This window comes from Nyctereutes procyonoides, unplaced genomic scaffold (genome assembly GCF_905146905.1).
Source record: "Nyctereutes procyonoides isolate TBG_1078 unplaced genomic scaffold, NYPRO_anot_genome, whole genome shotgun sequence".
Lineage (NCBI taxonomy): Eukaryota > Metazoa > Chordata > Mammalia > Carnivora > Canidae > Nyctereutes > Nyctereutes procyonoides.
Window position 1 is genome coordinate 304,914 of NW_026575025.1, and position 141,090 is coordinate 446,003.

Genomic DNA, 141,090 nt, shown 5'->3' on the forward strand with positions numbered 1-141,090 from the left:
AGACAGATACAGGCCTGTGTGTGATCATATCAAGTACACATACATACACATGTGCATTCATATGGGTAGTCAGATACTCACCCATGTGTTGTCAGATACAGACCTCTGTGTCTTCCCATTAGACACTTATGTGAAGTTGGATACAGACCTACAGATCATTGAATATGTACCTATATGTGGTAATACAGAGCTACATGAGGTCAGATATAGATCTCTGTGGTTGAATACATACATGTGTATTGTCAAATGCAGGCCCACATACACTCGCATACAAACATACATCCATGCCTTTAAGAATCATGCTAGCAAAAGATATGAGCCCTTTCTGATCAACTAATTGAAAATGTGAATCAAATGTAAATAAGCCAAGCTCATTTTTAATTAACAAAGCCAAAAGGCAAGATTTATGTTCATTCTATGGAGATAATTAAAAATTTTTATCGAGACATTGATCAAGCATTCACAATACATGTCTCATTCTGGACGAGAAAACAAGATATGAAAACATGCCATTTTCCTAAAAATCAATGTGGCAGGTTATGAAACTCTAAATATAGTTTTATGGGAAGATTTCAAACTTCACAAAATAATCTTAGATGTATCAATAAAAATAAATATTTAGAAATTGCAAGAAAATTGAAAAGGCTGACTAAGGGAGATTATCCCTACAAGGTAAATGAACATTAAAATCCTTCAACACTGACATAGAATGTTAGTGGTAGGGAAAGATGCCAAAGGAAAAGAAGGAAGAGGAGGCAGAAGAGGAGGCAGAAGAGCAGGGGAAATCGGCCTCAAATCAAACACACTAGGTGTATAATTTAACATATTAAATAGAAAATTTTTAAATTATTACCAAAATTACCAATAACCTTGGCAGATCATTTTTCCTGTTTGAGGAAAATAGGCTTAGATATGTCTTCATCACAAACAAAAATAAATCCTAGATCAGTTGCCTGGGTGGCTTAGTGGTTGAGTGTCTGCCTTTGATTGGGGTGTGATCCAGGAGTCCCAGGATCTAATCCCACATGGGGATCTCTGCATAGAGCCTGCTTCTCCCTCTGCCTACATCTCTGCCTCTCTCTCTCTCTCTCTCATGAATAAATAAATAAAATCTTTTAAAAATTACAAATAAAAATAAAAAATAAGTCCTAGATCATTTTAAAAGAAAACTTTTTAAAGTTTATTTTATAAAAATATGTTAAAATTTATAAATTCATTAAATTAAAGTAAAAATTTTTCCAAGATGATATGATAGAAAGAATGTGGTGTCATCATTATAGAAAATGATTACAACATAAACAAGGTAAAGATTTTGAGCAAATATCAAAGAAGACTACTGTAAGAAATATACATATTTAATGTAGAAAAAGTTCGTTAAAATTAATCAGTAAAAACTCTCCAATAGATCAAGAATATAAGTAACTGACAAAGTTTATGGCATGGATTCTATGTCAGATGTGTTCAATTACAGAGTACAAAGACAATTAAGTAACTTTCCCTGACTTAAGGGAACTAACAGACCAATGAACATAGACAATTAACCAGGATTTTTATCTTATCACTTGAAATAACTATACAAATTTGGAAATTAATGAAATGTCTGAGGTCATTTGGGCTGCTATAACGGAATACCACAGACTGATTGGCTTCAACAACAATCACTTATTTCTCACAGCTCTGGGGTCTGGGAAGTCCAAGATCAAGACTTGCAGACTCCACATCTGGTGAGAACCTACTTCCTAGTTCATCCACAACTGTCTTTGCACTGCATCCTCACATGGCAGAAAAATCAAGTAAGGTTGTGAGATTTCTTTTTTAAAGAGACATTAGTTCTACTCAGGAGAGTTCTACTTTCATCACCTAATCATCTCCCAAACACTCCATCTCCAAATACCACATATGATATAGAATTTAACTCATGAATTTGGGGAAAAGAAAACATATATTCACTCTATAGCAACATCCAAACGTAGATAACTTTTATCATATAATCCTTGATAAAATCAAATGTTTACTATTATTTAATGAAAGTGTATGTTTGGGAAGGCTTTGAGATGACATAAGAAATTTCCATGTAATAATAATTGGGATAAAAATCGGGATATAAAGTTTCTCATACAGTGCGATTTACCAATGAAAACCCTCTGTTCCCCTTATCCCTGGCACTTCATGATTCCAGACTGAATAAAGAAGGTGGAAGCATGCATTTCTTTGACTATTTGTTTCCTACCATTTCGGAGACATAGTATCTTCTTTCAAGCCTCATTCAGAAAGAGGGAGGCCTATGAAAGAGGTCCCTGTTAAAGAAATCAATATATGTTATGACCTCTTTATTACCTAATAATATGCATTCCATTAAAAGCAGAGGTAAGAATGGCATGCCATATTGTCAGCATGATTCTTATCAATGATATCAAAAATATCTAATGTCAGGTTCTATATTGGATATATAAAGCTCATGAATTATGGATTATGGTATTTCAGCATATGAGGAGCCTAGTTCCCTAAAGAAGGCTATGAAACACTGTAACTAAAAGAAGAAATGAGGATACTAAAAAATGGCAGAGATATTATCAGACATTCTAAGTTATTGGGGAAGATCAATGGATCATCCAATGAAAATATAACATGAAACAAAGCTAACCTACTTGGAAGACAATAGGATTCTGCACTCAAAAAAGTAAGTAAATCTTATTTATTATATCTACGTCTTTTGTTCAGATATTTTTCTATACTTAACTTCTTTATGATTAATATTATAACTTAGAAGCAGCATTTCTTTTCAATCTCATATTCTGAGCAATATGAACAAAATTATAAACTTAAATATTTTGCAGATACAAAATAAGAAATATACTTTAAGTATTAATATGGATTGTCTTTGTATGGGAGGAGTGAACCAGGTTATTATGCCCCACTTATTAATTTCCCTCTATGAAATATATAAGGAGCACTATTAATTCTGAAAAGAACAATTCTGAGAGAGAGAAAAATGTGAAATTGTATTCTAATGGAAAAAAGCACAGTATTAACTATAGTATAAGTCACATAAAACACAGTTTCAACAGAGACATTTTATTCCTAAAAGCTAAACATCTATTTTCCTAAGATTTATGAAAATCTTAAAAGTTTATTTTGATTATTGGAAGTACTTACATCTTCAATGCTTTTCATCATGTACAATTTATTAAACCTGAGGAGAAATTTACTACAAAAAAAAAAATCCTTTCCTGGAGGGAGCAACTCTTCATTGAAAAGAGGCAACATATTTCTCTTCTGCTTCATTTTCTTCTTCTGATCCACAACTTTTTCATGGCATTTTTCATCTCTCCATTTCTCAGAGTATAGATTAGGGGGTTTAACATAGGGGTAATAACTGTGTAAAACACAGTCAATGATTTATCAATGGGTAAGGTAGAAGGAGGTCTCACATACATAAAAATGCAGGGGACAAAGAAGAGGACCACCACTGTAATGTGGGACCCACAGGTGGATAAGGCTTTGCGTCTCCCTTCCTGACTAAGAGCCTTCAGGGAGTGGAGAATAACCCCATAGGAGATGAGTAAGACCGTAAAAATGACGACACAGATTGCCCCATCATTAGCAACCACGGTGAGGCCAATAACATAAGTGTCAGTGCAGGCAAGTTTTAGTAATGGGTACATGTCACAGATGAAGTGGTCGATGACATTGGGACCACAGAAAGGAAGGTTGTAAACAAAGAGAAGTTGAACCACAGCATGCAAAAACCCTCCAAACCAAGCCAACAACAGCAACAGAACACACACTCGCTGATTCATGATTGTCAAATAATGCAAGGGTTTGCAGATAGCCACGTAGCGGTCATAGGCCATGACCACCAGGAGTAAAATCTCAGCACCACCAAATAAGTGCCCTATAAAGAGCTGGGACATGCAAGCTTGGAAGGAAATGGTTTTCTTCTCATAGAGTAAGTCTATAATCATATTCGGAGTAACTGTAGTAGAATACACAGCATCCATAAATGATAAGTAACCAAGAAAGAAGTACATAGGGGCATCCAGGCTTGGGCTGACCACCACAGTTACCACAATGAGTAGGTTGCCCACCATTGTCACGATGTAGATGAGCAAGAACACAACAAATAATATTTTCTGACCTTGGATGCTCTGGGTGAGCCCCAAGAGGACAAACTCAGTCACATTGTTCCTGTGTTCCATATGTTCTTTTGCATGTCCTTATTTCAGAGTTCAGACAAAATTAGCTGTAAATATAACTATTCCTGGTAACTTCCTGAAATCTTAACACAATCTGTTTATTCATTCAACACATAGGCATTGTCATTTCTTATGTCCCGGGACTTTGAGAAATTACAATACAAGACTTGATTAAAACATGTTCCCTACCCTCACCAATCTTGCAGGTTAAGGGAGAGAAAAGTTATTAAAGACGTGCTGAGAAAAGGACACATTAACAAATAAATGGGGTGCCACAACCAGCTTTCCACCCGGAAGCTAGTAAAATTGTACATAAAGCAAATTATTCTTATAAAAAATTTTAAATGCATTGTTTTAATGAAAAATTAAAGCAAGACTTATATTTACTTCCCAGGTAATAAAAGAGATGACATTCCAACTTATAGAATTCTCTTATCTAATAAATGAAATTCATATATTTTACAATATTGGAATATCTTAAGGAGTCAAAAAGATACCATATCATCAATAAATTAGATGGAAGAAAAAATTTACATTTTAGGGAACATACACAGAGTTAATATCAAGATAGACACAGATATCTAAGCAATTAAATAAAAGACAACCAAACCAATGACAACATGAGTGAATCATATAAACAAGCAACTAAAGGATGACCACCACATATATTCTATGATGCTGAAACTCACCTGTGAACAGAAGCATAGGAAATGAAGTAACAGTCTCATTATGAAAGTGTGAATTTGGATTCTTCGAAATCACTTATTCAAGTTCTGTGGACGATATGCCATCCTTAAAACTTTCACAGATCGCAAACAATGCTCAGAAAACATACCAATTGAAACCACCATTAGGGATAGAAGTATCTGCCCATTAAAATATCCCTAAACCAGAAACTAGTTTCTAAAAACTTGACATTAGAGAAAGTAAATTTATTCTGGGTCTTTGTATATGAAAATAGCCAAAAAGAATACTACAGAACTGAGCAATGCCCATGTATTCTGGTTACTGTAAAGAATCCCTAAAAAAAAAAAAAAAAAAAAAAAAAGAATCCCTAACATGGCTGATTCTCAGAACCACACAGCAGAACTTTTAAAAGACTGTGAATTCGCACACCACCTAAAGGTAAAATGTAGAGCCTACTTTGAAATCTTACATCTAATTTCACTTCCTGGATTACCTGAATACTGAGGCAAGCATTCAATACAAGCTCTGGGTTGTAGTCCCTTCTCTCTTTTCTTTTGTACACTGATGCCATCTGTCTGCATGAACAGGCAGCAAGAAAACACAGGCACCATCCTTTAAGCTTGAACAGTTTCCATGTGAACAATGCTCTCCATGCTTACAGAAAGTCTCACTCATTTCAGACTTTTAAAAAAAGGTTTCCTTTTAAATTGTTCAGATTTTTCAAAATGAATACAAAAGTCCTGTAACCTAAACAAGTCTAAATCTTGACTCTGAACAGAGATCCAAAATCTTCATTGTTGGTAGAATTTGCCCTAATAACAAACAAATGTTAAATCAGCACTTTGAGGTTAAAAAAAAAAAGGCAACTTTGTGGGAGAGAAAATTCTGAATTGTTTAAATAAAGATTGTGTGGTGTATTTTTAATGTTAATAGAAGTGAAATAGTGAAACAGCCTTTACAACAGTCAATTCTCAATAAATTATACTTGTCTGTCTTTACAAAGCATAGTTAATCTTAGGATTCCCCGTATAGGGAATAATTTCATAAACATACTTTATTGTGTTGAGTCCTTCATTTCAGTTTCTGCACAAGATAGTCATTGATCACTGATCCAAATACTCTCTGAGGTCAAGACAAGGGTCTGTAAAGACTTTATCTGTATTTGAAATACAACACATATTGTTGAGTCATTCAACTGGTACATCTCCAAGAGTGATTCTTCCCTAATTAAATTCACTGGGACCTTCATCATAATTTTGAGAGTAGACCTACATCTCCAGAGATGACACCAGGAAAATTGCCATGTACAACAGAATTTGAGAAACTTGTCCTCTTAAGGGAAATCACAAAAGGCCAACTTGAGAGTGAATCACCAAAAGAAAAATGCCCAGCATGGATAGAAGTAAAATATGTTTAAAAAAAAAAACCCTCTCTTCTTTAAAGCATGAATTTCCAAATATTCAAAGCTGGTTCAGTTAGGCTTAAGCTGTGTCTTTGCACGAAGACACCTGAATTGACTTCCAGAAGACCATGAAACAAATTTCAGAACAAGCCATTTAAAACTTGTCTCAAATGTAGGTAAAGCAATCTGCTCCCCTAAGGGAAGAGTCTTGAGTTTGTCACATAGGGGCACACAGGCAAGTTGTAAGAACCTGTGTTAAAATGGGAGTGGGGACAGAGAAGAGACTGTGGGAAAATTCCACTTATCTCAGAGTGCTCAGGAAACATTCACCAAAATAGACACGGGGCTGGGCCAGAAAACAAGTGCAATGCATTTCAAAGGACTTAAATTATACAGAATATATATAATTAAGTTCAACATAAATATAACAATGGGAAACAATGTTTCCCAATTATTAACAAATTAACAACATAAATTTAATTACCATGGATTAAAGAAGAAATATCAGTGAATAGTTTTTAAAATAAAGTTTCAGGGATCCCTGGGTGGCGCAGCGGTTTGGCGCCTGCCTTTGGCCCAGGGTGCGATCCTGGAGACCCGGGATCGAATCCCACGTCGGGCTCCCGGTGCATGGAGCCTGCTTCTCCCTCTGCCTGTGTCTCTGCCTCTCTATATATGTCTCTCTCTCTGTGTGTGACTATCATAAAAAAATAAAGTAAAATAAAATAAAATAAAATAATAAAAAAGTTTCAACATAAAACTAATGAAACATGGTATGTGTGTGTGTGTGTGTATGTATACGGGATGTAGTTACAGGAGTGCTTAGAAAGAAATGTATAGCTTTAAATAGAAGTATTAGGAAAAGAGGTATTACAAATTAAGTAAACCTCCATCCTAAGAACCTAATAAAAGGAAAAGCAAAATTTAGCCAGAGAACATTGTAGAATTGAAATAGTAAAAAAAACCAAAACTCATGGAAAGAAAAATTAATTGAATAATAATTAGAATACAAAATAGAATAGAGAAAATATATAAATCCAGGAAGTGATTCTTTCAAAGATTCATAAAACTGATAAGTTCCTAGCAAAATGGATTAAGAAATGCTAAGAGAAAGTACAAAGGATGAGAATCAAGAATGAACAGAGTACCATTACTCCAGTCTACTGATCTGAAAATTATGATAAAAGAACATCATAAATTAGTTCATAGCAGCATACATGCCATCTAAGAAAATGGAGCTCTGTTATAAAAGATACAACTCTCTAAAGACATACAGAACAATAGTTAAAATCTGGAATAATTTAGGGTGCCTGGAGGCTCAGTGGTGGAGCATGTGAGTATTGATCTCAGGGTCATGAATTTGAGCCCCATGTTGGGTATAGAGATTATTTTAAAAACTAATAATATTTTTAAACTAGAATAGTCTAATACTGTTAAATAAATTAATTCTTTAAAATCTTTCCTCTTTCAAAAAAAAAATCTTTCCTCTTCCAACACAAAATTTCACTCCCATATAGCTTTTTCAATGATCCTATATAAAAATTAATCAAAACATAGTACCAATCTTACAGAAACATGTTCAAGGATGAGGGGAAATTAAAATACATCCTGACTCATTTTATGCACCTAGCATAACCCTTATGCCAGAATGAAATAAGAGCATCACAAGAATAATCAGATCAATCTATTAAAACTTCCCTATTCACAAACAAAATAGTTTCATACCTAAGAAATCCCAAAGAATCTACAAAAACAGCTACTAGAATTAATTAGTGGGTTAGTAAGGTCATAGGATACATACATGGTCAAAAAATTAATCTTATAACTACAAACTAACAAAAACAACTTGAAAATGAATTTTTTAATGTCATTTAAACTGACTATAAAAATCATGAAATCCTTAGGCATAAAATGCATAAATATATGCTATAATATGCTTAAACTAAAAAATATTGATGAAAGGGATCCCTGGGTGGCGCAGCGGTTTAGCGCCTGCCTTTGGCCCAGAGCGCGATCCTGGAGACCGGGGATCGAATCCCACATCAGGCTCCCGGTGCATGGAGCCTGCTTCTCCCTCTGCCTAAGTCTCTGCCTCTCTCTCTCTCTCTCACTGTGTGCCTATCATAAATAAATAAAATAAAATAAAAATTTAAAAAAATAATAAATAAAAAATATTGATGAAAAATGTCAAAGGAAAACAAAACGTGGAGAGATATACCATAGTCAGGAATTAGAAGGCTCATTATTGCTAACATCTCAAATCTCAAAATGATTGAATCTGTAGGTTCCATGCAATTCTCAACAAAATCCCGCTAAGTTTTTGTGTGTGTGTAAAAATACATTGATTCAAAAATTTATATAGAAAGATAAAATAACTATAATAGCCAAAATTAATTTTGAAAAGAACAAGTTCAATAACTTAAACTACTTGCTTTCTAAACTTAATATACATCAGCCATTAGAAACAATGAATACCCACCATTTGCTTTGATGTCAATAGAACTGGAGGGTGTTATGCTGGGTGAAGTAAGTCTGTCGGAGAAGGACAAACATTATATGGTTTCACTCATATGGGGAATATAAAAAATAGCAAAAAAGGATTATAGGGGAAAAGAGAGACAATGAGTGGAAAAAATCAGAGAGGGTGACAGAACATAAGAGACTCCTAACTCTGGGAAATGAACAAGGGGTAGTGGAAAGGGAAGTGGGTGGGGTGTTGGGGTGACTAGGTGATGGGCATTGAGGGAGGCATTTGATGGGATGAGCACTGGGTGTTATACTATATGTTGGCAAATTAAACTCCAATAAAAATAACAAAAAAATAAAATAAAAAAATAAACTTAATATAAAATATTAGAGAAAGGGTACATATGTAGATCAATGAAAATGAATGGACTAGAGACAGACCCTTATTATATGACTTACAATAAATGTGTAGAGGCAACTCAATATAGAAATGGTCATCTTTTCAACAAATGGTGCTGAAATAAAAGGATATCTATTTGCAAAACATGAATTTTAATCAATGCCTCAAGCCATAAATAAAAGTTAATACAAAATGGCTCAAATAGCTAAATGTTAGACCTAAAACTACAAAACTGGGGATCCCTGGGTGGCTCAGCGGTTTAGCACCTGCCTTCAGCCCAGGGTGTGATCCTAGAATCCCAGGATCGAGTCCCACATCGGGCTGCCTGCATGGATCCTGCTTCTCCCTCTGCCTGTGTCCCTGCCTGCACCCCCTCTCTGTGTCTCTCATGAGTAAATAAATAAAATCTTAGTAAAATAAAATAAAATAAAATTAAATTACAAAACTTCTCAGTGAGAACATCAGGAGATCTTTGTGACCCTGAATTCGTCAAAGATTTCCCAGGTATGACAAAAAAAAAAAAAAGGATGATCAATTAAAATAATAATAAATTTGACTCTTTAACACAGAAATTCTGCTCTCTAGAGGATATTTTAAGAAAATGAAAAGATAAGACGTAGACTGTGAGAAAACATTTGCAAACTATACATCTGATAAAGAGCTTGTTTTCAAAATAAATAAAGAACTTTCAACTTTCCATAATAATAAACAAGTCATTATACAATGGTCAAAGGAACTGAACAGACATTTCACCAGAGAGGATACATAAATGGCAAAAAAGCACATGAAAATTCTCCAACATCATTAGCTATTCAGGAGATGCAAATTAAAGCCAAATGATATCATTATTGGGACACCTGGGTGGCTCAGCGGTTGAGCATCTGCCTTTGGCTCAGGGCCTGATCCCAGATTCCCAGATTGAGTCCCACATAGGGCTTCTTGCATGGAGCCTGCTTCTCCTCCCTCTGCCTGTGTCTCTGTCTCTCATGAATAAATAATAAAATCTTTTTTTAAAAAAAGTAATTATTACTGACTTATTCAAAGGACAAAATTAAAAACTTGACAATACCAAGTTCTGACAGAGATAGAGAAAACCTAGAAATGTCATTCATTGCTAGTAATATGCTGCACCTTGGAAAACAGTTTAATAATGTTTTATGAAATCATGCATCTATCATAAAACCCATCTCTTCTGCTCCTAGGATTTTATCTAATTTAAATGGGAACTTACATTCATGCAAAAATTTATACATGAATATTTATAGTAGTTGCACTCATAATTCTGAATATCTGGGAACAATCAAAATATCTCTTAATTAAAGAAGGGATACATTTACATTTTACCCAAAACCATAGGATATCTAGGAAAAACCTAACCAAAAGGTAAAGGATCTGTACTCTAAAAATGGCTGAAACTTTATGGAAGAAATTGAGACACAAACAAATGGAAAAATATTCCATGCTCATGAATTAAAAGACTAAATATTGTGAAAATGTCTATGCTACCCAGGGCAATTTACACTAATGCAATCTTTACCAAAATACCATGGACTTTATTCATAAAGCTGGAACAAATAAGCCTAAGATTTGTATGGAATCAGAAAAGATCTCAAATAGCCAGAGGAAGGTTGAAAAAGAAAACCAAAGCTGGGGGCATCACAATGATTGATTTCAAGTTGTATTACAAAGCTGTAATCATCAAGACAATATATCAGTGGCACAAAAATAGGCACATAGATCAATGGAACAGAATAGAGAATCCAGAAATGGGCCCTCAACTCTATGGTCAACTAATATTCGACAAAGCAGGAAAGGCTATCCACTGGGAAAAGGACAGTCTCTTCAATAAATGGTGCTGGGAAAATTGGACATCCACATGCAGAAGAATGAAACTAGACAATTCTCTTACACCAGGCACAAAGATAAAATGGTTGAAAGATCTAAATGTGAGACAAGAATACATCAGAATACTAGAGGAGAACACAGGCAACACCCTTTTTGAATTTGGCCACAACAACTTCTTGCAAGATACATCTATGAAGGCAAGGGAAACAAAAGCAAAAATGAACTATTGGGACTTCATCAAGATAAAAAGTCTACACAGTGAAGGAAACAATCAACAAAACTAAAAGACAACCTACAAAATGGGAAAAGATATTCGCAAATGATGTATCAGGTAAAGGGCTAGTATCCAAGATCTATAAAGAGCATATCAAACTCAACACCAAAGAAACAAATAATCCAATCATGAAATGGGCAGAGGACATAAACAGACATTTCTCCAAAGAAGACTTGCACTTAGCCAACAAGGACATGAAAAGATGTTCCACATCACTTGTCATCAGGGAAATATAAATCAACACCACAATAAAATACCACTTCACACCAGTGAGAATGGCTAAAATTAACAAGATAGGAAACAACAAATGTTGGAGAGGATGTGAAGAAAGGAGAGCCCTCTTGCACTGTTGGTGGGAATGTGAACTGGTGCAGCCACTCTGGAAAATAAGTGTGGAAGTTCCTCAAGAAGTTAAAAATAGAGCTACACGACAACCCAACCATTGCACTGGTATTTACCCCAATGATAGAAGTAGTGAAACACCAGGACACTTGCATCCCAATTTTCACAGCAGTAATGTCCACAATAGCCAAACTGGATGGAGCCATGATGTCCTTCAACAGATGAATGGATAAAGAATATGTGGTTTATATATACAATGGAATATTAATCAGCCATCAGAAGAGACAGATATCCACCATTTGCTTCAACATGGGTGGAACCGGAGGTTATTATGCTGAGTGAAATAAGTCAATCAGAGAACAATCATCATATGGTTTCACTCATATGTGGAATAGAAGAAATAGTGAAAGGGACCATAAGGGAATGGGGGGAAACTGGGGAGTTGGGAAAAATCAGAGAGGAAGACAAATCATGAGGGACACCCAACTCTGGGAAACAAACTAAGGTTTGCAGAAGGTGAGGTGGGTGGGAGAATAGGGTAACTGGGTGATGAGCATGAAGGAAGGTGCCTGATGAGATGAGATAATGAAAAAAATTGAAGGGATTAACAAATTCTCATATAACCATAGGATGGAATAGTACTCAGCAATAAAAATAAATGAACTATTGTTAAACACAATTTGCATAAATTTCAAATGCATTATAGTAGGAGAAGCCAGATTTAAGATACTACATTTTGGACACTATCTTATATTTTAAAAAAAAACCCAACATCTCCACCAAAAACTGTTAAAATTAATAAACAAACTCAAAAACTTGCAACATACAAAATCAACATACAAAAACCAGTTGCATTTATACATACTAACAACAAACTACCCAAAAAAGAAATTAAGAAAATAATCTCATTTACAATACCATCAAAAAGAATAAAATATTTAAGATTAAATTTAACTAAGGAAATGAAAGATTTGCACCCTTAAAATAATATGACACTAATGAAGGAAATTAAATATACAGACAAAGGGAAAGATATCCTTTATTCATGGATTGAAAGAATATATGTTAAAATTTCCATGCTATCCAAAGTAATCTACAGATTCAATACAATCCCTATCAAAACTCCAAAGGCATTTCTCACAGAAATTGAAAAAAAATCATAAAATTCATATGAAACCATGAAAGACTCCAAACAGCCAAAACAATCTTGAAAAAGAACAAAGCTAGAGACATCACAAAATACATTACAAAATTAGAGAAATCAAAAGGGTATTATTCTGACATAAAAAGAGGTATGAAAAAATAAAAATAAATAAAAATAAAAAGAGGTATGCAGACCAATGGAATAGAATAGAAATCTCAGAAATAATTCTGTGTATATGTGGTCAATTTATCTTTGAAAGGGGGGCCAAGAATAAACTATGGAGAAAGGAAAGTCACTTTGTTGTGCTGAGAAAACTGAATATAAATAAGCAAAAGAATGAAATTAGACCTGAGTTATTGTTTGAATGTTTGCATTCCCCAAAATTCATATTTTCAAATCCTAGTGTCCAATGTAATGGTATTATGTGTGCCTTTGGAAGTTGATTAGATCATGAGGTCAGAACCCTCATGAATGAAATGAATGCCCTGATAAAAGCAGCATGTTGGTGAAGACATAGAAAAGGTGAAACCCTTCTACACTGTTGGACAGAATGTAAACTGGTGTAACCACTATGAGAAACAGTATGGAAATTCCTGAAATAGTTAAAAGGAGTACTCTCCTACATACATCATATCAGCAATCATAAATCTAGGTATGTATAAAGGAAATGATATAAGTATCTTGAAGAGATATCTGAATCCTCATGTTCATTGAAGTGTTATTCACAATAGCCAAAATAGAAAAACAATCTGTCTACTGATGGATGAATGGACAAAAAAATTGGACATATATAAGTAATGGAATATTATTCAACCACAAAAACAAAGGAAATTCTGTTTTTTGAGATATGGATGAACCTGGTGGACATTAAATGAAATAAGCCAGATACAGAAAAGGAAATACTATATGATCTCATTTATATGTGGAAGCTAAAAAAAAAGTTATATATATAGAAGCAGTGAAGAGAATGATGATTGCCAGGAACTAGGGGTTGGGGGAAATGTTCAAAAACTACAAACTTTCAGTTATAATATGAGTAAGTTTTGAGGATCCAATATACAGCATGGTGGCTCTAGTTAATAATCCTGTATTGTTTACTTGAAATATGCTAAAAGTACATTTTAAGTGATCTTACCATAAAAAAAGAAAAAGATTATGTGAGATAATAGATGTGTTCATTAGCTTGATTGTGCTAACCACTTCACAATGAATACATGTATCAAATTATCATATGTCACATCTTAAGTATATGCAATTTCAATTAGTCAACTATATCTCAATAAAGCTAGAAGAAAAAACTTTATCCTGAGGATTCAATTTATAAAAAATTCTGGAAAAGATAGAATTATGGACCAGAATTTGCCAACTCCTAGAAGCTAGAATAAAAGGGGACTACAAAGATGCATGGGGAATTATTTTTGGTGATAAAACATTTGTACATCTGTTGTAACAGTGGTTACATAACCACAAATACATAATAGTATGTATTTGTCAAAACTTGGAGAACTTAGACTTAAAAGGATGAATAATGCACTGTGAAAATTATATCTTATTTAAAAGTGGAAAAGGACAGATTTTATACATTGAAACAAAAGACATCTGGAAAATACAATAGACGGTAAGATTCTATTGGCAAAACAGCATAAAACAAATTTACTCAAAAAGACTAAATTTACAAAGAAACCTACTAGGTCTATATGAACATCAAAGAAAGCTTGTTAGGTGAAAAGACTTACCCAGTTTTTGGATAAGAATTCTCAATTCTCTAAAGATATTAGCTCTTACTAATTCAAATCATACTGTAAATATTAACTAAACATAGTTTTTACTAGAGTAGCCTATTAAAAGATTTTAAAACATAAATACAAAACAATAGATATAGTTCTGATAAGAAATTACTGGATATGAAAATGTCCCATAAATTAAGTGCAATTACAATATGTCTTAAATGGCATACAAATATTTTAAAAAGTGGAAAATAACAGAGGTCTGAATTGGATCCAAGCATATGCAATATTTTTTAATACAAACTTAAGATATCAAAGCAGTGGGGAAAAATAAGTACACATCTCTATAAATGCCCACCCAGAAAAATAAATAAAATTTAATCCCTAATTAAGTCTTTACATCAAAGTGTAGATGGATCCAAAATTCAACATAAAATGTAAAACCACGAAACAATTAAACAAATGTTGGAAACATGTGGAAGAATATTTTGTTAACATTGAAATAAGGAAGACTTTCTAAGCAAGATTAGAAAGTCAAAAAATTAATAGATTTAATTATGTACATGTAAAAATATTTCTAAATGACCAAAAATATTTTGCATGATATAAAAACATCCAAACTTGTTGGCTGGAAAAAGAATACACATACAAAGATGAAAAGGGATAACTTCTTTAGTGTATGATGAAATCATAAAAATTCATATGAAAAAGATCAACAATCAAACAAAACAGGTAAAAGTCAATAAAAGATCATGCACAAAAGACAATAATTTTAAACCTGTAAATCAAATTAAATTATATTTGTTAAATTTCAATCAAACACATGAAATACAATTTCTTTAACAATCAGATGCTCAAATATCATAAATATTCATCAAACACTGGTTATTGAGAATGTGCACAAATGGGTATTTGTATAAACTGAGGAAAGTAGCACAGTATGGTATAAGCCCATGGATGGCATTTGGACAATTACTGTGAACACTGACAATTTTAAACACATGTACCAATTGATTGAACAGTTCCACTGATAAAAGCTCATATTTAGAAAATTTCAAAAAGACTGCACTGCAGAGCTATTTATCATAGAAAAATATTCAAAAAAAAACATGATGAAAATTGGAAATTCTAATTTTACCATATCTTTATAAAGAAGTTTTGGGCAGTACAAGGAACCTAAGAATGAGTTGTATCTGTGTATTGGTATAGAAGGATGTTTAGAAGGCTGACTAGTAAATATGAAAGTTATACACAGACACAAAGACGCAAACACATATATGAAAATATGATTTTATTACCAAAGATTATTAATTGAACAGTCTTAGAAACAATAACAAACTTTATATAATGATACTAATAGAAGAACAGGGAGACTCTGGCGAGGGACAAGTAGGATGTTCATTCCACACCATTTCCACTTTGTAAGGATTCTATATTTATATTTATTATTATCTACTATGCTTTCAACTATGTTCTAAAAAGTAAAATGTTACACAAAAAATTTAATATGAGAAGAAATTAAAGAGAAGGTAGTCTATATAGCAACAAATATTTTTAACAAGGACAGGAATGAAAATACAAGAGGAGAAACTGACCAGAAATAAAAATAAGAATGAGATAAAACTTACAAAAGCAAATGCAGCAATTATGATTTGGTGTAACTCTATAAATATTTCATTGACTATTTCTTTGCACATTACTTATTGACTCTGACTAGAAATGCATTTACAGTAAAATAGACTTTAACATTTGAGGAGATTGGCCCTGATGTTAAATTACTTCCTTCATGACAGATGAAGCACTGATTTACTATTTCATGTGACATTTCTCCTCCAGAGCTTCTTCATAGCATTTGTCATCTCAGAATTTCTCAGAGTGTAAATCAGTGGGTTCAGCATGGGGGTTATGACCGTATAAAACACACTCAGGGATTTGTCAATGGGGAAGGTCTTAGCAGGTCTTGCATACATGAAAATACATGGAACAAAGAAGAAGACCACCACAGTGATGTGGGAGCCACAGGTCTGGAGGGCTTTCCGCTTCCCCTCTGGACTAAGGTTCTTTAGAGAGTGCAAGATGACACCATAAGAGATGAGCAAGAGCACAAACACAATAGTGCAGATCATCCCTCCATTGGCTACAACTAACAGCCCAATGACATGGATGTTAGTACAGACCAATTCTAGTAAAGGGTACATGTCACAGGAAAAATGATCAATGACATTGGGACCACAAAATGGGAGCCCATAAATGGTGCTAACTTGAATTACTGAATGCAGAAAACCTCCAACCCAGGATACCACCAGCAGCACAACACACACCCATTGCCTCATGATAACCAAATAATGCAAGGGCTTACAGATGGCCACATAGCGGTCATAGGCCATCACCAGCAGAAGAAAGACCTCTGATCCACCAAAAAGGTGCTCCGTAAATAGCTGTGTCATACAAGAATGGAAGGATATGGTATTTTCCCCAAAGAACAAGGTTGAAATCAATCTGGGGGAAATGCAAGAGGAATAAGTGACATCCATAAATGATAGGTTAGCAAGAAACAAGTACATAGGTGAGCCCAGGGTCTTACTGAGAGCTATAGTCAACACAATGAGCAAGTTGCCCACCACTGTCAAAATATAGAAGAGCAAGAACATAACACAAAGGACCTTCTGTTCCTTAGGATCCTGTGTGAGGCCCAAGAGGACAAAGTAAGTTACGTTGTTTCTTGGTTCCATCTAGTCTGGATAGGAGCTGACTTCTCATATTAGAAGCAGGTGATCTACAAAACAAGGGGGGAAACCTTTACATGTATTATTAAATCACGCTTTTATTGACCAATTCAATTAAAAGACTGTAGAAGGAGCACCTGTTTGTGTCACATGTGTAATGGACATTAAGATTCTCAAGTTGAATAGGCCATGGTTTCCACCAAATCAGTAATAGTATACATATACATAATAATTATCAATATAATAAGTGTAATTATAAAAATGTCACACAATGCAAAGGCCAGGGATAGGAAAATATCAATCAAAACAATCAAAGAAAGCTTCCCAAAGGAAGCATACTTCTTGAGTTTTAAAGGAAAAGTGCAAGGACAAGAGGGCAAGGAAATTCCATGAAAAAGTATACAGCTTATAAAGTCACAAAAGTGAAATATTTGACCCTCAAGGTAATCGACATATCAAGAGTGAGTAAATTAGGAATGGAAGGTCACTGACCTGGATTGTCTCTTCCCTCATAAGACCTCTTTCTTAGGATCTTTGGTCAGATATGTCACTTTTCCTGAACAATAAATTCATTCAAAGCACTCCAGAGTTGTCTGTGTCTTAATTTTTAAACTTCATATGCACAACATCTCAACTATGAACATATCCAAATTGGATAACAGTTCAGTTGTTATGAAACTAAATTTTTAATTTTTCACTGTAAACATAATGTTTCACAATTCTTAATGGTACCACCTTCCATGTAATTGCTCAGACAAGAAATATCACCATACCCTCTGTGCCATTCTTGCTCTTGTATCATATATTGATACCTCTAATAAATCTTATTAATCCTCTTTAAAATATATCACAAACTTGAACGTTTCCCTCCACCCACGACTTCTCTGGCCCACTGTCTTCTCCTTTTGTACTGACTTCCATCAGTTTATTCTCCTGAGGCAGCTCAAATGATCCATTTTAAATCTGATTCTGATCTAATCACACCACTGCTCACAACATTACAGTAGATTCCAACCACTCACAATTTAATGAATCACATTTCATATTACAGTAAGAGGAACTGTAAACCTCATTTCACAGTTGAACAAACTGAGGCTCCGAACATCGGATAAATTTTCCCAAGGTCACCCTAAGTGATACAACTAGACTTTGAAATAGTTCTTGCATTATATCTCAAAGTGATCTTAATTTTTATATGATAAAGCTACTCACACAATTGCAAAACCTGATTTCCACTATTTACTGTTAGTCTTACCTTAGAAAGGCAAGTCCACAATATGAAGGAACACTTTTTACTATTCATAGGGACCTGAAATTCTTCTGTCATCCAGTTTGACAAGACAGGGCAAAAGCTGCATTATTACTTGAGGATATATTTTATTTCATTCAACTGTCTATCCATTTTCTCCATGGGCGTCTTCTGGTTATATAGAATTTACATTTAGGTATACTGTAGATTACTTCCTAGGAATTCCATGGTTCACACAGAAAAACAAAAATATGCCACATTATGATAATTTATCAAAAAAAAGAGAGCCTATCCTTACAGAAGAATATACCAGCGATTTCCCGGGGAGATTTTTCTCAAGTAACTTCTTTGCTACTAATTTCTGAATAGAAAATACCATTCAGTTGGTTAGTCTTTCTCATTGTATCATGTAGGTTTGACCAGAATACTTGACTTGAAATTTTGATGTGCTTTTCCTTAGATAATGTTTTAAGCCTAGTAAGGGCTTTATGAATAGTTTATCAGTTCTTAAGAGAATAGCATCTTCTTCCCTACAAGGTCAAAGAACACTAGACATTTCTTCCTTTCCAGCCACATTTATCATCAAGTTCTAGAATTGGAAAGTTTCCAAGAATCATTCTTACGTAATTACATTCACTGGGATTTTACAAAAGTTCAAACATACATCTAAATGTAAAGATATACTAGACTAAATCACTTAATGAAGACCTAAAATATATCACATGGAGACAAAAAAATATCTTTAGGGTCCTTATCAGAACTTTACACTCAGGAATAAAATTTCAGCCCAGTCATTTTGTTCCAATAAAGATTAATTTGTCATTTATTTCCCCACTTACAGTAAATTTTTTTCATTTTATTTAATACTCAATATACTCTGCTTAGAAGTGTGCTCACATATGTTAAATATATTATGCACATATTTAAATGTAATGACTACTCAAGGGTTTTTTTTCTGTCTTTGTTTTTATTCTTTAGTACTTTTTTATTCTTTAGTATTTTTATTATATAGAGCGCCTATTTAATGCCGGGAAATGTGTTATAAGTAAGGATACAGCAATAAGGAAAAAAAATCATATGCTTTCCGCACAGAACCTATATTCTCATAGTAGTGTCAGACAATAAATAAGGGGACAATTTAGTAAACTGATTATATCCTTCATCAGAGTTAATGATAGAGCAAATAGGGTGTTCAGGGAGATTTCTACTATGGAGAAGGTGATCAAGGAAGGCCTTTCTTCAAAGGTGATACTTAAGCTGAGATCCAAAGGATAGAAAGTGGCTACCATCAGAAACACTGTTACAGGTAGTAAAAATTAATTAAGTAAAATAATCTCAGGTCACTGATGGCTAAACATTTCTCAGGGAGTTTTATTCCAGAGCTATTTTGAAAAGGAAGGGTGAGCTTAGGCACTCTCATCTTGTGCCTGATTGTAGTGGGAAAGCTTTCCACCTTTCCTTGCTGGGTGTCATGTTAGCTATGGATCTGTCATATGGCCTTTCTCGTGTTGAGGTAAAGTCCTTCTATATCCAATTTGTGTTTTTTGGGTTTTTTTTTTTTGAAGGTTGTTTATTTCCTCGTTTGTTTTCACAAAAAAAATAAAAAATGCTGAATCTCTGTACTACCAATGACAACCCAGAGAGGATTAAGAAAACAATTCCTTTTACTACAGCATCAACTAGAACAAAATACTTAAGAATAAACTTAAACAAGGAGGCAACATTTCTACAGTGAAAAACGACAGGGTGTTGCTGAAAGATATTCTAGAAGACATAAATAAATGGAAAGACTTTCTGCAACTGAGATAGTTCTTGTTTTTGAGATGTCAGCACTACCTAAAGTAATCTAAAGATTCAATGCAACTTCTAACAAAATCCAAAAAACTTTTGCAGAAATACCAAAATCCATCCTAAAATTCAGGTGGAAACTCAAGACACTACAAGCAGTCAAGGTAACCCTGGGGGGGAAAAAAACAAACAAAAAGTTGGAGGACTTCATGGTTCTAAAACTACAAAGCTATGGTAATCAAAACAGTGTGATATTGGCATAAAGGTGGACATAACAATGGAATCAAATACAGAGCCCGGAAAAAACCTTTGCTTATGTGCTTAAATGATCTTTGATCGGTGACAAGAGCATTGCTGGGAAAGGACAGGTGGTTTAAAAATGGTGCTGTGAAACTGGATATCCACATGTGAAGGAATGAAACTGAACACTTAGCAACATACACCATACACAAAAACGTACTCAAAATAGATCAAAGATCTAAACTACCAACTAGAACTATGAAATTCGTGGAGGAAGACATGAAAGAAAGCTTAATAACTTTGGATTTGGTAATGATTTCTTGAGTAGGACACCAAAAGCACGAGCACGAAAAGAAAACATGCATAAATTATACTTTGTCAAATTTAAGAACTTTGCACGTCACAGGACACTATTGGCAGAGAGAAAAGGCATCTTACAGATGAGAGAAAATATCTGCAATTGATATATTTGATGAAGTGTTAGTATCCAGAATATATAAAGAACTTCCACATCTCAAAAACACATGCAAAAAAACATCATCCTGGTTTAAAATGAGAAAAGGACCTCACTAGACATTTATCCAAAGAAGATATGTGAATGCCGTATAAGCACATGAAAAGATATTCAATGTCACTAATCATTTAGGGAACTGTATCTTAAAATCATGAGGCAATACCACTTCACATCCAACAGGACAGCTATGATCACAAAATGTAAAAATAGTAACACACGTAAGACAGTAAACAAATAAAAAAAACTGTGCTTTGATGATGGGAATTTAAAATGATACAGCTGCCATGGAAAATGTTATGTTACTTCCTAAGAAATTAAGTAAAAAAATATTTTATGATCCACAATTCCATTTCAGGGTATAACACAAAATAATGGAAATCAGAATCTTAGATAATTTATTTTACCCATTTTCATGGTAGTGTAATTCACAATACCTAGAAAGTAGAAGCAGCCAAAATGTGTGCAAATAGATAAATGTATGAATAGAATAAGGTATATGCACACAACAGACTTTTATTCACCTTAAAATGAAGGAAATTCTGACACCTGCTAAAATATGCACTGATCTACAATTCACTATGCTAAGTGAAAGAAGACAGTCACAAAAAAACAAACATTGTATGATTCCATAGACATAGGTACTTAAAACAGACAAATTCATAGACAGAAAGAAAACAGAATGGTGGTTGTCTAAGGCCCAGAGAGAGAGAATGGGGAATTATTGTTTAATGAGTGTGGAATTTCAGTTTCGAAGATGAAAAAAACTCTGAGATGGGTGGTGCTGGTACTTGCATAACAAATGTCAATTAATTTAATTAACCATCATGACACTATGAAACGACTCAGTGCCACTGAACTCTATAATCACAAATGGTTAAAACCATAATTTTTGTTATTTGTGTCTTGCTACAAGTTAAAAAACACATTTAAAAATTAAGTTGACTTCATTAATAGGTGCATGATATCAACATAAACTACAGCACAATGGCTAGAGTATATGCACTTATTATTGGATTTACGCACACTTGTTTAGAAAATAGGTACATCATCCAAAATAAAACTAGCAAATTAAAAACTTTGGAGCTGTATTCCAACAATTTGCATTTTACCGGAACCCTAATTCCCATGGTACATTGAACTTTAACGATCAATTTGACAACACATAAATCAAATATGATATATTTACAGTCATAAATAATTTCCTCCCTGGATCTTTCCTCACGGTGGCTTTATATCAAAATAAATATAATTTGGACAAATAGTGTTCATGAGCCTCAGTACCATAGAAATTATCTTCTTTTCTCTTTTCCATTTAAAAGACAAAATTATTTTCTAAAGTTATGGATATCTCTTGAAGTTATTTTTACCCCAGAACTTCCTCATGGCATTTTTCACCTCCAAGTTTCTGAGTACACAGGTTTAACAAGGGAATTAGCATGGTATAAAACACAGACCTTGATCAGTGGAGAAGGTGGTGAACGGATGCAAATACTTAAGTATGCAGGACACGATATTAAGACCACCACAGTGACATGAAAGACACAGATGGACATGGCTTTGTGTCTATCCTCCCAGCAATAGGTATTCAGGGAGCATAGGATGACCAGCTAGGAGTTCACCAAGGGAAAATTTTAATAAGCTGATGAACTCACTGTTGACAGCAACAGAGACCAAGAGTATGAGTGTCCATGCAAATGACTTTCAACCAAGGAATCACATCACACACAAATGGTCTATGACATTGGAGCCACACACAGGCAGCCACACTATGAAGAGGACCTGAGTCCTCTTCTGAGACAAGGACAAAGCCTCTAGCACATGCCACCTGAAAGACGAAGCTGTATCCCTGTCACTTGTGATGATTCCATACTACAAGGCTTTGCAGATGGCCACATGGATACTCAGCAAAGACATAAGTCATACACTAGCATTTCAGGAGTCATGGATGAAGAACAGCACTTATCTAGAAGAGATGAGCCACATGGGCAGAAAATGGAAGCAGTACCCAAGGTCATGAAAGATGATTTGTTTTGTTTTGTTTTGTTTTTTAATTTTTTTTAAAATTTATAATAGTCACACGAGAGAGAGAGAGAGAGAGAGAGAGAGAGGGCAGAGACACAGGCAGAGGGAGAAGCAGGCTCCATGCACCGGTAGCCCGACGTGGGATTGATCCCGGGTCTCCAGGATCGCGCCCTGGGCCAAAGGCAGGCGCCAAACCGCTGCGCCACCCAGGGATCCCATGAAAGATGATTTGTTAAACGAAAAGACCACTCATGGATAACAGTTCTCAGTACTGGAAACCTTTAAACTCTTCCTAAATTGATATTCTTAAATGAGTCTTCTAAAAATAATAATTGGCTTTGGCTTAGCAATTAAACCAAGATAAACTTATTTTACCTTCATTGTAAACTTATTTTAATGTTAAACTTATCTGTCTTATCTAAATGTAAACTTACTATTTCATTTTACACTTGATTTGGAAATAGAATATGCAAGACTAGGTGTATACTGAAAGAATAGTAATGAGGGACTGTTAGTCTCATCACATATCAGAAGATGATATATCAAAGCAATCATGTTACAAAACAACTGGGACATGAATAAAGAGATCAATGAAACAGAATTGAGTCTTAAATTAGATCCAAATATGTATGAGGGTTTAGAATATAATAGTTAGGATTTTAAGTCCATAGAATAAAAAAAGCATGAAACTATTTTTAAAAACCTGAATTTTAGAAAGTAAACTAAAATTCTAATACTCTTTAACTCCTGTGTCTAAATAAATTCCAGATGGACCAAAAGTTTTAATGTATGATACACAACCTCAAAAATGTTTTAAAATTTAAGTACTAACATAAAGTTGAAGAATATTTTTATATGAATGGTCTTTTTAAAAGCAAAAAACATTACATGTTAAATTAAAAAAAAACACCTTTTACATGCCAAAAGCATTCTACATACTATATAAATATTAAACATACTGTTAGCCAGAAAGATAATACTTATGTATATATACAATAATAAAAGGGATCATTTCTTTAGAATGTAACCAATCATAAAAAATCAGTATGTAAAATATCAATGATTGAATGAAGTATGTAAAAGCATTAATAGATGATTCACAGAAAAAGGAATACAAATAATATTAAACATGAAGAGATAAACTCAATGATATGAAAAACATTACAATTTAATCAGATTGTCTTATATTGAATAATTGATTGTCTTATTGAATATTTATCAGGTATGGTTTGTTGAGAATGTGGACACAAATACTCTCACAGACTATAAGTAGAAGTGTAGCTACTGGTAAAATCTCAAGGTTGACAATTTGGCAAGAACAATAAATATTGACATTTAATCATTAATTCAAATACATATCTCAACAATTCCACTCCTAGGAACTCATACTTACAAATTATCACAAACATATAATTATTGCAAAATTTATTGTCATAGAAAAAGGTTAGTAATAACAGGAACAGAAATGGATACATTTCTTTTAGCATATATAAGTAAGTAATATGGAGCACTAAGAGATCTCTAAGGACTAGTATGGAGTATCCTCAAGATGTTACAACACTTTTATGTGTAATTTTTTAAAACCAAATAAATAAATAAACAAAAACCAGAAACAGACTCATACATTTAGAGAACAGAATGGTGGTTGCCAGAGCAGAGGAGGATGGACGGATAGGCATAATATGTGAAGGAGATGAAAGGAACAAAGTTTCAGTGATAAAATAAATATGTCACAAGAATGAAAAGGACAGCATAGGGAATACAGTCAAAAATGATGTGGCAATTTTGTATGGTAACACATCAAAACTACACTTATCACAATGAGCATCCCTTAATGTACATTATTGTTGTCTGTGTTGTATATCTGAAACTAATGTAACATTGTATGACAATTATGCTTCAACTAAAAAATTAAAAATTAAATTATCCTAACTTAAAAGTTTATTTTATTTTACTTTTTATTTTAAAATATTATTTATTTATTTGAGTTAGAGAAAGCGAGGAAGAGAGAGCACGAGCAGTGGGGAGAGGTAGATAAAGAGGAAGAAGTAAACTCCCCATTGAACAAGGAGCCTGATGCAAAGCTAGATCTCAGGACTCTGGGATCATGACCTGAGCCAAATGCAGATGCTTTAACTACCAAAGGCACACTAAAACTTTATTTTTTAACAAAAGAAGTTGCATAATAAAAGCAAACCTTTAAATACATGAGAAAAATTCACATACATATATTTAAATCCAAGTGCATTTGTAAAGTTGTTACCTCAAGAGTCTGCAAGAGATTAAAAGCTAGCTAAAGGAAGAGGAGTAGAGCCCATGCTGAGAGATAAGTAGGTAATTTATTCAACATTTTTTCCCATTGTATAAGCTTTGCATTTATTTATTTATTATTATCCATTACACTTCAATCTTTCTTATAAAAACAAGTGTTACACTTTTTATTTTATAACTAAGAACAGAAATTTAATAAATAAAACAGTCTATATACATCATTAAGAATTACAGATAATATAATAAAGAGAATTACCTTATTATTTTAAGATTTTTTTATGTCTTTATTTGAGAAAAAAGAGAGTTGGGGGGAGGAGCAAAAGGAGAGGATCAACTGACTTCACACTAAGCAGGAAGCCTGATCCAGGGCTCTATCCCATGACCCTGAAATCATGACCTGAGGAGAAAACAAGAGTCGGATGCATTAACCCACTGAGCTAGCCAGGTACCTCCAAAATAATGACCTTAAGTTATAAGAATATAACTAAAATAATGCTAAGTATCAGAAAAAAAGCTTTAAAATATAAACTGATTAAAACATTGTAATCATATAAATATTTTCTCATTAATTCATTGCATATTGTTGATTCCCTGCTATAAAGGCATTACACCATTAAATGAAGTATCTACAAGGTATTATGGACCTTATATTCTAGCAGTAAGAGAAAGTATAATTATAGCACAATAATCCAGTTCATTCTTTAATTATAATTAACTTAAGTTCTTAAAAAAAAAAAGGAACTCAGGATCATTTAAGAATATTTCTGGGACACCTGGGCAGCTCAGTGGTTGAGCGTCTGCCTTTGTCTCCGGGTATGATCCCAGAGTCCTAGACTGAGTCCCACAATGGGCTCCCTGCATGGAACCTGCTTCTCCTCCCTCTGCCTATGTCTCTGCCCCTCTCTCTGTATCTCTTGTGAAAAAATAAATAAAATCTTTTTTTTTTAAAAAATGAGTATTTCTGCATTCATAGAAAATGGGACCATGTAAAAGAATTCTGTTCATGGTGGATAATAAACTTATCTACTAAAAGATATAACATTTCTCCTCCAGAGCTTCTTCATAGCATTTGTCATCTCAGAATTTCGCAAAGTATAAATCAACGGGTTCAGCATTGGGGTTATGACTGTAAAAAACACACTCAGGGATTTGTCAATGGGGAAGGTCTTAGCAGGTCTTACATACATGAAAATACATGGAACAAAGAAGAAGACCACCACAGTGATGTGGGAGCCACAGGTCTGGAGGGCTTTCCGCTTCCCCTCTGGACTAAGGTTCTTTAGAGAGTGCAAGATGACACCATAAGAAATGAGTAAGAATGCAAACACAATAGTGCAGATCATCCCTCCATTGGCTACAACTAATAGCCCAATGACATATGTGTCAGTACAGACCAGTTCCAGTAAAGGGTACATTTCACAGATGAAATGATCAACAACATTGGGACCACAAAATGGGAGCCCATAAATGGTGCTAACTTGAATTACTGAATGCAGAAAACCTCCAACCCAGGATACCACCAGCAGCACAACACACACCCATTGCCTCATGATAACCAAATAATGCAAGGGCTTACAGATGGCCACATAGCGGTCATAGGCCATCACCAGCAGAAGAAAGACCTCTGATCCACCAAAAAGGTGCTCCGTAAATAGCTGTGTCATACAAGAATGGAAGGATATGGTATTTTCCCCAAAGAACAAGGTTGAAATCAATCTGGGGGAAATGCAAGAGGAATAAGTGACATCCATAAATGATAGGTTAGCAAGAAACAAGTACATAGGTGAGCCCAGGGTCTTACTGAGAGCTATAGTCAACACAATGAGCAAATTGCCCACCACTGTCAAAATATAGAAGAGCAAGAACATAACACAAAGGACCTTCTGTTCCTTAGGATCCTGTGTGAGGCCCAAGAGGACAAAGTAAGTTACGTTGTTTCTTGGTTCCATCTAGTCTGGATAGGAGCTGACTTCTCATATTAGAAGCAGGTGATCTACAAAACAAGGGGGGAAACCTTTAAATGCATTGTTAGATCACGCTTTTATTGACCCAATTAAAAGAATGTGGAAGAGATACCCATTTGTGTCAAATGTTTCATAGATGTTATGATTTCCAATTTGAACAAGCCATGGTTTCCTGCATTCAGTGGTAGCATACAAAATAATCATCAATGAAATAGTGTCATTATAAAAATAGTCACACAATCTGAAGGCCACACGGTAGGAATTTATCAACCAAACAGCAGTTAAAGAAAGCGTCCCAGAGGAAGCAATGCTTTAGCTGTGTTTCAAAGGAAAAGAGAATGACCAGAAGAAAAAGGGGCAAGGGAATTCCATGAAAAAGGTGCACAGTTTATAAAAGTGAAATACCTGAGACCCAGTTAGGGTAATTGACATATTCTAAGTGAGTGGATGAAACTGGGAATGGAAGGTTGCTGACCTAGATTGTCTGAAACCTCTTCCTTAGGATCTGTGGTTGGATATGCCCACTTTTCCTGACCAAGAAATCTGGAACCATTCCAATGTTGTGTCTCTCCCTTAATTTTTAAACTTTCAATATGCAACATCTCCAACTCTGGACATTTCCAATTTGATTATCAGTTCAGTACTTATAAAACTAACTTTTTAATTTTTCTCCATAAACATGGGGGTTTCCCATCTCACTAATTGGTACCACTTTCTACATCATTGACCAGACAAGAAATATTACAGTATCCTTCACACCTCTCTTGCTCTCATATCATATATCAATACCTTTAACAAATTACATTAACCCCCTACAAAATATATCACAAACTGGATCATTTCCCTCCCCTCTCCATTTCTGACCCACTGCAGTAACCATCTGCAGTGTCTCTTCCCTTTCATTCTGGCCTCCATCAATTTGTTTTCCTAACACAGCCCAAATGATCCTTTTTAAATCTGATTCTGATCTAATCACTGCACCGCTCATAATTACAGTGGATTCCAATCACTCACTTACAAATTAATGAATCACATTTTATATTACAGTAAGTGGAACTATAATCCCCTTTTCACATTTGAGCAAACTGAGGCTAGAACATCAAATAAATTTTTCCAAGGTCACCCATTTTTAAGTGATAAAACTAGAATTTGAATCCAAGCTTGTTTTATCTCAAAGTGATCTCACTTTTACATAATAAGCTACTCATACAATTGCAAAGCCTGGTTTCCACTATTTACTGTTAGTCTTACCATAAGAAAGCAAGTCCATAATCTGAAGGAACACTTCTTACCCATTCACAGCGACCTCAAATTCCTCCACCATTCAGTTTAACAAGAGAGAGCAAAAAACTTCAGCAGTACTTGGGGGTGTATTTTATTTCATTCAACTATCTATTTTCTCCATGGAGTCTTCTGTTATTCGGAAGTTTGCTTTTATTTGCACTGTAGATTATTCCCTAGGAATTCCACTTTCCACACAGAAAAACAAAAATATGTCACATTAGGATAATTTATCAAAAAGACAAGTAAGTCCTCACATAAAAAGAGAGCAACTGGCCATTTCCCAGGGAAGTTTTTCTCAAGAAACTTCTTTCCTACTAATTTCTAAATAGAAAAATACCATTATCTCTTTAGTCATCTTCATTCTGTCCTGTTGGTTTGCTCAGATAAGCTGACTTGATATTTTAGGAGACATTCTTGTGTTTTTCTTCAGATAATGCTTAAAACCTACCTGAATCCTCCTAAAAAATGTGTATTAGTTGCTAGGAGCATAGCATCTTCTCCCCAGTAGGAACAAAGATCATTGGACATTTTATCCCTTCTAACCGTATTCCTCATTCAGTGCTAGAATTGGAAAGTATCCAAGACTGATTTGTGTTTAATTAAATTCACTGGGACTTTCCACAAAAACTTTTAAAAACATCTCTAAAAAGATACTAATAGGGCAAATCACATAATTAGCATCAGAAAGTTGTAACATAATAAAAAAAAATAGCTTTAGAACTGTTGTGAGACTACTGCTGGTCAAGAATAAAATTTCAGCCCTGTCATGTTGTGTTAGATGAGATTAATTTATCATGTATTTCTCCATTTGTCATAGATAGTTTTTCTTTCCTTTCATTAAACACTCAAGTTTTGCTGCCTTGAAGTGTGATTAGATGTTCTAGATAAATATTCACAGATTAAGGCATAACGACTATTAATATTAATCTCTTTAATTTGGAGATCCTATTGGCTGCTACGAACTTTTCTATGAATGGGAACAGAGGAATTAATGAAATTGGGGGAAAATTATGCAAAAGGTCCTTTCTGGGTGGACCTTATATTCTCATAATGGAGTCAGACAATAAATAAGGGGACAATTTAGTAAACTGATTATATCCTTCATCAGAGTTAATGATAGAGCAAATAGGGTGTTCAGGGAGATTTCTACTATGGAGAAGGTGATCAAGGAAGGCCTTTCTTCAAAGGTGATACTTAAGCTGAGATCCAAAGGATAGAAAGTGGCTACCATCAGAAACACTGTTACAGGTAGTAAAAATTAATTAAGTAAAATAATCTCAGGTCACTGATGGCTAAACATTTCTCAGGGAGTTTTATTCCAGAGCTATTTTGAAAAGGAAGGGTGAGCTTAGGCACTCTCATCTTGTGCCTGATTGTAGTGGGAAAGCTTTCCACCTTTCCTTGCTGGGTGTCATGTTAGCTATGGATCTGTCATATGGCCTTTCTCGTGTTGAGGTAAAGTCCTTCTATATCCAATTTGTGTTTTTTGGGTTTTTTTTTTTTTTGAAGGTTGTTTATTTCCTCGTTTGTTTTCACAAAAAAAAATAAAAAATGCTGAATCTCTGTACTACCAATGACAACCCAGAGAGGATTAAGAAAACAATTCCTTTTACTACAGCATCAACTAGAACAAAATACTTAAGAATAAACTTAAACAAGGAGGCAACATTTCTACAGTGAAAAACGACAGGGTGTTGCTGAAAGATATTCTAGAAGACATAAATAAATGGAAAGACTTTCTGCAACTGAGATAGTTCTTGTTTTTGAGATGTCAGCACTACCTAAAGTAATCTAAAGATTCAATGCAACTTCTAACAAAATCCAAAAAACTTTTGCAGAAATACCAAAATCCCCTAAAATTCAGGTGGAAACTCAAGATACTACAAGCAGTCAAGGTAACCCTGGGGGGAAAAAAAACAAACAAAAAGTTGGAGGACTTCATGGTTCTAAAACAACAAAGCTATGGTAATCAAAACAGTGTGATATTGGCATAAAGGTGGACATAATAATGGAATCAAATACAGAGCCCAGAAAAAAACCTTTGCTTATGTGCTCAAATGATCTTTGATCGATGACAAGAGCATTGCTGGGAAAGGACAGGTGGTTTAAAAATGGTGCTGTGAAACTGGATATCCACATGTGAAGGAATGAAACTGAACACTTAACAACATACACCATACACAAAAACGGACTCAAAATAGATCAAAGATCTAAACTACCAACTAGAACTATGAAATTCGTGGAGGAAGACATGAAAGAAAGCTTAATAACTTTGGATTTGGTAATGATTTCTTGAGTAGGACACCAAAAGCACGAGCACGAAAAGAAAACATGCATAAATTATACTTTGTCAAATTTAAGAACTTTGCACGTCACAGGACACTATTGGCAGAGAGAAAAGGCATCTTACAGATAAGAGAAAATATCTGCAATTGATATATTTGATGAAGTGTTAGCATCCAGAATATATAAAGAACTTCCACATCTCAAAAGAAAACATGCAAAAACACCAGGAGTACCTGGGTGGCTCAATAGTTTAAGTGTCTGTCTTTGCCTCATTTCATTTTTTTTAATAATAAGTTTATTTTTTATTGGTGTTCAATTTGCCAACATACAGAATAACACCCAGTGCTCCTCCCGTCAAGTGCCCCCCTCAGTGCCCGTCACCCATTCACCCCCACCCCCTACCCTCCTCCCCTTCCACCACCCCTAGTTTGTTTCCCAGAGTTAGGAGTCTTTATGTTCTGTCTCATTTCATGATAGCAGTGTCCTTGTTGCAGCAAGAGCCCCAAGTCAGGCTTCTTGCTCAGCAGGGAGCCTGCTTTTCCCTTTACCTCTGCCTTGCCCAAGCTTGTGCTCTCTTGAGCTCTGTCTCTGTCAAATGAATAAAATCTTAAAAAACAAAACACCATTCTGATTAAAAATGAGCAAAGGACCTCACCAGACATTTCTCCAAAGAAGCTATGTGAATGCCCTATAAGCACATGAAAAGATATTCAATGTCACTAATCATTTAGGGAAATGTATTTTAAAACCATGATGCAACACCACTTCACATCCAACAGGACAGCTATGATCACAAAATGTAAAAATAGTAACACATGTAGAACAGTGGACAAATCAGAGCAACTGTGTTTTGCTGGTGGGAATGTAAAATGATACAGCTGCTATGGAAAATGTTATGGTACTTCCTAAGAAATTAAGTAAAACTTTATTTTATGATCCATATTCCAATTTGGGGTATATACATAAAATAACAGAAATCACAGACTCAGACAGTTACTTCTATGCCCATACTCATGGCAGTATAATTCATGATAGCCAGAAGGTAAAAGCAGCCAACATGTGTACTGACAGATAAATGTATGAACAGAGTGAGGTATATGCACACAACAGTTTTGTATTTACCCTAAAAAATGAAGGAAATTCTAACACCTGCTAAAATATACATTAACCTACAATTCACTATGCTAAGTGAAAGAAGACAGACACACACACACACAAAAAAAAACAAATATTGTAATGTCCCACAGACATAGGTACTTAAAATAGACAAATTCAAAGATAGAAAGAAAACAGAATGGTGGCTGCCTAAAGCCCATAGAAAGGGAATGGGGAAGTAATGTCTGATGAGTGTGGAATTTCAGTCTGGAAGATGAAAAAGCACTTGACATGGATGGTGCTGGTGCTTGCATAACACGTGTTAACTAACTTACTTAATGAATATGACAATGCAAAATGACTCAGTGCCACTGATCTATGCACTTACAAATGGTTAAAATCAGAATTTGGAGTAGCTAGGTTGGCAGCATAGTAGTAGACCCTAAGCTTCCCTAGTCCATCAAACACAACTAAATAACCCTCAAATTATTCTGAGTACCCAAAAATTGATCTGAGGACTGACAGAACAAACTGCACAACTAGAGGAAGGCAAGAAGCCACATGGAGGAAGGTAAGAAGTATGATGATGTGCTTTGTGGGGAAAGGGATCCCAGTTCCTGAAGGGGTGGAGCCCCATTTGCAGAGAATGGTGAGAGAGAGTGGAGAACACAAGGCTACACACAAGGAGCCATTGGTAGGGATAATATGATAATAAGGGCTGATTTTTGTAAGTGTTTGCAACCAGTGGGGCTCAAAGACTGGGTTCCCTGGTCTTGGCTAGGACAGAGAGATCTGAGGTTGCTGCCTTACTCCTGGAAAAGAGACAGGCCAGTAATCCAGGCAGATAGCACAATCTGAGGATCACTTAAGGGGCATGGGGAGACATCGTTTTTACTTTTTGGAGCACATCTTTGAGAGGTAGCATTGCCTCTCTGGGGACAAAAGAGCCAGAAGGCACCATTTCCCTTCTCCACCCATCAGCATAGGAACAGAGACACCTGCTAGGGGTGGTTTACCTGGACACTGGCTCTTTAAGCTGCTTTGCTCTAAATCGCATGCCCCTGCACTCTAACAAAACTGCCCTTCTGGGTCAAACATGCAAGGGTTCCACCACAGTGAGACCCTACTCCAGAAGACCAGTATGGGTTTCTGTACACATCATGAAGTTTAGAGTTTGTGTATGTTCTCACTCATTTGGGGAATATGAATAATAGTGAAGGGGAATATAAGGGAAGGGAGAAGAAATGTGTGGGAGATATCAGAAAGGGACACAGAACATAAAGACTTCTAACTCTGGGAAATGAACTAGGGGTGGTGGAAGGGGAGGAGGGCGGGGGGTGGGGGTGAATGGGTGACGGGCACGGAGGGGGACACTTGACGGGATGAGCACTGGGTGTTATTCTGTATGTTGGTAAATTGAACACCAATAAAAATTAATTTATAAAAAAAATGAAGTTTAGAGTTTTAAATGCCAGCAGGCTTGTCTGGATTAGAGCCCAAGGTGCACTGCACTGCTCTAGACAGGCAAGTAACCCAGATGCAGACAGTGTGTGAAATCAGAGACCTAAAAAATACTGGGACACTTGAGGGGAAATTATTTGCTCCTCTGAAACTGCTTTCCTGAGAGCAGCAAGCATGGACCCTACTCTCTGGGGACAAAGGATATTGCTAGTGCTATTTCCCTCCCTTACTCATCAGCATAAACCAGCATAAACAGCACATTGCCAAACTGGCTGCCTAACCTGCTTATACCAAGTCCCTCTTCACTGTACCCTGATGGTAATGCTTTTCTTGGGCAAGTGTACCCAAGGACTAGTGCAACAGGTCCCTTTCCCAGAGGACCACCAGAAATCCCTGCATTCACCACACATTCTACTGACCACAGAATTCTTCAAAGCTTCACTTCTAGTGGGAATAGCATCAGGTCTCCTCAAACAAGCAGACCAGAGCATACCTAGTTAAAACTCACCACATTCTGGCCAAAGACCAAAAGATCTCCTCCGGATGCAAACAGAATCTTTGCAGACAATTGGCCTGAGTGGCAGAGCAGCCAAAACACAGTCAGAGTACATGAAGCACACACCAAAGACATTTTCTGAAGCACCAGACCCTGGACACTATATGACCTCTTCTACATAAAGCCATTACTCTCAGGGACGGGAAACACAATAGACTTCCCTAACACAGAGAAGAAGCAAAGTCCTAGTCAAGATGCCAAAAAAGAGGAATCCATCCCAAAAGAAAGAACAAGAAAAGGTCATGGCCAGGGATATAATCAAAACAGATACAAGTAATAAGCCTGATGCAGACTTTAAAGCACAATCATGGGATCCCTGGGTGGCGCAGTGGTTTGGCGCCTGCCTTTGGCCCAGGGCGCGATCCTGGAGACCCGGGATCGAATCCCACGTCGGGCTCCCGGTGCATGGAGCCTGCTTCTCCCTCTGCCTGTGTCTCTGCCTCTCTCTCTCTCTCTCTCTCTGTGACTATCATAAATAAATAAAAGTTAAAAAAAAATTTAAAAAAAAAAATAAATAAAGCACAATCATATTAGCTAGGCTTGGAGAAAAACAGAGAAGACATCAGAGAGACCCTTACTACAAAGATGAGTGAAGAAACTATCAGGCTGAAATCAAAAATGCAATAACTGGATGTAATGACTACAAGATGGAAGATGCAGAGAAATAAATAAATGCTATAGAAGACCATTATGAGCATACTGAAATTGAAAAAAGAAAGAAAAAATTCTGGATCATGAGAGTAGACAGGGAATTCAGTGACTCAATCATATGTAAAAACAGTCATATCATATGAGTCCTGGAAGAAGAAGAGAGAAAAAGGAACAGAAGGTTTATTTTAGGAGATTATAGCTGAAAGTTCCCTAATCTAGGGAAGGAAATAGTCAACCAAATTCAGAAGACACAGAGAACTCTCATCTAAATCAACAAAAGCAAGTCAACACCAAGATATTGTAGTTAAATCTGCAAAATATAGAGATAAAGAATAATCCTAACAGCAGCAAGACAAAAGAAGTCTCTAACCTACAAGGGAAGACCAATAAGGTTTTCAACATCTCTCTGGAGAAACATGGTGAGGCAGAGGAGAGGGGGCATGATATATTCAACATGCTGAATGGGGGAAGATCTGCAGCCAAGAATACCCTATCCAGCAATGTTATCATTCAAAACAGAAGAAGAGGGATCCCTGGGTAACTCAGCGGTTTAGCGCCTGCCTTTGACCCAGGGCCTGATCCTGGAGTCCCAGGCAATATTGATAGATATAACCATAACCCACACACACAAAATCTTTCTTGGAGGTCCTCACTAATTTGTACGACTGTGTAGATATCCTTTTTTTTATTATAAATTAATTTTTATTGGTGTTCAATTTACCAACATACAGAATAACACCCAGTGCCCATCCCGTCAAGTGTCCCCCTCCGTGCCCGTCACCCATTCACCCCCACACCCCGCCCTCCTCCCCTTCCACCACCCCTAGTTCATAGATATCCTGACAACGAAATGTTTGAGAATCACTGACTGCAGCAGTGAGACCATGTGACAAGAGCACTCCCTGCAGGAGAAGAGGGGTCAAGGACAAAGTCACAAATCCCCGGGCCTGTCTCTCAGGGTGTCAGCGCAAAGGTAGTGTCTGGGGCCGGGGAAGCCCTGCTTGGGGAATCCCCACATGCGCTGGTTTCACTTCCTCTCACATCCTGCTTCAGGTCCTTCTGCGGGGATACTCGTGACGCGACTCCGGGTGGCACTCCCATTGCCTGTCGGGTTTCTAGAGAAGCCAATTGGCGTCACCTCACCGTGGCTCAGAGCTGACAGTGTCTCCTCTGCAACTCAGTTGCTGCCTGGAACACTTGGATGCCTGTCATGCGTCCCCGAACCCTCCTCCTGCTGCTGCTGTCGGGGACCCTGGGCCTGGCCCAGGCCAGTGCAGGTGAGCCTGGGGTCCGCAGAGAAAGCGCCGCAGGCGGGGAGCGGGGAGGAAGCCCTACCCCACCCGGGATGGACCCAGGCCCTCACCTCCGCCTCGCCCACCCCTCGGCCCCACTCACCTCCCGCCCCTGGCCCCTTCCCCACCGAACAGCCCCTAAGCCCCCGGGGCCCCCGCCCGGGAGGAGGCTCAGCCCCTTGGCGCCCGCAGGCTCGCACTCCCTGAGGTTTTTTAACACCGTCGTATCCCGGCCTGGCCACGGGGAGCCCCGCCACTGGGGAGTCGCCTACGTGGACGACACGCCGTTCGAACGGTTCGACAGCGAACGCGAGAGTCGGTGGCCTGAGCCGCTGGTGCGGTGGATGGAGCAGGAGGGGCCTGAGTACTGGGAAGAGCGCACGCTGGACTACAGGACCTGCACACAGGTCCTCCGAGGGAGGCTGAAAGAAGTGCACGGCTACTACAATCAGAGCAGGACCGGTGAGCCACGGGGGCGGGTCCAGGTCACCATCCCCGTCTCCGCCCACGGGCCGAGGTCGCCCCGAGTGTCCGGGGCCGAGTGCCACCCCGAGGCTGCGGGACTCACCCGTCCCAGAAAGGGAAAGAGACTCCTGGGGACGCTACTGGGTTTTGTTTTCAGTTGTAGGCTTTCGTGCTGACACATCGTGGGGCGGGGCCAGGGTCTCACACCTTCCAGAGTATAATAGGCTGCGACTTGGGACCTGATGGGCGCTTCCTGCGCGGGTACCAGCGTAACGCCTATGACGGCCTGGATTACATCTCCCTGAACGAGGACCTGAGCTCCTGGATCGTGGAGGACCCGGTGGCTCAGATCACTCTGCGCAAGTGGGAGGCGGCCGGTGTAGCTGAGAACAAGAAGAACTTCCTGGAGGGCAGGTGCTTGGAGTGGCTCCGCAGACACCTGGAGAATGGGAGGGAGACGCTGCAGCGCGCAGGTACCAGGGGCCTCCCCATCTTCACTCTGCTGGGGCTGGCTTCCCCCAAGGAAGGGAGGGTGGACTTAGTGTCAGAATACTGCCCCCTCCCACAGGTGGGGAGGAAGAGATCCGTCTCAACATTCATATTCCCACTACAGAGTAATTCCTCAAAAGAGCTGCTTTCCTCTAGAGGACAATTGAGGAATCCAGTCTCCCTGGAGGCAGGTGGAGACCATCCCTGAAATAACTCATCAGAGGTCTCCTCCATCCTGGAAACCACCTTGTGAACCATGGCTTTTCTTCTCAAGGCCTTGTTCTCCATCGGAGAACATTTTTGGAGGTCTGACTCCAGGTTTTCTGAGTCACTGACCCTCTGCTGCAGTCCAGACCGTTAGTGTGTTCCCCACTCTAGACCTACACTCTCCTGTCCTGGGATCTTTCCCTGATTCTAAAATGTTATTCCAGACAACCAAGTCTAGGCTGGTGTCAGGGTTTTGTGCTTTTTCCTTCTAAACCAATTGTCCTCTCCATCCTCAGCATGGTCACAAGTGCTGCTTTAATGACCCATGAAGGTAACCCAAAGTGTCGATTTTCTGATTCTTCTTCTTCAGACCCCCCCAAAACCTCTGTGACCCGCCGTCCCATCTCTGAGCATGAGGTCACCCTGAAGTGCTGGGCTCTGGGCTTCTACCCTGCAGAGATCACCTTGACCTGGCAGCGTGATGGGGAGGACCACACCCAGGACACAGAGCTTGTGGAGACCAGGCCTGGAGGAGATGGGACCTTCCAGAAGTGGGCAGCTGTAGTGGTGCCTTCTGGAGAGGAGCAGAGATACACATGCCATATTCTGCACAAGAGCCTGCCCAAGCCCATCACCTTGAGATGGGGTAAGGAGGGGTTTGGGGTAGACACTCTTCTCAGAGAACAACTGTGAGGTCATGACTCAAGCCTGAGGTCTGGGCCCCTCGCCTTCCCTTCCCTTTCCAGAGCCACCTCCTCAGTCCACCATCCCCATCATGAGCATCATTGCTGGCCTGGTTCTCCTTGTGATCACTGGAGCTATGCTGGTTGGAATTGTGATGTGGAGGAAGAAACACTCAGGTAGAGAAGGGAGTGGGGGGAATCTGAGTTTTCCTGTCCTACTGGGAGGTTTCAAGCCCAAAGTAGAAGTTTGTCCTGTCTTGTTAATAAGGAGTACCATCTGGAGTAGCTGGGTGAGTGGTTGAGCGTCTGCCTTTGGCACAGGTCACGATCCCGGAGTCTTGGGATCAAGTCCTACATCAGGCTCCCTGCTCAGCACAGAGCCTGCTTCTCTCTCTGCATATGTCTCTGCCTCTCTCTGTGTGTCTTTCATGAATACATAAATAAAATCTTTTAAAAAGAGACAGAAAAAGAGGTACCATCCACATACATGTGCTAGCCAGCTGCTAACATTCACTCCTTAGTAAAGACTTGTGCAAATGAAGGACAGATTTTTCGCCTTTCTATTCTGGCATTGGGGACCTGAGCCCTAGCAGCTGAAGGTGGGGGGAATTCCCTGATACAGACAGACCTCCGGGAAGACAATTGGCCCAGTGCCCCTACATATACTTTCTCTGTGGTTTCCGATACAGCCGTGAGTCTTCAGTTAACAGTCCTGGAAACTGCATTTTGGTACAGGACTAGGGTATTCCTTTGGATACCATAGCCCAGCCTTCTCCTTAGCCTCTGACATGATATTTTCTTCCCACAGGCAGAAAAGGAGGGAGCTACTCACAGGCTGAAAATAAGAATGGAGGGAGTGATCCTTGAGACCCTGGGATAGTATAGACAAGACCCCATGGGGGAACTCAGCCACCCTGGCAGTCTCATCTCTTGTGGGTTTTGACCACATCCTGTTGTTCTACCGTAGGCAATGACAGTGCTCAGGACTCTCAGATGTCTGTCATGGCTCCTAATGGTGAGACCCTGGAGGGCCTGAAGCCAAGGGGAGTGGTTGGGGCAGAGGGGACATGACTGGGTTATGAGGATTCTTTGAGTGGAACATTTTAAGCATGTGGAGATGTCAGCACTTAACATGATTGACCTGAATTTGTTCATGACTATTTTCTTTCACAGAGCAAGCCAGCTGCCTTGTGGGGCTCTGAGTGATGCAAGATTTGTTCACACTCCCACTTTTTTTTACTTCAAGAGCCCCGGATATCTCTATCTGCTAATGGTGTCTGAAAGTGACTCTGTTCCTATTAGCATAATGCAAGCAGGTGGGGAAATTGGCCCACCTCTACTCATCATGTCCCTTCCCCCAACTTACCTATGTTCTTTCCCTAATCTGCTTTCCTCTTCCAGCAGAGATGGGACTGGGTCATCACCATCTTTGTCTTTACTTCACATTTGGCTGGGAAATAATATTTAACTTGTCTTTTGAAAATCTGGATATGACTTTGTTTTTCCTATTCTTGTCATATAAAATTGGTGTGGAGAAGGAGAAGACTCTTAAAGTTGAGATACAAAATAAATGGAAGCACTGAGAACCTTCCAGAATCTGCCAGATTGCTGTGCTGTCTGTTGTAGGTGGGCCAGGAGAGGCTGTGAGGAGCCAAGTGTGGACAAAACCCTGCCTGGTCAGTACTCAGTACATTATGGGCTTTAACATGGTCACTCCCTAGTTGAGTCATCTTTGCTATAGCCTGGTCACTTCAGTGGAACTTTGTCACACCAGGACCTGTAATCACAGGGACTCAGACATCACCTGTCTTTAGGACCATGGGCATCAAGAGCTTCCTATGACCAGGTCAGCTTAGGCTCCAGCTTGGATCAAGCCCTCAGCCCCCAGCTTTTGGGTGTTCTTTCTCTTTGTTAATATAGAGAATTGGGTCTATTTTTACTCTCGTGTGTAAGTTCTGGTCTTATTTTCTCTGGTGTTCCCCTGTCTATGATGGTCGCAGGAGTCCTAAGCCTCTCATTGTTTCCACAAGACCCAGTGAATCTTTGCACATAGGAGTCTCTGTGGTATCACAAGATGCATTTTCAGATCATTCATCTCTTCTCCTCCTTCTAGCATTATTCTGGATTATTCTTTCCATGTTTCCCCATCTTTTTTAAAAAGGCAGATTCTGGAGTTAGAGAAAGGATGTGACTGTTTCTCATCTTTATTAAATTAGTTAGTTTCTGTCTTCTCTGCTCATCTACCTGCTCGCTACCCATAGATCTAGTGATCTAGTTCTGGTTCCACTTCTAATTCATAGAGTGATAAAGCAGCGTCTAATTTCACTTCACATTTGTCTGGCATATATGACCCATTAGCCTAGGTACAACTTTTTCTGAAGGAGAACTATAATTGTTTCCTATGCTGTGCAGGGGGGATGGTATGGAATAGAGGCAATCAATGGAGGTTGTGGGGGGAGATCAGCAATGGGGAGAAAAGCAACACCATGTAACAGCTGTGGCCTGAGGGTCATCTGGAAGAGAGAGGGGGCAGTATGCTGGCCACTCATTCAACTGATAATTGTCAGACACAGGAACACTATTTTAACATCTAAGACACTTCGGTGGACTAAAAATGGGCTACATTTGCCCACCTTGTGAGGCACATGTTCTGGTAGTAAGGGGCAGAGAACAAGGGAAGAGTGTATGTTAGAAGTTGGGAAGTGCTTCGAGGAAGGTGACCCAGATTAGAACTGTGTGGGGACAGGAAACATGGCTACTTTACCATAGCGGTTAGTGTGAGCCCACCAAGAAGGTGACCTCTGAGATATTTGAAGGTCATGAAACAATTGTTTAGGTGGTTATCTGGGGGAAGTCCTTTCAGGCAGGGGAAACTCTAGTGCATATGCACTAGGGCAAGAGCATGTCTTGTGTTCAAGGAAGGGTGAGGAGGCCACTGTAGCTGGAGCAGACAGCAATTGAAATGAAGTCAGATGTTAGGCCTTAACATTAGAAGGGCTTGGAATCTCCTCTGAGTGAGCTATGGAGTTGTAAGACAGTTTTGAAAAGATAATCCACTCAATACAACCTCTCCTTAGAAGCATCTGTTGGCATATTAGAGACCCTTAACTCCAGGAAACAAACTGAGGGGTCCTAGTAAATGGGAGGATGGGCGAACTGGGTGATGGACATTAAGGAGGGCACTGGATTTAATGAGCACTGGGTATTATATGCAACTAAGAAACCACTAAATTCTAGCCCTGAGACTAATAATACAGTGTAAGTTAACTAAATTGAATTTAAATAAAGAATTTTAAAAATAATAACATATATACATTTCATATATTCACTTTGAAATATACTTTAATATTTATATTTCTTGTGTATAATTCACATTTTATATTTATAATTTATAAGATATATATCTATATGTGTGTATGTGTGTGTTTCCATATAAACATATATTTTCAATTAAAACAACTTGGAGTTGCGCCCCTGAAGTCCTGAGTTTGCCTATACACAGGGCGGGCCTATGGTTTTCATTACGTTCCCTGACTCGTTAGGTCTTGCAGTTAGTCCGTGTTACACGTTTCTCTTGTGTTTTTCTTGAACTACACGCAACTTCGTAGGGAATACAGACTCCAGATTTTTACTATCTAAATAAACTTAACGGGAAAGAAAAATTAAAAAAAAAATAAAACAACTTGGAATCTGTTGTTCAAAACAAGGAGCAAGGAATCCATGAGGCTACACTTTCAGAGAGCAGAAATTTTTTCCAGTTTTATTGAGAATAATTGACATATAACCTATTGTAAGTTTAAGTGTACAACATTTTGATCTGATACATTTTTATGCTGCAAAATGATTACCACCATAACATTAGCTAACACCTGCATTGTCTCACATACTTTGTTTCTTTGTTTGTGTGGTGAGAACATTTAAGTTCTATTCTTTTAGCAAGGGGAGTTTTTCATGTCAAGCTCATAACCACTTCTTTAATCTGTCACCTGGCTGTACCCCTTGGGAGAGAAACCTCCCAGCACATTTTGCATTTTTCTTTCTACAAAAAAATCATTTAGATTTGTACGTAAAGGAGAGGAATAAAGATGGCAGAGGAGTAGGAGAAGCCTAAGTTTGTCTCGTTCGAGTACAACTGGACAGTTGTCAAATCATGCTGAAAACCTGAGAAATCAAAGATCTAAGAACACAAATGCTGCACCTCTAGGAGTAGAAAGGCAGGAAGGTGCAGAGGCTTGGAAGGCAGGAGGTGCAGAGACTTGAACTCTGTGTGATAAAACTGAGGATATGGGGGATGAGAATGAGCCTGCTTAAGGAGGCTACTGCAAAGTATTATAAGGAGCAGAGCCCCACACTGACACTTTTAGAAGTCTGCTACAGTGGAGGAAGGGCCTGGCCTAAAGTTGGTGAAGCGGGTGGAATCCCAGGCATGACAACACAGTCTCAGGATCCCCAGGGTCCCAAGAAGAATGGGGGTGCCTGAATGTAGTAGAGTTCCCAGACATAAGAGGGAGGAAGCCAGCATGAGAACAGTCTAGGTGCCAGCATTCTGCTCTGTGTTGCCATATACTGCAAACTGTGGCATGGTCCTAGGACCTCTCTCCTTGGATGAGTCCAACAAAAGGCAGAAGCATGAGAAATCCTGCCCCTCTCCTGTGAGGAACAGTATGGATCCACCTCAAGGGATCCACCTCAAGGGAGTCCTTAAAATTTGGAGTACTGAAACTCAGTCACATGCTCAAGATAAAAATGCTCAGTCACAGGCCAGATGGACTCAGAGTTGATAAGAAGACAAGAGTGATTAATTGCTTTTCTGTGAGGGCTCATTGGAATGGGAGACCAATGCTTTCAGGTTAGCTCAGAAGCTAGAGAGGGCGCAGCAATATAAATCCTACCCATCAGTGCTGAAAAGCCTTCAGGGCCCAAAACAGTGCCACCTACTGAAGTCTAGAACTGCTTGTACTGAGCCCTGCTTCCCTGTGCCCTGGAGAAGCATTTCCACTAGGGCAGAACCACTTGAGAATCAGTGCAACAGATGCTTCCTCTGGAAAACCAGCACAAACAATTCATTCTCACCAGGTTTTAATCATAGAGGGCTATAAAAGCTTCAGCTCTTGAGGAAAACAATATATAGCATTCTTTATATTTTCATTTAATTTTTTAGTATAATTTTTTGTTATTTTCTTATTTTTTCCATTGTTTTCTTTTTTCTTTTTTATATACCTTATATTTTTTGTTTCTTTTCATATTATTTTATTGTTTTACTTTCCTTTTGGATTCTTGTCCTTTTAACAAGACCAAAACCCTCCCAGGATCTAGTTTTTTTGTTTGATTTTTTGTTGCTGTTATTGTTTTTCTTCTTTATTTTCTTTTTCCTTCATCTTTTCTTTTCTAGAAAAAATGACAAGATGGAGACATTTACCCCACAAGAAAGAACAGGAGGCAGTACTCCCTGCCAGGTATTTAATCAATACAGATATAAGTAAGATGAACTACAACTTAAAACAGTAATTATAAAGACACTAGCTGGGCTTGAAAAAAAGCATAGAGCACACTAGAGAATCCCTTACTGTAGAAATTAAAGAACTAAAATCTAGTCATGTCAAAATTAGAAATGTTATTACCAAGATGCAGTCCCAAATGGAGGCCATAAAAAGAAGGATAAATAAACCAAAAGAGTGAATCAGTGATACAGAAGATTAAGTGATGGATAATGAAAAAGCTGAAAAAAACGAAGGAAAGAAAATAGATCATGAACATAGACATAGGGAACTCAGTCATTCCATAAAGCAAAATAACATCCATATTCTGGAAGTCCCAGAAATGAGAAGCAACAGGAAAAAGAGGTAGAAGGTTTATTTAAATGAATTATCGCTGATAACTCCCCTAATCAGGGGAAGGAAATAGGCATCCAACTCCAAGAGGCACTGAGAACTCCCATCAAAATTATCAAAAATAGTTCAACACCTTGGCAGATTACTGAATCTTGGAAATTACAAAGATAAAGAAAAAATCCTGAAAGTAGATTAAGGTCCTTAACCTACTTTACCTATAAGAGGTCCTTAACCTACAAGGATAGACACATAAGGCTGACAGCAGACCTGCAGTAGATCTGTCCACAGAGACCTGGCAGGACAGAAAGGACTGGCATAATATATTCAAGGTGCTAAATGGGGAAAATATGCAGCCAAGAATTCTTTATCCAGCAAGGCTCTCATTTAGAATAGGAGAGATAAAGAGTTTCCAGTACAGACAAAAGCTAAAGAATTTGTGAACACTAAAACAATCCTGTAAGAAATATTAAAGGGGATCCTTTGAGGGAAGAGAGAGGCCAAAAGTAACAAAGACTAGAAAGGAACAGAGACAATCTACAGGGACAGTAACTTTACAGGCAATAGAATGGCACTAAATTCATATCTTTCAGCAATTACTCTTTTTTTTAGGATTTTTAAAAGATTTATCTATTTATTTATGAGAGAGAGAGAGAGAGAGAGAGAGAGAGAGAGAAAGGCAGAGACACAGGCAGAGGGAGAAGCAGGCTTCATCCTGGGAGCCCGAGTAGGACTTGATCCTGGGACTCCAGGGTTGCGCTCTGGGCCAAAGGCAGGCGCTAAACCGCTGAGCCACCCCAGGGATCCCCTCAGCAATTACTCTTAATGTAAGTGGACTAAATGCTCCAATCAAAAGGCATAGGGTATTAGAATGGATTTTTTTTAAAAAAGACTCATCTATATGTCATTTACAAGAGATTAATCTTAGACCCAAAGACATCTCCAGATTCAAAGTGAGGGGTGGAGAACAATTCATCATGATAATGGACGTCAAAAGAAAGCTAGAGTAGCCATATTTATATCAGACAAAATAGATTTTAAACCAAAAACTCTAAGAAGAGATGAAGAAGGACACTATATCATAATAAAAGGGTCTATTCAACCAGAATATGTAACAATTGTAAATATTTATGCCCCCAACTTGGGAGCAGCCAAATATACAAACCAATTAATTAAAAATTAAAGAAACTCATTAATAATAGTAAGAGGGGACTTTAACACCCCATTAATAGCAAAGGACATGTCATCTAAGCAGAAGATCAAGGAAACAAGGGCTTTGAATGACACACTGGACCAGATGGACTTCACAGATATGTTGAGAGTGTTCCATCCTAAAGCAGCAGAATATATATTCTTTTTGAGTGTATATGAAACATTGTCCAGAATAGATCCCATACTGGGCCACAAATCAGTTCTCAACCAGTACAAAAAGACTGAGATTATACCACGCATATTTTAAGAAGACAATGCTATGAAACTTGAAGTCAACCACAAGAAGAAATTTGGAAGGACCACAAATACATGAAGGTTAAAAAATACCCTACTAAAGAAGGAATGAGTCAACCAGGAAAATAAAGAAGAATTTTTAAAATTCATGGGAACAAATGAAACTGAAAACACAACAGTTCAAAACATTTGGGATGCAGCAAAAGTGATCCTAAGAGGATGCTATATAGCAATAGAGGCCTTCCTCAAGAAGTAAGAAAAGTCTCAAATACAGAATCTAACCTTAATCTAAAAGAGCTAGAAAACAATCATTATATGGTTTCACTCATACGGGGAATATAAAAAGTAGTGAAAAGGATTATAGGGGAAAGGAGAGAAAAATGAATGGGAAAAATCAGGGAGGGTGACAAAACATGAGAGACTCCTAACTCTGGGAAATTAACAAGAGGTAGTGGAAGGGGAGGTGGGTGGGAGGATGGGGTGACTTGGTGTTGGGCACTGAGGGGGGCACTTGATGCATTGGGTGTTATACTATGTGTTGGCAAATCAAACTTCAATAAAATATATACAAAAAATAAATATAAATAAATAAATAAATAAATAAATAAATAAATAAATAAATAAATAAATAAAATAAAACCTTCCTTTTTTATAAAAAAGGAAATGCACACATACATAAACAGATATATATCTTATAAATTAATATAATATAAAAACGAATTATGCACAATAAATATTAAAGAATTTTTTTAAATAAATACATGAAATAGATAAAAATTGTTATTTTCTTCCTTTAAATTCCTTATTTAAATTCAATTTAGTTAATATACACTGTATTATTAGTTTCAGGGATAGAATTTAGTGATTCCTTAGTTGCATATAATACCCAGTGCTCGTTCTAAATGAAGTGATCTATAAGACACTATAAACTTCACATTCTATGAAAAAGGGAAAATGTTATTATACCATAATCATCTTGTTTATTCTTTAATTGACTTAAATTCTTGACACAAAAAGAGTCATATTCATTGTTTAAAGATTTCTACATTCTTAGAAAATGGAATCCAATATAAAATAACTCTCTTCATGGTAAATAATACACTTATCTACTGAAAGATATGGTATTTCTTCTCCATAGCTTCTTCATAGCATTTGTCATCTCAGAATTTCGCAAAGTATAGATCAACGGGTTCAGCATTGGGGTTATGACTGTATAAAACACACTCAGGGATTTGTCAATGGGGAAGGTCTTAGCAGGTCTTGCATACATGAAAATACATGGAACGAAGAAAAACACCACCACAGTGATGTGGGAGCCACAGGTCTGGAGGGCTTTCCGCTTCCCCTCTGGACTAAGGTTCTTTAGAGAGTGCAAGATGACACCATAAGAGATGAGCAAGAATGAAAACACAATAGTGCAGATCATCCCTCCATTGGCTACAACTAATAGCCCAATGACATATGTGTCAGTACAGACCAGTTTCAGTAAGGGGTACATGTCACAGAAAAAATGATCGATGACATTGGGGCCACAGAATGGGAGCCCATGAATAGTGCTAAGTTGAATTACTGAATGCAGAAAACCTCCAACCCAGGATACCACCAGCAGCACAACACACACCCATTGCCTCATGATAACCAAATAATGCAAGGGCTTACAGATGGCCACATAGCGGTCATAGGCCATCACCAGCAGAAGAAATATTTCTGTTCCACCAAAAAGGTGCTCTGTAAAGAGCTGGATCATACAAGAATGGAAGGATATGGTATTTTTCCCAAAGAATAAGTCTGAAATCAATCTAGGGGATATAGAAGATGAATAAATGACATCCATAAATGATAAGTTAGCAAGAAACAAGTACATAGGTGAGCCCAGGGTCTTACTGAGAAATATAGTCACCAAAATGAGCAAGTTGCCCACCACAGTCAAAACATAGAAGAGCAAGAATATGACAAAAAGGACCTTCTGTTCCTTTGGATTCTGTGTGAGGCCCAAGAGGACAAAGTAAGTTACATTGTTTCTTAGTTCCATCTTCTGTATAGGAGCTGACTTCTCAAATTAAAAGCAGGTGATCTACAAAAGGAGAGGGAAAACCTTTAAATGCATTATTAAATCACTCTTCTATTGACTCATTCAATGAAAAGAATGTGGAAGATGGGGTTCTTGGGGTTCAGTCAGTTAACTATCTCCCTTCAGCTCAGGTCATGATCTTGTGAATCTTGTGGAATCAAGCTCCACATTGGGATCTCTGCTCAGCAGTGAGTCTGCTTCTTCCTCTTCTTCTATTATCTCTCTCTCTCAGTCTCTCTCAAATAAATAAATAAAATCTAAAAAAATAATAATAAGGCTGTGGAAGGAGTACCTGTTTATGTCACAATGTAATGGACATTATGATTTCAAAATTAAATAAGTCATAGTTTCCTATACTCATTGATAACATACATAATAATCATCAATGAAATAACTGCCATTATAAAAACAGTCACACAATGCAAAGAACAGGGGTAGGAATATATTAACCAAAGATAACTCAAAGAAGACTTCCCAAAGGAAGCAATGCTTTAGCTAAGTTTCAAAGGAAAAGAGGAAGGACAAGAAAAGAAGGCAAGGGAATTCCAAATAAAGTTGCACAGTTTATAAAGTCACAAAAGTGAAATACTTGAGAACCATTTAAGGTAACTGACATATTTAAAGTGAGTAGATCAATCTAGGAATGGAAGGCCACTGCCCTGGATTGTCTGTCCCCTCCTGGAGACCTCTTTCTTCTGGTCTTTGGTTGGTTATGACCCCTTTACTTGGCCAATAAATGGGAAAGCACTCCAGCATTGTATCTCTCCGTTAATTTTTAAACTTCATATATACAGCATCTCCAACTATGGACATCTCCAATTAGAATTCAATTCAGTATTTCTGAAACTAAATTTTTTATCTTCCTCAGAAAATCATAGGTGTTTCCTACCTCACTAAATGATACCACTTTCCACATCATTGCACAGATAAGAAATACCACAGTATCTTGCATGGCTTTCTTGCTTTCATATGGCATATTGATGCCTTTAACAAATTCTATTAACCCCCTTTAAAATGTATGACAAACTGAATCATTTGCCTCTCCCCCCCCATCACTTATTCTTGTACACTGCACTAGCCCTCTCCCACCTCCCTCGCCTTTCATTCTGGCTTCCATCAATTTGTTACCTGAAGCAGACAAATGATCCTTTCTAAATCTGATTCTGATCTATCACTCCACTGCTCACAACTACAGTGGATTCCAATCACACACTCACAACTTAATGAATCACATTTCATCTAACAGTAAAAGAAACTGTAATCCCCATTTCATAGTTCAACAAAGTGTGGCTCGGATCATGTAATTAATTTTCCAAGGTCACCCATTTTTAAATGATAAAACTAGAATTGGAATCCAAGTTTGGTTTATCTCAAAGTGGTCTAACTTTTACATAATAAAGCTACTCGCACAATTGCAAAACTTGGTTTCCATTGTTTTTTGTCAGTCTTATATGTGTCACATATCCACAATTTGAAGGGACACTTTTTACTCACTCATCAGGACCTGGAATCCTTCTGTCATCCAGTCTGACAAGAGAGGGTAAAAAAATACATTCCTTGACAATATATTTATTTCCTTCAACTGTCTATCCATTTTTTCCAGGGAGTCTTCTGGTTATTTAGTCAGTTGCTTTAACTTGCACTGTAGATTACTTCCTAGGAATTCCAGTTTCCACACAGAAAAAGAAAAAGGTATCACATTAGGATAATTTATTAAAAAGACAAATAAATCTCATCCTTACATAAGAAGAGAGCAACTAGCCATTTCCCAGGGAGTTTTTTTCAAATAACTTCATTCCTACTAATTTATAAAACGAAAAATATCATTCAACTGTTTAGTTGTCCTCATTCTGTCCTGTTAGTTTGCTCAGATAAGCTGACTTGATATTTCAAGAGATATTGTGCTTTTATCGGTAATGCTTTAAACCTGAGACCTCCTAAAAAATATGTATCAGTTGTTTAGAGCATAGAATCTTCTTCCCAATTTGAGCAAAGATCACTGGACATTTTATCCCTTCTAACCACATTCCTCATTAAGTCCTAAAATTGGAAAGTGTCCAAGACTGATTCTTGCTTAATTAAATTCACTGGGACTTTCAACAAAAACTCTGAAAATATCTGGATACAGGATTAGGTCAAATCACATAGTTAGAGCCAAAAAGATGTAACATAAACAAAATATATAGCATTAGAACCATGATAAGACTAGTGCCAGTCAGGAACAAAATTTCAGCCCAGTCATTTTGTGTAAGGGAAGATTAATTTATCATATATTTCCCCACTTGTCATAGTAAGTTTTCTTTCCTTTTATTTAATAGACAATTTAAGTGTGGTTAGATATTTTATTTACTTACAGATTTAGACATAATAACTATTAAATTATTAATTTATTTAATTTGAAGGTCCTGTTTAATGCCAGGAACCATTCTATGAGGGAAAGCACAGCAATTAATGAAATAGGGGGGAAATTTATTCAAAAGGTCCTTCCAGCATGGGCCTGGTATACTCATAATAGAGTCAGACAGCAAATAAGGGGACAACTTACTAAACTAATTATAGTCTTCATCAGAGTTAATATTATAACAAACAAGGTACTTAGGGAGAATTCTACTATGGAGAAGACCTTTCTTCAAAGGTGAAGCTTAGGCTGAGATCCAAAGGATAGAAGGTGGCTACCATCAGGAACACTGTTAAAGGCAGTAAAATTAAATAAATGTGCTAAGTAATTTGTTCTCACTCCAATGATGGTATGACCTACATGCAGAAAAATGCTAAAAATTTCCCCACGATTTTTATTACACTGCTATTGTAAAATGGAATGGTGAATGTAGGCACTCTCATCTTATTCCTGATAAGAGTGGGAAAGTTTTCAACCTTTCCCTGTTGAATGTCATATTACCCATATTAAATCTGGCCTTTATATGTTGAAATCAAGTCCTTCTGTATCCAGTTTGTTGAGAAGTTTTTTTTTCATTTTTTAAGTGATTTTTACTTTACATTTCCGTATGTTTACAGAGCATCTAATTTCTTGTGCTATTGGCAAAAGGTATGTGAGAATTCTTTAGTATTTTTGCAACTTCTTTGGAAGTTTAAATTTATTTTTTAAGATAAATAAGATATGTTATTTTACCTTACTTTGACCGTTTTTCAGTGGACTGTATTTCTTTTCTTTTTTTCTTTTATTTTCTTTTCTTTCTTTCTTTCTTTTTTTTTTTTTTGATGCTTATCCTATCCTTTTTATCTCTATCTTTAGCATGCAGCTTTTGGCTTTGAGACATTATAAACAAAAAGTACATATAAGTTTCTTATCAATGTATGGAAAAAACATATGAATATAGAATTTCTATATTATTTATACATTATTTTTCCTTTTTTTAAAATTATTATTATTTTTTTTTAATTTTTATTTATTTATGATAGTCACAGAGAGAGAGAGAGAGAGAGAGGCAGAGACACAGGCAGAGGGAGAAGCAGGCTCCATGCACCGGGAGCCCGACGTGGGATTCGATCCCGGGTCTCCAGGATCGCGCCCTGGGCCAAAGGCAGGCGCCAAACCGCTGCGCCACCCAGGGATCCCTATACATTATTTTTCCATTTCCATTTATTGAAGTTCTATTTGCCAACATATAGTATAACACCAACTGACTGTTCATCCCTTCAAATGCCCTCCTCAGTGCCCATCACCCAGTTACCCCAACCCCCTGCCCATCTCCCCTTCCGCAACCCTTTGTTCGTTTCCCAGTTAGGAGTCTCTCATGGTTTGTCTCCCTGTCTAATTTTTCCCACTCAGTTCCCTTCCTTTCCCTTATAATCTCTTTCACTATTTCTTATATTCCCTATATGAATGAAACCATATGATGATTGTCCTTCTCCAATTGACTTACTTCACTCAGCATAATACCTTCCAGTTCCATTCACGTCAAAGCAAATGGTGGATATTTGTCATTTCTGATGGCTGAGTAATAGTCCATTTTATATATACATACCACATCTTCCTTATCCATTCATCTATCAAAGAACATCAGGGCTCCTTCCACAGCTTGGCTATTGTGGACATTACTGCTATAAACATTGGGGTGCAGGCAGGTGAACTGTGTTTCTTTATGTAAATTGAAGTTTCTTTTTTGTTTCTTTTTTCTTCTATTTATTTAGTTAGTTAGTTATTTGTAGGTTTTTATTTAAATTCCAGTCAGTTAAAAAAATTAAAAAAATTCTAGTCAGTTAACATATAGTATAATGTTTGTTGCAGGAATAGAATTTAATGATTCATCACTTACACACAACATCCAGTGCTCATCACAAGTGCCCTCCTTAATGCCTATCAGCCACCTAACCCATCTTCCCCCCACCTCCCTTCCAGCAGCCCTCAGTTTGTTCTCTATAATTAAGATTATCTTATGGATTTCCTCCCTCTGTTTTTATCCTATTTTGTTTTTCCTTCCCTTCCCCTATGTTCATCTGTTTTGTTTCTTAAATTTCACACATGAGTGAAATCATATGGTATTGTTATTCCTCAAGCTGACCTATTTCCCTTAGCAATATGCAGGATAGCTCCATTAACATTGTTGCAAAAGGCAAGATTTCATTCTTTCTGATGGCTGAGTAATATTCCTCTGTGTGTGTGTGTGTGTGTGTGTGTGTGTGTGTGTGTGTGTTTATACATACACACACCACCTCTTCTTTATCCATATGTCAGTCAATGGGCATTTGGGCTCTTTCCATAATTTGGCTATTGTTGATAATGTTGCTATCAACATCAGGGTGCAAGTGCCTCTTTGAATCCATATTTTTGTATCCTTTGGTAAATACCTAGTAGTGCATTTCCTGGGACATAGATTAGTTCACTTTTTAAGTTTCTGAGGAACCTCCATAGTGCTATCCAGAGTGGCTGCACCAGTTTGCATTTCCACCAACAGTGTAAGAGGGTTACCCTTTCTCCACATCCTCTCCAACACCTGATGTTTCTTGTGTTGTTCCTTTTAGTCATCCTGACAGATAAGAGATGATTTTTCATTCTGGTTTTGATTTGTATTTTCCTAATGATGAATGATGTCAAACATCTTTTCATGTATCTATTAGACATCTGGATGTCTTCTCCCCATTTCTTAACTGGATTATTTATTTTGGGGGTGCTCAATTTGATAAGTCCTTTATGGATTTTGAATACTAACCCAATATCAGATATGTGACTTACAAATATCTTTTCCATTCCAGGGATTGTCTTTTATATTTGTTGACTGTTTCCTTCACTTGCAGAAACTTTTTATCTTGATGAAGTCCCAATGGTTTTGTTTCATTTTGCTTTTATTTCCCTTGCCTTTGGAGATGTGTCTAACAAGAAGTTGCTGCAGCCAATGTCAAAGAGGTTGCTGTCTGTGTTCTCCTTTAGGATTTGATAGACGCCTGTCTCACATTTAGGTCTGTCATTCATTTTGAATTTATTTTTGTGTATGGTGTAAGAAAATCGTCCAGTTTCATTCCTCTACACATGGCTGTCCAGATTTCCCAATATCATTTGTTGAAGAGACTATCTCTTTTCCATTATATATTCTTTCCTGCTTTGTTGAAGATTAATTGACCATACAGTAAGGAGTCCATTTCTGGGCTGTCTCTTCTGTGTCATTGATCAAGATGTCTGTTTTTGTGCCAATATTATACTACCTGGATGATTACAGCCTTGCAATATACCCTAAAGTCTGGAATTGTGATGCTTCCACGTTGGTTTTCTTTTAAACATTACTTTGGCCATTTTGGGATCTTTTGTAGTTCCATGCAAATTTTAGGATTGTTTATTCCAGCTCTATGAAAAATGCTGGTAGTTTTTTGATAGTGATTGCATTGAGTGTGTAGCTTCTTTGGGTAGTACAGTCATTTTAACAATATTTATCCTTCTAATCCATGAGCATGGAATGTTTTTCCATTTTATTGTGTCATCTTCAGGTTCATACATAAGTGTTCCATATTTTTTAGAGTAGAGATCTTTTACCTCATTGTTAGGTTTGTCCCTAGGTATCCTATTGATTACGGTGCAATTGGAAACAGGATCAATTCCTTTATTTCTCTTTCTCCTGCTTCATTATTGGTTATGTAGAAATACAAGAGATTTCTATATGTTCATTTTGTTTATCCTGTAACTTTGTTGCATGTGTGTATCAGTACTAGCAATTTTTTGATGTACTCTTTTTTTGGGAGGTGGGTAATTTATATGTATTTTTTTATTTTTAAATTTGATTTGTCAACATATAGTCTTTAGGGTTTTCTACAGAGAGTATCATATCATCTATGAATAGTGAGTTTGACTCCTTCCTGCTGATATGGATTCCTTTTATTTCTTTTTTTTTGTCTGATTCCTGAGGCTAGGGTTACACGTACTATGTGAAATAAGAATAGTGAGAGTGGAAATCCATGTCTTGTTCCTGACCATGGAAGAAAATCTCTCAGTTTTTCCATATTGAGCATTTTTTTTTTACCATTTTTTTACCTGTCCTTTCTATATGGCCTTTTTGATGTTGAGGCATGTTTCTTCTCTCTCTACCCTCATGAGGGTTTTTATCAAGAGTGAATTCTTTATTTTGTCAAAAGCTTTTTCTGCATCTATTTAGAAGATCATATATCGCTTGTCCTTTATTTTATTAATGAGGTAGGTCACGTTGTTTGATTTCCAAATACCAAACTAACTTTATAGCCCAGGAATAAATCCCACTTGTTGTGGTGAAAAATTCGTTTAATGTACACTTTGATTTGTTCTCCTTGTATCTTATTGAGAATTTTTGTATCCATGTTTCAGGGATATTGATCTGTAATTCTCCCTTTTTAGTGGGGTCTTTGTCTGGTTGTAGAGTCAAGGTGATGCTGGCCTTATAGAATGAGTTAGGAAGTTTTCCTTCCATTTCTATTTTTTGGAAGAGTTTGAGAAGAACAGGTATTAACTCTTCTTTAAATGATTCATAGAATTCCCCTGGGAACCATCTGGTCCTGGACTCTTACTTTTGGGGAGATTTTTGATTTCTGTTTAAACTTCTTTGCTGGCTATGGGTCTGTTCAAATTTTCTATTTCTACCTGTTTCAGTTTTGGTGGTTTATATGTTTCTAAGAATTTTTCCATTTCTTCCAGATTGCCAAATTTGATGCCATATAATTTTCCCTAATATTCTTTTATACTTGGTTATATTTCTGTGGTGTTGGTTGTGATATATCCTCTTTCACTCATGATTTTATTCATTTTGGTTCTTTCTCTTCTTTTTGATAAGTTAGCAATGTATTTATCAATTTTATTAATTTTTTCAAAGAACCAGCTCCTGATATCATTGGTCTGTTGTACTGGGGCATGGGGAGGGGGCTGTTTTTTTAGTTTATATATAATTTATTTCTACTCTAATCTTTCTTATATCTTTTCTTCTGCTGGCTTGAGGCTTTATTTGCTGTTCCTTTTGTACTTCCTTTAGGTGCAAGCTAAGGTTGCATATTTGAGATTTTTCTTACTTCTTGAGGAAGGCCTGTTTTGCTATATACTTCGCTCTCCTGACTGCTTTTGCTGCATCCCAAAGATGTTGGATGGCTATGTCTTCATTTTCACTTGCTTCCATGTATTCCTTAAATTTCTAGTTAACCTATTCCTTTTCAGTAGGATGTTCTTTAATCTTCGTGCATTACTGTACTTTCCAAATTTTTCCTTGTGGTTGACTTCAAGTTTCATAGCACTGTGGTCAGAAAATAGGCATGGTATGATCTCAATGTTTTTGTACCTCCTCAGGCCTGATTTGCAACCTTATATGTGATCTATTCTACAGGATGTCCCATGTACACTCAAAAAGACTGTGTATTCTGCTGCTTTAGGATGAAATGTTCTGAATATATCCAAGTCCATGTGGTCCAGTGTGTCATTCAAAGCCTTTGTTACCTTCTTGGTTTTCTGCTTACATGATCTGTCCACTGCTGTAAGGTGGGTGTTAAAGTCCCCTATTATTACTATATTGTTATCAATGAGTTTCTTTATTTTCTCATTAATTTTTCACAATGAGAAACTTGCACTCATAACCCAAAGTCAAGACCTGAGCTGAAATCAAGAGTCTTATGCTTAACCAACTGAGCCACCCAGGTACCCCAGGCCACTTTATTATGATATAGTCCCCTTCTTCATCTCTTATTACAGTCTGAAGCTTAAAATCTAGTTTATCTGGTATACGTATGACTACTCCAGCCTTCTTCTGATGTCCATTAGCATACGAGATGGTTCTCAACCCCTCACATTCAATCTGCAGGTGTCTTTAGGTCTAAAATAAGTCTCTCAAGGAGTTAAGATGGTGGAGGAGTAGAGGGACCCTAAGTTTTTCTCATCCCTTGAATTCAACTAGATAGTTATCAAATCTTTCTGAACACCCAAGAAATCAATCAGAGATCTAGGAAAACAAATGTTGTAAGTCTACAAGTAGAAAAGGGACCACTGCTTGGAAGGTACAGGTATGGAGAATTGATCCTTCAATCCCACATGATAGCTGAGGCTGTAGTGCGGGGGAACTTGCTTAAGGGGGCTACTGTGAAATATTATGAGATGTGGAGTGAAAAACTGAACCTATTAGAAGTGGGCTACAGTGAGGAATGTGCCAGGACTCAAGGTGCCTAAGTGGTGAACTGGGGAAGAATCCCAGGTGTGACAGCATGGTCTTAGGAACCCCATGGTTGCAAGAAGAATGGTTGGTGCCTGCATGTGGTAGAATTCCCGGGCATAGGAGTGAGGAGGCTGGTATGGAACAGTGAGTGTAGGTGCCCGCTTTCTGCTCTGTGTTCCAATAAGCTACTAACTTCTCTGAGATCATGTGACCACTTTCCTGCAAAAGACAGAAGCATGGCCAGACACCCCCGCACCCCAGAAGGAACAGCGCAAGTCCATGCCATGGAGGTCCATAGCTTTTGGTTTTGAAACTCCCTTACATGCCTGAGATAAAAACACTCAGTCACAGGCCAGGTGAACACAGAGTTCTGACAGAAACTGGGATAAAAGAGTGACTAATCGATTCTCTGTGAGGGCTTACTGGAATTGGGGGCAGGAATTTTCAGCTCTGGAGCAAGAGAGAGGGCACAGCCATATTCATCCTGCCCATCAGTGCTGAAATCCTTCAGGGAGAAACAAGAAATAGACTCTCAATTCTATGGTCAATCTTCAACAAAGCAGGAAGAATATCCAAGTGAGGAAAGACAGTCTTTTCAACAAATGGTGTTGGGGAAATTGGGCCACATACAGAAGAATGAAACTGAACCACTTTCTCACACCATACACAAAAATAAATTCAAAACGGGTGAAAGACCTAAATGTGAGAAGGAATCTATCAAATCCTAGAGGACATCACAGGCAGCAACCTCTTTGACATTGGCTGCAGCAACTTCTTGTTAGATACAGCAAGGGAAATAAAAGCAAAAAAAAAATTACCTCACAACAACAACAAACTATTGGGAGTTCATCAAGATTGAAAGCTTCTGCAGGTGAAGAAAACAATAAAAAAACTGAAAGGCACTATATGGAATGGGAGGTGACATTCACAAGTGATATATAAGATAAAGGACTAGTATCCAAAATCTACAAAAGACTCATCAAATTGAACACCTAAAAAATGAAAAAATTCAGTCAAGAAGTGGGCAGAAGACAAATAGACATCTCTCCAAAAAAGACAAACTAATGGTTAACAGACCTATGAAAAATATGCTCAACATCACTCAGCATCAGGGAAATCCAAATCAAAACCACAATAAAACATCATCTCACACTGGTCAAAATGGCTAAAATTAACAACTCAGGAAACAACAGATGTTGCTGAGGATGCAGAGAAAGATGAACTCTCTTACACTGTTGGTGGGAATGCAAAATGGTGCAGCCAATCTGGAAAACAGTATGAAGGTTCTTCAAAAAGTTAAAGATACAACTACCCTATGACCCAGCAATTGTCCTTGTACTACTAGGTATTTCTCCAAAGAATACAGAGTCATTTGAAGGGTCAATGCCCCCCTCCCATGTTTATATAGGCAAGGTCCACAATAGCCAAAATATGGAAAGGGAACAGATGTCCATTAACAGACGAATGGATAAAGAAGATGTGAGTTTTATATATATGCATGATATATATATATATATATTCCATTATATATATAATGGAATATTACTCAGCCATCAAAAAGAATGAAACGTTGCTATTTGCAGTGATAAGGGTGGATCTAGAGGCAAGTATGCTAAGGAAAATATGTCAATCAGAGAAAAACAAATACACATGATTTCACTCATACGTAGAATTTAAGAAATGAAAGAAATGAACACCGGATAAGAGAAGGAATAATAAAATAGGATAAAAGCAGAGGGAGGAAAGCCATAAGAGACTCTTAACTATAGGAAACTAACTGTAGGTTGGAGGGGAGGTAGGTGGGGGGATGGGGTAAGTGGGTGATGGGCATTAAGTAGGGCAATTTAAGTAATGAGCACTGGTTGTTATATGCAACTGATGAGTCACTAAATTCTACCCCTGACACTAATAATACATTTTATGTTAACAAAATTGATTTAAATAAAAAAAATTAAAGTAAAATAAAATAACAAATTTGAGTCTCTTGCAGGAAGCATATAGATAGGTCTTGTTTTCCTTCATTTTTTATAGGTCTTGTTTTTTTAATCCATCCTGGTGCCCTATGTCTTTTGATTGGAGCACTTATTCCATTTACATTTAGAATGATTATGATAGATATATATTGAATGCCACTGTATTACCTGTAAAGTTGGTATTTCTGAAGATTTGCTCTGGTCCTTTCTAGTCTTTGTCACTTTCCATCTCTCTTTCCCACTTAATATTTCTTACAGATCTGATTTAGTGGTAACAAACTGCCTTAGTTTTTGTCTGGGAAACTATGTCTCCTTCTATTATGATTGACATCCTTGTTGGATAAAGTATTCTTAGCTCTATATTTTTCCCATTTGGTATATAGAATATATCATGCCACTCTCTTCCAGCTTGCCAAGTTTCTGTGGACAGACATGATGTGAACCTTATCAGTCATCCCTTGTAGTTTAGGGATATCTTTTCCCTTGCTGCTTTCAGGAGTCTTTCAATCTTTTGCAAATTTGACTGCAATATGTCTTGGTGTTGGCCTGCTTTTGTTGATGTTAACAGGAGTTCACTATGCTGTCTGGATGCGGTGTCTATTTCCTCCCCAGGATAGGTACATTACCAGCCAAGATGTGCTCAAATAAACCTTCTTCCCCTTGTTCTCCCTTTTTTTCTTCTGAGGCTCCTATGAAATGAATGTTACTATGCTTTAGGAAGTCACTGAGTTTCCTATGTCCACATTCATAATCCAATAATTTTCTTTCCCTTTTCTTTTCAGCTTCATTATTTTCCATAATTTAGTCTTCTATATCACCGATTCCTTTCTCTGCTTCTCCATTCTTATGGTCATTACATCCAGCCGGTTTTCCATCTTGGTTGTCCCATTTTTTATTTCAGCCTTTTAGTTTTTAGGTCTTTTATCCCTACAATAAGAGATATTGGTGTCTCTAGTGACTCCTATGCTTTTCTCAAGCCCAAGTAGTAGCCTTATGATTACTGTTTTATAATCTAGTTCAGGCATATTACTTATATCTGTTTTGGTTGGATCCCTTCCCATGACTCTTCTTATTCTTTCTATAGATTCCTCCATCTTGACATTTCGTCTAGGTCTCTGTCTTTTGTGTGCTAGAAAGGCCTGTTATGTTTCCTGCTCCTGAAGTAATGGTTATCCGAGGAAGAGGTCATATACTGTCAAGAAGTGGGCACGTCAGGAAGTGTTTCTGGTGTAGTCTGTCTGCACTGTGCTATTGTGTTCTGGCTTCTCTTTTCCTCAGGTGAGTCATCTGCAGAGTATGTCCTTGGGTCCACTGGGGAATGTTTGGACCTTGTCTACCATGTGTGGAGTTTGGCTAGGTGTGTTTTGGTCTGCCTATTAAAAGAGGCTAGATACCTTTTCCCCTAGAGCTGGAGCTATGCAGCACTCTATGGTCATTAGATTTGGTGTATGCAGGAGTTTGTGCTGGTCTTTGGTGGGGACACTAATGCTGACTCTCAGACACACTTGCCCAGGGGGGAAAAAAAGCACCTGCAAAATACAGGGGGATGGGGCTTGGCGTAAGCAGTGCAAGTGTCCACTGTGAGTACTGTGTTGATGGGTGTGTGTAAAAATGGCATCAACTGGCTCTCTTGTCCCTCAAGAGGGGAATTTGCACCCACCACTGTTCAGGAAGCCCTCACATAAAGAAAAATCTCCCTTCATTTGTCCCAGGCTTCCCTCAGGCCCCTGCCTTTACCCTACATCGGAATTATCTGCCCACCCAGCAGTAGAGTGCTCCTATGTTTTATCTCAGACATTCTAGCTTGATTTCAAAACTCCAAATGTTAGGAACCTGGCATGGCAGAGTTGTGGTGATCATCTGAGGGAGGGTCTCACCACACTATGGCTAGTGCCAGTTTGTCCCAGAAGGGCAGTTGCATGAATGCACAAGCCCTTGAAGTTTATGGCAAAGCACAGCAAAAAGCCAGCATCAGTTAGCAGGAGTCTTTGCTCCTTTGCTAATGAACTGGGCAGCTCAATGACGCTCTTGGGCTCTCTTGTCCCTTAAGAGGTGTGCCACCTCTCTCAGTGCACCTCAAGAAGGGGAAATGTCTCTGCCAGTGTGACCCAGGTGATCCTTAGATCATACTATTCCCCCTGAATCTCTGTCCTCTATCACACAGGAGAACCTTCACACCTTCCAGGTTCCATCCAGCCATGGCGCAGACTTCTAAAACTTCAGACTCTGAACACCACTGCTTGTAAAAACTTACAATAATCAGCCCTTCTCATATTTCCTAATAGTGGTTTGGGGAAAGTATGCAAAGCCTTCTGCTCTGTTCTCTCTTTCTCTCCTCCCTCCCTGATCAGGGCTCCCTCCCTTCTACTGGACTGACCATTCTTTTCTCCCCCAGATCACATCACATACTTTCCATGATGTTGCCTCTTTTCTCCTCCTGGTTCTGCATTTTTCTCTCAGTACTCAGAACAATTTCCTTGGTGTCTAGATGATTTGATATTTATCAAGTTGTGTTCAAGGCATCAGACAAGCATATGCTCCCCATAATGCTCCCCCATATTAACTCCCTGATAAGTTTTTGGTTTTTATTTTCTTGTTTTGGGTGGTGGGGAGGGAGTTTGAGAGAGAGAGAGAGAGAGAGAGAGAGAAACTGGTGATCTGTGGAGTGGCAAGTGGAGAGGGAAAGAGAGAGAACCTTAAGAAGGCTCTATGCTCAACATGGAGCCCAATGTGGAGCTCGACTCCCTACCCCAGAGATCATGACCTGAGCTGAAATCAAGAATCAGATGCTTAACTGACTGAGCCACCCAGGTACCACAACCCCAAGAGGGTTTTTTTTGTTTGTTTGTTTAAGAAAACACATTGAATTTCTGTGTTACCACTTATAACCTGGAGAAGTTTAAAAAAAAACAATTCCTTTTACAACAGCATCAAAAGGAAAAAAACACTTAGCAATAAACTTAAAGAGGAGGCAAATGTCTCCTATATTTTAAAACTACACACTGTTGCTAAGAGGTATTCTAAAAGACACAAATAAATGGAAAGACTGTAATGAATTGATATGGTTCATGTTATTAAGATGTCAATACTACTTAACATGATCTAAAGATTCAATGCAATCCCTATAAAAATCTTTAAAAAATTGTTTTTTCAGAAAAGGAAAAATTCATCCTAAAATTCAGGTCAAAACTCAAGTCATTCCAAGTATCCAAAATAACCTTGGGGAAAAAAACAAATAGTTGGACTATATCTAGGTTCTAAAACTTACTACAAAACTATGGTGATCAAAACAGTGTGATATTGTCATAATGACAGCCATAGCAATGGCATAGAATACAGAACCTAAAAATAAACCTTTACATAGGTGTCCAAATGATTTTCAATGAATAATAAGAACATTAATAAACCAGACCAGCGTGTTCAAAAAAAATGACACTGTGAAACCAAATATCTACAAAGTACTGAAACTGAACCCTTAACATACATCATATATAAAAATAGACTCAAAATGGATCAAAGACCTAAACTACTGACTAGAACTCTAAAAATATTAGGAGAAAAATTCATAACTTTGGATTTGGCAATGAGTTTGGTATGACACCAAAATCACAGGCAAGAAATATACAGAAGTTATACTTTGTCAAACTTATGTACTTTGAACATCAAAGGACACTATTGACAGAAAAGGCTTCCTACAAATGAGACAAAATATCTGCAACTGATACATTTGATAAAGTGTTAAATGCAGATTATAGAAAGAACTTCTACATCTCAAAAACACACACACAAAATACCATCTTGATTAAAAATGAGCAAAGAACTTCAATAGATATTTCTTCAAAGAAGATGTGTGAATGCCCTATAAGCCCATGGAAAGATGCCCAATGTCACTAATTATTAGAGAAATGCATTTTAAAACCATGATGCAATACTACATATCCAAGCTATGACCATAAAATGCAAAAAAATAACACATACAAGGCATTGGAGAAATTGGAACAAGTGTGCATTGCTGGTGGGGATGTAAAATTATACAGCTGCTAGGAAAAATGTTATGACACTTCCTAAAAAATTAAGGAATAGATTATTATATGATTCACAATTCCACTTTGGGGTGTTACATAAAATAATGGAAATCATGGTCTCAAACAGATAGTCCCATACCCACTTTCATCACAGTATTATTCACAAGAGCTAGAAAGTACAAGCAGCCAAAGTGTGCATTGACAGATAAATGTATGAACAGAATGAGATATATGCACACAACGGATTTTTATTTACCCTTAAAAATGAAGGAAATTCTGATACCTGCTAAAACATACATTAACCTACAATTCACCATGCCAAGTGAAGTAAGACAGTCACAAAAAGACAAACATTCTACGATTCCACAGACACAGGTACTTAAAATAGCCAAATTCATAGACTGAAAGAAAACAGAATGGTGGTTGTCTAAGGCGCAGAGAGAGGGAATATGGAATTAGTGTTTGATGAGTGTGATATTTCAGTTTGGAAGATGAAAAGGCACTGGACATAGATGGTACTGGTGTTTGCATAACAAACATCAATTAACTTAATTAACCATCATGACAATGTGAAATGACAGCACCACTGAACTACGCATGTAGAAATTTTTGTTATTTGTATCTTACTGCAAGTTGAAAACTACATTTAAAAATTAAGTTAATTCATTAATAATTACATGATTTCAATATAAACTGCAATAGCTATTTATCATTGGCTTTACAGACACCAGTTTAGAAAGTACATATGTCATCCAACAACAAAACTGGTAAATAAATCACCAGAGCTGTGTCCTGACACTCTGCATTTTATAAGAACTCTAATTCTCACAGTACATTGAACTTTGACTATCCATTGGTCAATAAATGCATAAATCTAAGTGGGATATTTTTTTACAGTGATAAGTAATTTCCTACCTGTACCATTCCTCACAGTACCTAGATGTCAAAATAAGCATACATTGGACAAATAGTGTTCAAGTGCCCCTGTACCACAGAGATTCTTTTCTCTTTTCCATTTAGCAGACAACTTTACTTTATAAAGTTGTGGATATCTCTCAAAGTTACCATTTTTACCTCAGTACTTCCTCATGGCATTTTTCACTTCCAAATTTCTGAATGTGCAAGTTTTAAGTTCAACAGGAGAGTTACCATGGTATAAGATACAGCCAAAGCTTGCTCAGTGGAGAAGATGGTGTTTGGATGCAAATATATAAATATTAAGGACACAATACTAAAACCACCACATTGACATATGAGATAAAGGTAAATATGGCTTTGTGTCTGTCTTACAACCTACAGGTCCTCAGGGAGCATATGATGACCAGCTAGGAGACCATCAAGAGGAAAATGTTCACAGGCAGATGAACGCACATTTGACAGCAACAAAGAGACCAAGGGTATGAGTGTCCATGCAGATGACTTTCAACCAAGGATTTACATCACACTCAAGTGGTCTATGACATTGGAGCCACACACAGGAAGCCACACTGTGAGGAGCACCTGAGTGATTGCAAGGACAAAGCCTCTAGCACATGCCACCTGAAAGACAAAGCTGTATCCCTGTCACTTGTGATGATTTCCTACTACAGGGATTTGCAGATGGCCACATGGGTGCTCAGCAAAGACTTCAGTTTTGCACTTCTTGAAAAAGATGGTTTTTCTTACTGCAAAAATGCCAAGCAGCATTTCAGGGGTCATGGATGAAGAGCAACAGATATCTGGAAGGGTTGAGACACACAGGCAGAAAATAGAAGCAGTACCCAAGCTTATGAAAGATGACTTGTTGAATCAAAGATCCACTTATGGATAACAGGTCCCAGTACTCAAAGCAGTAAACTTAAATAAATTGAATCTTAACTCAATCTTCTTAATCTTAAATTGAATCTTCTTTAAAGTAATAACTGACTTTTGTTTGTAACTAAGTTATTTTAAACTTATTTTAACTGACAACCTATTTTAATGCTAAACTTATCTCAGTGTAAACTCATTATTTTAAGTTTGAATTTGAAACATAAATATGCAAGACTAGGCATAAATCTGAAAAAGATCAGAAATGAGAGACTGCTAGCTTCATCACATATCACAATATCTTATATATGAAAGCAATTTTATGCTACATCAACTGGCACATGAATAGAAATTAATGAAAGAGAACAGAAACTTAAATGGGATCCAAGTATGTATGGAGTTTTAGAAGATAATAGAATTTCAAGTCAATGGCCAGAAGAAAATTATGCGACTATTTAAAAACCCTTGAAAGTTAGAAAACCAATTAAAAATCCATATATTTTTAATGCCTATATCAAAATAAATTCCAGATGGAGCAAAAGTTTAATAGATACACAACCTCAAAAGTGCTTTAAAATTAAATGATAAAAAACAGTGAAGAATATTTCAGTATGAATGAAGTGGGGAAGTCTTGGTAAGCAAGTCATAAAAACCAAAATTAATATTAAATTAATTAGAATGTTGTTTACATGCCAAAAGCATTCTATACAGTATACAAGTACTAAAAACACATCACAAGCTAAAAAACCAACAATTACTTATACAACAGTAGAAGAGATGGTTTCTTTAGTATAATCGACTCACACTAATATCAGTATGGAAAAGATCAACAATTACATGAAACAGATAAAAGATGTTAATAGACAATTCACAGAAAAAGAAATACAAATCATACTAAGCCTATGAAAAGATACTCAAACTCAATACTATGAGAAAGACTGCAATTTATTCAGATTGCCTTATGCCATGAGTATTTATAAGATAGTTGTTGAGGATATGAACAGAAGTATTCTCATAGAATGTGACAGCAGGATAGCTGTTAGTACAATGTCAAGGATGACGGTTTGGCAACAACTATGAAATTCAACATTTAACTATCTGCACATTGACTCAGATACATGTAACAACAATTACTCTCCTAGGAACTCATACTTCCACATATTCACAAATATACGATTGTAAAATTCTTTGCATAAAAAAGTAATAATATGAACAGGAATGAATTATTGTGGTACATATTTATAAGCGAGTAATATGGAGTACAAGAAAAACTAAAAGATCTACATGGACTGGTGTGATATCTTCAAGATGTCACAAAAGATTTCACTTCCATGTGGAATTTAATCAAGAAACCAAAACAACCAAAGAACAAAACCAGACTCATAAATACAGGGAACAAACTGGCAGCTGCCACAGGGGAGGGAGTAGAGGGATAGGCAAAATAGGTGAAGGGGCTGAAAGGTACAACGTTCTGGGAATAAAATAAATAACTCACAAGAATGAAAAGTACAGCTTAGGGAATATACTCAATAATATTATAGTAACTTTGTATGGTAACAGATTAAAGCTACACTTTTCATGATTAGTATTTCCTAAAGTATTTTTTTTCTGGGGTCCCAGGCTTCTTTATTTAAAAACAAAATGATAAGTGATGTGGGGATTAAAAACAAGAGCATCCTTGAACTTTACGTTCCCTCCAACCAGTTCCCCCCAAACTCTGTCCCCACACCAGTTGTGGTGCCAAACCCTTTCCACACTGAATGGAGAACTTTAATCTCAAAGCCCTGGTACTAACCCTAGGTTCTCATTCCCTAGCTCTTTCCCTTCCTCTGCCCCCATCCCTGGGAAGGGCTGGCTCCTCAGTTTGAATACAAGAGAGAGCCCAGAGCGGTGACAGACACAGAGGGAAAGGCTTTGCCCTCAGAGAGAGGCACCAAGGAGCCCAAAGTAGTTAGTGGGGGCCCCCATAGCCTGGGGTACCAGAAAGGGGTCCTGGTGCCAGAGGGAAGGATACTGGTGCTCCTGAGAAAAGAGACCCAGCAGCCTCAAAGTCCTCTCCTTGCCATTAGTCACTACTAATTACAGAAATAAGCTTGGACCACATCCTGTTCACGCCCAAGCTGCGGGTCTGATCGGAAGCACAGTGGCTTTCCAGCCCTGCAGGAACATGTTCTCCAGGTTACCTCACTCGGTTCTCCATCCCTGTTCACTTCCTCTTTGCAGCCTGCACAAGGATCCTTGCTTTGTACCTACCTCCCCTGCAGATTTTCATTGTTGTCAGCTTCCACCCACACTTCTGCAGCAGAGACCACAGCTTACATGTGTTCTAGAAATTGCACTGTTGAGCTTCAAAGGGACAGATGACTGTTTGGGGAAACACATTCCAAAGAGAATCTGCAGAGTGAGGCCCATATCAGCCTGAGTATATCCTAGAGTGATCCGCTTCAGGGGCTTGGCGAATTGTTCCAGGTCTTTCTGCAGAGCTTTGCTGTCCTGGAACTCCTTGGGATTTGCTCCAGTTTTTCCTTGTCTGGCTTCACAGATGGATCAGCTCTCTGACCAGGGAAGGCACCCCCGGAGCTGACTCTCCACCTCGGAACATGGCTCGCCCTTCCACTGGGAGGACTCCAGGCTGCCTTGGGGCACCCATCCCAACCCAACCTACAGTCCTCAGTATGCTCTCTCCTGCAGAATTCAAAACTTCCTCTTGGCATTCTTTACCTCCAAATTTCTGAGTACACAGGTTTATGTTTTAAAAAAGAGTTACCATGGATTCTTGGCTTGATCAGTGGAGAAGCTGGTGATTGGATACAAATATATAAACACTCAGGACACAATATAAGGTCACTACAGTGACATGAGAACACAGGCAGATATGGCTTTGGGTCTCTACTCCAAGCTACAGGCCCTCAGGGAGGATATGATGACCAGCTAGGAGACCATCAAGAGGAAAATGTTCATAGGCAGATGAACGCTCGCACATTTGACAGCAACAAAGAGACCAAGCGTATGAGTATCCATGCAGATGGCTTTCAGCCAAGGATTTACATCACACTCAAGTGGTCTATGACATTGGAGCCATACACAGGCAGCGACAATGTGACGAGGACCTGAGGGGTTGCAAGGACAAAGCCTCTAGCACATGCCACCTGAAAGACAAAGCTGTATCCCTGTCCTTGTGATGATTTCCTACTACAGGGATTTGCAGATGGCCACATGGATGCTCAGCAAAAATTTCAGTCCTGCACTTCTTAAAAGAGATGGTTTTTCTATTGCAAAAATGCCAAGCAGCATTTCAGGGGTCATGGATGAAGAGCAACAGATATCTGGAAGGGTTGAGCCACACAGGCAGAAAATAGAAGTAATACCCAAGCTTATGAAAGATGAGCTGTTGAATGAAAAGATCCGTCCATGATTAACGGTTCTCAGTACTTGAAAGCTGTAAACTCTTCTTCGATTAATCTCCTTAAATTGAATTCTTGAACCTAATAATTGACTTTGTTTTGTAACTAAACCATGTTAAACTTATTTTATCAACTTATTTTAATGTTAAGATTATTTATCTTATTTGCTAAGTTATTTTTTTACACTTGAATTTGAAACATAAATATGTAAGACTAGGCATAAATCTGATAAAGAACAGAAATGAGTACTGTTAGTCCCATCACAAATCAAAATGTATTATGTATCAAAACAATGTACTGCATATCAATTGGGCCATGAACATAGAGGTCAGTAAAACAGAATAGGGGATCCCTGGGTAGCTCAGTGGTTTAGCGCCTGCCTTTGGCCCAGGGCACGATCCTGGAGTCCCGGGATCAATCCCATGTCAGGCTCCCGGCAGGAGCCTCCCTCCTCCTGTGTCTCTGCCTCTCTCTCTCTCTCTCTCTCTCTCTATCATAACTAAGTAAATAAATAAATAAATAAATAAATAAATAAATAAATAAATCTTTTTTAAAAATAAATAAAAATTTTAAAAACTATTTAAAAAAATAAAACAGAATAGATTGGAACCAAATATAAATGGAATATATAGTCAGGATTTCAAGTCAAAAGATAACTATGCAACTATAAAAAAAACTATGCAACGAAACTTTAAGGGAACAAATAAAATTCAATCCCTACTTAATTCCTATGTCAAAATAAATTTTGAGGCATTTTACATCATATAAAAGAAGTTAAAAATATCACAAGCTAGAAAAGTAATGCATATACAATAGTAAAAGGGATCATTTCTTTAGTACATAAATGACTCAAAAATCAGCATTGGAGAGATCAATAATGAATGAAATAAAGTCTTTAATAGTTAATCCATAGGAAAAGAAGTAAAAATCATGTTAAATTTATGAGAAGATGCTTAAACTCAACTATATTAAAAGGATTTTGAAAAAAAGGACTTCTATTACAGTATAAAAATGAAATAAAATAACTTTAATCAGATTGTTCTGTCCCTTAAATATGCACTGGACACAGTTTGTTGAGTATACGGACAGAATGCATCTCAGACTGTGAGCAGCAGTATAGCTGTTAGTATTACCTCAAGGATGGCAGTATGGCAGTAACTATAAATATCTGATCATTGACTCAAATACATATAACAAGAACTCCACTCCTCAGAACCCATCTTTGCACATAATCAAAACATGTATTTATTGCAAAATTGTCATACAAAAAGGTAAGGAACAATCTGAACAGAAATGAAGACATTAATTTTAGTATATACTTATAGGGGAGTATTACCTAATATAAGAAAAACTAAGAAATCTATATAAACAGGTATGAAAGGTCTTCAATGTTGCATATAATTTGACTTTTATGTAGAATCTAAAAAACAAATAAACAGAAACAAAATAGACTCAAACACAAAGAACAAACTGATGATTACCAGAAGGGAGAGGCTGAGAGGACAGACAAGATAGGTGAAGGTGATTAAGAGGTACAGACTTCCAGTTATAAAATATTTAAGTCAAAAGATATAATGCAACATAAGAAATAATAAATAATTATTATTTATAATAATAAATTACTGTAGTAATTACCTTGGATGGTGACAGATGATGACTACACTTACATGGTGAGCATTCTTATGTCATGTCTATAATTGTCAGAGCACTATCTTGTACATCTGAACCTAAGACAGTACATCAAGTATACTTGAATTAAAAATGAAAATGAGAGACTCTTAACCCCGGAAAACAAACAAGAGGTAGTGGAAGGGGAGGTGGGCAGGGGGATGGGATGACTGGGTGATGGGCACCGAGGGGGGCACTTGATGGGATGAGCACTGGGTTTTATACTATATGTTGGCAAATCGAACTCCAATAAATATATATATATACATATATATACACATTATGTGTGCATATATATAGAGAGAGAAAATAACATAAAAACAATCATAAAATTAAAAGTGTATTTTAAAGAGGTATTGCATGAGCAATAAGAAGGGTGCGTGATGTAATGAACACTGAGTATAATATGGAACTGATGAATAACTGAACTCTACATCTGAAAGTAATGATATACTATATGTTAATTAATGGAATTTAAATAAAATAAAACATTTTTTAAATGTTGCATAGTAAAAGCAAGCATTCACATACACAGGGAAAAAAAACACATTCGTATATTTAAATGCACATGCATTTCTAAGATTGTTATCTGATAAGTCTTTAGAAACCAATCAAGTGACTGCTCCCAGGGAAGAAGACTAGAGACCATGATGAGAGATAAGCAGAAAATTTATTCTACATCTTATCCTATTCTTTTTAAAGATTTAATTTGTTTATTCATGAGAGACACAGAGAGAGAGACTGAGAGGGAGAGAGGCAGAGACACAGGAAGAGGGAGAAGCAGGCTCCATGCAGAGACCCCGACGTGGACTGGATCCCAGGTCTCCAGGATCACACCCTGGGCTGAAGGCAGCGCTAAACCACCAAGCCACCTGGGCTGCCCTACATCTTAATCTATTTGTAAGGTTTTCATTTTTGCTATAATTACCTATTAAACTTCAACTTTTCTTATATAAGACAACCAAAATTTAACAAGGAAGCCATTCTATACATGTTTGAATATATTATTTTTTAATAAATTAATTTTTATTGGTGTTCAATTTACCAACATACAGAATAACACCCAGTGCTCATCCCGTCAAGTGTCCCCCTCAGTGCCCGTCACCCATTCACCCCCACCCCCCACCCTCCTCCCCTTCCACCACCCCTAGTTCGTTTCCCAGAGATAGGAGTCTTTATGTTCTGTGTCCCTTTCTGATATTTCCCACACACTTCTTCTCCCTTCCCTTATATTCCCTTTCACTATTATTCATATTCCCCAAATGATGAGAACATACACTGTTTGTCCTTTCTCCGATTGACTTACTTCACTCAGCATAATACCCTCCAGTTCCATCCACGTTGAAGCAAATGGTGGGTATTTGTCGTTTCTAATGGCTGAGTAATATTCCATTGTATACATAGACCACATCTTCTTTATCCTTTCATCTTTCGATGGACCCCGAGGCTCCTTCCACAGTTTGGCTATCGTGGACATGGCTGCTAGAAACATCGGGGTGCAGGTGTCCCGGTGTTTCATTGCATCTGAATCTTTGGGGTAAATCCCTAACAGTGCAATTGCTGGGTCATAGGGCAGGTCTATTTTTAACTCTTTGAGGAACCTCCACGCAGTTTTCCAGAGTGGCTGCATCAGTTCACATTCCCACCAACAGTGTAAGAGGGTTCCCTTTTCTCCGCATCCTCTCCAACATTTGTTGTTTCCTGCCTTGTTAATTTTCCCCATTCTCACTGGTGTGAGGTGGTATCTCATTGTGGTTTTGATTTGTATTTCCCCGATGGCAAGTGATGCAGAGCATTTTCTCATGTGCATGTTGGCCATGTCTATGTCTTCCTCTGTGAGATTTCTCTTCATGTCTTTTGCCCATTTCATGATTGGATTGTTTGTTTCTTTGCTGTTGAGTTTAATAAGTTCTTTATAGATTTTGGAAACTAGCCCTTTATCTGATATGTTATTTGCAAATATCTTCTCCCATTCTGTAGGTTGTCTTTGAGTTTTGTTGACTGTATCCTTTGCTGTGCAAAAGGTTCTTATCTTGATGAAGTCCCAATAGTTCATTTTTGCTTTTGTTTCTTTTGCTTTCATGGATGTATCTTGCAAGAAGTTACTGTAGCCAAGTTCAAAAAGGGTGTTGCCTGTGTTCTCCTCTAGGATTTTGATGGAATCTTGTCTCACATTTAGATCTTTCATCCATTTTGAATTTATCTTTGTGTATGGTGCAAGAGAGTGGTCTAGTTTCATTCTTCTGCATGTGGATGTCCAATTTTCCCAGCACCATTTATTGAAGAGACTGTCTTTCTTCCAGTGGATAGTCTTTCCTCCTTTATCGAATATTAGTTGACCATAAAGTTCAGGGTCCACTTCTGGATTCTCTATTCCGTTCCATTGATCTATGTGTCTGTTTTTTTGCCAGTACCACACAGTCTTGATGACCCAGCTTTGTAGTACAACCTGAAATCTGGCATTGTGATGCCCCCAGATAGGGTTTTCTTTTTTAAAATTCCCCTGGCTATTCGGGGTCTTTTCTGATTCCACACAAATCTTAAAATAATTTGTTCTAACTCTCTGAAGAAAGTCCATGGTATTTTGATAGGGATTGCATTAAACGTGTAGATGGCCCTGGGTAACATTGACATTTTCAGAATATTAATTCTGCCAATCCATGAGCATGGAATATTTTTCCACCTCTTTGTGTCTTCCTCAATTTCTTTCAGAAGTGTTCTATAGTTTTTAGGGTATAGATCCTTTACCTCTTTGGTTAGGTTTATTCCTAGGTATCTTATGCTTTTGGGTGCAATTGTAAATGGGATTGACTCCTTAATTTCTCTTTCTTCAGTCTCATTGTTAGTGTATAGAAATGCCATTGATTTCTGGGCATTCATTTTGTATCCTGCCACACTACCAAATTGCTGTATGAGTTCTAGCAATCTTGGGGTGGAGGCTTTTGGGTTTTCTATGTACAGTATCATGTCATCAGCGAAGAGGGAGAGTTTGACTTCTTCTTTGCCAATTTGAATGCCTTTAATATCTTTTTGTTGTCTGATTGCTGAGGCTAGGACTTCCAATACTATGTTGAATAGCAGTGGTGAGAGTGGACATCCCTGTCTTGTTCCTGATCTTAGGGGAAAGGCTCCCAGTGCTTCCCCATTGAGAATGATATTTGCTGTGGGCTTTTCGTAGATGGCTTTTAAGATGTTGAGGAATGTTCCCTCTATCCCTACACTCTGAAGAGTTTTGATCAGGAATGGATACTGTATTTTGTCAAATGCTTTCTCTGCATCTAATGAGAGGATCATAGGGTTCTTGGTTTTCCTCTTGCTGATATGATGAATCACATTGATTGTTTTATGAGTGTTGAACCAGCCTTGTGTCCCGGGGATAAATCCTACTTGGTCATGGTGAATAATTTTCTTAATGTATTGTTGGATCCTATTGGCTAGTATCTTGTTGAGAATTTTTGCATCCATGTTCATCAGGAATATTGGTCTGTAATTCTCCTTTTTGGTGGGGTCTTTGTCTGGTTTTGGAATTAAGGTGATGCTGGCCTCATAGAATGAATTTGGAAGTACTCCATCTCTTTCTATCTTTCCAAACAGCTTTAGTAGAATAGGTATTATTTCTTTTTTAAACGTTTGATAGAATTCCCCTGGGAAGCCATCTGGCCCTGGACTCTTGTGTCTTGGGAGGTTTTTGATGACTTCTTCAATTTCCTCCCTGGTTATTGGCCTGTTCAGGTTTTCTATTTTTTCCTGTTCCAGTTTTGGTAGTTTGTGGCTTTCCAGGAATGAATCCATTTCTTCGAGATTGCCTAATTTATTGGCGTAGAGCTGTTCATAATATGTTTTTAAAATCGTTTGTATTTCCTTGGTGTTGGTAGTGATCTCTCCTTTCTCATTCATGATTTTATTAATTTGAGTCTTCTCTCTCTTCTTTTTAATAAGGTTGGCTAATGGTTTATCTATCTTATTAATTCTTTCAAAGAACCAACTCCTGGTTCTATTGATCTGTTCCACAGTTCTTCTGGTCTCAATTTCATTGAGTTCTGCTCGAATTTTAATTAACTCTCTTCTTCTGCTGGGCGTCGGGTCGATTTGCTGCTTCTTCTCTAGCTCCTTTATGTGTAAGGTTAGCTTTTGTATTTGAGTTTTTTCCAGTTTTTGAATGGATGCTTGTATTGCGATGTATTTCCCCCTCAGGACTGCTTTTGCTGTATCCCAAAAATTTTGAATGGTTGTATCTTCATTCTCATTAGTTTCCATGAATCTTTTTAATTCTTCCTTAATTTCCTGGTTGACCCTTTCATCTTTTAGCAGGATGGTCCTTAACCTCCACGTGTTTGAGGTCCTTCCAAACTTCTTCTTGTGATTGAGTTCTAATTTCAAGGCGTTATGGACTGAGAATATGCAGGGGACGATCCCAATCTTTTGGTATCAGTTCAGACCCGATTTGTGACCCAGTATGTGGTCTATTCTGGAGAAAGTTCCATGTGCACTTGAGAAGAATGTGTATTCAGTTGAGTTTGGATGTAAAGTTCTGTCGATATCTGTGAAATCTATCTGGTCCAGTGTATCATTTAAAGCTCTCGTTTCTTTGGAGATGTTGTGCTTAGAAGACCTATCGAGGGTAGAAAGAGCTAGATTGAAGTCACCAAGTATAAGTGTATTATTATCTAAGTATGTCTTAACTTTGGTTAATAATTCATTTAAGTATTTGGCAGCTCCCACATTCGTGGCATATATATTGAGGATTGTTAAGTCCTCTTGCTGGATAGATCCTTTAAGTATGATATAGTGTCCCTCTTCGTCTCTCACTACAGTCTTCGGGGTAAATTTTAGTTTATCTGATATAAGGATGGCTACCCCTGCTTTCTTTTGAGAACCATTTGAATGGTAATTGGTTCTCAAACCTTTTATTTTCAGGTTGTAGGTGTCCTTCTGTCTAAAATGAGTCTCTTGTAGACAGCAAATAGATGGGTCCTGCTTTTTTATCCAGTCTGAAACCCTGCGCCTTTTGATGGTGTCATTGAGCCCATTCACGTTCAGAGTTACTATTGACAGATATGAGTTTAGTGTCATCATGATATCTATTCAGTCCTTGTTTTTGTGGATTGTTCCACTGAACTTCTTCTTAAAGGGGAATTTTAAGAGTCCCCCTTAAAATTTCTTGCAGAGCTGGTTTGGAGGTCACATATTCTTTCAGTTCCTGCCTGTCTTGGAAGCTCTTTATCTCTCCTTCCATTCTGAATGAAAGCCTTGCTGGATAAGGTAATCTTGGTTGCATGTTCTTCTCATTTAGGACCCTGAATATATCCTGCCACCCCTTTCTGGCCTGCCAGGTCTCTGTGGAGAGGTCTGCTGTTACCCTAATACTTCTCTCCATAAAAGTCAGGGATTTCTTGTCTCTTGCTGCTTTAAGGATCTTCTCTTTATCTTTGGAATTTGCAAGCTTCACTATTAAATGTCGAGGTGTTGAACGGTTTTTATTGATTTTAGGGGGGGGATCTCTCTATTTCCTGGATCTGAATGCCTGTTTCCCTTCCCAGATTGGGAAAGTTTTCAGCTAGGATTTGTTCAAATACATATTCTGGCCCTCTGTCCCTTTCGGCGCCCTCGGGAACCCCAATTAAACGTAGGTTTTTCTTCCTTAGGTGTCATTTATTTCCCATAATCTGTCTTCATGGTCCTTTAATTGTTTGTCTCTTTTTTCCTCAGTTTCCCTCTTTGCCATTAACTTGTCTTCTATGTCACTCACTCGTTCTTCCACCTCGTTAACCCTCGTCGTTAGGACTTCTAGTTTGGATTGCATCTCATTCAGTTGATTTTTAATTTCTGCCTGATTGGATCTAAATTCTGCAGTCATGAAGTCTCGTGAGTCCTTAATGCTCTTTTCTAGAGCCACCAGTAGCTGTATAATAGTGCTTCTGAATTGGCTTTCTGACATTGAATTGTAATCCAGATTTTGTAGCTCTGTGGGAGAGAGGGCTGTTTCTGATTCTTTCTTTTGAGGTGAGGTTTTCCTTCTAGTCATTTTGCTCAGTGCGGAGTGGCCAAAAACAAGTTGTATTGGGAAAAGGAGAGAAAGAGAGAGAAGGAAAGAAAAGTGAAAAAGAAAAAAGAAAAAGAAAAGAAAAAGGAAAGAAGAGAAGAAAAAGGGAAAGAAAAAGAAAGAAAGGTGAAAAAAAAGGGGTGGGGGAAGCAATCAGAAATCAAAAAGAAAAGAAAAAAGAAAAAAAGAAAAAAAAAACACGGGGGAGTATTTCTGTAGACTTTAAGTCCCTTGACTTCCCCTGGAACTGGTCCGTCCAGCTGGTCTTCTGGGGGAGGGGCCTGTTGCGCTGATTTTCAGGTGTTAGCACTTGGGGGAGCTGCTCTGCCCCTGCCTGCTGCAGGGCTCAGCGGGGGTTGTTTACCCCGTGAGGCCCCAGGAGGAACAGTTGCAGTTGCTATGGCAACTCTGGAAGCCTGGATTCAGCCTCCGCAGGAACTACGGGGCTCGGGGCTCTCGGCTCTCCATCTGCAGGACCTGGAGGCTCCGGGGCGGGGCCGCTGATCTGCTCAGCTCGGGGCAGGAGCGTCCTTGCTGTCCTGGGCCCTCCCGGCCTCTGCCTGTCCCGGGGGGAGGCCAGATCCTGGGCTGTGTCCCGGCGCCCTGTGCTCCGGGGCCTGCGTTGTTGGATTCGCGCTCCCGCCCCGCAGCTCCCTCCCTGGAGCCGCTCCCGAGCCCCTCCGAACTGCTCCGGTGCGTGCTGCAGCCCTTAGGGAGCTCGGAGCACTCTCCTGCGCTCGCAGGTGTCTGTTAGTGTCCCCGGGAGCCCGAGGGCATCCCCGCCCTCCTGGGTCCTGCTCCAACTCCCTGCGAGCCCCTTTCCGCCCGTCCGGGAAGGTTGGTGCAGCTCTTGCTCCTCCGGGACGGGGCTCTCCTGTCCTGGGGACACTCGCCCCGGCCTCAGCCCGGCTCCTCGCGGGGCCCCTCCCCCTCGGAGGCCTTTTGCTTCTTTATTTCTTTTTCCCCGTCTTCCTACCTTGATAGAAGCGCGAACTCTTCTCACTGTAGCATTCCAGCTCTTCTCTCTTTACATCTCAGGCCGAATTCGTAGATTTTCAGGATGATTTGAAGGTTATCTAGGTAATTTGTTGGGGACAGGTGATTTGGGGACCCTGCTCTTCCGCCATCTTGCCCCTCCCCCTAGATTTGTTGACTGTTTCCTTTGCTGTGCAGAAGCTTTTTAGCTTGATGAAGTCCAAATAGTTCATTTTTGTTTTTGTTTCCATTGTCTTTGGAGATGTTTCTAGCAACAAGTTCCTGTAGCTGAGATCAAAGAGGTTGCCACCTCTGTTTTCCTCTACAATTTTGATGGATTCTTGTCTCACAGATCTTTCATCCATTTTGAATTTATTTTTGTCTGGTTTCATTCTACATGTGACTGTCCAATTATCCAAACACCACTTGTTGAAAAAACTGTCTTTTCTCCATTGGATACTCTTTCCTGCTTTGTCAAAGATGAGTTCTCCATAGAGTTGAGGGTCCATTTCTGGGTTCTCTATTCTGTTCCACTGACATAAGTGCCTATTTTTGTGCCAGTACATACGGTCTTGATGATCACAGCTTTGTAATGTGGCTTGAAGTCTGACATTGAGATGCACCAGTTTTAGTTTTCTTCTTCAAGATTCCTCTGGCTATTCAGGGTCTTTTTTGATTCCATACAAATTTTAGGATTACTTTTTCCAGTTTTGTGAAAAATGTCAATGGTATTCTGATAGGGATTGCATTGAATGCGTAGATTACTCTGGGGAGCATAGACATTTTAACATTAACTATTCTTCCAATCCATGAGCATGGAAGGTTTTTCTATTCCTCTGTGTTTTCTTCATTTTCTTTCATAAGTGTTCTATAGTTTTTAGAGCACAGATCCTTTACTTCTTTGGTTAGGTTTATTCCTACATACCTTAGGAATTTTGGTGCAATTATAAATGGGATTGATTCCTTAATTTCTCTTTCTTCTGTCTCATTGTTAGTATATAGAAATGCAACTGATTTCTGTGCACTGATTTTTATATCCTGCTACTACTTTGCTGAATTGTTGTATGAGTTTTAGTAATTTTGGGGTGGAGTCTTTGGGTTTTCCACATAAAGTATCATGTCATCTGTGAAGAGAGAGAGTTTGACTCCTTCTTTATCAATTTGTTTTTTTAATACATTTATTTTTTATTGGTGTTCAATTTGCCAACATACAGAATAACACCCAGTGATCATCCCATCAAGTGCCCCCTTGAGTGCTCATCACCCATTCACCCCCACGCCCCCCCCGCCCTCCTCCCCTTGCACCACCCCTAGTTTGTTTCCCAGAGTTAGGAGTCTTCATGTTCTGTCTCCCTTTCTGATTTTTCCTACCCATTTCTTCTCCGTTCCCTTCTATTCCCTTTCACTATTATTTATATTCCCCAAATGAATGAGACCATGTAATGTTCTTTATCAATTTGAATGCCTTTTGTTTCTTTTTGTTTTCTGATTGCTGGGGCTAGGACTTCTAATATTATATTGAACAACAGTGGTGAGTTGGCATCCCTGTCATGTTTCTGACCTTAGAGGAAAAGTTCTCTCTTTTTCCTGAGTGATAAAATGTTAAATAGCTTGGTTGTGGTGATTATTTCACAATGTATACTTATGTTAACCTATCAAGTTATACATCTTAAATTCACACAACTTTAATTGTTCATGATATTTCAATAAGCCAAAGAAAAAGAGGTCCAAGAACTTTAAAATGGCTGTCCATTTGCTTTATGCCCTCACTGCTCTAGCTCTTAAGGAATCATTAGTGGGTTCCTAAAAAGATTTAATATTGATGATTAAGGAGAAACTCCTCTGTGACGTGAGCCTACAGGGGAACTACATCACAGTTCCACTGGAATTATGGCATCCTTCTATTTACATGGAATCTGGCTTTCTTTCTATCTTTGTAATTTTATTTATTTATTCTTGAGAGACACATAGAGAGAGGCAGAGACATAGGCAGAGGGAGAAGTAGGCTCCCTGAAGGGAGCCTGATGCAAGACTCTTCATCCAAGGGTCCCAGGATCATGACCTGAGCCAAAGGCAGATGCTCAATCCCTGAGCCATTCGAGTGCCCTGGCATTCAGTTTTCTGAACAACCCAGGACACAGAGAGGAAGGAGACTCACAGCTTAGGTTCCAAGTGTAGGAAATACAATTCTCCACCTAAGAATGAGTGTTTCTCAACACGTCTCCTTAGAATACTGTTTCTAAGACAAAGCCTTTCCATCAAAGGAGATAATTAATTCCTGGGAGAGGAAACAAGAGCTCCAAGACAAGGTCCCTGAACCTTGATGCAAACCTCTTTAAATATCCTTACAGGGAAAAGTTAAAATGTTTCTGTTCACCTCTCCAGAGCAAGATTCATCATGAGCAGAATGAACCACCTGAATGTAATTTCTCCACACTGTCTGCCTCTTGCTCCACAGGACCAAAGCCATAAATAGATTATTTCTCTGTAGTGTTTCGAGTGAATCCATTCTAAATTCAAAACCAGAAAACACATTTCAAATAGATTTTCTCTGAAAAAGTTTTGAGGTGTTAGGCTTAATGGAAAGATTTGGACTCATAAGAGTACTCTTTTATTTTAGTAGACTCATTGAGGAATAATGATATACTCCCCAAAATTGCACATATCTAATGTATACAGTTTCTTAATAACTGTTGAATTGATAGTGAATTATCTGAATAGGCCCTTCCCAAGTGTAACATATTTTTCATATTGAAAATTACTTATTACAAGTAGAGGACAGTTTGAAGATGGGACTGTTGCTGAATACCCGCAAACATCACTAAGATCATCCAAGACAGCTGAGGTAAGTTTTTCAAATAGTGCTGATACTTATTAAAGAGTGTTACTTCCCATATATATTACTCATTATTTTTCAACACCTTCCAAACAGAGTAATAGAATAAATTATCCTTATCCCAATGCTTCAAAAGATGATTTATGAATATTATTAGCTAATTTGACACTTAAAAAATTGGGGGCTCATTAAGCAAATGGTAGGACCCTGCTTTCTGACACTAGGCACCATGCTTTGACCATAAGACACTTCCTAATAATGAAGAAAAATCATAATAACTAAAACACATTTTTATTACATTACAAACCCACAAATATGAAAATTAAATGAAAAAGATCACCAGCTGTTTGTTCAAGCACAAACATGGAGAACAGTTCCTGGGATTAACTTCTATGCATTACACAAGTCTCTATTGTTTCTTTGAGTGTAAAATTGGTGGTGATCCTTCCTAAACTCATTGCATAGTTAAATGTTTCTGTGATATTATTACCCAAACTGTCAATTCTTCCTATCTCGTAGGAGCAATCACAGTCATAAAATTAAATGAAAGTCCTTTGTGTGTCCCAAACAGTGTGGTCAATGTTTCAAATAATTTGGATAACCTGTGAGGTGGATATTATTATTCTTGCTTTATAGATTAGGAAACAAGGATGTAAGGTACTAAGGCAATGCACCCCAGATAAAAGAAATTGCAAATGGAAGAACAAGGATGCTACTCTGGTCTTTCTGATTTTCAAACCAATACAATTAACCACAGGGATAATTCGTTTTTATATTTTGCAGAAGAGTGTGGCAGCCCATTTTTTAGAGGAGGATACTGTAAGAAAGACTTAGTACTCGGGGAGAGATCAAGAAAAAAGCGTTGTTCAATGAAAGAGTACCACATTTTTAAGATTTGTGAGTTCCAATATGTCATTGTGTGTGCTGTGTGTCTGCTGCTGAAGCTGCTGCACATAAGCTTGCCTCTAAAGTTTTATTAAAGTAATTACAAGTATCATGGTCATATCAAAAAGAGATGACTAATTCAACTTGTTGTTTCTTGTAAAGTAACAATATAGGGCATGGATTAAAAATTTGGCGGGCCAACAATTAACGAGTATAACCACAAGTATAACCTGACCTTTCTTTGCTCCAGCCTTTATTAGATACTCAGTCATCTTGGGCAAGATTCTTAACTTCTTCTCTATGCTTCTATTCCCTAATGTGTAAAATAGGGATTAAAATGAGCCATCCTGTAGGTTTGTAGTGAGGCTTACCTAACCAAATGTCTGCAAAAACACTTAAAGCACACTAAGTGTTCAGTTAGCTTTGGTTAATATTACCATCATTGTTATAATTATTAACATTTATCTCTGAGATTGTTTCCTCATCTGCAAAATGAATGATATTAATACCAACCACACAGGTAATCATATGAAAAAGGACCCTGTATACAAAGTACTTGCTACATACCATGCACACAGCAATCAATTTGGAGGCAAAGCGAAAGCCCTCTCCACCTGTGTCTCCCACATCACAGTGGTCCTCCTATTCTTTGTGCCCTGCATATTTGTGTACATGAGACCCACAGCTACATTATCCATTGATAAAGCAGTTGCAGTGTTCTATACTACAATAACTCCCATGTTAAACCCCTTAATCTATACCTTGAGAAATGCCCAAATGAAAAATGCTATTAGGAAATTGTGTAGTAGGGGCAAGATGGCGGAAGAGCAGGGTCCCCAAATCACCTGTCCCCACCAAGTTACCTAGATAACCTTCAAACCATCCTGAAAATCTACGAATTCGGCCTGAGATGTAAAGAGAGACCAGCTGGAACGCTACAGTGAGAAGAGTTCGCGCTTCTATCAAGGTAGGAAGACGGGGAAAAAGAAATAAAGAAACAAAAGGCCTCCGAGGGGGAGGGGCCCCGCGAGGAGCCGGGCTGAGGCCGGGGCTAGTGTCCCCAGGACGGGAGAGCCCCGTCCCGGAGGAGCAGGAGCTGCACCAACCTTCCCGGGCGGGCGGAAAGGGGCTCGCAGGGAGTTGGAGCAGGACCCAGGAGGGCGGGGATGCCCTCGGGCTCCCGGGGACACTAACAGACACCTGCGAGCGCAGGAGAGTGCTCCGAGCTCCCTAAGGGCTGCAGCACGCACCACCGAGCAGCTCGGAGGGGCTCGGGAGCGGCTCCAGGGAGGGAGCTGCAGGGCGGGAGCGCGAATCCAACAGCGCAGGCCCCGGAGCACAGGGCGCCGGGACACAGCCCAGGATCCGGCCTCCCCCTGGGACAGGCAGAGGCCGGGAGGGCCCAGGACAGCAAGGACGCTCCTGCCCCGAGCTGAGCACATCAGCGGCCCCGCCCCGGAGCCTCCAGGCCCTGAGGACGGAGAGCCGAGAGCCCCGAGCCCCGTAGTTCCTGCGGAGGCTAAATCCAGGCTTCCAGAGTTGCCATAGCAACTGCTGCTGTTCCTCCCTGGGTCCCACGGGGTAAACAACCCCCGCTGAGCCCTGCAGCAGGCAGGGGCAGAGCAGCTCCCCCAAGTGCTGACACCTGAAAATCAGCACAGCAGGCCCCTCCCCCAGAAGACCAGCTGGACGGACCAGTGATACTCCCCCGTGTTCCAATACAACTTGTTTTTGGCCACTCTGCACTGAGCAAAATGACTAGAAGGAAAACCTCACTTCAAAAGAAAGAATCAGAAACAGCCCTCTCTCCCACAGAGTTACAAAATCTGGCATTGCACCATTATACAGCTACTGGTGGCTCTAGAAAAAAGCATTAAGGCCTCACGAGACTTCATGACTGCAGAATTTAGATCCAATCAGGCAGAAATTAAAAATCAATTGAATGAGATGCAATCCAAACTAGAAGTCCTAACGACGAGGGTTAACGAGGTGGAAGAACGAGTGAGTGACATAGAAGACAAGTTAATGGCAAAGAGGGAAACTGAGGAAAAAAGAGACAGTCAATTAAGGGACCATGAAGACAGATTAAGGCAAATAAATGACACTCTGAGGAAGAAAAACCTACGTTTAATTGGGGTTCCCGAGGGCGCCGAAAGGGACAGAGGGCCAGAATATGTATTTGAACAAATCCTAGCTGAAAACTTTCCCAATCTGGGAAGGGAAACAGGCATTCAGATCCAGGAAATAGAGAGATCCCCCCCTAAAATCAATAAAAACCGTTCAACACCTCGACATCTAATAGTGAAGCTTGCAAATTCCAAAGATAAAGAGAAGATCCTTAAAGCAGCAAGAGACAAGAAGTCCCTGACTTTCATGGGGAGGAATATTAGGGTAACAGCAGACCTCTCCACAGAGACCTGGCAGGCCAGAAAGGGCTGGCAGGATGTATTCAGGGTCCTAAATGAGAAGAACATGCAACCAAGAATACTTTATCCAGCAAGGCTCTCATTCAAAATGGAAGGAGAGATAAAGAGCTTCCAAGACAGGCAGGAACTGAAAGAATATGTGACCTCCAAACCAGCTCTGCAAGAAATTTTAAGGGGGACTCTTAAAACTCCCCTTTAAGAAGAAGTTCAAGTAACTCTGAACGTGAATGGGCTTAATGACCCCATCAAAAGGCGCAGAGTTTCAGACTGGATAAAAAAACAGGACCCATCTATTTGCTGTCTACAAGAGACTCATTTTAGACAGAAGGACACCTACAACCTGAAAATAAAAGGTTGGAGAACCATTTACCATTCAAATGGTTCTCAAAATATACCCTAAAAACTACAGAACACTTCTGAAAGAAATTGAGGAAGACACAAAGAGATGGAAAAATATTCCATGCTCATGGATTGGCAGAATTAATATTGTGAAAATGTCAATGTTACCCAGGGCAATTTACACGATTAATGCAATCCCTATCAAAATACCATGGACTTTCTTCAGAGACTTAGAACAAATTATTTTAAGATTTGTGTGGAATCAGAAAAGACCCCAAACAGCCAGGGGAATTTTAAAAAAAGAAAACCATATCTGGGGGCATCACAATGCCAGATTTCAGGTTGTACTACAAAGCTGTGTTCATCAAGACAGTGTGGTACTGGCACAAAAACAGACATATAGATCAATGGAACAGAACAGAGAACCCAGAAGTGGACCCTGAACTTTATGCTCAACTAATATACAATAAAGGAGGAAAGACGATCCACTAGAAGAAAGACAGTCTCTTCAATAAATGGTGCTGGGAAAATTGGACATCCACATGCAGAAGAATGAAACTGGACCACTCTCATGCACCATACACAAAGATAAACTCAAAATGGATGAAAGATCTAAATGTGAGACAAGATTCCATCAAAATCCCAGAGAAGAACTCAGGCAACACCCTTTTTGAACTTGGCCACAGTAACCGGAGAAGGACAAACAGTGTATGTTCTCCTTCATTTGGGGAATATGAATAATAGCGAAAGGGAATATAAGGGAAGGGAGAAGAAATGTGTGAGAAATATCAGAAAGGGAGACAGAACATAAAGACTTCTAACTCTGGGAAATGAACTAGGGGTGGTGGAGGGGGAGGAGGGTGGGGGGTGGGGGTGAATGGGTGCCGGGCACTGAGGGGTACACTTGACGGGATGAGCACTGGGTGTTATTCTGTATGTTGGTAAATTGAACACCAATAAAAATTAATTTATATATTTTTTTTAATTTTTATTTATTTATGATAGTCACACACAGAGAGAGAGAGAGGCAGAGACACAGGCAGAGGGAGAAGCAGGCTCCATGCACCATGAGCCAGACGTGGGATTCGATCCCGGGTCTCCAGGATCGCGCCCTGGGCCAAAGGCAGGCGCCAAACCGCTGCGCCACCCAGGGATCCCTAAAAATTAATTTATAATAAAAAAAAGGAAATTGTGTAGTAAGAAAGCTATTTCAGGTAACAAATAAATGTGCCTGGGGCCCAACATTGATTCAATGGAAACAAAGGCCAAAATGACATTTTGGATGATTTCCACAAGGAATGCCTAAGGGAGGGAGAAATAAATTAACCACTATGAATCATAAATTCTGTATTGAGAGTAGCAGCAATGGATGCAAGAAAAGAGAAAACATAACCCAGGACCACTTTGCATATTCAGAAAACTCTACCAAATTGGGGTTTAGTTTTACTAGCTTCAACCATATATATGGATTCATAGGCTTTCCTTCTAATAACAACTTAAAGAAAGAATTTATTGTTATCAAGCAATAATCTCTATAAAAATCCAAGGAGGTAGGCCCTGCTATCATCACTGATTATAGAAACTGATAGAAAGGGGAAACGGGTGAGGAAACAGAGAAATGGAAAGATACCGATACATTGGAAAGCCAGTAATAATAAGAACTGACTGATTTCCCAGATCATGTTCTTAAATGCTGTTAAATGTCAGGCAAATATACTAGTTCATTATCTACAACAAAAAAGCCTAATAGTTTTTCAGGAATAGCAGCTTGTTTTTACATTTCACAATTGATTGTACATGTTGCCTATAACATTATGGCATGTAACTGTTTAGGGTTATAAAAGACTTAGTTAGCCATTTAACCTCTAAAGGGGTAGGTGAAAAAATAAATAAATAAATAAATAAATAAATAAATAAATAAATAAATAAATAAATAAAGGGGTAGGTGAAGATTAGGCCAGGCTTCCAAGTTCCCTTGTAGGCTTCAGAACCTAATTTTTGTATTGCTCATATCAGCCATCTTACACCGTTACCCTATCAGAAAGAGTAATGACTCAAAGAATATTTTGATTTCAGACAGAAAATTCTATTTATTAAATATACAGTCATACTCTCTTGTACTTGTCTACTACATAACAATAGCCTCTACGAGGTAGCATGATGTCTGGTGCACAATAAATATTGAGTGAATGAATGAATGAAAAGTATAAAGGAAGATGAATAAATTCAAAAATAAAGAGCAAGAAAGTAGTACTGGAAGCTAGGGAATTCTTTCCCACTTTTATCTGATTCAACTCTAAGGAGAATTCTGGCTAGGGCTCTCAGGGGAACTACAATTTGTTTTTATTCCTGCTTATACTGAGGATGGAAAATAAATTTAAACTATAATTCTCAATATATAAGCAGATAGTTTACCTTGATATTCTCCCACCTTCGGTGACATTTTAGTATCTTATGAATGTGGCCTGCTTATGTTATGATTTTTTGTTAATCAGCTTACTTTCTTAAAGATTTTATTTATTCATTCATGAGAGACACACAGAGAGAAAGAGAGAGAGGCAGAGACACAGGCAGAGCTGAAGCGGGCTCCCTGTGGGGAGCCCCATGGGGGATGCAATCCCAGGACCTTGGGATCACAGCCTGAGCCAAAGGCAGATGCTCAAACACTGAGCGACCCAGGTGTCCCAATCAGTTTAGTTTTTGGTACCACATCTTTATTAAAATATGTGGCTCTTTCTAAACACAAGTCTCAGGATAAACATATCCCATTCGTTCCTTTTGTCCTTCCTTAATTGTCAACAAATATTTTTGAGCCCAAGAAATGTATCAGGCATATTGATAGCTGCTGGGGCTTCAGTGGTGAATAAAAAGAGAACCAGATTCTCCCTTCACAGACCTTAGAATCCATTGAAAGATTCCCAGGAGGAAATTTTACAAGTGTTACAAATGGTAAGAGAGTGGAGTCACAAGGTGCTATGAAACTACATTGGAGAGACATATAGAATCAGAAGATTCCTAGATGAAAAAACATAACAAACAGAACCCAGTGGTGGAAATAAGTCAATTGGCAGAGTGTCCTGAAAGATGGAATACATAAAAAAGGCCAGGAGGTAACAAAGAGTATGGAGGAAACCTTGTCAATTCAATATGGCTAACCAATTCAAAAACATTGAAAGTTTGTTTTTAATCCAGGGAGTGGTATAGTTAGATTTGAGTTTCAGAATAACTCTGGCTACAGTGTGGGAAATGGTTTGAAGGGGATAAGACTAGCTAAGGAGAGTAGTTAGAAGCTGCAGTGATGATTTGGATGTGAAAGTTTGGAGGGCTACACTCTGGTAGTGTCAGAACCTTGAGTATATAGATGGCAATTAAAGCCATAAAAGTATCAGATGTCAGTTATGGAAAGTGTGATTTGGTCAACTATGGGTGGTCTTCAGTAGTCTAATCAAATAGCCATTTTGACAGTTTTAGAAAGAAAAAAGCAAAAAAATATCCAAAAATCAAACTATAGAAATGTCAATTTGTCTATTATTAGAAATTCAGTAGGATACCAAATCTATAAAACAAAAAAAGGCTATGAAATATATTTTAAAAATCAGATTGGCATCAGAATTTTTGTTAGCAAAAGTAGAAATTAGGAGCTAATGAAAAAAATCTTTAATGTTCTCAAGGAAAAAAGCTGTAACCAGTAATTCTGTATCATGCAATATAGAATTTAAATATGAGAATAATATTCATTTTCAGACATGCAAAGACTCATAAATTTTATTGGTCAAAAATTAAACCTCAGCAAAACTGAATTCAAGGCATTCAAACCATGCGCCATGACCAAGGGGGATTAGCCCCATGATGCTAGATTTGAGTTTAAAATATGCAAATAAATTTGATATTGATTTTTTTTATTTTTATTTTATTTTTATTGGCTAGAAATATTTAATATATCAATAATGTGACAATATCATGAAGGATCAAAAATCATGATGTGTAAATAATGGTTATAGTAACTGAAAATATTTAATCCAGAGAAGAAAAGACTTGGGAAACACATGATAGCTATTTTTATATATACTTTAAAGGGCAATCACAGGGAAAAAGGACTAGATTTCCTATTTACATGGTGAAATTTATAGAAGCATACTCTTTGACTTGATATAAAGGAAGATTTTTTATTTATTATTGTTAAATATGTAGATAGTCTTTTTAAGATTATATTTATTTATTTATTCATGAAAGATGAGAGAGAGAGAGAGAGAGAGAGACAGAGACAGAGACACAGGCAGAGGGAGGAGCAGGCTCCATCCAGAGTGTGTACTTGAGGGAAGAGGCCGGAAAGACATCTAGTGGTATTGACACTGCCACCTCCATGGATGACTTCCCAATGAGTTTCAGTGGCACTTCTGCAGGCAGGTTCCAGGGAATCTCACAGGCACCCAGAAATCAGGTTTTCAGTTCAGTCGATCTGCACCATAATTGGGGTGTTTTCCACCAGCCTTGTTTCCTGCTTGTCAGTCCAGGCCACAGTCCTCTGTTTACCTGCCTCAGACAACCAGTGACCCAGTGGGATGTTCCCACCTTACTAGTCCCATTTTTGCCTGTCAGTCTCTCTCCATCTACCATGAACTAGTTCTGGCCCAAGACAAGCTAGTGAACTTCACCATCCAATGGGCAACAACTACTCCTTCTCCAAAAGATGAATCCCTGCCTTGGAGAAGGATTTCACCTTCTAAACATGTTCCTTTCTTTGATATTCATCTCTCAGTCACAGGGCATTCTCTGGAGTAATCATTAGCCATTTCCAGTTAATGTTCTGATATAACAAACAGTTGTGTGTAAACATCCCCTTTTCAAATTACTGTGTTATCTGTCTCCTATATGGGCCTTGAATGGTATAATATGGAAAATACCTAATACACCTATAGGCCTTATAGGCATTTGATAAATACTATCTATTTTTACTGTATAATAAAAATTTAATAAACAAGAAAATTCACAAAAGAAAGAAGTTATATTGATACCCGAGCCCAAAATAAAGGAACATCATACCCTGTTATTCTCAATAATCAGTAGTATTCAATATCTCACTGTTATATAACATTATTTTAATACCTATCCAATATTCTAGATTCATGTGTTCTAGCTTCTAAAGATATTTGAGATTTTCAAGTAATAGGTAAATATTTATGGATTAAAAAGCAGTAAGTTGTGATGACAAGAGTATGGGATAAGAGACAGGAAGTCTGGAGTCCAGTCCAAGCCGTAGTTCTGTGCTTAAGTGGTTATCTGCTGATGTTTTCCAACTCCTTATTAGAGTTGATGTCTTCATCTGTAGATCAAGAGGCTTGCACTAGATTACCTCTATTACTTCTAGGTGTGGTGCTCAAAGATTCTGTTTATTCATTATCTGAAGTCACTTTTTTTCTCCAGAGCTTCCTCATAGCATTTTTTACCTCAGCATTTCTGAGGGTGTAGATTAAGGGATTTAACATTGGGACCACCATAGTGTAAAAGACAGCAACAGCTTTATCAATGGGCAGAGTGGTCACTGGACGCAGATACACAAATATGCAGGGCACAAAGAACAAGACAACCACTGTAATGTGAGAGACACAGGTGGAAAGGGCTTTGCGCCTCCCCTCCAAGCTATAGCTCTTTAGGGAGTACAGGATGACCACATAGGACACCACCAATAGGAGGAAGTTTAAAAGGCAGATGAAACCACTGTTGACAGCAACAAAGAGACCAAGGGTATGAGTGTCCATGCAAACAAGTTTCAACAAAGGGTACAAATCACACATGAAATGATCTATGACATTAGGGCCACAGAAGGGCAGCCAGACTGTGAAGAGGATCTGAATGGTTGCATGGAGAAATCCTCCAGTCCAGGCCACGCCCAGCAGGAGAATGCACAACCTATGGTTCATGACAGTAGTATAGTGAAGAGGTTTGCAGATGGCCACATAGCGATCATAGGCCATCACTGTCAGCAGGATGATCTCCGTAGCACCAAAAATGTGTTCTGCATAGACTTGAGCCATACACCCACTAAAGGAGATAACTTTCTTTTCATGAAGGGAGTCCACAATCAGCTTAGGAGCTGAAGAAGAAGAATAAATTGTGTCTATCACGGAAAGATGAGTCAGAAAGAAGTACACGGGGGAGTTCAGAGCCTGGCTGGTGGTAATGGTAACCACAATGAGCAGGTTGCCTGAGAGTGTTACCATGTACAGAATCAAAAATCCCAGAAATACTATATTCTGCATTGTGGGGTTCTGTGTAAGACCTATTAAAATAAATTCAGTCACATTTCTTTTATTTTCCATCTATGTGGTATAGGTGATTAAAACTCCAGGGAGGAATGCTTTACCTTTAAAAAAATGAAAGAAAGAAAAAAGGAACCATAAAATCATGAAACAGTCCAAAACTCTGACTTTTAACAGTACTCTAACAATCTCACAGATGATTCCTTCTCTTTCTAAAACTCTGAAGGAAAAGGTACTTCAAAACTTCTCTTAGTGGGCACTCAATTAAACTTCAATATAGTATTTAAATATAGTATTCAAAGCTAAGTTTTGCCACTTTTTCCTGGACCTCAGATTGCTTTATTCTCTGTATCTCAATGTACTCTTAAATGCCAAAGGCAGTGAAGGGTAAGATAAACTGTTCCTGTTACACATGGGCAAGGTACGGAATGAGGAATATGGAAAGAACACCTCTTCCAGATGATCCCACAAATTCTTCACTGAGAAGCTCACCTTAGAGTTCCAATGCCCAAGATAGTGGTCTCCATTCTGGAAGCCCAATGCATCAGAGAATCCTTCCAGGGACAAGAACCCTTAAGAGGAAAATTGAGCACACTTCTAATTGCCAACTCTTCTCTAGAGGAGATGGCCTTTGGGAGAACCAAAATTCGACTAATGTTTTTTTATAGCTTCTTGAAGGTCCGGGCTAAAAATGGAGTTTCATGGTCAAAATCAGACAGAAAACCCCAAATCTGACTCATTCATTATCATTATTTCATTTATTATTTCTTTCTTACCAATCTTGAAGTAAATTGAGTATATTTTTAAATGATTGTCTATTACAATTTTCATCTGTCCCATACCATATAGAAACAAACATACAAACAGAACAACTTGGTCTTATGTCAAAATTGATGTGTTTAATATCCACTATTAATTGACAGACTCAAGCACAGGATCAGTTTCTTTTCTTGTCATAGTCCAAAGACCAGTAGTGTAACTATTACCACTCAAACCCTCTAATTCCCACTTTTTTGGATAAATGAGAACCACAGAAAGGTGTTGATCTAGCAGGATGACCCTGATCTTCCATAAAAGAACCCTCAGACTGTAATTGAAAGTAAGGACCGAAGCAGACAAACTTCTTCCAAGCACAGAAATCTTTGTTGTTTAAATTCCATATACTCAAATATTCCAAAACGGAAACTTTTGTTATATCTCTGTTTTACCCCATTCTTAATAGCAGGCAGAGATTTGTTTTTATACTATATAGTTCCTACAATAATAGTTCATTTTTTGAGAGTTGATCCTGTGCTCGGCATTATACTAAGTACTTCACATGCATTACTTCACTTAATCTTCAAACAGTGCTATGACATAGTACACTGTTATCTATATTTTAAGTAAAATGGACCTCTAGTTAAGTGGAGATAAATGACTTATTGAAAGTGATAAGGATTTTTTAAAAAGAAGCAACTGTTTTTAAACCCCGGATGCCTGTCTCTAGCTCTTCAGCACTAAGTGCCTCTCCAGTACAGATACAGTTTACTTCTGAGAATCAGCCAAAGTCAGAGTTTGGACAAGTGGGTTGGTACTGAAAGCCACCTCCTGTGACCATATAAAATCCATGAAAGTTCTTTTGCTAAGCTATTAAATGTAGAGTCAGATGTTAATGAGTTCAAGGAGGCATAGAACACTAAAATTGCTATACTATACGTTAAAAATGCACCAGTACTTTGCATTTTATCAACATACATGCTCTAAAAGATGAGGATGCTGAGGTCCAGAGAGACAAAGTCCAAGAAAACACAGCTAATTGATTAGTATCAGACCACAAGAAAAAGTCTTCTAATGCTCAATACAATGATTTTTTTTTCTCCATCTTGCCTCCCTTAAGATGAATGTTTCCAAAGAAAAACCACTGTAAGGTGACAAAGAGAATTAACCTTCATCTCTTATCTTTAGTAATACCTATGTTGAATCCATAAGAAAAAGGGCTAAGTCCGAGTTAAGAATGCAAAAATTCCATCATATTGTTGAGACCACATCCACTATATCAGAAATAAGGTCTTACCTAAGTTAGAACAAAATCCAAGAAAGTTTAACAGTCAGAATAACAAGTGCCCTGAGCCTGGAGTTTAGTTTAATTCCCAATCTCAACAGGAGGTACATTCTTTGATGTAGATTTTATATATTAACCCATTCTCCTTATGGTTCTGTTTTAGGGCTTAAGATTTCCCTTAAGAAATAGAATCCAAATGTTGTCCTTCTCTTCTCTCTCATGCTGACCTATCTTGACCACAGTGAAAGTCATACACCCTATATTGGCTTCATCTCAAATTTCCCTTTCTGTCTTTTCAGTTGCCTCTCATCTCTCCTTCTATCACTAGAACAGATTCCCCCCACCACCACCTCTTTCACTAGAAATTATGAAAATCAGAGCACTGCTTCAAGAATATGAGTGACCATACAAAAGCCAATCTCCATCTCTCCAAACCACCATATCATATGCCCTATCACTGACAGAAATCCTTCAGGGACCATCTAGCTTCAATCTGCTGCCTTGCTGCACTGTCTCCAGGTTCAAAAGCCTAGCAATTGATTCAAGAATCCATAAAATGTGAAATTATTCCTGATACATTATAGATATATCTACATACAGTGAGGAGAACAAATATTTCTGCAAAACATCCTATATCATCCCAAATTGGTTCCCCATAAAATATCAAAAATAATATTTTAATGATTTTCATTATAAACCCTTTGAGGGAAAATGGAAATATAAGAAACTGGATTAAAAATCAGCAATTCTAGTTAACTTACCATGGTTGCCTCTGTTGTTAGGGAGAATGCTCAATGTATTTAAGAAAAAGAAATTACCATTATATACCGTTGTACAAATTTCACGGTATGTGCATGTATATTTCTCAAATCCCCACTGGCTAGACAATGGCATTTTCAAAGCTCCAATGCCTTGGAAATTCAAGTCAAAGAAAAAGAAAATATTGAATTTGAATTTGGAATCCAAAGTCCTTAGGTACTAAGGAGAATCTTCTGATCTTCAACACCTAGTTCCATGGCTATAGGAAAAAAAGACACAAATATTTCTATCACTTAATACCCCCCTCTTATTCTACCCTTAAAATAAGAAAACAGTTTCTTCTTGAACCACCATGTTTAGAGATGATACTGAGAACATCAAGGCTTTCTATCTAAGGCTTTGCTCTCTCAGGAATTAATTATAGGTGTTTTTTCTTTTAAGATTTTGCTTTAGAAATAGATATTTGGGAGAATCTGTCTATGAACAACACATCTTCACCTGAATGGCTCTTTTCCCTGAACTTTAAGTTAATGTATTAACAGCCTACATTCCTGGTCTATAAATTGTGTTGTAAAGCACTCCTCCTCCAAGCCCCTGAGTATTACGAAATGGAGCATGAAGGATGCTAAAAGCTGTAAAAATAACATGGGGTTTCATTCAGATCACATATCCCTGAGGAAATATCCTTCCTGGCTGAGGTCACTAGAGGAGGTTGAGATACTAATCCAATCTATTGACTGTACTATAAACAAACACGTAAGAAACTTGGGACTTAATATATTTTCAGGCAGAGTGAGATCTAGAGTTGGAGACCAAATTAAGGTAAAAATCCTTTTCCAACTTGTCTGATGTAAAAATCTAAAAAAAAAAAGATTTGTATACCTTTTCAATTATTTTTTTAGAAGTGTAGGAGTTCCACTGGCCACCTGAAAATAGAAACCTTACCTAGGCAGATTTCTTCAAATTTCTTCACACATAGTATTCTCAGGACAGTGGAGATGAGAACAGCCAAATATGTTCTGCAATCTTGCAAATGCATACTGAAGCAAATACTCTACAGCCTGAAAGAAAGGATAATGTTAAAATCACTTATTGTGAGAATTGAAGCAGCTGCTATATTTAAATGTATGGCTAGGCAGTTGATAGCAGACTGGGAAAATGTAATAGCTATCCTTACTGAGAATTATGTCCTTCTTCCCTTAATTTGGTGTAGTACATTGATTGATTTTCCTATCTTGAACCAACTTTGCATTCGTGGATCAATCCCACTTGCCCTTGGTATATAACCCTTCTTATAGACTACTGGATTCAATTTAGTAGTATTTTGTTGAGGATTTTTGTGTGCTTACATAAGAGATCTTGGTTATAGTTTTCTAGTGATAGCATTGTCCAGTTTTGATATTAGGGCAATACTGATCTTATTGAATATGTTCCCTCCTCTCCTATATTTTAGAAGAGTTTGTGAAGGACTGGTGTTAATTCTTCCCTAAATGATAAAATTCACTTCAAGGTGAAGCCATCTTGGAGTGAGTTTTTCTTTGTGGCAAGGCTTACTACTAATCCAATCTATTTCTTATAAGTATTTTCAGTTTTAGAATTTGCTCATTTCATCTAATCTATATAAGTTCTTGGTATAGAATTGTTCATAGGATCTCCTTATATGTTTTTTATTTTTGTAAAGCTGATAATAATGTCCTAGCTTTTATTTCTGACTTTAGTTATTTGAGTCTGAACTCCCTTTTTTTTTTAAGTCAGTCTAGCTAAAGGTTTGTCATTTTGGTGACCTTGTCAAAGAACCCACTTTTGGTTTGATTGTTTTTCTGTTGTTTATTCTTTACTTCATTTTTTTCCTGTTCTAACATTTATTTATTTCTTTTTGTTTGTTTTGGTTTTAGTTTGCTCTTCTTTTTCAAGTGTCTTAAGGGGGAATGTTAAACTATTTGAAGACTTCTATTTCTTTTTATTTTTATCATATATATATATATTTTATTGTAGTTCAATTGCCAACATATAGCATAACACCAGTGCTCATCCCATCAAGTACCCCCCTCAGTGCCCGTCACCCAGATCACCACAAATACCAAGGAAATACAAATGATGTTGAAAACCCCCCACCCACCTCCCTTTCCACCACCCATTGTTTGCCTCCCAGAGTTAGGAGTCTGTCATGTTCAATCACCCTCTCTGATATTTCCCACTCATTTTCTTTCCTTTCCCCTTTATTCCCTTTCACTATTTTTTATATTCCCCAAATGAATAAGACCATAAAATGTTTGTCCTTCTCCAATTGACTTACTTCACTCAGCATAATACCCTACAGTTCCATCCACATTGAAGCAAATGGTGGGTATTTGTCATTTCTAATGGCTAAGTAATATTCCATTGTATACATAGACCACATCTTCTTTATCCATTTATCTTTTGATGGACACCGTGGCTTCTTCCACAGTTTGGCTATTGTGGACATGCTGCTATAAACATTGGGGTGCAGGTGTCCAGCATTTCACTGCAGCTGTATCTTTCTACAAATGACAGATCTAAGCACAACATCTCCAAAAAAACGAGAGCTTTAAATGATACACTGGACCAGATGGATATCACAGATATTTACAGAACTTTACATCCAAAAGCAACTGAATACACATACTTCTCAAGTGCACATGGAATGTTCTCCAGAATAGACCACATACTGGGTCAGAAATCAGTTCTTAACCGATACCAAAAGATTGGGATTGTCCCCTGCATATTTTCAGACCATAATGCTTTAAAACTAGAACTCAATCACAAGAAATTTGGAAGAAATTCAAACACACGGAGGTTAAAGACCATCCTGCTAAAAGATGAAAGGGTCAACCAGGAAATTAGGGAAGAATATAAAAGATTCATGGAAACTAATGAGAATGAAGATACAACCATTCAAAATCTTTGGGATACAGCAAAAGCAGTCCTGAGAGGGAAATATATCGCAATACAACCATCCCTCAAAAAACTGGAAAGAACTCCAATACACAAGCTAACCTTGCACCTAAAGGAACTGGAGAAAGAACAGCAAATAAAACCTACACCCAGCAGGAGAGAGTTAATAAAGATTGGAGCAGAACTCAATGAAATAGAGACCAGAAGAATTGTAGAACAGATCAACAAAACCGGAGTTGCTTCTTTGAAAGAATTAATAAGATAGATAAACCATTAGCCAGCCTTATTAAAAACAAAAGAGAAAAGGCTCAAAGTAATAAAATCACGAATGAAAAGGAGAGATCACCACCAATACCAAGGAAATACAAATGATTTTATTTATTTTTACAAATGATTTTAAAAACATATTACGAGCATCTATACTCCAATAAATTGCGCAATCTAGAAGAAATGGACATATTTCTGGAAAACCACAAACTACCAAAACTGGAACAAGAAGAAATAGAAAACCTGAACAGGCCGATAACCAGGGAGGAAATTGAAGCAGTCATCAAAAACCCCAAGACACAAAAGTCCAGGGCCAGATGGCTTCCCAGGGGAATTTTATCAAACGTTTATAGAAGAAACCATACCTATTCTACTAAAGCTGTTGGAAAAGATAGAAAGAGATAGAATACTTCCTAACTTGATCTATGAGGCCAGCATCACCTTAATTCCAAAGCCAGACAAAGACCCCACCAAAAAGAAAAATTATAGACCAATATCCCTGATGAACATGGATGCAAAAATTCTCAACAATATACTAGCCAATAGGATCCTACAGTACATTAAGAAGATTATTCATCATGACCAAGTGGGATTAATCCCTGGGATGCAAGGCTGGTTCAACATTCGTAAAGCAATCAATGTGATTGATCATATCAACAAGAAAAAAACAAGAACCATATGATCCTCTCAATAGATGCAGAGAAAGCGTTTGACAAAATACAACATCCATTCCTGATCAAAACTCTTCAGAATGTAGGGATAGAGGGAACATTCCTCAGCATCTTAAGAGCAATCTATGAAAAGCCCACAGCAAATATCATTCTCTATGGGGAAACACTGGGAGCCTTTTCCCTAAGATCAGGAACATGACAGGGATGTCCACTCTCACCACTAGTATTCAACATAGTACTAGAAGTCCTAGCCTCAGCAACCAGGCAACAAAAAGAAATAAAAGGCATTCAAATTGGCAGAGAAGAAGTCAAACTCTCCCTCTTTGCAGATGACTTGATATTGTACATAGAAAACCCAAAAGACTCTACCCCAAGATTGCTAGAACTCATACAGCAATTAGGCAGTGTGGCAGGATACAAAATCAATGCCCAGAAATCAATGGCAGTTATATACATTAACAATGAGACTGAAGAAAGAGAAGTTAAGGAGTCAATCCCATTTACAATTGCACCCAAAAGCATAAGATGCCTTGGAATAAACCTAACCAAAGAGGTAAAGGGTCTATATCCTAAAAACTACAGGACACTTCTGAAAGAAATTGAGGAAGACACAAAGAGATGGAAAAATATTCCATGCTCATGGATTGGAAGAATTAATATTGTGAAAATGTCAATGTTACCCAGGACAATTTACACATTTAATGCAATCCCTATCAAAATACCATGGACTTTCTTCAGAGTGTTGGAACAAATAATCTTAAGATTTGTGTGGAATCAAAATAAATAATAAAAGATTTGTGTGAAATCAGAAAAGACCCTAAATAACCAGGGGAATATTAAAAAAGAAAAACAGATTCTGGAGGCATCACAATGCCAGATTTCAGGTTGTACTACAAAGCTGTGATCATCAAGGCAGTATGGTACTGGCACAAAAACAGACACAGAGATCAATGAAACAGAATATAGAATCCAGAAGTGGACCCTCAACTTCATGGTCAACTATTATTCGACAGAGCAGGATAGACTATCCACTGGAAAAAGGACAGTCTCTTCAATAAATGGTGCTTGGAAAATTGGACAGCCATGTGCAGAATGAAACTAGACCATCCTCTTACACCATATACAAAGATAAACTCAAAATGGATGAAAGATCTAAATGTGAGATAAGAATCCATCAAAATCCTAGAGGAGAACACAGGCAACACCCTTTTTGAACTTGGCCACAGCAACTTCTTGCAGGATACATCTATAAAGGCAAGGGAAACAAAAGCAAAAATGAACTTTTGGGACTTCATCAAGATAAGAAGCTTTTGCACAGCAAAAGAAACAGTCAACAAAACTAAAAGACAACCTACAGAACGGGAGATGATATTTGCAAAGGACCTATCAGATAAAAGGCTAGTATCCAAGATCTATAAAGAACTCATTAAACTCAACAACAAAGAAACAAACAATCCAATCATGAAATGGGCAAAAGACTTGAAGAGAAACTTCACCAAAGAAGACATAGACATGGCAACGAGTCCATGAGAAAATGCTCTGCATCACTGGCCATCAAGGAAATACAAATCAAAACCACAATGAGATACCACCTCACACCAGTGAGTATGGGGAAAATTAACAAGGCAGGAAACCACAAATGTTGGAGAGGATGCGGAGAAAGGGGAACCCTCTTGCAGTGTCGCTGGGAATGTAAACTGGTGCAGCCACTCTGGAAAACTGTGTGGAGGTTCCTCAAAGAGTTAAAAATAGATCTGCCCTACGACCCAGCAATTGCACTGTTGGGGATTTACCCCAAAGATGCAGATGCAATGAAACGCTGGGACACCTGCACCCCGATGTTTATAGCAGCAATGTCCACAATAGCCAAACTGTGGAAGGAGCCTCGGTGTCCATCAAAAGATGAATGGTTAAAGAAGATGTGGCCTATGTGTACAATGGAATATTATTCAGCCATCAGAAATGACAAATACCCACCATTTGCTTCGACGTGGTTGGAACTGGAGCTGAGCGAAAGAAGTCAATCGGAGAAGGACAAACATTATATGGTCTCATTCATTTGGGGAATATAAAAAATAGTGAAAAGGATGATAGAGGAAAGGAGAAAAAAAAATCAGTGGGAAATATCAGAAAGGGAGACAGAACATGAGAAACTCCTAACTCTGGGAAACGAACTAGGGGTGGTGGAAGGGGAAGTGGGTCGGGGGTGGGTGTGACCTGGTGACAGGCACTGATGTGGGCCATTGATGGGATGAGCACTGTGTGTTATTCCATATGTTGGCAAATTGAGCATCAATAAAAAATAAATTTAAAAAATGATAAAATAAAATAAAATAAATGAATCTTAAAAAAAGAAAAAAAACAACCTTAAATTCATATGGAACTACAAATTACCCCAAATAGCCAAAGCAATCTTAAAAACAACACTAAAAAAAGGAAAGAGAAGAAAGAGAAAGAAGAAAGAAAGAAAGAAAGAAGAAAGAAAGTTAGAAGCATCACACTTCCTGATTTCAAACTATATTACAAAGCTATAGTAATTAAAACAGTATGGTACCGGCATAAAGATAGACCATATAGACCAATGCAACAGAATAGAGATCCCACAAATAAAACCATGCATATACATATGGTCATCTATGTGTGACAAGAGTGGCAAGAATACACAATGGGAAAAGAATAATTTTTTCAAGAAATGGTGCTGGGGAAAACTGGATATACACATGCAAAAGAACGAAATTGAACCCTTATCTTATAACTTCACAAAAAATCAACTCAAAATGGACTTAAAATGTAAGGCCTGAAACTATAAAATTCTTAGAAGAAAACATAACAGAAAATCGTCATCACATGGGAATGGACTACAATTTCATGGATATGACAACAAAAGAACAGACAACAGAAGCAAAAGTAGACAAACAGGACTACATCATACTAAAATTCTTCCATACAACAAAGGAATAATTAACAGAGTGAAAAGACAACCTATAAAATGGAAAAAATATTTGCAAACATATATTTAATATGGGATTAGCATCCAAAATGTACAAAGAACTCATACAACTCAATAGCAAAAATAGTTCAATTTTAAAATAAGCAAAAGAGGGACACCTGGGTGGCTCAGTGGTTGAGTGTCTGCCTTTGATTCAGGTCATGATCCCAGGGTCCTGGGATAGAGTCCCACATCAGGCTCGCCACAGGGAGTCTGCTTCTTCCTCTGCCTATGTCTCTGCATGTCTCTCATGAATAAACAAAAATAAAATCTTTAAAAAAAATAGGCAAAAGATTCGAATAGGCATTAGCACAAAGAAAATATGCAAATGGCCAACAAGTAAATGAAAATGTGCTTAACATTACTAATTATCAGGGAAATACAAATTGAAACCACAATGATATGTCATTTCACATCTGTTAAAATGGCCATTATCGATAAGACAAGAGAGAGTATTAGTAAGAATGTAGGGAAAGGGAACACTTGTTCACCGATGGTATGAATGTAAATTCATACAGTCACTATGAAAACAGTATGGAAGTACCTCAAAAAAATTAAAAATACCATATGATCCAACAATCCCACTTCTGGGTATAATCCAAAAATACTGAAATCAGGATCTCAAAGAATTCTTTGCACTCCTATGTTCATTTCAGCATTATTCACAATAGCTAAGCTGTGGAAACAACCTAAATGTCCAACAACAGATGCATGACTTAAAAAAAAGAAACATAGTATATAGATATAGATGATATAGATATAGATATAGATATACGGAATACTCTTCATCGTTAAAAGAAAGGAAACTCTCATTTGTGACAATATGGATGAAACTTGTGGGCATTATTCTAAGTAAAATAAGCCCATGATAGAACAGTGCATAATTCCACTAATATGAAATATCTAAAATAGTCCCACTCTTAGAAGCAGAAATAAATGTTTTCCAGAATCTAGGGGAAGGGAGAAATGAGCAGTGATTGTTTAAAGGATATGGATTTTTAGTGTGGAAAAATGAAAAAGTTCTAGAGATGGTTGTTGAAGATGTTGCACAACAATGTGAACGTACTTAATGCCACTTAACTGTACATTTGAAAATAGTTAAAATGGAAATTTTTTATTTGAGTATTTTATCACAATTTTAAAAAGAGCGGGGAGGGACAACCATAAGAGAGGCAAAATTGTTAATTGTTGAGGACAGAGCTGAAGGCACTGTTTCTCATTCTGATTCTGGAATTCAGGAGTGTATCAGTTTCATTAAAGGTAAAGGTCGATTTTTTTAAAGATGAGTCTGTGCAGGATTTCAGCCAGCTCTTCAATCCCTCACAAATGGAGGGAGAAAACATTGTAGTGGAGGCTCCTTTCTATAGTGTTTCCATCCTCTACCTCTGAATGTCCACATATAATGTTTAGCTGTGATGTGATTTTTCTCAATGGCTACCATGTAGAAGCATCACTCTTTACTGTAGATCTCCATAATTCCTTTTGTGTGGGATAAAGAGAAAAGGTATATTCCCCTGAACACATCATGAGACCCTTCCATCTAGACACACGCCACCCAAAAGGAAGTTGATAGATTTATGATTCATAAATTACCAATCTTTAGTAGCCGAGAATTTTGCCATCTGAGTCTCCTTTGTCAGCCACTAAAAGTCACAGTTTCCCAGGGTAACATGGCACAAAACCTTTAAAAGTGGCATTTCTATCCTCAGGATGACTATATGAGTTAGAACAATCATGTTTTCAGAGAGAAATCCATTCTCTGAACTCTGACCTATACCTAAAACTACCCCCTATCCTGTACCAGGCTCACCAATGTCAAAATGATCAACAAAGCCCTATCATGAAGCTTTCCAAGTTATCTGACCAAAATCTCACCCTAAACTACACCCAGAGATACCTGTTTATCCAAGGCACAACTGCATTTCTAAAACTGGCCTCCTAATGATGTTGCTGGGTGCCAAGTAGGAGAAAATGAAGAACTATAGATGATGCTTCCAGCAAAGATTCCAAAAGGACCAATTACTAATTCTCTGAGGACGTGAGAAATCAAAGCATTACCAAATCCCACACTTTGTGAAAGTCTATTTAAATACTTTTCTAAAGTCAATGAAACAGAATTATAGGATATTTAAGTAAATGACAGAAGAGCATATATATATATATATATATATATATATATATATATATATACCAACCAGCTTAAAATTTATATGGGAGACACTGCTCCCAAGATTAGTGGTTTAAAAGCAGGAATAAAAAGAATTTTCTCCATACTGCTCATGAACTTGTTGGGTAACATAAATTTGGCAGGATTTGAAAAAAAAATATATCCAATCAAGTGGATCCAATGCACTTATACATTTTATAGTTCCATGTACTAGCTTTCTCTGACTTGAAGATTTTGCTTTGTTCCCATTATTTTTACTTTAGATTAAATATAGTTCTGAGATCTGAAAAATATGTGTATTTTGAAGATGTGCTTATACTTTCGTAGAAGGCCAAGAAAGTGAGTAGAAATTAAATCCTAGAGCTATTGAAGTTTCCTAACATAAAAAGTTCATTTTTCTGGGTAAGTTCAGACTGATAATGGGAACCAAAATAAACTAAAATGACCAAGACTGGAAGAGTTGTCCAAGAGAGGATTCCAGTGTCCCACCTGTTAGTTCACAGAGTGTATTTTCAGCTGTGGAGTTATGCCCTCAGGAGAAGAAAATAACTGGGTGTGGTCTAAAAATAGTGGAATCCACAATCAACTAGATCCAGGTTGGTAATAACTAAATCTTTTTCCCCAAACTATAAGCAGATTAATTTAATTTAGCCATGTATTTTCACCATATAGTTTTTATAGCTAGATTCTGTGAATTGCATGTAGTGTTTTTCCCTAAAAATGAATTTGAACATAATGACATGAAAATACAAGTAGAATATGTAATCTATAATGCTGCTACGCAAGATGCTGTTGAAAACCACTAAGGTCACTTTTTTAACATTATGGTTTACATGTATGTAGAAGTGGATTGCTTGGTTAGGCTTCTATATGTGATAATTTGAAATTGTTTCCCCTTTTCATGACCTCCATGTTGCCACAGTGAAGTTAGAATTCATGAATTAAATCTATTAATACTAATCAAGCACATACTTGCCACCTATAGGAGCCATGAGAAGAGAAGAAACAACTAAAGAGACTGAGATTTCTGGAAAACAAAAGATATCTTTCCTTATCTTTATTGAAGCTGAAAGATCATGATGCTGACTTCTGTGTCCTGGAAGTTTTGAGGAAAAAATATGTGGTTATGTTTTTTGGCAGGGATTGGGGAAAGAAGAAATAAAGGGGGAGAAGGAATAAAATATCCCATGATCATTTGTAACATGTACCCACTATTTAAAATCCAAGCACAGATCATTCAAAAAAAGAATATATTCTTGTATATATTCAATTTTTCCACCAATTGGCGATGAAAACTTCAAGTTCATCTTAACTGATTAAACTTATGTCAAAAAGAAAAAAATGTATTTATCTTAGATAGTATTTCTGTCTCAACAGTAGGAAAATCAGGGAAACCTCATGACTCATTTAATTCCATTTGTAAAATGTGACTACGATTATTTATCTATTCCAGAGCACTATTCTATATGTGATGAAAGAACAATTGCACAGAAAATTCACTTAAGAAATATTGAGGACTTCCAGGGATCGTTGTATCGCTTACATGTCTGCATCTAAAGATGTGGGAAGAGTGAGTATGTAATAGCCATGTTGAGCCAGACACAACATCCAGGGCTGCCAAGTGAATGCAGCTCAGAGAGCTGTTATATAGTTCCTTGGCATTCTGAAGGGGAAACACTCCATGGGCAGCTCTGTCTCTGTGTGTATGTGCATTCGTTTGACAGAAAGGAATGACAGCTCAAAGAACAATGCTTGTATAGACATAGTAAGGATGGCACTTTCCTATCTGATATACAGTTGACTTTTTTTAAAGTTTTATTATTATTATTTATTTATGATAGTCACAGACACACACAGAGAGAGAGAGAGAGAGGCAGAGACACAGGCAGAGGGAGAAGCAGTCTCCATGCACCGGGAGCCCGACGTGGGACTCGATCCTGGGTCTCCAGGATCGCGCCCTGGGCCAAAGGCAGGCGCCAAACCGCTGCGCCACCCAGGGATCCCTACAGTTGACTTTTTAAAGAATGTTGTGTTCATATACCTATATTCATGCCAATGAGCAAATATAATTTCAAAATAATTGTCATTGATGAAATCCGTCCCAAAACCAATGAGAGAAGCCATCTGTAATGTTTCAGAGCCAGAGTCTGGAAGTCAATCGTAAGTCAACATTCATAATAACACGTTGCTTTTATTCTAGTGTTTATGACATATGGTCACTATTCAATGTATATGAATAAGAGAAATTTAACCTTTTGACTCTTTTGACAACTATCTCCAAAGCAGTAGAGGTGAATGGAAGGTGTGATTCCATCAATCCCAGAGATGAGGACCAAGAAGTGATGGAAGATTTTCATGTTGAGTTAAAAATACTAGTCAGAAATCATTATATGGTTTCACTCATACAGGGAATATAAGAAATAGTGAATGGATTATAGGGGAAAGGAGGGAAAGTGAGTGGGAAAAAACTAGACATGGTGACAAAACATGAGAGACTCCTAACTCTGGGAAACGAACAAGGGGAAGTGGAAAGGGAGGCGGGCAGGGGGTGGGGTGACCAGGTGATGGGCATTGAGGAGGGCACTTGACGGGATGAGCACTGGGTGTTATGCTTTATGTTGGCAAATCAAACTTCAATTTTAAAAAGAAAGAAAGAAAGAAAGAAAGAAAGAAAGAAAGAAAGAAAGAAAGAAAGAAAGAAAGAAAGAAAGAAAGAAAAGAAAGAAAAAAGAAAGAAAAAGAAAGAAAGAAAGAAAGAAAGAAAGAAAGAAAGAAAGAAAGAAAAAGAAGAAGAAAGAAAGAAGGAAGGAAGGAAGGAAGGAAGGAAGGAAGGAAGGAAGGAAGGAAGGAGAAGAAAAGAAAGAAAGAAAGAAAGAAAGAAAGAAAGAAAGAAAGAAAGAAGAAAGAAAGAAAGAAAGAAAGAAAGAAAGAAACAAAGAAAGAAAGAAAGAAACTTTTTTTTAAAAGAAATTCTATGATCTTTCCAGATGGACCATGTGCTCATAACCCAAGCTGACTCCATGGAAAGGATGAACAATGTAACAGAATTTGTTCTGCTAGGCCTGACCCAGAATCCAGAACTGCAGAAATTCTTATTTGCTGTATTTCTAATCACCTACTTGATCACACTGGCAGGTAACCTACTCATCTCAGTCACCATCTTCATCAGCCCAGCTCTGGGTTCTCCCATGTACTTTTTTCTGTCCTACTTGTCCATTATAGATGGTTTATACTCCTCTTCCATAGCACCCAAAATGATCTTTGACTTAATCTCTGAGAGGAACACCATATCCTTCAATGGCTGCATGACTCAACTCTTTGCTGAACATTTCTTTGCTGGAGCTGAGATCATCTTATTAATTGCCATGGCTTATGACCGCTATGTAGCCATCTGTAAGCCATTGCATTACATGACCATTATGAGCCGACCTGTCTGTGGTTTCTTGGTAGGAACGGCTGGAATTTTAGGCTTTGTTCATGGAGGGATCCAGGTTTTGTTCATGATCCAGTTACCATTCTGTGGCCCCAATGTCATCGACCATTTTTTGTGTGATTTAATACCTCTCCTGGAGCTAGCATGTGCAGACACTCACACTTTGGGGCCCCTGATTTCTGCCAACAGTGGATCACTATGTTTGCTCACTTTTTCTATGCTGGTTGCTTCTTACATTGTCATTCTGTGCTCCCTGAGGACTCATAGCTCTGAAGGGCGTCGCAAAGCCCTGTCTACCTGTGCTTCTCATGTCACTGTTGTCATCTTATTCTTTGTACCTTGTTCATTTCTGTACCTGAGACCCATGACCTCCTTCCCTGCTGACAAAGCTGTGACTGTGTTTTGTACCCTAGTAACTCCTATGTTGAATCCTTTAATCTATACCCTCAGAAATTCAGAAGTAAAAAATGTCATGAAGAAACTCTGGGGACAAATAATGAAAACTGGTGACAAATGAATCTTATGATTATTTACACAAAAATATCTAGTAATAATTTATAGAGATATATTCCCTTTATTAGTTGATTACACTTGGGACAATCAATTATACTATCTGGGTCAGTATTCTTCAGGAATACTTATATTATGGGCAGGGTCAATATACCCAATAAAAAGCACAGTAGACACAGTGCCTAGAGCCTGCAATAATTTTAGGAGGTCTTGGAACGGTTTAATTTCTTTTAAAATATGAAGAAAAAATAAATATAAGCTAAACACAACTTGGAGTATAGTCATCTTTATGCTAACACAGTCATAAAATATAATTTTTGATATTTTTATGGAGGAAAAGGATTCATAAGGATGAAAGGAGCAAAGGGCCACGAAAGTCATAATGCTGTCCCGATTGTGGGTATGAAACAGATCAGCAGCAATATTATTGAACACACTTTATATCCAGCACTACAGCTAGAATTAAATGTTATTTTAAAAGAGGAAAAGCAACTATATATGCAAAAAATATAGAACACCAGGGAGTCTTCAAGAAGTACTTTGATCCAAAATGTTTTTTTCTTAAATTCCTAAATTTGAAAGGATAGATGTTATAGATGTTCCTGCACAGCAACAATAAAAAAAAAACTTATCACTTGTCACAGTCATGAGAACACTTGCTGTGTTCTTTTAAAAATTACATCACCACCATTCCCTGTAGTATACAATTGTCTACAGAAAGAATTAGAGGCAGAATTGGCTGATGCAAAAGAAATACAATTAATCAAGTCTGCAGAGTTAAGGCAGAAAATATCTGTATGTTAAAGTCATGTTTTAGACGTGGACAAAGGAAGACTCTGAACAGCTGGGGCAGGAAATTACCAGTAGTGTCACAAAACTGAAAAAGGACCACAGATCTGGATTACAGAAAAGAGTTCATAACATTAACATAATGAAATTCTAGGAAAGATTCAGAAATAGATGCTTTGAAGTCAGAGATTAAGAGCTTGGGATCAAATAGGCTTCATTTCTCATCTTGTCTACCACATTAATTAGCTTTGTGAATGGAAGCAAATTGTTTCATCTCTCTATGGATTTTTTTAATCTATAAAATTAAAATAGCATTACCCACTCTCTTAAATTGTAAGAATAAAATGACTTAGATTGAAAAAACTAATCAGCTAAAAATTAGTGAAATTGCTTAGACATGGTTACAGCCTACATATGTCACCAGGACAGAACGTATGCCAGGAACTATAGTTGTTGACAAGAGGAGGCCAAGAACATTGCTACTGTCATTCATGATGGAAACCATGATAACAGGAGGACCAAACATCTGTGCTAGCCCCACTTCACTTCAAAATAAGTCACATGCTTATGAGTAAGGACAATATAGAGGAGAGTTATCTCAGCAAGGAAGCTAATGGAACCTGGGAGCAGATCTCTGGACACTAAAGCTAGCCTACCAACAGCTCCCTATTATGGGATAAAATGCCCTTAACACCTCTACAGCAACAAATGGGGAAGCTGGATAGAGCAAGTGTGAGATGTTTGAGCAAAACTTATTTCAAAAGCTCTCACTAATGATGGATCCCACTGTGGTGCTCTGGAAGGAGAAGGGAGAACCCAATGCCAGTGACCAACAGACACATCTCTGTACAGAGCTTGTGATTCCTGAGGAAGAGCTCAGAAGCTTGTCTTCAGAAGGTGATTTCACAACCAGGGATTTGAATATCATATGATGCTAACATTTCTCATGTTCTCAGGACTTCATATCAGGTTAAATCTCATTCCATATGAAGGCCTTTTAAAAATAAATGTTTTGCCATAATAAACAAACAGATAGTTAAGAGAGCAAAGTGGTGGTTGTCAGTGGTAGTTGACAGAGGTGGTTGTGGGGGGAAGAGTGAAATAGGTAAAGGAGATTAAAAAGTGCAAGCTTTGTTATAAATAAATCAATCAAGGGGATGAAAAGCACAGCATAAGGAATATAATCAATGATATTGTAATATTGTTGTATGGTGACAGATGGGTGACTACACTTATCTTGGTGAGCACTGAATAATGTACAGATCTGTCAGATCACTATGTTTTACACCTGAAACTTCCTAACATTGTATGTCAATTACTCTTCAATAATAAATTCCAAAACATAGATGTTTTACCAGAATTTCCTGTGAATGACCACCTTGTAGATGGAGCAGTGTGTTTAAAATATCAAACTTGGGAGGAGGGGCAAGATGGCGGAAGAGGAGGGTCCCCAAGTCACCTGTCCCCACCAAATTACCTAGATAACCTTCAAATCATCCTGAAAATCTACGAATTCGGCCTGAGATTTAAAGAGAGACCAGCTGGAACGCTACAGTGAGAAGAGTTCGCGCTTCTATCAAGGTAGGAAGACGGGGAAAAAGAAATAAAGAAACAAAAGGCCTCCGAGGGGGAGGGGCCCCGCGAGGAGCCGGGCTAGGGCCGGGGCGAGTGTCCCCAGGACAGGAGAGCCCCGTCCCGGAGGAGCAGGAGCTGCACCAACCTTCCCGGGCGGAAAGGGGCTCGCAGGGAGTTGGAGCAGGACCCAGGAGGGCGGGGATGCCCTCGGGCTCCCGGGGACACTAACAGACACCTGCGCCCCGGGAGAGTGCGCCGAGCTCCCTAAGGGCTGCAGCGCGCACAGCGGGACCAGAGCAGCTCGGAGGGGCTCGGGCGGCGGCTCCGCCAAGGGGGCTGCGGGGCGGGAGCGCGAATCCCACAGCGCAGGCCCCGGAGCACAGGGCGCCGGGACACAGCCCAGGATCCGGCCTCCCCGGGACAGGCAGAGGCCGGGAGGGCCCAGGACAGCGAGGACGCTCCTGCCCCGAGCTGAGCACATCAGCGGCCCCGCCCCGGAGCCTCCAGGCCCTGCAGACGGAGAGCCCCGAGTTCTGCGGAGGCTGAATCCAGGCTTCCAGAGCTGCCCTAGCCAACTGGGCTGTTCCTCCTGGGGCCTCACGGGGTAAACAACCCCCGCTGAGCCCTGCAGCAGGCAGGGGCAGAGCAGCTCCCCCAAGTGCTAACACCTGAAAATCAGCACAACAGCCCCCTCCCCCAGAAGACCAGCTAGACGGACCAGTTCCAGGGGAACTCAAGGGAATTACAGTATACAGAATCAGAAGATACTCCCCCGTGTTTTTGTTGTTGTTGTTGTTGTTGTTGTTTGTTGTTGTTTTTTTTTTTTTTTTTTTTTGCTTTTTGATTTCTGTTTGCCTCCCCACCCTTTTTTCCCTTTCTTTCTTTTTCTTTCTCTTTTTCTTCTCTTTTTTTCTTTTTTTCTTCCTTTTTTCTTTTTTCTTTTTCTCTTTTCTTCACTTCTTTCTCTCTCTTTTTCTCCTTTTCCCAATACAACTTGTTTTTGGCCACTCTGCACTGAGCAAAATGATGAGAAGGAAAACCTCACCTCAAAAGAAAGAATCAGAAACAGTCCTCTCTCCCACAGAGTTACAAAATCTGGATTACAATTCAATGTCAGAAAGCCAATTCAGAAGCACTATTATACAGCTACTGGTGGCTCTACAAAAAAGCATTAAGGACTCAAGAGACTTCATGACTGCAGAATTTAGATCCAAACAGGCAGAAATTAAAAATCAATTGAATGAGATGCAATCCAAACTAGAAGTCCTAACGATGAGGGTTAACGAGGTGGAAGAACGAGTGAGTGAAATAGAAGACAAGTTAATGACAAAGAGGGAAACTGAATAAAAAAGATACAGACAATTAAAAGACCATGAAGACAGATTAAGGGAAATAAATGACAGCCTAAGGAAGAAAAACCTATGTTTAATTGGGGTTCCCGAGGGTGCCGAAAGGGACAGAGGGCCAGAATATGTATTTGAACAAATCCTAGCTGAAAACTTTCCCAATCTGGGAAGGGAAACAGGCATTCATATCCAGGAAATAGAGAGATCCCCCCTTAAAATCAACAAAAAACGTTCAACACCTCAGCATTTAATAGTGAAGCTTGCAAATTCCAAAGATAAAGAGAAGATCCTTAAAGCAGCAAGAGACAAGAAGTCCCTGAATTTTATGGGGAGGAGTATTAGGGTAACAGCAGACCTCTCCACAGAGACCTGGCAACCAGAAAGGGCTGGCAGGATATATTCAGGGTCCTAAATGAGAAGAACATGCAACCAAGAATACTCTATCCAGCAAGGCTCTCATTCAAAATGGAAGGAGATAAAGAGCTTCCAAGACAGGCAGGAACTGAAAGAATATGTGACCTCCAAACCAGCTCTACAAGAAATTTTAAGGGGGACTCTTAAAATTCCCCTTGAAGAAGAAGTTCAGTGAAACAATCCACAAAAACAAGGACTGAATAGATATCATGATGACACTAAACTCATATCTTTCAATAGTAACTCTGAATGTCAACGGGCTTAATGACCCCATCAAAAGGCGCAAGGTTTCAGACTGGATAAAAAAGCAGGACCCATCTATTTGCTGTCTACAAGAGACTCATTTTATTTTTTTTAATTTATTTATTTATGATAGTCACAGAGAGAGAGAGAGAGAGGCAGAGACACAGGCAGAGGGAGAAGCAGGCTCCATGCACCGGGAGCCCGATATGGGACTCGATCCAGGGTCTCCAGGATCGCGCCCTGGGCCAAAGGCAGGCGCCAAACCGCTGCGCACCCAGGGATCCCAAGAGACTCATTTTAGACAGAAGGACACCTACAACCTGAAAATAAAAGGTTGGAGAAACATTTAGCATTCAAATGGTTCTCAAAAGAAAGCAGGCGTAGCCATCCTTATATCAGATAAACTAAAATTTACCCCAAAGACTGTAGTGACAGATGAAGAGGGACACTATCTCATACTTAAAGGATCTATCCAACAAGAGGACTTAACAATCCTCAATATATATCTTCCGAATGTGGGAGCTGCCAAATATATCAATCAATTAATAACCAAAGTGAAGAAATACTTAGATAATAATACACTTATACTTGGTGACTTCAATCTAGCTCTTTCTACCCTCGATAGGTCTTCTAAGCACAACATCTCCAAAGAAACGAGAGCTTTAAATGATACACTGGACCAGATGGATTTCACAGATATCTACAGAACTTCACATCCAAACTCAACTGAATACACATTCTTCTCAAGTGCACATGTAACTTTCTCCAGAATAGACCACATACTGGGTCACAAATCGGGTCTGAACCGATACCAAAAGATTGGGATCATCCCCTGCATATTCTCAGACCATAATGCCTTGAAATTAGAACTGAATCACAACAGAAGTTTGGAAGGACATCAAACACGTGGAGATTAAGGACCATCCTGCTAAAAGATGAAAGGGTCAACCAGGAAATTAAGGAAGAATTAAAGAGATTCATAGAAACTAATGAGAATGAAGATACAACCGTTCAAAATCTTTGGGATGCAGCAAAAGCAGTCCTGAGGGAAAAATACATTGCAATACAAGCATCCATTCAAAAACTGGAAAGAACTCAAATACAAAAGCTAACCTTACACATAAAGGAGCTAAAGAAAAAACAGGAAATCGACCCGACCCCCAGCAGAAGAAGAGTTAAAATTCGAGCGGAACTCAACGAAATTGAGACCAGAACTACTGTGGAACAGATCAACAGAACCAGGAGTTGGTTCTTTGAAAGAATTAATAAGATAGATAAACCATTAGCCAGCCTTATTAAAAAGAAGAGAGAGAAGACTCAAATTAATAAAATCATGAATGAGAAAGGAGAGATCACTACCAACACCAAGGAAATACAAACGATTTTAAAAACATATTATGAACAGCTCTATGCCAATAAATTAGGCAATCTCGAAGAAATGGAAGCATTCCTGGAAAGCCACAAACTACCAAAACTGGAACAGGAAGAAATAGACAACCTGAACAGGCCAATAACCAGGGAGGAAATTGAAGCAGTCATCAAAGACCTCCCAAGACACGAGAGTCCAGGGCCAGATGGCTTCCCAGTGGAATTTTATCAAACATTTAAAGAAGAAACCATACCTATTCTACTAAAGCTGTTTGGAAAGATAGAAAGAGATGGAGTACTTCCAAATTCATTCTATGAGGCCAGCATCCCTTAATTCCAAAACCAAAGACCCCACCAAAAAGGAGAATTACAGACCAATAACCCTGATGAACATGGATGCAAAAATTCTCAACAAGCTACTAGCCAATAGGATCCAACAGTACATTAAGAAAATTATTCACCATGACCAAGTAGGATTTATCCCCGGGACACAAGGCTGGTTCAACACTCATAAAACAATCAATGTGATTCATCATATCAGCAAGAGAAAACCCAAGAACCATATGATCCTCTCATTAGATGCAGAGAAAGCATTTGACAAAATACAGCATCCATTCCTGATCAAAACTCTTCAGAGTGTAGGGATAGAGGGAACATTCCTCGACATCTTAAAAGCCATCTACGAAAAGCCCACAGCAAATATCATTCTCAATGGGGAAGCACTGGGAGCCTTTCCCCTAAGATCAGGAACAAGACAGGGATGTCCACTCTCACCACTGCTATTCAACATAGTATTGGAAGTCCTAGCCTCAGCAATCAGACAACAAAAAGACATTAAAGGCATTCAAATTGGCAAAGAAGTCAAACTCTCCCTCTTCGCCGATGACATGATACTCTACATAGAAAACCCAAAAGCCTCCACCCCAAGATTGCTAGAACTCATACAGCAATTTGGTAGCGTGGCAGGATACAAATCAATGTCCAGAAATCAGTGGCATTTCTATACACTAACAATGAGACTGAAGAAAGAGAAACTAAGGAGTCAATCCCATTTACAATTGCACCCAAAAGCATAACATACCTAGGAATAAACCTAACCAAAGAGGTAAAGGATCTATTTTTTTTATTTTTTTTTATTTTTTTTTAATTTTTATTTATTTATGATAGTCACAGAGAGAGAGAGAGAGGCAGAGACACAGGCAGAGGGAGAAGCAGGCTCCATGCACCGGGAGCCCGACGTGGGATTCGATCCCGGGTCTCCAGGATCGCGCCCTGGGCCAAAGGCAGGCGCCAAACCGCTGCGCCACCCAGGGATCCCGAGGTAAAGGATCTATACCCTAAAAACTATACAACACTTCTGAAAGAAATTGAGGAAGACACAAAGAGATGGAAAAATATTCCATGCTCATGGATTGGCAGAATTAATATTGTGAAAATGTCAATGTTACCCAGGGCAATTTACACGTTTAATGCAATCCCTATCAAAATACCATGGACTTTCTTCAGAGAGTTAGAACAAATTATTTTAAGATTTGTGTGGAATCAGAAAAGACCCCGAATAGCCAGGGGATTTTAAAAAAGAAAACCATATCTGGGGGCATCACAATGCCAGATTTCAGGTTGTACTATAAAGCTGTGGTCATCAAGACAGTGTGGTACTGGCACAAAAACAGAGACATAGATCAATGGAACAGAATACGAGAACCCAGAAGTGGACCCTGAACTTTATGGTCAACTAATATTCGATAAAGGAGGAAAGACTATCCCCTGGAAGAAAGACAGTCTCTTCAATAAATGGTGCTGGGAAAATTGGACATCCACATGCTGAAGAATGAAACTAGACCACTCTTTTGCACCATACACAAAGATAAACTCAAAATGGATGAAAGATCTAAATGTGAGACAAGATTCCATCAAAATCCTAGAGGAGAACACAGGCAACACCCTTTTTGAACTTGGCCACAGTAACTTCTTGCAAGATACATCCACGAAGGCAAAAGAAACAAAAGCAAAAATGAACTATTGGGACTTCATCAAGATAAGAACCTTTTGCACAGCAAAGGATACAGTCCACAAAACTAAAAGACAACCTACAGAATGGGAGAAGATATTTGCAAATGGCGTATCAGATAAAGGGCTAGTTTCCAAAATCTATAAAGAACTTATTAAACTCAACACCAAAGAAACAAACAATCCAATCATGAAATGGGCAAAAGACATGAAGAGAAATCTCACAGAGGAAGACATAGACATGGCCAACATGCACATGAGAAAATGCTCTGCATCACTTGCCATCAGGGAAATACAAATCAAAACCACAATGAGATACCACCTCACACCAGTGAGAATGGGAAAAATTAACAAGGCAGGAAACCACAAATGTTGAAGAGGATGCGGAGAAAAGGGAACACTCTTACACTGTTGGTGGGAATGTGAACTGGTGCAGCCACTCTGGAAAACTGTGTGGAGGTTCCTCAAAGAGTTAAAAATAGACCTGCCCTACAACCCAGCATTGCACTGTTGGGGATTTACCCCAGAGATTCAGATGCAATGAAACGCCTGGACACCTGCACTCCGATGTTTATAGCAGCAATGTCCACAGTAGCCAAACTGTGGAAGGAGCCTCGGTGTCCATAGAAAGATGAATGGATAAAAAAGATGTGGTTTATGTATACAATGGAATATTCCTCAGCCTTTAGAAACGACAAATACCCACCATTTGCTTCAACGTAGATGGAACTGGAGGGTATTATAATGAGTGAAGTAAGTCAATCGGAGAAGGACAAACAGTGTATGTTCTCCTTCATTTGGGGAAACTAAATAATAGTGAAAGGGAATATAAGGGAAGGGAGAAGAAATGTGTGGGAAATATCAGAAAGGGAGACAGAACATAAAGACTCCTAACTCTAGGAAACGAACTAGGGGTGGTGGAAGGGGAGGAGGGCGGGGTTTGGGGGGAGTGGGTGACGGGCACTGAGGGGGACACTTGACGGGATGAGCACTGGGTGTTATTCTGTATGTTGGTAAATTGAACACCAATAAAAAATTAATTTATTAAAAAAACTGACACTATTTTGTCTATGGACAAAGTAGACGATGGCCGCATATAAATAAATATACAAGGCACAAAGAACAGGGCAACAACAGTGAAGAGAGCCCCACAGGTGGACAGGGCTTTACGTCTCGCCTCCGCACTATGGTACCTCAAGGAACGCAGGATGACAGCATAGGAAGCAACCAGCATGAGGAAGTTCAACAGGCAGATCACACCACTGTTGGCGACCACCAGCACGCCGATGACATACGTGTTGGTACAGGCAAGTTCCAGCAAGGGGTACAAGTCACAGACAAAGTGATTGATCACATTAAGCCCACAGAAGGGCAGCTGAAGGACCAGGAGGGCTGGACCAGGGAATGCAGGAAGCCTCCCAACCAAGCCACCCCCACCAGCAGGGCACAGAGATGCCCGGTCATGATGGTCGTGTAGTGCAGGGGTTTGTAGATGGCCACGTAGCGCATGACTGTGAGCAGAATGATCTCAACACCTCCCAGAAAATGGGGTCCAAAGAGCTGAGCCAAGCAGCCCTCAAAAGAGATGGCTCTCCCCTCACACAAGGAGTCAGCAATGAGTTTAGGAGCCATAGAGGAAGAATAACAGATATCAATACAGGACAAGTTGGCCAGGAAATAATACATGGGGGAAGCCAGCATGGGACTGGAGGTGATAGTGACCACAGTGAGCATGTTGCCACACACCATGGCCACATAGATGATCAAAAAAAAAAACACACACACAAAGAGGACCCGCTGTATCTCTGCATTCTGTGAGAGTCCCAGCATGAAAAATTCTGTGATATTGTGTGGCATTTCCATAGAGTCCAAGAAGAAGGAGAATGCACATATGCTATTGCCTATAAAGTCAAGAGAAGAACATTATTTTAATAGAATCGTAGGAGGGAAAAAGTGTTGCAAGGTTTTCTTGGGACAACCCCACTTCCCTTTGTCTCTCCTAAATTCTTTCTGTTCCAAAATTTTTATACCAACTCACTCTGTCAACTACTAAATGTGATCATGTGCCTATTTAATTTTAGCAACACTGGGCAGTAGATATCTAAGTTATTAGATGAAAATATTAATTGAATTATGTAAATTTTAAATTAGTTTTGTTACTCCTGAAACTGAACACGTGGCAGATTTTCTAATTCAGCTAGAGTGCACCTCTGACAATTTTCAGGATGGTTCCTCATAGATACTATGGCACTTGAGAAGACCATGAATTTTTAGGATCTCCTGAAATTTCTGCATATGTAGTCCATACCTTTTGAATTAAGTCTTTCTTCTTGAACTTTTCAATGAGGTTTTCTATACTTTCTGACAGGGTCTCTGATGGTAACAGAAACAGATGTAAAACAAACTAAAGCCAGACTGAGAGGAGGTGAGTGGGAGAACTGGAGACCTCCCCAACTTCCCAGTTCTCCCCCTGCTCATCTCCTTGATGAGATGAACCCAAGCTGTGGGCAGCATCATCTCCAGGAAGCCAAATTTACATTACTCTTCCTATTTGCCCTTGACATTTTACATTTTTCTGTTTTTGCGCTCCCTTGGCTTAGTGCAATTGTTCTGCTTAAAAGCTAACTTGTCCCTCTACATCTACAGGAAGGACTCAAAGCAAGAGTTTGGTGATCATCAGTGAAAGATTCTCTTAAATAAGGAGTATCTGGCTGTTTACTAAAGGAAATACAGGGGCAGGGAGAGCAGATACCCCATCTTAACCAGCTATAAATACATCTGGTGGAATACTCCCACTCATCCTTTATTCTCATAATGATATGGAAATGCCTGGGCCTATCTGAGTTTTAAACAAACAAACAAAAAAAAAATGACACTAACCACACCCACCACCAACCTATTGTTTTCCTGGAAACACAGGCCTCCTTAGAATAGCTGAATCTTCCAACTTGCTGAAGATCTATATGATAAGAATTTCGGGAGAGTCACTAAGTGTCAGAGGAAGAGACACCCAGATATAAGAACACTGGGGAGAAGATTCCCGTGTTGATCAGCAAGTTGCCCCATTTTTGTCTCTCCTAGTTTTAGTGCAAGACAGTAAATGTAGCTTCTGCAAATGACACGTCCGATGGGGACCTTTACAGAGTAGAACATTATGGCCAAAAGCACGGACAGTGTGATAAGGGCAAACACCCGAGTACTATGTAGTTTTTGACAAGCACTATCCCTAACTGCTTTATATGTATCAGCTCCTTAAATCTCACGTTATCCCCATGAGGTAGATCACTGCTTTTATCCTCCTTTTACACAGCAAGAAAGTGAGACACATATTAGCAACCCACAGAAGCATAATCAGCTAGCTAGTAAGTGCCAGAGCTGGCACTTGCACCCAGGTGGTCTTGCTACAGATTCTGTGGGCTTCAGTGCACTAGAATGTCACTTAAACTTATCTTGGTTTGAATCCTTCCTCTGCTATTTGTTGGCCATTTAACCATCAACAACTTCTCAGAGCGTCAATACTCTTATCTATAAAATGAAACTAAAAGAACTGCTACACTGTGTGGTGCAAAGAGAAGTAAATGAGAATGGGGCATGCCAGAGTGTCTGTATGGAGCTTAGATGTGATAAACATTCAATAAATGGCATCTCTGAAATCACCATCATCAACACCATAGGCAGCAAGCTCTTTATGTGGCAAAAGGACCCAAGGACCTAAGTGGAAGAATTCAAAACTAACTTAGTTATTTTTTAAATAGCTAATTATATTCAAAACTATAATATTATAAAACAAAAAATGCCCTACTACTGATCCTCATATAGAACACAATATAGAAAAGCACAGAATTTAGCCAAATAATGAATTTATACACCAAAATTAGAAATGTTAAGCTGACTCATTTCTGTGACCTGTGGGAACATGAAAGAAATTATTTGTTAAAAGCTATCCCCTAAAAAAGAAGTCTCCTGTTTGAGTTATCTATGAGAAACAAAATTATTTTGTAGAAAGTAATGAGGCTTTTATAGTAAAATTATTCTACTGCAGTTTGGGGTTGCATTTTTCTTTCATTTAACTTTAAAAGCAGACTATAAAAAACTTACATTGACTGGATCTGAGGACAACAGGTCTCCAGGTGTTGTGTTGTGCTTTGTTTTTACACCCTAACACATGGACAGGTGGAACTGGAAGAGTTCTTAAAGGATTATCCAGACCAGCGCCAAGCATATCCCAAATTTCACTGTTTCATGTGATTAAACTCCTGGATGAGATTAGAATTGTTTTATCCACTGGGATAAAGCACAGACTGGGAAGGTGCTACTGATTACCAAAACTCATCTGAGCTGAAGGTTTCTTAGACTAGTACAAGGTGAGAACCCAAAAGATGGTTATTTATTTACAAGCAACTGGGAATTTGTTCTGTCATCCATTTCCCCTTTATCTGCTTAAGAATCTGGTGGCATTTACAATCATGGCTTCCAATTGACTATTTTAAAGATGGTGGATCTCAGACTTAGAGAGATTAGATGCACTGGTCCAAGGTCACATGGAAGATCCATGCCAGAGGTGCAGCTTGAACCCACGTTGTGCAGCACATCAGCCTGTCCCCTTTCCTTTTTTTTTTTAACTCAGAAGTATTTATTCCTTCAAGACTATCTACATCTTAAAAAATAGTTTAGTATAACATGTCTTGAAAAACAACTATGTAGTTAATATTAATAGAAAGATATGGTACAATAAGTGGCCAGTTCTTGGTTACCTCATTTACCATAGGAAGAAAAATGGGCAAATATAAGTGGAGGAATATTAAGATCCACAACTATAGATGCTCCTTCAACATGAAGACCCACAGCTTCAATATAAAGTTAAAATACCTCCAGGATACTTTCAAATTATTGAGAATATCACTTTCCACTAGCCTCGGTATTTAAGTATAACACTCTCCACTGTTACTCATTTTTCTGAATATAGGTCAAAGGCCTTAAAAAAGGCATTATGAGTGAAAGAAAGCAGGACCAGATATGCTTCCAACCCAAACGGCAAGAATGCTAAACAGCAGCAGGGAGGTAAGTGAAATGACAGAGTTGCATGCCACACTTTCAAAATACTGCAGCCAAGAAAAGAGAGACAAGAGTGGTATGGATGTGCAAGGCACAGACCCTGCCTCGGTATGACACTCCCACATACACATCCCACTGAAGTACCGGACTCCACTTTCCCTGCCCCATCCACACCAATCTGGACTGAGGCTCACTGAGAAAGGAAGTTATAATCCAGAGGGGAAAATTTCTAGAAATAGAAATCCTGTGAGTGCAGAATGCCCTACTGACCCCCTGAGGATCTCTGTAAAAGCAGGATAACTACCAGGAGTCTTCAAATGTGAAGACTTTCCCATATGGGCCTGTCCCCTTTCCAATGCAACCATAACCTTCCATTATCTGCCTTCTCTTAAAGGAGGAGCTGACTTGCTAGCTCCATTTTCTGCTAAGGATATTCACCAGCACAGTCTCAGAGAAAAGCTTTCTCCTTCCACTAGACAGGGCTTTTATAAGGGAGTTGGGAATGATAGCACAGGGACTGTCAGTGCCATGTGCTGCTGCCTTTCCAAGGGAGACTAATTCTCTCTCACAGGATCACTTGCGGAAGCAGTGCTGGAGCTTGTGCCTCCTTCACAGATCAGAACAAGCCTGGCACCATCATTTAATTAGTCCCCTGCATACTGTTTTGGTCTCACAAGGAAAGGACTCCTGTGCCTCTTAGAAGTGCCCAGTGTCCTTATAGTATCTTGAGAGAGAAACTATCAATCATCAAGAGAAAAGGAGAGTCGGGATATTTCAGGGACTCAAACTGGAAGGTGTTTTTAGAGAAACTGCTTACTGAAAAACGACATCAGGAAGGATCCACGGTATTTATTGGGCATCTTCTGTGTTTTAGACACAGGTATTTCATCTCCCCGCCTAAAGCAGAGAGAAGAGGATGGCTGTCCTTCATCCATGCCTTTGCTGTGTAGTGCACCAAAAGATCGAAATGACGTGAATCAGAATTGTACTTCCACAATTTTAAACATTCAATAAGGATTTTTTTCAGACCATACCTAATAAAAGATAGCACCTTTCTAAGTGTCAGGAATACCATAGTGAATGAGGCAAACACAGCCCTTGACAGCGTAGAATATGTATTCTAAATGGAGTAGTAGTCTCCAAATAAATGGAATCAAATAAAATGGAATTGCTGGGTTCATTTTACACATTTTAAATGCTGACAGATATAGACATATTTAATACTTATTGATGGAGGTAGCAAATCTTTCTCCATAAAATATGTAACCATTTGCCTTTCTAGCACTCTTGCCTTCTTGGTACGTGCTCAGCTATTCCCCAGGACTGAATGAATACACTAAGACTCCTCCCAACCTGTTTAGTGAAAGCTTCTAAAAAGAGTCACAAAATAGGGATAATTTAATCCACTAAAATTCAAATTATCACCTTTGAAAGGCTCATTAACATTGCCCAGCAATCCTACTCTGTTTCTACAATCAAAACATTTTCCCAGTTACCCTCAAGGACCATTTAAAACCTTCACTTTCTTCAAAATTCCCTTCCCCAACTTCCAATCGCTACTATTTATTTATTTATTTATTTATTTATTTACTTACTTACTTACTTACTTAATTACTTATTTGAGAGAGAGACAGAGAGCTCAAGAAGGGAAAGGGGCAGAGGGAGAGTCTCAAGCAGACACCACACTGAGCACATAGCCCAATGTGGGGCCTGATCTCATGACTCTGAAACCATGACCTGAGCTGAAATCAAGAATTGGATACTTAACCAACTGAGACACGTAGGCACCCCACTACTCTTTATTTTAATTCAAGAATTTCCTAAGTCTTGTTTCTTAGAACTACAATGCAGTTCATGAGTTTCTTTCTTCCTTTTCTCAGTTCTCCTTCACAGAGGGGGATCTGTGTCATTCTGGATGGCTCCTCCCGCCTTCCCCCAGCAGTGTTTCCCCCAGTAAATCTCTTGCACATCTACTCTGCCTTAGCTTCTGCTTCTCAGAACCAGGAATGATGTAGAAAATATTAAGAACCCTTACAAATCAAGAAGATAAAAACAATCACATGAGTTTGGAACACACTTCAGCAAAGAATATACCCAATGGCCAGTAAATATCTAAGAGTGTAGGACTCCTCTCTTTTATCATCTGAGAAATAGGATATAGAATCACAATAAAATACCACTGCAATACTACCCCTACATGCATAAAATTAAAAAGAGGGTCAATACCAAGAGTTTATTATCACTATGGAGGAATGGTGTCTTTCATACGCTGCTAGTGGAAATGCATAATTGTTTTCCAAGTATATATTGGATATCCATAAATATGCATATAATTTATGACCCAGAACCCAATTCCTGGATATAAACCCAAGACAAAGGTATGCAGCTATGCATTGGAAGACACATCACCAAGACTGTTAACAGAGCTATTTGTAGTAGCATTAACTGGTAACAACTTAAATGTCTATAATTAATAGAATGGGTTAAAAAGTGTTGTTAATTTATACAACAGACTAACAGAATGTAAATAAGTGAATGACAGATATAACATGACTCAATATCACAAGCACAATGGTGAGTCAAAAAATCCAGACACCAGGATTTCATATAAGATTGATGTATTTAAAATTTTAAATAGACCAACCTAGGGGTGTGTACATAGGTGATAAATGTATAAAAGTATGAAGAAAAGCAAAGAAATTTTATCATAAAATTCATCTTAGTGTTGACCTTTAAGGGAAAAAAAGAGATATGATTGGAAAGAAATATAAGGAATCCTGGGAGGGCTAGAAATCTTCTATTTCTTGAACTGCTTCGTGGTTTTATAGGTGTTCCACTCTATAGATCAAAGATTTTCTTTCTCTTGTTTTTTTAGTTGTCTGATTATGGTGTGTCCCCAATGGATTTCTCTAAGTTCATCCAGTTTGAAATTTGCTGAGCTACCTGCACCTCTAAATTTATATATTTTACCAAATTTGGGAAGGTTTCAGTCATTATTTTTTTAAAATTTTTTTGAGCTACCTCCTTTCTCCTCTTTTTTCTGAAATTCTAGTAATGTGAATGTTAGACATTTTGACATTGTCCCACCAGAGACTTTGTCCAGTTTTGTAAATCGTTTTCCTCTCTGTGGTTCAGACTTGATCATTTTTATTGATCTATCTTCAAGTTCACCTTTCTTTCATATTCCTACAGTGCCACTGAGCCCAGCCAGTGAATTCTTTGTTTGGCCATTGATTCCTTCAGTTCTCAATTTTCAATTCCATTCTTCTTTATAATTTCTATTTCTTTGCTGACACTTCCTATCTTTCCATTTGTTTCAAGTATGCTTGCCCTTACTTATGCAATCATGATTATAATGGTTGCTTTAAAGTCTTTGACTCTGATTTTTTTTTCCCACTTGCAGGTTGAGATTTCCTGCTTCTCTGTATGTTTAGAAATGTTGGATTGTATCCTGGATATTTTGAGTATTATGTAATATCTGATCTTTTAAATCAGGACTGTTGAATTTTTAATTTTAGCAGGAATTAACCTTGTTAGTTTCAGGTTGCAATTTCCAACCCATCTTCTGTGGACTGTGATTCCAAAGTCAGTTCAGTTAACAAATCCTTTGCAGTGTTCTTCAGTTCTTTCCCACATGTGCGCCACCCAGTGGCCAGTCTGGGACTTGAGTGGTGCTCTACCCTATAAAGCCATTCTCAAAGACCTTGGTATGCTGATTAAGTTCAGATTCACACATTCACAACTCTGAGGTGGAGAGTCCTGGAATTCATATACAATTTAATGAAATGACTTTCTTGAGTGCCCTCCTCTCTTTGATATCCCTGGTGCTTTTTAGCTCTTGAAACCACTTTAGTTTCTCTCTGTGCTGTGTGCTTCTGAGTCTATGACCAAGTTTCAGGAGGACAGAGATAATAAGAAGGATTTGCCCCAGGCTCCTGAGATCACAGCTCCAATAGTCAAATAAAAATATCCCCCCTCCCTAAAAGATTAAGGCACCAGTCCTACCGCCATTATTGCCCTTGTACTGCTTCTCTGCCAGAGGACTGACTGGGGTCTAGGACAGGAGAAAACAGAAAGAATAGGAATAGAAGGATGGAGAGGAAAAAGAAAGGAAGAGATTCACCCCCGCATTCTCTGGCCCGCTTGTCTGACCAACAAGAGAAAGTTTCTCTTAAATAATCCTAAAATTTGTATGGAACCAGAAAAGCCAGACGACTATTGAAAAAGAAAACCAAAGCCAGTAGCATCACAATGCCAGACTTCAAGCTGTATTACAAAACTGTAATCATCAAGACAATATGGTACTGGCACAAAAACAGACACATATATCAATGGAACAGAATAGAGAACCCAAAAATGGACCCTCAACTCTCTGGTCAACTCATTTTTTACAAAGTAGGAAAGAATATCCAATGGAAAAAAAAGTCTCTTCAATAAATGGTTTTGGGAAAATCAGCCACATGTAGAAGGATGAAACTGGATGACTTTCTTACACCATACACGAAGATAAATTCAAAAAGGATGAAAGTTCTAAATGTGAGACAAGGATCTATCAAAATCCTTGAGGAGAACACAGGCAGCAACTTCTGACCTCGACCACAGTAACTTCTTTCTGGGCACATCTCCAAAGGCAAGGGAAAGAAAAACAAAAATGAACTATTGGGACTTAATCAAGATGAAAAGCTTCTACACAGTAAAGGAAACAGTCAACAAAACTAAAAACAACCTACAGAATGGGGAAGATATTAGCAAATGATATATCACATAAAGGGCTAGTATCTGAGATCAATAAAGAACTTATCAAACTAAACACCCCAAAAAAACCAAACAATCCAGTCAAGAAATGGGCAGAAGACATGAACAGGCAATTCTCCAAAGAAGACATACAAATGGCCAACAGACACATGAAAAAATGCTCCACATCACTTGGCATCAGGGAAATACAACTCAAAACCACAATGAGATAGCACCTCACACCATTAGTCAGAATGGCTAAAGTTAGCAAGACAGGAAACACAATATGTTGGAAAGGATGTGGAGAAAGAGGAACTCTCTCACATTGTTGGTGGAAATGCAAGCTGGTGCAACCACTGTGGAAAACAGTATGGAGGTTCCTCAAGAGGTTGAAAATAGAGCTACCCTTTGACCCATCAGTTGCACTGCTAGGTATTGACCCCAAACATACAGATGTAGTGATCTGAAGGGGCACCTGCACCAAATGTTTATAGAAGCAATGTCCACAATAGCCAAACTATGGAAAAGAGCCAAGATGTCCATCAACAGATGAATGAATAAATGATGAATGAATAAAGGCGTTGTTCCACACAAGGAATATTACACAGACATCAGAAAGAATGAATACTTCCCATTTATATTGACATGGATGCAACTGGAGGGTATTATGCTGAGTGAAATATGTCAATCAGAGAAAGACAATTATCATATGGTTTCACTCATATGGGGAATATAAGGAATAGCACAGAGGATCATAGAGGAAGAGAAAAAACTGTAAATAAGAAGTCATAAGAGAGGGAGAAAAACCATGAGAGACTCTTAACTGTAGGAAACAAACTGAGGGCTTCTGGAGGGAAGGTGGGTGGGGGGATAGCATAATTGGGTGGTAGGCATTAAGGAGGGCACATGATATGAGGAGCAGCTGATGAATTATTGAATTCTACATCTGAAACTAATGATGTGCTACAAGTTGGTGAGTTGAATTTAATTTAAAAAGAGAAAAAAGGATTCTCTTGGAGCTCTTCCTACATGTACCCAATGCATACTTCCAGGTCTGGATGGTTTTAGACTTCAGACCAAGTCATATAGAGAAGGGGAGGGAGCTGAACCTTCAAATCTGATCTCTTTCTGAATATGCCTATTATCATTCAGTCTTCAAAGTGTTCAGATGGCTTCTCCATGCATTCTGTCTAGGGTTCATAGCTGTATCTCTGTGGGAGGGAGAAGGTGGAGTGTGCTTACTCCATCATGGCTGGGACTGGAACTCTTCAAGATGGGGAATATTTTGAAGTTGTGCTAAAAATATTTGCTCAAGGATCAGCTATAAGATGAGGGTGAAGGAAGGAGAGAGAGAGAGAAGGGTCAGCATGACTCTAAAGTTTTGGGCTGAGCCAAAAGGATGATGAATGAAAGACTGGGCTAGAGAATCCTACCTAGAAAAGGAATAGACATATAGCTACATCCCCTCGACAAAACTACAGCATATAATGGAGCCGAGTTGGCACCTCCTGTCTCTCATTCACAATTTCCGGTGGAACACTGTAGGTGCTTTATATTGAGGAATAGATGCAGTGAGTTTCACCTATAGCAAAGAGCTAGAATGTAAACAAAGCGGGACAAGGAGCAAGTGGACCCGTCCCATTGACTACAGAAGGCAGGGTGCTTTAGCCTCCAAAACTTACCTTTTGGGGAAAAGGATGCCATACTCAAGAGAAAGTGTGTCCACCATGGATAGAACTATTTTAAAAACTGAAGTCTCAAGATTAGATTAGAAAAACAGACTTGACTAAATTAAGTTCTCTGTTCTCAGGTGAAAATGAGTGTTCAGAGAAGCATGGTACATTTCTGCAAGTCTAGTTACGTGCCCATTATAAATATACATACAGTTTATGTCTTTTCAAAACTTCTAAATACAGTGTATATTTTTCTTTACAGTTGAGTAAATAAGTAAAATATTTCTCCTCCAATCACTATTTATCAACCTTAATGTAGAATAGATTTAAGTGCTAAGATGTGGGCCACTTAAAGGCACCCTGAGGAAACCAATTCTCCAACCTGCTGACCTCTATACATTGAGTTTTCTAAGCACAGTGAGCACCAAGGACCACACTACATACTCCATGTGATGATGGGAAGATGCAAAATTCGGAGAAACTAGATGAGAGTAAAGAAATTCAGTGCTAAAAACCTTAGGAAAGGCACTCTGAGTTGGGTTGTGCTGGAAGGGGACAACTGTCCCACTCTCATTGGGTGACATATACAATAGCTAATAAAAGCCCCTCAAACGTTTTTTTTTGCCAGAGCCTTCTTATTTTAAATCATCTCCAGGACCCTAAAAGAACTGTAATCACTGATAGGATATATTTATGAGCTGAAAAAAATAATTTAGCACTATATACTGAGATAATTATATGGTTTTTCTCCATTGGTCTATTAAGAGGAAAACCCATTATATTAATAAATGTTCTAATATGGCATTCCAGGGACTAGGTCCTTTTCTGAAGGTAGGATTTGAGTGTGATTGTATTCATGTGATGTCCCAGAATCTAGAACCTCATCTGGGATGTTGTTTTTTGTCAAGGAACCAGCTTGAGTTTGTTTATGAATTCCAGTATATTCTGTTTTTAATGTGTCTGTAGTTTGGGAGAAATCATGTATGCTGGTGTGAGGTGGTATCTCATTGTGGTTTTGATTTGTATTTCCCTGATGGCAAGTGATGCAGAGCATTTTCTCATGTGCATGTTGGCCATGTCTATGTCTTCCTCTGTGAGATTTCTCTTCATGTCTTTTGCCCATTTCATGATTGGATTGTTTGTTTCTTTGGTGTTGAGTTTAATAAGTTCTTTATAGATCTTGGAAACTAGCCCTTTATCTGATACATCATTTGCAAATATCTTCTCCCATTCTGTAGGTTGTCTTTTAGTTTTGTTGACTGTATCCTTTGCTGTGCAAAAGCTTCTTATCTTGATGAAGTCCCAATAGTTCATTTTTGCTTTCGTTTCTTTTGCCTTCGTGGATGTATCTTGCAAGAAGTTACTGTGGCCAAGTTCAAAAAGGGTGTTGCCTGTGTTCTCCTCTAGGATTTTGATGGAATCTTGTCTCACATTTAGATCTCTCAGTGTGCATGGGGAAAATTAACAAGGCAGGAAACAACAAATGTTGGAGAGGATGCGGAGAAAAAGGAACCCTCTTACACTGTTGGTGGGAATGTGAACTGGTGCAGCCACTCTGGAAAACTGTGTGGAGGTTCCTCAAAGAGTTAAAAATAGACCTGCCCTACGACCCAGCAATTGCACTGTTGGGGAATTACCCCAAAGATTCAGATGCAATGAAACGCTGGGACACCTGCACCCCAATGTTTATAGCAGCCATATCCACAATAGCCAAACTGTGGAAGGAGCCTCGGTGTCCATCGAAAGATGAATGGATAAGAAGATGTGGTTTATGTATACAATGGAATATTACTCAGCCATTAGAAACGACAAATACCCACCATTTGCTTCAACGTGGATGGAACTGGAGGGTATTATGCTGAGTGAAGTAAGTCAATCGGAGAAGGACAAACAGTGTATGTTCTCCTTCATTTGGGGAATATAAATAATAGTGAAAGGGAATATAAGGGAAGGGAGAAGAAATGTGTAGGAAATATCAGAAAGGGACACAGAACATAAAGACTCCTAACTCTGGGAAATGAACTAGGGGTGGTGGAAGGGGAGGAGGGCGGGGGGTGGGGGTGAATGGGTGACGGGCACTGAGGGGGACACTAGACGGGATGAGCACTGGGTGTTATTCTGTATGTTGGCAAATAGAACACTAATAAAAAATAAATTTATTATTAAAAAAAGAAATCATGTATTCTTATTATACATTAAAAACAAACACAAGTAAAAGTTCAAAGTAAAACAGAATCATACCACAAAGTACTGTTGCCCTTATAAACCTACTTGCAAACACACATCCCTATCCAGACCTGAACAAGCATATTATAAAATTTTACATCACCAGACCACATGATGTTCCATAACCTGATTTTTTAATTCCATATCGTGTCATAAACGCTTTCTATGATAACAAATAGTGATAAATGCTATCTTTCTTAAACAGATGAAGAATATCTTCATACTATGGAACATAAAATTGTAGGGGAATGTGTAAGCTACCGGCATTAGATGGAAAACAGGGAAATTATGAGCTGCTGAAACCAGGAAAAATACCCAAAAGTAGTGCACAGGAAATGCTTTTACACCTAATGAGATTTTTTTGACTTTATGTCTATATTTTTCTTCCTGCCATGAAAGTTTAAAAAAAATTGCTTTCACTGTATTATCAATAAAATGCAGCCCTCAAGCAGAATACCTGGGACAGCTGACTAGAGAACTCAATAAATTCAAGTTATAAGAAGACATACACATGGAAATAAAAGTCTCTCCACAGTAACAAGTGAGCGGGAGCAAGCATCTTAACATGTGGATTAGAGAAAATCAAAGCCTCCTGGATGTTATACTGGACAGTGACTCTGGACTTTAAATCTGGGCAAGTGCATATCAGAGACTGACAATAAGGACATTGATAACCAGAAGCTTACAAGCAGGAAACAAAATGAAATATGCAGAGAAAGATCAGCAGATAGTAAAGCATTGTGCATTTTGGCAAGATCATACTTAAAGGCAGAAAGATGTGGATTTAAATTCTAGCTCAACCTTGGCTAAGTAAATCAGCCTCTGTGAATACATTTTCTTCATTTTTAAAAAGAAAACCATGTCAACTTTTTATAAGGATATATAAGATCCTATTTATAAACTGATGTACCAAGTCAATCATTTGTGTATGTGTGATCACATAATGTTTAGACAATGTGGTACATAATATTTATACATTTGTTGCAGAATTTATGTTAATTTTAGTGTAAATCTATTCTGTGCACTTCCATGACTTGGGCTCAATAATTCCTCATTGTATTTGCTGTATTCTCAGAGCCCCAAGCTACAGATTCTCTCCGACATTATTGTCCCCAAAGCAACTTTCCCTCCAGAGACAGCATTGATGCTCAGAAAGCCACTGCCTTCCCTCTTCCCTCAGAGTCAAAGGAAAAAAACAATGACCCTCCGAGAAAAGGCATTCAACTTGGTATCCAGGTTGTGTTTTCAAAACTGTTCATGGCGTGAAATATTTGGACCACCATCTAAGAATCCACATGGCAGATGAAGAGAAAGTGTAGATTATGTAGTAAGGACAATTTCTATCTCAGGGCAACTGAAGACTGGTCAGCCCCATCCAGTGTTCTCGAGTTGGTCACTGCTCTGCGCCTTGTGGTCTTGTGTCCAGGACTCAGCAGTGTAGCAGCCTTTGTCTGGCACATGCCAGATAAAAGCAGTCTTGGCCTTTTTGACTCCTGGCAATCTTGTGAAGCTTATGGACATTTCCTAGCATATTTTTAAATGTAATAAGATCACATTAAGCTACAATTCAGTACAATTCAAAAAAAATTGTAGACAGAATCAGGTAGAGGTGAACCATCAGTAATTACTCTGATCAATATTCCAATGTGCAAAGTTGGAGGAACAGGTTAGTAACATTTCTATGGGAAATTAACCCAAATGATGGGATTAACCCATCATTATTTCCCCAGGCTGATGAAGGCTCCATCTCAGACAAAGGCAAGGGAGAGAGAGATGGTGTTTCCATGTCCTGCAATTTAGTGTAAACTGTTAAGAAGAAATTGAAGTTGTGTATACTAATCTGTCTGGTCAGTAACATAGGACATGGATAGATTAGACATAATTTGAAATGTTCAAATCAGTTTTATTTTGAAATTTTGAAAATTATTTGAAATTTATTTTGAAATTTTCTGATAGTCTCTCAGCTCTCATCATAACAATATGAATTCTTACTGAGAATGATAGGGGTTTTTTTTCCCCCTACTATATCAGTATCCACAATTGCTCATTTTCTCCATAGATTTTTCATGGCATTTTTCACCTCTGCATTTCTCAGTGTATAAATCAGGGGGTTGAACATGGGTGTCAAAATACAATAAAACACAGCCACTATTTTGTCTATGGACAAAGTAGATGATGGCCGCATATAAATAAATATACAAGGCACAAAGAACAGGGCAACAACAGTGAAATGGACCCCACAGGTGGACAGGGCTTTATGTCTCGCCTCCGCACCGTGGCACCTCAAGGAACGCAGGATGACAGCGTAGGAAGCAACCAGCATGAGGAAGTTCAACAGGCAGATCACACCACTGTTGGCAACCACCAGTACGCCGATGACATACGTGTTGGTACAGGCGACTTCCAGCAAAGGGTACAAGTCACAGACAAAGTGATTGATCACATTAGGCCAACAGAAGGGCAGCTGAAGGACCAGGAGGAGCTGGACCAGGGAATGCAGGAAGCCTCCCAACCAAGCCACCCCCACCAGCAGGGCACAGAGATGCCTGGTCATGATGGTCGTGTAGTGCAGGGGCTTGCAGATGGCCATGTACCGGTCATAGGCCATGACCGTGAGCAGAATGATTTCCGTTCCTCCCAATAAATGGGCAACAAAGAATTGAACTAGGCAGCCCTCAAAAGAGATGGCCCTCCCCTGATACTAGGAGTCAGCGATGAGTTTGGGGTCATACATGAGGAATAGCAAGTATCAATGAATGACAAGCATGAGAGGAAAAAGTACATAGGGGAGCCCAGGGTGGGACTGAAGATAATGGTGATCATGATAAGTAGGTTGCCTCCAACAGAGACCAGGTAGACAATCAAAAAGAACACAAACAGTGTATGTTCTCATTCATTTGGGGAATATGAATAATAGTGAAGGGGAATACAAGGGAAGGGAGAAGAAATGTGTGGGAGATATCAGAAAGGGAGACAGAACATAAAGACTCCTAACTCTGAGAAATGAACTAGGGGTGGTGGAAGGGGAGGAGGGCGGGGGGTGGGGGTGAATGGGTGACGGGCACGGAGGGGGACACTTGACGGGATGAGCACTGGGTGTTATTCTGTATGTTGGTAAATTGAACACCAATAAAAATTAATTTATTTAAAAAAAATAAATGAATAAACCAAAAAAAAAAAAGAAAATTTTAATTTCAAAAAAAAAAAAGAACACAAACAAACTCTCTGCACATCGGAGTTCTGTGACAGTTCCAGCATGAAAAATTCTGTGATGTTTTGTGAACTATCCGTGAATCGTGAGCTACAGCAAGGACTTGGGTTAAAATAGATTCACCCAGAAAAATCTGTTACTCCTTTCGAGAAACTTCAAAAGTTGAGGGAAAGCAGTGTTTGGAATAGCGTTATTCCAAATCCCAAATCCCAAATCCCAAAGCAGAACCTGCTAATAATACAAATAATTTTCTGCATTTCCAATTAATAATTTTGACCAAGTACAAAGTTAAATAACAGACATGATAGCTCCCAAAATATTGCCTTTCTTGCATTTTAACTAGCATGAATAAATTCTGTTTTCTGATTGAAAAAAATCTTCATGGAGTTCTTTTTAACTAAAAACTGCAATACATATAAATTTTAGTTAATTAAAAATAACCACTTATGGGAAAATAATTTCCCTAAATATTTGTTGAAGTTGTTTTTTTTAGAGCCACACAACCAGTTCCTAATTGCACTTCTCACTGCACATGGGCATCTCCTCAAAAACTGATTTCCTCTTCTCAACCCCAACTCAACTTGCTCTTCCTTCTATATTTTCTCCATCACCCACCACAAACATAGGAGTAACTCATCCTTGACTTCTCCCTTTACTAATCTATTTCATAATCTCAAAATTTGTCATCATACTTTACCAAACCTTGTTCCTTAACTTTCAACCATCCATCCATCCATTCATTGATTCCACAAACATTTTGAGCACCCACCTAGCCCCAACCATAGTTCTCAGCACTAGACTTAGATCAATTAGCAAAATAATCTGATGGTTGCTCCAACAACACCATAACTAGTCTCTCCTGCCTCATATCTCACCCAGACACCTGTTCAGTCATCCACACTGCAGCCAGTAATATGTATAAAATTCAATCATTCAATCATGTCATCATCCAGGTTAAAATCCACTAAAGGCTCTTCTTTACATTTAAGATAAAATCTAAGCATTTTGGCCTCATCACAAGTCCCTGGATCTTAGTGATCCACCCATGTTATCCTTCCCTGTCCACTACCATGTGCTTTAGCCATATTAAACTACCCTAAATTCCCTGATCAAGTCATACTCACTACCATCTCATTGCCACCCACTTGCTATCCCCCCAACCTTTCCCAATTCTACTCCCATACATCCTCCAATAATAGGCTCAGATATCATCTCCACAAGGAAGATGGTCTCTTCTCCCACCCTAGGCTAGATTATAAGGACTTGCACTGTATTGCTACAGCACCCAGATCGCAGCTCTATCCTAGCTCTTTGCACACACTATGTTGTACTAGCGCCGGTCCACCTTCCAACCCTACGCTTAAGAGTATCTTGAAAGAGGATCCTTTGTGTTTAATAGCTATATCACCAGACCTAAACAGTGGTCAATGACTATTTGTTGAATGAATAAAAAAATAAACAAAAAAATAGGAAGTTTACAATACCTGGATCTAAGGAGGTGACTAAGTTCTTATCAGAATTAATTACTTTCTAACATGGTACATTGATAGAAAGAACAATATTCCTTTATTTAATAAATTAATTTTTTTGTATTTAGAATTTGTTTTAAGCCATTTCTTTTCAGTCAGTCTCATTTGGGACAAAATTATCTATTTTTTAACAAAAATATATTACCATTCTTTACATTTTTCTTACATTTCTTTTTATATACAGAGTTGCTTTTTTTTTTTTGGAACCTTAGTGTCCAGTGAAAACTAAGAAGTAACCAATTTTTGAACACCAGAACTTTTTAGACGGCAAATTTATGAAACAGTTAAGCACAAAGCATGTTTACCAACAGATTTAAATCAACGTTTTAGCACTTTTCCTGTTTGGAAAAGACCTAGATGTCCGATGAATTTAATTTTATTTATCACCAACGTGTGACTAAGGTTTCAGGTTACCAAGGCCTTTGAAAGGTATCTTAACAATTACTTATGAAAACTTGTAAACAGATAATTAACCATCAATTTAGTTAATTTTTTTTCTTTTTTACTAACATTGTAAAAAGATAACAGAGCTTATGTGATCTTTAGTAAACCTCAATAGAATAAAAGTTTTAGGTTTAGTAGTGATAATTTTCAAGACCTGTTTACTATGTTCCATCTGGATTCACTTAAAGTCAATCAATTTGCTCCCCATCATTAATTTTTATCTGAGACACAGGTGGGGGATTTGGAGGGGGCAGTGTTAAGTAATTGGTGGTGATGGTGACTCAATCATTGAATTATTATTCTCTTTTTGTTCCTCTGAAGAGGTCTGAACATCATTTTCAGGGAGGGATTCATGAGAGGCTATAGAGATTAATTCGAAAGTGTGTTGTGGATCTAAAGTCTCTCTTATTTCCTCCCAAATTTGCACGGTGCCTGGGGGACAGGCCATAGGACCACATTTTTTAAGTTGATTTTTAATTTCCTGTCCTACCCTTTGCCAGGCATCCAAACTGACAGTCCCTTCTTATGGAAACCAGGGACACAAGTCTGATACAGTACAAAAGAGTTGTTGCAAGGTCTTTTTAGAGACCTTGGACATTTCTCGCTTCATAAGGGCCTGCAAAGTGGTCATAAAGAAGACCTGTTCCATAGATTGCGACTGTCCCATATTTTTTTATTCCTGTCGTGGCCCTAAGTAGCCGGGCTCCCCTTACCTGATTGTCAGCGATGACTTACCTATATGTGCACCTCTCTTGCATGTGCTCAGGTCCCTGTTCGGGCACCACTTGTTGCACGCACTGCGGCAACACAATCAGGGTCCTGAGGATAAGGGAATGAGGAAAATAAAAGTAAATAGATGGGGACAGGAGGGACACAGTGGATGATGTCCAAGCAGTGCCAGCTTTATTCAAGGTTCTACAACATTTTATAGCATGAGCAAAACAAAGCTAAGAAGGTGTCTGTTTTCAGCATGTTTGTGAAACCCTCCAAAGTTCCCCTTTCTCAGCATGTAAGACAGACCCACTGGTGCCAGAAGACCTTGGTAAATAGATAAGCTTGTTGCTCCAGATGTGCATACTTCAAAGGAATATTAGGTATGGTAAACAGACCAGCAAGGACAGCACAGAACCTTATTTATATTTATGACCAGGTCAGAATAAGTTGTATCTATTGTGTTATGTGGGCGATCATGTACAAGCGGGCCCTGAGAACCATTGCTCAAGCCCTTTCTCAAGTGTCAACCAACTATTCACCCTTTAGGCTCGCGAGGCTTTTGAGTGAATGAGGGACACAAGTCTGGGCCTGGTTTGGTTCAGTTACTCCAGCTAGTTTGTGGTCGCCCACACTTCAGAAGTCTAAGATGAATTCTGCCATTGTCCTTAGTGTGTTCAAAGACTCAGGTGTCATTTTTTAAAGTGTCAATCCAAAAATCTTCTAAAATTTTCCCTTTGCCTACCCTAATGACATTCCCCAGAGCATCCATCCATGGTCTTCATCCCTTCATGGTGTTTTCAGTATTGCCACTCTCAAACAATGGTCTGTGAGGTTTGACTCCAAACTGCAGCATGCTAGTGCATGGTGTCACCTGCTTGATACATCTGTCTACTTCTTCCTCCCTCTGGTCATTTTTCACCCAGAGGGCACATAAGAGAACTGTAAAAATCGAACTCTAGGCAACCTATTAAATTTTTCTTGCAATTGTGGAATAAAAAATCTGGTACAAATGATGAAAAGTTTATATAGATCTAACCTCTCATTTTCACAGAGAATAGCAGCTCAGAGAAGTCAAGTAAAGGGTGGAGGAATGGTGGAAATCAAGAGCTAGAATCTAGCTCAGAAAATCTACAGCCTTGTCAAAGCTACTTCACCTCTCTGGCCTTCAGTCCATCTGTCCATCCTTCCATTGAAGAGGAACCAACAACTTTGAGCTAGACATTATGCACAGTGGAATTTAGGATTTAGGAAGATTAAACAGAAAACACACACACATCTCCTTACCTCATGGCATAGTCAAGCTAGTAGATATAATAACTCATTCTGGGAATGTAATTTAGGATCAGAAAGCTTTCTCAGTAACCCAATAACATAAACCAGGGGCAGCCTGCAGTTGAAAACTATTAATAGGAAGATAAGTGCTTGCTTTTATATATACATTCAATTTTACAGAGGATTTTCTCATCTATTAACACCTTTGTTCATCAGAATGTCTTGTAGAAGGCAGAGCAGATGTGATTAGCAGCATTTTACATTCATTTATTCTGTAATGCAGAACTGTTGAACTAACTACTCATCCAGCTTAGGAGTCTCAAGTTTTCTAAGTTCAGAAACACCCTCAAGTAAAGTTGTGATGTTCTTCTACCTCGAACCCATTAACTGTACAGAATATATCCTCTGGGCTCCAGGTGGCTGAGGGTTTTGTGGGGAAGGTATCCGTAGGGTTAGAAGGATGGTGATCCCTGTGATACTGAGATACAATATGGTAAGGTCTCTACTCACAACAGGTCCTGGTCCCATCCATAGTGATCCTCAGAATGATTCATTCCTCTAGCCCTACCTCTTCCATTCTTCATTTTCTTGAATAAATTCATTAGTAACCTTACCTACTAGTTCTCTATTAATTAGCAGAGGTTAGAAATGTTGTAATAATACAAAACAGCCCAAAATCTCAGTAATGTAATCCTAAGAAAAGTCTCTCATTCACACCAAATCCAGTGCAGATTGGCCTAATCAGGCAGGTCTCATGTGCAGCTCTCCAAGCTGTGAATCCCTGATATAGGCCAATTTCCATTTTGTGATGCCTCCAGTCTCCTGGGGCTTCAGGACCATCTGCTGGGTCATCTACACTCAGCTAGCCAATGAACAAAGAGAGATTAAGGACACCAGGGACATTTCATGAACCACGCCTAAACTGGGATATATCACTTCTACCCATGATTGACAAGACCTCACATGGATGTAAGGTGGCTAGGGAATGTAATTTGTATGCCCAGGAAGGAAAAATAAGATGATCTGACAAACACGTTGCATTGTCTGAACCATACCTTCTCATTGGCAGGCTGCTCTCCTTCCCCTTCTCCCTTTAAGGTTTATTTATTAGTCTACTCAAGAAGCTGCAGACTCTTGGTAGATCTTCACGATCAAATCAAAACCAGAGTCAGAATCATTATCACACAAAAGGAAATTTTAACTTCCATACTGCCATTTCTATTCATAAATATTTATCAAGAACCTACCAGCGTTTAGTACAGTAAAAAATCCGTGCTCTGGATCCAGGCTCCACTATTTATCGTTCTATGATCTTGAGCCAGTTACTTAACCTCTCTGTGTCTCAGTGTATGCATCAGTAACAAAGAGGTAATAACTGAGAATTAGAGAATTCTCATGATTACAAGAGTGATATCACTGAAAATACAGTGGGGAACTCTAGGGCTTCATACCCCTAACGCCAGGAACAGCTAATGAGGTGGCAAAAGCTGCTTTTGCAGAATGCTGGGGTTTATTATATATAATTTATATATATATTTATATCTATTATATATAATTATATGTTTTATACACACACACACACACACACACACCATGGGAAAAGGGGAAAAGCTTGGGGAGGGAGGAATGAGCCGCTATTTTTCTGTAATACAGAGCTCTGAAGTTTTAACTGCCTGCCTACCATATGCCATACACCAGAATTGGGACAGCCAAGGGAAGAGCAACCCCCCACTCCTGTTTCAGATTTCTGGGTCATTAAGGAAATATGTATTAAATCACAATGACATTACCACTTCCTACCCACTAGGATGGCTATGATCAAAAACGCAGAAAGTAACACGTTTGCAAGAATTTGGAGATATTGTATGTTACTGATAAAAATGAAAATGGTACCACTGCTGTGAAAACACTTTGGTGGGTTTTTTTAAAGTTAAACATAGCCAAAAGCACAAACAACAAAAGCCAAAATCAACAAATGGGACTACATCAAACTCAAAAGATTCTGCACAGCAAAAACAAAATGAAGACAACCTATAAAATGGAAAAAAAATTTTTGCAGACCCTATATCAGATAAAGGGATAATATCCAAAATATATACTTAGTCAACTCAACAACAACAACAAAAACAATTTAAAAATAGGTATAAGAATTAAACAGGCATTTTTCCAAAAAGGACATCAAAATGGCCAAGAGACAAAGATGCTCTACATCACTAATGATCAAGGAAATGCAAATCGAAATCACAATGTTAGAATGGCTCACACCAATTAAAATGGCTTACCTCACACCTGTTAAAAGGGCACTCTCATCAGGAAGAGACAACAGGTGCTGGTGAGGATGTGCTGAAAAGGGAACCCTTATACATATTGTTGATAAGAATGTAAGTTGGTCCAACCATTATGGAAAACAATATGGAGGTATCTCAAAAAATTAAAAATCAATCTACCATGCAATCTGATAATACTACTTCTGTATATACGCCGAAAGGAAATGAAGCCAGGATTACAATGAGCTATCTGTACTCCCAATGTTTATCATAGCATTATTCACAATAGCGAAGACATGGAAACAATTCAAATGCCCATCAATGGATAAATGGTTTTTAAAAAATGTGGTACACATACACAATAAAATGTTATTAATCCATGAGAAGGAAAGACATCCTGCCATTTGTGACAAATTGGAAAGAATTTGAGCATGTTAAGCAAATAAATGAGAGAAAGTACTGTATGATATCACTTGTATGTGGTATCTAAAAAAGTTAAACACCTGTAATAAACAGTTAGTGAGGGCAGCCCGGGTGGCTCAGTGGTTTAGTGCCACCTTCAGCCCAGGGCATGATCCTGGAGACCCAGGATCGAGTCCCACATCGGGCTCCCTGCATGGAGCCTGCTTCTCCCTCTGCCTGTGTCTCTGCCTCTGTGTGTGTGTGTGTCTCATGAATAAATAAATAAAATATTTAAAAAACAATTAGTGAAATGGTGGTCTTCAGGGGATGGAGGGAGTTGGGATAAGAGTTATTTTGCTTAAGGGTACAAACTTGTAACAAGTACTAAAAAAGCCATAGAGATCTAATGCACAGTATAATGAATATAGACAATATTATATTATAATTATATAATGTGATAAATATCTGTACATCAGTGATTATATTACAATATATAAATGTATCAACAACATGCTGAACACCTTAAACTTATACAATGTTACAAGTAAATTTATTCAATTAAAAATGTTTTAAGTTAAATATAGAATTACCAAATGACCCAACAATTCCACTCCCAGATATATATCTAAAAGAATTGAAAACAGTTATTTAAACAAGTACTTGTACACAAATGTTCATAGAGCACTACTCACAATAGCCAAAAGATAGAAACATCCCAAATGTCCATCAGCTGGTGATTGAATAATCAAAATGTAATCTACTTGTACAATGGGGTATTATTCATCCATAGAAAGAAATGAAGTAATGATACATGCTACAGTGTGAATGAATCTTGAAAACATTATACTAAGCGGAAGAAGCCAAATGTAGTTACAAAAGATTCCTTTTACATCAGATATCCCAAACAAGTAAAGCCAGAGACAGAAAGTGGATTAGTGGTTTCCAGGGCTTGAAGTGAGGAAGCATAGTTACTGCTAAACAGTATGGGTTTCCTTCTGGGGTGGTGAATTATCTTGAGTCTAAATAAAGGTGATGGTTGCACAACAATTTGTTTTTTGTGTTTTTTTTAAGATTTTATTTACTTATTCATGAGAGACACAGAGAGAGCGAGAGAGGCAGAGACACAGGCAGAGGGAGAAGCAGGCTCCATGCAGGGAGCCTGACGTGGGACTCGATCCCAGATCTCCGGGATCACACCCTAGACTACAGATGGGGTTAAACTACTGTGCACATAAGCACTGGGGCTGCCCAACAATTTGAATATACTAAATGTCACTCTACTGTACACTTTTCAATGATCAATTTTATGTTATACAAATTTTATCTTAAAATACATGTAAAAAAAAACGTAGAATACTGCCTTACATATAGTATACACTCAGTAAATGTTAGCAATTACTACTAGGTGACAGACACTATGGTAGGCACTGAGGATACTATGGTTGACAAGACCAAAAGGATCCCTGCCCTCAAGGAGCTTAGTCTGGTGGAGGTAAGACTTAATAAGCAAAGAAATATTTATACACCACAATAGTGTGAGGGAGAAAAAAAATGGTGGCATAACAGAGTTACTACTCTCTTAACTTCTTAATATACCTCTATTACTAAAGATTTCTGATTTATACATATATATTTATAAATCACCTACACATGCTGTTTAACAGTTATTTGATATATATCTTAAATACATCAAAAAAATTAAAGAATTATTAGTTGAAATTAAATATTTTAAAACATGTTGCTAACTTTAATAGTTTTATACTTTATACTATAAGGCAAAATGTACATTTTGGATGAGATTTATCAACATCCAGAAGGGACTTTGTGTGCATTTGCAATATTGGTATTATTTTTCAGTCCAGGAATTATTGGCAAGCAGCTTTTTTAGCATATGGCCATTTCAAGTTGGTTAAGCTAGAAAATACAACGTAATCCACTAAATGAGATTCACATAAACTGTAGCTCACTAAAATATGCCCAAATTTAGTAAAGAAATGAGTTCATCATTAACTTTTCCCACAATGTAGAACTCCCATTCTTCTTTGAGAAGTCTCAAATACTTTACATTGTATGTTCTAGCATGCAGATCACCTAAGGGCTGGCTGTCAACCTATAAATTAAACATGGCACCATAGAAGCATTACAGGGGACTAGGATCTCCAAGAAATCTCACTGTAGAACAAGCAGATTAGTACTGGTATCTCAAGCAGAAGGCAAGATCCCCAAGGATGCTCCTCCCACTATTGAATGAAATGAAAATATGAATATATTTCATAACTTCTAAAGCCGTGATGAAATGGACAATATATGCACATATATAATCTTTTACTAAAACTACTCAAATATATATATAAAGCCTTGATAGTCTCAAACCTACTAAAATTATTGAATCAGTAATCTAAAATAATCCCCCCAAATTTTTTAAATAAGAAAAATAAAATATTCCCAGAAAGGAATTTTTTTCTGCCATGCTAGATGTAAGTAATCTCTCATTGTGGCTTTGTACTTAATTTTTCACTAATGAGTTTACAAATCTCATAAAATTGTTGATTTGGGCATTATTTTAAAGAACAATAATAATAACATTCAACTTCCATAAGAAAAACAAGCTAAAAATAGAAAGATCTTTCTTAATTTGAGAAAAAATATCTATCCAAAATCTATATCAAGCATCATATGTAATGGAGAAAGTTAGAAATACTCCCTTTAAAATTAGGAATGATAATCTTAATGTCACTGATTATATCTGACACTGTGCTAGAATTCCTACCCAGAGATGGTAAAAAAAGAAGAAGAGGAAGATGAACACCTACAGCATCCCCAGATGGTCTACTAGAAAACACAAGTGTTTCCAGAAAAATTATTAGCAGTAATAAGAGTTTAGTAAAATAGATAGCTATACTATTAAAAACAAAAAAAATCATAACACCTCTATATAATACAAGTTAGAAGATGCAATACTTCTATTTTTTAAGATTTGATTCATTTACTTATTTGAGAGAGTGAGTGAGCAAGCACAAACTGGGGAAGGAACAAAGGGAGAGGGACAAGTAGACTCCACACTGAGCATGGAGCCTGATATGGCGCTCAATATGATGACCTGAGCCAAAATCAAGAGTCCAAAGCTTAACCAACTGAGCCAGCCATGCATCCCAATGTTGCAATTCTTAAGAACATTATTGACAGGAGCAACAAAACCGTTAAGTTTCCTAGAATAAATTTAATCATAGAATCTGTGTGCAGAAATACATCAATTTGACTTAAAACATTAAACATCAAAAGAAAAAAATAAAGAACAAATGCATATTATAACTCTGTCTTAATTATCTAAAACTCATTTCTACTTGATTATTTAGAAGCAGTACCCAAATTTTCTTTATGCATTTTCTTTGCAGATTAAACTGGGCTTAGGCCAAAAAATTGTTAAGGAAATAGATCCTACAAGATCTAATTGAGGAGAATTTTTTCCTTTTATTTTTATTGTGCCTGTATAAGATGATGGGTATTAACTAAACCTATTGTGATACTTACTTCAAAATGTATGTAAATCAAACCATCGTGCTATATACCTTATACAGTGATGTATGTCAGTTATTTCTCAATAAAACTGGTAAGAAATTAAAAAAAAAATGAACACCAAAATAAATAAAAGCATAGGAAAGAATGTCAAGGTCTGTCCATATCCCTATTCATTGCTGTCTTGTTTGTTTGTTTTTTTGCCAGTATATTTATGTGCTTTCACTGCCAACAGCTAGCACATGCTGCCTTGGGGCTACTAGAGTCCATTTTCCTTATATTATTAGACAAAAATGCCTGGGAATTTATGCTCCAACCCAACCCCAGAGAAACACTCAGCTAATATCTAAATAGTCTAGGAGTATCAAAACTCCATCCATTTGCTTCTTTTTTAAGATTTTATTTATTTTTATTTATTAGAGACAGAGAGAGAGAGAGAGGCAGAGGGAGAAGCAGGCTCCATGCATGGAGCTCAGCGTAGGACTTGATCCCAGGTCTCCAGGATCATGCCCTGGGCTAAAGGCAGCGCTAAACTGCTAAGCCACTGGGGCTGCCTCATTCAGTTGCTTCTAATCAAACTCCAGGCACAATTTACACTCCAGAGTTCTGCAAAATCAGTCTAAAGTGACCCTCTGCTGGAATTAATCTGAAACTGTATTCTTGTTTATGTTTCCTTCCTCTATCTTGCTTCCTCTACTCCCTTTACAGTTTCCCTGGGAACAACTGTTTAATAAATCATTTATTAGTCCCAGACAGTATTCCTTTAGATTTTCAGAGGACTTTGTTTAGGTTAACACATAACCAACACAGAGGTATCCCATACCTGTGAGTATAAGTTCTTCTCAAAGTGACATAGAAATAACACACTGTTCCAAAAAAATTCCCAGTAACTTTTTGTGGAATTTGACAATTTAGACTTAAAATTGTCTAGAAGATAAACGGACTCAAAATAGACAAGATATTCTTTAAAAAAAAAAGGGAACAAGTTAGAGAAACTTGCCCTACTAGATATCAAGACATAAACCAGAGTAGTGGAAAGTGTAGGGTTGGCCCAGAAACAGATTCATGCAAATATAGAAATTTGATATATGTCAGAAGATGACATATGTCTAGATAAATAGAGAAAAGGACTATTCAATAAATGATAATGGAATATCTGGTTTTCCACACAGAAAAAATAATTGAATCCTTTCCTCCACAATGCCCCAAAATCAATTGTAAGTAAAACAAGAAATTAAATGAAAAGGTACAACTTTAAATCTTTGGAATAAAATATCAGTTAAAAAAAATATCAGTTAACATCATCCTGACCCTGACTTAAATGATTTCTTAAGGCACAAACAACACTAACAATAATGGAAATTTACAATTATGATACAAATGTCTGGGAATGTTTCACTATCTAATTGGATTGGGTATCTAATACATGGATATCCACTAAATAATTATGTTGATAACATTTACATTATATATCATGTATTCCTTTGTACCAAAGATTTTTAAAAGTTGGTAAGAAAAACTAACTTTCATGAAAGATACCACTTCAGGGCAGAGGTGGGGATGCATCTAACCTCTAGCCCAATTTCCTTTTCTGCCTTCATTGTGGACACTTTCCACCTCCAAGGAGTTCACAGTCCCTTCCCCATAACCACAACAAACAGAGGAAATTCCATACCAGAGTGTGAATGACAGTTGAGAAAATAAAAGGTATTAACTAGGGTTGAAAGAAAACCTAAGAGTGAGTGGCTGAGTGTCCAGCAAATGAGCTATATATATATAACTTCTAGAATATCTGTAGTAGGAACATGAAGGTGGGATTTCACTGAGGGAAGAGGAGTACTGGGAAATAATTAGATCTTCTTAATTTGACTTTTTTTTCTTTTGAAATAATTGTGTCAAGTCCATAAATCTATGGAAAAATATATGAAATTTTTTTACAAAATCTTACAAAATTGATCCTAAGGAAACATATGGTAAAATGAAAGGGGAAAAAAAGTTGACCCACATTTAGCATAGAGCCTAATAACCTAATAGATTCACAGGACATCTGAAATGGAGGTCCTTAGGGATTCAAGCCAATCTCTTTATTTGTGTGCCTCAGGAAACGGAAGCCCATGAACATGCAGGGGGACAGACATAACCCCATACCTACAACCTAGTTTCTTGGTTCTCCATCTAGCACAGTTTCCACTGTGTCACACACTGTATGGCACACCCACAACTAAAACACATTGGATTTCTACAACC

At 38.1% G+C, this 141,090-nt stretch overlaps 8 protein-coding genes and 2 pseudogenes across 9 annotated transcripts; 2 read left to right on the top strand and 8 right to left on the bottom strand.

The window, feature by feature from the left end:
- Window positions 1–3,281: 3,281 nt before the first annotated feature.
- On the bottom strand, window positions 3,282–4,199 carry LOC129503074 (olfactory receptor 4A15-like). Its single transcript, XM_055314996.1, has one exon. It carries the CDS (start codon window positions 4,197–4,199, stop codon window positions 3,282–3,284), a length of 918 nt encoding a protein of 305 aa, XP_055170971.1.
- Window positions 4,200–16,297: 12,098 nt separating this feature from the next.
- LOC129503124 (olfactory receptor 4A47-like) lies at window positions 16,298–17,215 on the bottom strand. The gene has a single exon (XM_055315088.1). It carries the CDS (start codon window positions 17,213–17,215, stop codon window positions 16,298–16,300), a length of 918 nt encoding a protein of 305 aa, XP_055171063.1.
- Window positions 17,216–26,312: 9,097 nt separating this feature from the next.
- LOC129503125 (olfactory receptor 4A47-like) lies at window positions 26,313–27,242 on the bottom strand. The gene has a single exon (XM_055315089.1). It carries the CDS (start codon window positions 27,240–27,242, stop codon window positions 26,313–26,315), a length of 930 nt encoding a protein of 309 aa, XP_055171064.1.
- Window positions 27,243–35,545: 8,303 nt separating this feature from the next.
- Window positions 35,546–41,058, top strand: LOC129499223 (class I histocompatibility antigen, Gogo-OKO alpha chain-like). 2 transcript variants are annotated; one of them, XM_055308953.1, is made up of 9 exons: window positions 35,546–35,563; window positions 35,644–35,867; window positions 36,075–36,344; window positions 36,545–36,820; window positions 37,414–37,689; window positions 37,790–37,903; window positions 38,535–38,582; window positions 38,694–38,741; window positions 38,900–41,058. In XM_055308953.1, exons 2-9 carry the CDS (start codon window positions 35,792–35,794, stop codon window positions 38,926–38,928), a joined length of 1,137 nt encoding a protein of 378 aa, XP_055164928.1. In that variant the 5' UTR covers window positions 35,546–35,563; window positions 35,644–35,791; the 3' UTR covers window positions 38,929–41,058. The 2 variants fall into 2 exon arrangements, with proteins under 2 accessions (XP_055164928.1, XP_055164924.1); XM_055308949.1 differs by lacking the exon at window positions 38,535–38,582 and having other exon boundaries at window positions 35,549–35,563; window positions 38,900–41,000.
- Window positions 41,059–46,102: 5,044 nt separating this feature from the next.
- Window positions 46,103–47,032, bottom strand: LOC129503056 (olfactory receptor 4A47-like). The gene has a single exon (XM_055314951.1). The coding sequence runs from the start codon at window positions 47,030–47,032 to the stop codon at window positions 46,103–46,105; it is 930 nt and encodes a 309-aa protein (XP_055170926.1).
- An 18,293-nt stretch (window positions 47,033–65,325) lies between these two features.
- On the bottom strand, window positions 65,326–84,201 carry LOC129503152 (POU domain, class 5, transcription factor 1-like; annotated as a pseudogene).
- A 3,231-nt stretch (window positions 84,202–87,432) lies between these two features.
- LOC129503034 (olfactory receptor 4C12) lies at window positions 87,433–88,362 on the bottom strand. Its single transcript, XM_055314908.1, has one exon. It carries the CDS (start codon window positions 88,360–88,362, stop codon window positions 87,433–87,435), a length of 930 nt encoding a protein of 309 aa, XP_055170883.1.
- An 11,793-nt stretch (window positions 88,363–100,155) lies between these two features.
- LOC129503050 (olfactory receptor 4C45-like) lies at window positions 100,156–104,062 on the top strand. Its single transcript, XM_055314937.1, has 2 exons — window positions 100,156–100,183; window positions 103,125–104,062. The coding sequence occupies exons 1-2, from the start codon at window positions 100,156–100,158 to the stop codon at window positions 104,060–104,062; spliced, it is 966 nt and encodes a 321-aa protein (XP_055170912.1).
- An 8,774-nt stretch (window positions 104,063–112,836) lies between these two features.
- On the bottom strand, window positions 112,837–113,663 carry LOC129503153 (olfactory receptor 4C3-like). The gene is given in 2 exon segments (XM_055315128.1): window positions 112,837–113,192; window positions 113,195–113,663. Coding segments are annotated over 2 exon segments (825 nt in total).
- A 13,869-nt stretch (window positions 113,664–127,532) lies between these two features.
- On the bottom strand, window positions 127,533–132,675 carry LOC129503154 (olfactory receptor 140-like; annotated as a pseudogene).
- Window positions 132,676–141,090: the final 8,415 nt, after the last annotated feature.

What these genes read in the sequence shown, in the direction of transcription:
- LOC129499223 (XM_055308953.1), top strand. Translation starts at nt 35,792, where the DNA reads ATGCCTGTCATGCGTCCCCGAACCCTCCTCCTGCTGCTGCTGTCGGGG. An exon ending in GCCCATCACCTTGAGATGGG is followed by an intron (nt 37,690 to 37,789) that starts GTAAGGAGGGGT and finishes TTCCCTTTCCAG; the next exon opens with AGCCACCTCCTCAGTCCACC. An exon ending in GTCTGTCATGGCTCCTAATG is followed by an intron (nt 38,742 to 38,899) that starts GTGAGACCCTGG and finishes TTTCTTTCACAG; the next exon opens with AGCAAGCCAGCTGCCTTGTG.
- LOC129503074 (XM_055314996.1), bottom strand. Translation starts at nt 4,199, where the DNA reads ATGGAACACAGGAACAATGTGACTGAGTTTGTCCTCTTGGGGCTCACC.
- LOC129503056 (XM_055314951.1), bottom strand. Translation starts at nt 47,032, where the DNA reads ATGGAACTAAGAAACAATGTAACTTACTTTGTCCTCTTGGGCCTCACA.
- LOC129503034 (XM_055314908.1), bottom strand. Translation starts at nt 88,362, where the DNA reads ATGGAAAATAAAAGAAATGTGACTGAATTTATTTTAATAGGTCTTACA.
- LOC129503124 (XM_055315088.1), bottom strand. Translation starts at nt 17,215, where the DNA reads ATGGAACCAAGAAACAACGTAACTTACTTTGTCCTCTTGGGCCTCACA.
- LOC129503125 (XM_055315089.1), bottom strand. Translation starts at nt 27,242, where the DNA reads ATGGAACCAAGAAACAACGTAACTTACTTTGTCCTCTTGGGCCTCACA.
- LOC129503050 (XM_055314937.1), top strand. Translation starts at nt 100,156, where the DNA reads ATGGGAGACACTGCTCCCAAGATTAGTG. An exon ending in CACTGCTCCCAAGATTAGTG is followed by an intron (nt 100,184 to 103,124) that starts GTTTAAAAGCAG and finishes TCATAACCCAAG; the next exon opens with CTGACTCCATGGAAAGGATG.